At 39.2% G+C, this 141,239-nt stretch overlaps 2 protein-coding genes across 6 annotated transcripts; one reads left to right on the plus strand and one right to left on the minus strand.

The window, feature by feature from the left end:
• Positions 1–284: 284 nt before the first annotated feature.
• Positions 285–12,662, minus strand: znf281b (zinc finger protein 281b). Of its 4 annotated transcripts, none has more exons than XM_061967854.1 (7): positions 12,457–12,662; positions 7,004–7,553; positions 6,812–6,925; positions 5,343–5,466; positions 4,924–5,016; positions 4,727–4,845; positions 285–2,032 (listed from the first exon to the last, which is right to left on the minus strand). In XM_061967854.1, exons 2-7 carry the CDS (start codon positions 7,493–7,495, stop codon positions 422–424), a joined length of 2,553 nt encoding a protein of 850 aa, XP_061823838.1. In that variant the 5' UTR covers positions 7,496–7,553; positions 12,457–12,662; the 3' UTR covers positions 285–421. The 4 variants fall into 4 exon arrangements, with proteins under 4 accessions (XP_061823838.1, XP_061823837.1, XP_061823840.1 ...); XM_061967853.1 differs by having other exon boundaries at positions 12,453–12,662; XM_061967856.1 differs by having other exon boundaries at positions 4,924–5,007; positions 12,453–12,661.
• LOC133611016 (G protein-activated inward rectifier potassium channel 1-like) lies at positions 12,498–59,459 on the plus strand. Of its 2 annotated transcripts, XM_061967858.1 has the most exons (4): positions 12,498–12,640; positions 36,834–37,495; positions 53,492–53,708; positions 58,585–59,459. In XM_061967858.1, exons 2-4 carry the CDS (start codon positions 37,082–37,084, stop codon positions 59,247–59,249), a joined length of 1,296 nt encoding a protein of 431 aa, XP_061823842.1. In that variant the 5' UTR covers positions 12,498–12,640; positions 36,834–37,081; the 3' UTR covers positions 59,250–59,459. The 2 variants fall into 2 exon arrangements, with proteins under 2 accessions (XP_061823842.1, XP_061823841.1); XM_061967857.1 differs by lacking the exon at positions 12,498–12,640 and having other exon boundaries at positions 36,689–37,495.
• Positions 59,460–141,239: the final 81,780 nt, after the last annotated feature.

The raw sequence follows: 141,239 nt of genomic DNA on the forward strand, positions 1-141,239 counted from the left end.
ATATATACTTTTTTTTTTTTTTTTTTTTGCCATTTGAGTTCTGGGCTTTCCCTGCCACAACATTATTACTTTATGGTATGCTGATTGATAAAAGGGTTCAGAAAGAAAAAAGGAAAAGTTCATCTCTACCCTCTAAATGTTTTGTTTTTTTCAAATGACATTTAAATCTACCGTTGTACGCTCATATCAAAAAATCACTACTTGTAAAGCGACTAAATAGAAACGAGAAGTTTAAAAAAGAAACAAATTGCATTTGAGGCCATGGCGGACCCTCCCTGGTCGTGTTTGCATCAACATTTAATGGCAGTGTTTAAAAAAAAAAAAAAAAAATCAAGAATATTTTGCTTCAAGAACAAAATGGGGGTGCAGGTGGACAAGAAGAGCACCCCCTGACCCCAACTGGGTTCACCTCGTTTGACCCTTATCTGAAACTTTGGCTTGTCGGGGTTTTTGATCCTGTACTCGCTGGCTCGCTGACGTCAGCTAGCAAACTGCTATACCCTGAGAATTCTGACACTGGAGTCCGTATTCTGTGGTCCACCTCTGCGCTGGGGGGGTCGCTGCCGTAGCTGAGAGGCGTGCGGCGCCCTGACTTGAACTGGGAGCCAAAGGCCTGGGCGAAATTCTCAATCTGGTACGTGGTTTCTTTAGGGGGGTTCAAGGGGGACAGCTCCGAGTAGCTGGAGCCGTTGGCTGGCGCGGCGCTCCCCCCGGCTTTGGCTGGTTGCCCCTTGGAGCCGTCCGCCTGGGCGGTCAGGTCCTGGGGTAGGCTGAAGGCTCCAGGGGAGTGCTGCTTCTCCAGCTGCTCCGTCAGCTCCTGAGATGGAGTCAACTGCTGGTGGCTGCTGGGCTCCAGACTGAGGTGGAAGCCCGTTTGGGAGGGGGAGCCCACCAGCATGCCGTAGTGGGACTTGGAGGAGGACGAAGAGGACGTCGAAGAGGTGGCGGCGATGGGCAGCGGGGAAGATACGGTGGGGGGGTAACCGCAATCCAGCGGCGATGTGCTGTAGACGTGCTTGTCGGAGAAGAGCGGCCCGGTGGGACTGGAGCTGCTGGACAGGAGCGGGAAAGGACCCGTGGGGCCGAGGCTGGGGAAGGGTCCGCTGTGGCTGGTGCGCTCCAGCGCCTGCAGGAGGAATTTGGAGTACTCGCTCATCACTGCGGTTTTATCGCCGCCGTTGGCAGCTTCGTCCTCCAGCTCGGGGGTGACGGGGGCCGCCGGCTGGAGGTCAACGTGGTGCGGGTGATCTGACAGGTCGAACGCCACATCGTGATGGTGCGCTCCTTCCGGTTTATGGCTGTAGTGGTCCAGCAGGCTTTGCAGCACCTCATCCGGGATGCCCGACTTGTCGTGCTTGAGTTCCAGCGGCGAAGTGTCCAGCATGGCCAGCGTGGGTTCGGGCCCCAAAGAAGCCTGGATGACGCTGCTCCCCTGCGACGCCATGTGGAGAGAGCCCGCGCCGTAGTCGTTGTTGACAGCGTGGAGATATCGCCGTTTTTTTACAAACTGCATGGCATCGTCATAGTTGCTGTTGGTGGTGGGCCCCTGCTTGGCCCCCCCCTGGAGGAGACCCATGTTATCCAGCCCAGAAGCTTCCACGTGATCCAGAGACACAGCTTTTTGGCCTAACAGTTTTTGTCCATCAGTACTGTCTTCCAGAGAAAGGAGGCTCTTATCCAGGCTCTTGCGGCCTGTTTTCTTGAACACGAGTTTGGGAGTGCGCCCCTGCATGGCGGGGCCTGAGCCTGAGGGTTGCTCCATGCCAAAGTCCTGCAGGCCTAGGTCACGCGCCATCGCCTCTGAGGACGCCAATGACGCCACCACGTTCTTCTTCCGCTTGCGCTCGCCGCCTTCCCCGTTTTTGGACTTGGCTCGCTTACGTCCAGAGGTGGTGGCGTTTCCCTGAGTGAGTGAATAGCTGCCCTGGCCGAGCTCGTCGCTGAACTCCAGCATGTTTGGGTCCAGGCCCTTCTTTATGGCTTCTCCGCATGTCCGCTTGTGCTTCAGTAACCGGTCAGTTCTTGAAAAAAACTGAAGACAAGAACAGGTTTTCACTTTAGGAACATATTACTTGCATGACATTTATTACTGTAGTTGCGGCCTCTGCTCTAATGGACGCCATTCCTTCATTAACCACCACAAATAAAATGCCACCCATTGTTTTTACCCCAGTAGGTAAAAAACTAACAATAGACGTAACTATCACAACATAACACCTGCACAACACAGCAGACAACTGTACAGCTGGCATTTAAATATGCAGCTCTAACTAATAACTGGTGAACTTCACTAAGAGACAATAGCAGCAATAATGTAGACTATTATATTCATATGTGTATAATTTCCAATAAAACATATTTAATAGTATTATTAAATCATCATACCATCTATTTCAATATTGTAATTATATCATCCAAAATAAATACATATATTTATTATAATTTCAAATAATTATAAATAAAATACAAATAAATCAAGAATACTATTAAAAATGTTTCTGTACAAATAGAGATCCCTAAAATAAATGCTGGGTTCTTTCCCAGTTACTAAATAAACACTCTGATCACAGTGTGGAAAAAGCGAACTCATATTTAATTATTATTTAAAACTAAAAAGTAAACTTTATAAAAGTAGAGAAAAAAATTAAGTCATAAGTATAAAAACAAAGCATAGTAATTAGGGGTGCTAAAATAATATATTCACATCCAAATTGCGATTCTTATTATCCCTATTCTAAATCCATTCATAATAATAAATACAAAAAATACAATTGGAACAACATCATCAGTAGGGTAAAACCAGGCATGTGATTTGAACCTAATGAAAAAGACTGAAAATAAGCAGGGGGTCTGAGGGCCGCAGGTCCCCAGCCAGGTGGCACCCAAAGCCGAAGTTCCTGATTTTTCAGCAATTGAACATGCAAACATTACCAAAAAAAACAACATTTAAAGATGTTTTAGTGTTTAAAGAATTGAAAAAATATCAATAAGTACATACCCCATTCATCCAAATGAATCACTATGTCTGTTTTAGTCACTATGTTATTACAACTTGTGTTGACATCCACAGGAACACATGGGTTAGCCTACTCTATACAAACTTACTAGTGTTCACTTCACAGCCACAGATGGTACATCTAGTTATTTACATTTACACATTACTTTGGCATTTTTGATTTGATGGCTCTGACATGAGCCTTTCTGGCAAATTTCTGAGCAGCTTGCATTTTCCTTTTTGTTTCTGCTTTAGTGGATTGCGCCTTGGAATTTATAGCTAATTTCTGTCTCTTCGACTCCCTCTCCACTTCTAACTGCTCCAAATGTAAAAATCATAAAGAGTACAAACAATGTTTATTCTATTAGCTAACTTCCTTTATCTGAATAGCCATTTGTGATTTATAGCATGAAATAAATATATTGCAGTCATGTTGTTTATGTTTCCAAATGATTGAACTATTCAATGTCAAAATATAAACAGTAGAAATAATGACCAAAATGTCAGCTACTGTCTTGTTCTAAAACACCAATGAAAATAAAATGTATAATTTAGACAGGCTGTAGCAAAAGTAATCACATGTTTGCCACAATCATGTGTGTTCTTAAATGTGTATTCCACGACTTCCATGTCGAGAGCAGTTTTGATTTGGGCTTACATGGTGAACAACTAAAATGAATGTGTTGGCCATTGTTTTATCCAGATGCATACATTTGTCCAAATGTGGCCAAGTAGACGCGTTGTGGGTTTCTTGGACGGCATCTACATCGCTAAGAGAAAAATCTAAAGAAGAGAATCCCACTGCCATCTTCCACTAGTTTTTTAAATATATAAATCGCCCCCTTGAATATTCCCTCTTCTCTTCTCCAACTCTCTTGTTGTCATTTGGGATGTGCACGTGCACATCTGTTGTGATTTCCCTTTCTGGTTCGATGACCCGCCCTATCTTGCCTCTGATTGGCCTGTCCGTAATGTTTTGCCCTAATCTTAACCAATTGTGACTCATCATAGTAAACCAACCAACCAGTCATGGATTTTCTTATACGTAAACCAACCAGTCATCATCGATGTTTCCCGTATATTTTGTCCCCTGCCCGTGGAGTTGCTTCACTACATAGCTTTGATTTTTAAGTTCAATCATTTTTAATGGAAAACCGTAGTTTTTACCACTGGATTATCAAAACCGTACTCATTGCAGGAAAACCGTAGTTGTTGGCAGGTATGGCAAAGAGACAGATCAAGATTTTAACACAATGCAGGTCGGCAATGAACGAAATTTTTTTTAAATATTTTTACAGAGATAAAAAAGACGGATGACCGACTATAGATGGAAAAATCCCATGCCCGTAAAACTAATGTCATTATATTTATAATCAATAGATGTCCCTTACATCATCTCCACGCTTACTTGATGCACGTATACTTCAACTTTTGTACAAGCATTTGTAACCTGTAACCTGTTTTGAAAAGGTTGAATTATAGTTTTTATACCAAATATATTGTGAGAATAGGTTTAACTCGAGAATTGACTCTAAATCAAATCATAACACCAAGAATCGGATTCAAATCTTGCGTTGTGGTAAAAATCACATCCCTAATACTGTTATATACACTACAAAATATAACGCCAAAAATAATATATTCCCAGACACTATCATGAACTGGGAATTATAAAGAAATGATTTTCAGATAAAAATGACAAATGCATGTTTAAAGTGTGTTGTGGCCTACTTGTTGGCATGTATCGCAGCGATACGGCTTCTCGCCGCTGTGCGTCCGCTTGTGTCGCTCCATGTGGTACTTCTGGATAAAACGCATGTTGCACTGGTCACAGCTAAAAGGCTTCTCCCCTGGAACGACACACAATGGTTACAATTTGAATGCAATATTTCCTAAGATATAGGGGGGGAAAGAAACAAGACACTCACCACTGTGGATTTTTTCGTGCCGCTGGAGGAGGTACTTCTGAATGAAGCTCATGTTACACTGACTGCACCGAAAAGGCCTCTCACCTGTGCGATCAAAAGTACAACCATCCGCCCACCCACGTTAATCACAGCTCAGCAGAAATACATCTATTACACCTTTTTTTGACTTTAAGACAAAGACAAACGTTTGATTTAGCTATCCTTCCCATAGACGGGTGAGAAATTCCCAGCAAAGGCACTGACTAATACGTCCAGAAAGACATGAGTGATCAATGAGTCATCCCCCTGACAGTCCGCTCTTAGGCACATGTGGTGAAGGAGAGATGACGCTATGCTCACTTGACACCGTTTTTCATGTCCTTTGGGTCTAAAGCTTTGCAACAAGACAGAAAGAAAAAGAAGCAGTGAAAGCCGCTCACCTGTGTGTATGAGCACATGTCTGCGCAAATGATAGGAGCTGCGGAAGGCAGCGTTACAGTGCTCGCAGATATGTGGCTTGGAGTTGGGGGACAGGCAGGCTCCGTCTGCATCCAACATCATAGCCTGGAAGGACAGGACCATGGTAGGGGGGGATGATGCCACAACCATCAGCGTCATATTAAACTCATTTAACACAAACCAAGCCAAGCATTCTCCAATAGCTTACAATTAAAGGTATTATACATAACAATGACAATAATGATTAGTTTGGATTGTTGATATAAAATGATGGCATTGCACTACAAAAAGTAGCAACATGGAGGGATTGTCAAAAATGCTATGGAAATATAGAAAATTGTAGTCAAGTCCATACCAGAGAACTTTAATAAGACTATCCTGTTGAAAAACAACAGATTTATTTCAAATTTGATAAGAGAGGGGCAGAGAGAAAATGGTGTTTTAATATTAGAAGAATATAATTTTAATCTTACAGGAGATACATATAAAAACATTATTGTGGTAATTATGTCATAATATAACCACAAAAGGTTGCAATATTGCTACAATCACATTTTTTTAATTAAAAAAATGATGTCATACAGTTACGAGGAGAAAGATGTTATACTACATAAATTAAGTAATTTATGTACAATGTAACAAGAATCTAAATATTTTTCAGTCAGAATAATAATGTTCCAAATAATATTTTTGTGACTGTTATAAAAGAAAAGGATTTTAGGGCTGCAGCTACCCATTATTTTTGTAATTGAGTAATGTATTGATGATTTTTAATCAGATAAAACAACTTTATAACCTCAATCCATATTTTATGGAAAATAAACAAATATTTTGCTTACCATAACTTTTTCCCCAGTAAATCTATATCCTTACAATTAAAAGTTCACATTTAACATGTGTGCTTTATTAAACAATGTACGCATAATCAAGATTCCCATGGACACAGATTTGATCAATATCTTTTGGTTACTCATTAAACAATTAATTAAAGCAACATAGAATAAATTGTAGCTTTCTTCTTAAGTTAATCATTTAGTTGTTGCAGCCCTACTTGATTTGATTAAATCTACAAATAAATGTGAAACAAAGTATCTATTTTGTTCCCCTGTATATTGTCTTATGACAAAACAAAGTAATGTATTCTTAGGTTTTTAATGCTTTTGAGCACTAAAATTATATTTTATAATATTTTGTCATTTGTAAACAGTTTGTAAAAATAATTCCTACATTTTTAATTAATTCTCTAAATTCCTCATCGTCCCGTGGTAAGTTTTTATACTGATAATGGAAACATGGTGCGCCAGTGAAATTCTAGACATTTAAAATGTATTCAACAGTCAGAAATTGCAATAAATTTCAAGCTCTTTGTGCGAAATGTAAGATATTTTTGGACCTCGATGAGAAGGCAGCATTCAAATTGAGGATTGTTTAGGTAGGATGGCTAACTAACCTTTGCAGAGTCGTTGCGTTTCCGTCGGGCTTTGCCTCCCTGTCCATCCCCATTGGTCCTCCTGCCTCTTTTACCTGAGGGCTCTTTTGGCTCTTTACCCGATCGTCCTGACATCTACAATCAAAGCACAATTTAAATGATCTCATGGTTTCAAGTTGCTAGAAATGTGAAGCATTCCCAACCACTACTGACCGGTTCTCCAAGGGAGCGCACATTGCTGTGGCTGAGATCATGCAGCAGCATGTTATGGGGATTTTGGTGGTGGTTGCCGTAAGACATGTCCGGCATGTCGCTCCCGCTTTTCCCGGCGCCCGCTACGCCGCAATTCATCCCCACGCCGCCTCCTGCTCCTCCTCCACCGTAGAGAGGCATGCGATAATCCAGCTCGCTTAGCCGCTCCTGTTTGATGCCCATGCTGTGGAGGAAGCCCCCCGTGTTAGCGGTGGCGGCGCCCTGGTTGTTGTTGTGATGGTGGTGGTGGTGGTGATGGTCCGGCGGCGAGTCACGCTCCTTCTTGAGGATCATCTCCTGCGGGAGGTCACCCATGACCGTCTGCGACGTCAGTCGCGTGAAGCTGGTGACGGGTGGCAGGTGGCTGAACATGAGCATGCCCGGTGCAAAGTTGGGGTCCATGCCACCGTTGCGCAAAAACTCATTGCCTATTTTGTCTTGGATAATACTCATGGTGTTGTGCAGGGGTGAGCCACGCCAATCAATCTAGAGAGGAATGCAGGAGAACACCCTGGAAGAAAGGACAGAGACATACAATCACTTCATGACAATAAAAGTTATTTTCGCATACTATGGCTGATGGTCGGAAAAAAAAGGCAAGAATAAAGCTTGGGTTGGTTGCATCAACAAATGCACTAGCAGTCTGGTAAGATAGCCAAACAGGAAGTAGTCGTGAAAAGAGAGGGACACGCTAAACAGCCAACTGCTTAACAGCATTAACCATCAGTTTTGGTTGCACCATCTCACTGTCGATTTTCTGTACAGAGCGAAATAAATTAAAACTGAGGGCTGCAAAGAGCGAATAAATAGTGGATAAAACAGGAAGAATTACCTCCACAGTGTGGCAGTTAAAAAAAAAAATGTTTACCCCAAAATGGACCATAGTCTGTCCCCGCGCTTATCTTTTCTTATCAACACACGTCGGTTCCCTATTCGGATGTACGGAAACAAGTAGGAACTAAAAGTGCAGGACTGTATAATTAAAATAAATAATAAAATATAACAAATGTGATATTTTTGAATATTGAATATACTCATGAATCGAAGGACAAATGTCCAAACATATATGTTAAATACAGCAATGCAGAGAGTTTTAGAATGCGGCATTAATGACAATGTTCTTTAAACGTTACTTCTAAGTTTGATTCGAACTACCGGGTAACCAAAGGAGAACCATTAGCGAACATTCTTTTAAAGTTATGTATTAGCTCGGACCCACGGAGGACGGAGGAGGAGAGGACAAGCAGGACGAGCCGCAGCGCTAAGCTAGCTTGAATGTGAATTAGTGACAAGAAACACATTTACACTTCAACAGAAGACTAACAGGAACCACCTTACAGCAGAAGGTAACCAGCTAAAAAGAGGAAAATAGCAAGTAGATGTTATTAAGTCAGGAGAAACAATAATATCCACACAGTGCGGCAACACGTCTGTCAGTTATTAATATGAATGAGCAGATAGACGACCCACGCCTTTGAGCCGCAAGTTTATGGCGACTGAAGCTAAAGTGTCTAGACAATCTGTGGTTTTAGAAGGCACAACTATTAAAACAAGAATGCCTGCTCGCCAAGTAGGGACTTTTATTTAAACCGGAAATTACGCAATACTGCAAACATCAGTAGCTGAAGGTATAGAGTCTTGTAGACATCCATCCATCCATTTTCTACCGCTTGTCCCTTTCGGGGTCGTGGGGGGTGCTGGAGCCTATCTCAGTTGCATTCGGGCGGAAGGCGGATTACACCCTGGAGAAGTCGACATATACATTTACAATATATAATAATATATGATATATTCACAATAAAATAATAATGTACAATATAATAATGATACATGTATAATTAATCGATTTATAATCGAATCATAGGCCCTCAATTATAATCGACTCATGACGTGCCCAAAGAGTCCCACGTCTGGTGTTTACCTGGTTTGCCAGAGAATAAGAACACATAACAGATGGAATCAGTGTTGCCAACTAAGCAACTTTGACGCTATATTTATTTGTTTAAGTAGTCAGAGACTTCGAGATTGTCTTTACAAATAATGAAGAAAAGAACAGACTAGAAACATACCCATTTACTTTTTCTGGCCGTATTGTACACTCTTGAAAACTAAACTTTTTTTTTTAAATGATAACAGAACCATTTTTAAAATGGGTTACAAAGGCTCCTAATTTAGCTGTTGATGTATGTGGTAACATACTGCATCATTTCCAGTCATTATATTTTCTCAAAAGTATTATCATTAAGCTATTTGCTTGTTTACTGTTAAATATCTGGTTACCTTCTGTTGTAACGCGGATCCATTGACACTTCTGTTAAAATGGACTAAACACTTACTTTGTTGTTTGGACGAGTGCATTAGTTTTGGGCATCGATCCAATACCAAGTAGTTGCAGGGGCAGTATTGATTGGCCTTACCAATTCAACAAAAACACATGATAGCTGTGTAAAAATATCAATTAATACTTCAATTATTTCCATAGTCATTTATATTACATACACGATTTATAATAGTTAATAGTGTATAAAAACCTAAGAAAATACAATTGGCTCTTTATTCCTAAATTTGGAAACAATCACAACAAAATATGATTTTGTGATTACAAAAAATATTGATCTAATCATTGTAGTATCGACCATATGCTTAGTATGGATCTGCTCACCCGTTTACAATCTAGAGCTCTAGTTTAGCAGTTAGCTATGCTTTTTGTATCCTTCTATGGTGTGTAGTTTATCAGATCAAGCTATTCCTTGTCCTCCAGTGATAAAGTTACTTGTAAGAAACAGTTTATTTTCCGCCACTGAGGCCAGGATTATTGATTTAGAAGCGGCACTGTGGAGGAACATTAACCACTAACGCCTTTGTTCGCTTGTTGCATTATCACGATAGTATTAAAAACTCTATCGACTGACACATTTCTATCATTCATTAGCGCCAAACTGTGTTCACCAGGAAGCTCTTTTTCAACTCACAAGTGACAGATCGTACTCAAAAAAAAGTCTCAGCAGTGGCGGGCCATGTTTGACATCGGTTTTCGTCGCCATCATTGATCTAAATGAAAAGAACAAATTATGAAGTGTTGGATCACAGTGCCAATTGCTGTAAACGTTCTTCTTATCCTTTTACTATCTGGTTCACTGACCAGAGTTGCACGATTTTTATATTTCTGCACATGTATTCATTATAATATATACATATTTTTTGCTGAACTATTATCTCGTCATATATTCCAAGCTAGTGGTTGAGTTGAGTTGAGTTTGAGTTTATTTCGAACATGCATGCATAAAACATGATACATCACAATTTCCAGTTTCTCTTTGGAACATGTTCGAAAAAGTGTAGGGAGAAACAGAACTTATCTAATCCCACCCCTTTTCCTTTACTTAGCAGTTGCTAAAACTTTTGTTCACTTCCTGTTCTCAATTTATTCACAATATACTTCATAAATAATAACAATAAAAATAAATAAATAAATAAATAATAATTGGTGAAGTAAGTTATATTTCATATGGTGAGGAGCAAGATTATCTTGAAAATGAATGGATGGATGGATGAGATACATTAAAAATGTTTATCATGGTTCTTCTTCTTTGTACTTTTTAAACACTTTAAGTTTGAAGAGTTTCTTGAAGTGGATCATAGTAGTACATTGTTGATTGCTTTGCTTAATCCTTTCCATAATTTAATTCCGCATACTGATATACTGAATGTCTTAAGTGTTGTACGTGCGTGCAAATGTTTTAAATGACATTTTTCTCTAAGATTATATTTCTCCTCTTTTGTTAAGAAGAATTGTTGTGTATTCTTGGGTAGCAGATTATAGTTTGCTTTGTGTATAATTTTAGCTGTTTGCAAATGGTGGTGTGAATGCTGCCTTCTCTTCGGTGCAATAACCCATTCCACCAACCACCCTGTTTTTTTTTTTCATGTATATATTCATTTCACACCATATTCATTGCACTTCTACATTTTTTATATTTTTATATATTTGCACATTGTTTTTCTAGCATGCACACATCGCACTGTATGGAATGGTCTCAATCTCGTTACCTTGCGTAATGACAATAAAGCTGATTCTGATTCTGATTCTGAATGTGAATATTTTGTCTACATCTGTAATTGACAGGCAATTTGTCCTGGTTGGAGGCGCCACCTGAGAAGCGGTATAGAAAAGGATACATGGGGAAAACAAATCTATACATACATTTTAATTAATACAGACACAATCGCCAACATTTTACTGAAAGTTGTGTTGACATTATTTATACCGCATTTTTTTTGGGTGGGGATGATTGAGCAAAAATGCCATGCATTTGAAGATTAGACAAGTAGTATTGTTGTTTTATTCCTCTTCTAAATGTGGAGAAAACCCGTGGCTCCATCGGTTTAAACTGCTAATTAGACGCCTCAGTGGTCTTGCCTAAAACAAACGGTATTTAGGTCAAACGCGCTTTGACATTTGAGTAATTCGACTCGGGCATAGTCCTGTGACTAAACGCTATGTTAGCAGTGGAATTTTTTTTATTTATTATTCATCCCCTAAAAAGAAGCGTCAGTCATAGAAAGACACATTTAACAAGAGAGCAGCAGATAATAGTTAGCCAGCTTGTTAGCATGCCTAGCCGGCTTGCCACAATGAAACAATCAATACATCATCGAGTTTCTCACCTTCCAAAAACGAGCAAGTCGCTTGAAAACCCACAATATATCGTCGTGAGGTTATTTTACACGTAACGGCATAAACCAAAAAGTAGAACGTTACCTTTTTTTGTCATAATAACAATTAGCCGTGTCACTAGCTAGCTTGCGCTAAATGTGTTGATTACATCCATTGGCTATTTAAAAATGCAGCAGTGGCTCATGCAATATTGGCCAATTCCAGCCCCCTTTACATATGAATACAAGGTATTTATAGTGTTAAATGAAGCATTCAAGTTGGCCCTAAAGTAAGCTTCAGTGGAATGTAATGTTCATTCCCAAGCTTTTGATGACGCTTGGAAATGAAATCTGGCTGCGAGCGAGCGAGGCTGGCGCTCCATTTATTGATAGCTAACTTTAGCCGTAATTACGAGCGGATAATGATTACCGGGCGGCTAAAATAGTTATATATTTTTATTCCAGCTTCATATTGACTCCCAGCGGTCGAGCTCATTTCAAACAAACACTGAGTTCAGAGGCGGCTGTGCGTATAACAATCAAACTAGCCTCGTTAGCTCGGTAGCTGAGTGGCTATTAGCATGCGAGCTAACAGTTAGCATACCGCAAAGCCGCATTACGGCCCATGCATCAGAAACAATGATGCTGCCTTTCGGTGCATCTCCCTACGGTTCACCCCAGCATTGCGACGCCAAAATCTCGATAGATCCGGCGCCGAAGCCCCGCGCGGCGGCCGGGTTAGATAGTCGCTCACCTACACATGACCGCAGACGGCTTGGATCGTGCCCGTGTTGCCTTCGTACGCGCAGCTTTTTGGGATTTTTATTGCCAAAACATTGTTCTCCGGCGGCCGCTGCTTTCTTCCATCTTGTCGTGGCGCGGGGGATTATGGGTGCAGAGGACGGGTCGTGAGAGGAGACAGGCGGGCTGCTGCTGACGGAGGTGAGACTATAGTCATGCAAACACCCTCGAAGGAGACATTTGCATGTGCATACACAATAACTACTTTGCACGATCACTCGCCTTTGTGCTTTAAGATAATGAGCCTATTTAGGCTGCACTTTTTTAAAATTACATATTATATTAGTCCAGTGGTTCTTAACCTTGTTGGAGGTACCGAACCCTACCAGTGTCATATGCAAAGCATTATCAAACATTATTGAACAGGAAATGATTAAACTTAAGATTGATTGATTGAGACTTTTATTAGTAGGTTGCACAGTGAAGTACATATTCCGTACAATTGACCACTAAATGGTAACACCCCAATAAGTTTTTCAACTTGTTTAAGTCGGGGTCCACTTAAATTGATTCATGATACAGATATATACCATCATATATACCAGGGGTCACCAACGCGGTGCCCGCGGGCACCAGGTAGCCCGTAAGAACCAGATGAGTAGCCCGCTGGCCTGTTCTAAAAATAGCTCAAATAGCAGCACTTAGTGAGCTGCCTCTATTTTTTTTATTGTATTTATTTACTAGCAAGCTGGTCTCGCTTTGCTCTACATTTTTAATTCTAAGAGAGACAAAACTCAAATAGAATTTGAAAATCCAAGAAAATATTTTAAAGACTTGGTCTTCACTAACTGACAAAGAAACAGATAACAGATTTGGTGTCCAGTTCAAAGTGTGACATGATTTATTTAAAAATTTGAGAGTTGACTTTTGTATTTTACATGAGTTATTATTTGTACAAACATGGTGCAAAGTCATTCATGATTTGTTAAAACATGTTAGTGGCTAGCTAGTTAAAATGGGATATTGTGATTTCACAAGACTGTCTTAAAGTGATCATTTGAAAATGTTCAATTTGAAAAATGTGCACTTAGAGAACATATAAAAAAATAAAGTGTTGCATATTGATATTTATCTGTTTCTATATATATTTATTGTGAGAAATCATTAAGATGATCAGTGTTTCCACAAAGATAAAAATCATTAATTATTAATAATAACATAGAGTTAAAGGTAAATTGAGCAAATTGGCTATTTCTGGCAATTTATTTAAGTGTGTATCAAACAGGTAGCCCTTCGCATTAATCAGTACCCAAGAAGTAGCTCTTGGTTTCAAAAAGGTTGGTGACCCCTGATATATACTATCATCATAATACAGTCATCACACAAGATAATCATCAGGGTGTATACATTGAATTATTTACAATTCGGGGGGGGTGTGTGTGTGGGGGGGGGATTAGGTTTGGTTGTTATCATCAGTCATCAACAATTGAGAACAGAGAAATGGATATTGAAACAGTGTAGGTCTGACTTGGCAGGATATGTACAGCAAGTAGTGGACGTAGAGAGATATATAGACAATAAAAGTATCTACATTTGATTGTTTACATTTGATTATTAACAATCCGTGGAGGGTGTTAGTTTAGGGTTGAAGTTGCCTGGAGGTGTACTTTTATTGCGGTTTTGAAGGAGGATCGAGATGCCCTTTCTTTTATACCTGTTGGGAGCGCATTCCACATTGATGTGGCATAGAAAGAGAATGAGTTAGACCTTTTTGGGTTTAACGTGGTTAGTGGAGCTCCCCCTGGTGTTGTGGTTATGGCGGTCATTTACGTTAAGGAAGTAGTTTGACATGTACTTCGGTATCAGGGAGGTGTAGCGGATTTTATAGACTAGGCTTAGTGCAAGTTGTTTTACTCTGTCCTCCACCCTGAGCCAGCCCACTTTGGAGAAGTGGGTAAGAGTGAGGTGGGATCTGGGGTGGAGGTCTAGAAGTAATCTGACTAGCTTGTTCTGGGATGTTTGGAGTTTAGATTTGAGGGTTTTGGAGGTGCTAGGGTACCAGGTGGTGCATGCGTAATCGAAAAAGGGTTGAACGAGAGTTCCAGCTAGAATCCTCATGGTGCTTTTGTTGACCAGAGAGGAGATTCTATAGAGAAATCTCTTTAGTTGGTTGACCTTTTTGATTACCTTGGTTGCCATTTTACACAGGAAAGATTAGCCTCAAGAATGGAACCTAGGTAGGTGACCTCATCCTTCCTGGTGATAACAATGTCACCCACTTTTATAGTGAAGTCATTGACTTTCTTAAGGTTGACGTGGGACCCAAACAGGATGGATTCCGTTTTACCCAAGTGTATGGATAGCTTGTTGTCAGCAAGCCAAGTGCAAGTTCTACAGAGTTCAGCACTGAGGATTTTCTCCACCTGTGAGATGATGTCAATAAATTATCATTAAATGTAAATAAAACAAAGTTCATGATTTTTTGTAAGAGGAAAAGGGAGGAAACGATCAAACTGTCAATAGATGGAATTGATATTGAATCAGAATCGTTTTATTGCCATTGTTTGAGAACGGGTTCACAAACTAGGAATTTTTCTTGGTGCAATCGTGCAACATAAAACACATATAACACAGATTTGGTAATTACAAGAGCTGTAACTGAGCTATCAGATCTTGTTATAGACTTAGAAGGAATTCTAGGGAGCGACTGTTAGGAGTTATTGTTCATGTGCCAGATGGCCGAGGGGAAAAACTGTTCAGGTGGCGGGAGGTGTGGGTCTGGATGGACCGTAGTCTCCTGCCTGAGGGGAGAGGGGAGAATAGTGTGTGTCCAGGGTGAGAAGAGTCAGCTGTGATCCGACCCACACGCCTCCTGGTCCTGGAGGAGAACAGGTCCTGGAGGGATGGGAGCTTGCAGCCAATCACCTTCTCAGCAGCACGTACCATGCGCTGCAGTCGATGCTTATCCTGGACTGTGGCGCCGGGGAACCACACGGTGATGGAGGAGGTCAGAATGGACTCGATGATGGCTGAGTAAAACTGCACCAGCATCTCGGTCGGCACCTTAAGTTTCCTCAGCTGCCGCAGGAAGTACATCCTCTGCTGGGCCTTCTTGATGAGGGAGCTGATGGTTGACTCCCACTTGAGGTCTTGGGTGATGGTGGTGCCCAAAAAAAAGAAGGAGTCCACAATGGAGACGGGGGTGGGAGAGTCAATCAGGGTGAGGGGGGATGGTGGGGCTGTGACTTTCCTGAAGTCCATGATCATCTCCACTGTTTTCTGGGCGTTCAGCTCCAGGTTGTTGTGGCTGCACCAGGACGCCAGCCGGTCCACCTCTCTCCTGTAGGCGGACTCATCGCCATCCGAGATGAGCCCGATGAGGGTAGTGTCATCCGCAAACTTGAGCAGTTTTACGGACTGGTTACTGATTATTACTGATTATTATTATTACTGATATTGAAAGGGTTTCTGAACTTAGATTTTTAGGAGTGATACTGGATGACGGTCTGACATGGAAATCTCATATTGCACATGTACGGAAAAATATGTCTAAGAGTATTTTTATATTAAATAAGGTCAAATATGTGTTAGGTTATAGGGCAATGCGTATATTGTATTGTGCACTTATATTGCCATATATCAGCTACTGTGTGGAAGTGTGGGGGAACACATATAAGAGTAACATGAAGGCATTGTATCAACTACAGAAAAGAGCTACAAGGATTATTCATAAAGTAGATTACTTAGAACACACTAACATATTATTTATTAATTCGGGTTTATTGAAATTACAGGAGCTAGTAAAGTTACAGACATTATGTGTCATGTTTAAGGCTAAAAGTAAAACATTACCAGCAAATTTACAAAAATGTTTGTCATCACTTCTGAGAAAGGTCATTTCCAACATAAGTATTCAATGACAACTTTAAAAGAAATGCGTATATCAGTGGTGGGGGTTAAACTATGGAATTCTCTTTACAATGAGATAAAAGATTGTAAAAACATATTCCAATTGAAAAAAATATATAAAGACAGAACAATAAGATCATATGGACAGCCATAAGTGTTTACATTTTGCTTTATATTTATTATTTTACTTATTTTTTTGCCTGGTTTTGTATTTGTTTTGTATCATCCCGTGAGGTGTATATTACTTTTTTTTGTTCGGTTTGTACTTCATGAAGTTTTGCACTTGTGTTTTTTTGTTTGTTTTCGTTATATTTGGATGTAATTGTTGGTTTATATGATACCATTAAGTAAGACTACGTATTATGTTGAAGGGGGCAGGAAAATATAAGATTTTTCTTCATCCTGCTCCTTCTCAAGCATTGGTGTGTAAATGTATAATTGAATAATTGTGGTATAATTTTCTATCGATCAAAGATGCACATCAATGAAGGAGATAAATAAAAATGAAATGAAATTAAATGAAATATGCGCATTCACCGAACCCTTCTTTAGTGGAAAATATATATATATTTTTTTCAAATTCAAAACAAAGTTATGTGTTTTTGGTAACACTTTAGTATGGGGAACATATTCTAAGTAACAAAGACTTAATTTAGAGTTTTTTGGACACTAGGGGAACATATCCTAAGTAACAAAGACTTAATTTTGTGTTATTTGGTTAGGGTTAAGGTGAGAGGGTTAGGGCCAGGGTTAGAGGGTTAGGGTTATAATAAGGCCAGGCCGAATAAGGCATTAATAAGTACTTACCATATTTTCCGCACTATAAGGCGCACCTTCAATGAATGGCCTATTTTAAAACTTTGTTCATATATAAGGCGCACCGCATTATAAGGCGCATAGAATAGATGCTACAGTAGAGGCTGGGGTTATGTTATGCATCCCGTAGTTGCAAGCCCTGTTGTGGCTCAATATTGGTCCATATACACTGCAAAAACTGAAATCTAAGTAAAATGAAATATCTCAAATAAGGGTGATATTTGCTTATTTTCTGTCTGATAAGATAATTCTTCTCACGAAGCAGATTTTATGTTAGTGTTTTACTTGTTTTAAGGTTTTGGTCCTAAATGATCTCAGTAGGATATTACAGCTTGTTGCTGAGATGTGATGACCTATGTTGAGTACAACATGCTTGAAACTAGAATATCAACTGTTGCAAAGCTGTGTCATTAACACTCACAAGTATAAAACTACTTTTTAAAAGTAATAATTTCTTACTTCAAGCATGAAAAAAAAAAATCATATGCCGAGCGCATATCATTATGTCAAGATAAAGGCACTAGCATTTACTTAATTTAAGAATATTTTTCAACATGTTGAGCAAAAAGGTCTAATTTTTTTTTCTACCAAGAAAAGTGCACTTGTTATTAGTGAGAACATACTTATTTTAAGGTATTTTTGGGTTCATTGAGGTTAGCTAATTTGACTTGTTTTGGAAAGTCTTGACAAGCCATGTTTTCTTGTTCTATTGGCAGATAATTTTGCTTAGTTCAAATAAAATACCCCTCATTTTTGTATTTTTTTTTCCCTTGTTTTTGAACATTGACTTTTTGCAGTGTATAAGGTGCACTGGATTATAAGGCGCCCTGCGATGAGGTGGCGACTTGTCCAGGGTGTACCCCGCCTTCCGCCCGATTGTAGCTGAGATAGGCTCCAGCGCCCCCGCGACCCCAAAGGGAATAAGCGGTAGAAAATGGATGGATGGATGGATGGATTATAAGGCGCACTGTCAGCTTTTGAGAAAATTTGAGGTTTTTAGGTGCGCCTTATAGTGCGGAAAATACGGTAATAATGATTAGTTAAGAGCCAATATGTTACTAATTTGGATGTTAATAAGCAACTAATTAATGGTGAATATGTTCCCCATACTAAAGTGTTACCATGTTTTATTACTGGTGCACAAAATGAACCGTGCATGAACATCACTTTGTTCAAAGAACAAAACCAACACAGCGCATAAACTCACAAAAAATTACACACCTGCAAATCAGTGTGACTTCTGCTGTTGTCGTATCTGTAATACGCCGATAGGGAGAAGTTTTTATTTACACGATGAGTCGGGTGTGTTTTGACCTCCGCCGAACCCCTGAGGCCGACTCACCGAACCCCTAGGGTTCGATCGAACCCAGATTAAGAACCACTGAACTAGCGCCTATGCAAACTCAGAAAGCATCAGTCTGTCAGAAATATACCACACTTAACTGCGAGCTTTTAATTTACAGTTGTGGTCAAAAGTTGACATACACTTGTAAAGAACATCATGTCATGGCTGTCTTGAGTTTTCAATAATTTCTACAACTCTTTTTTTATTAGAAATATCCGATAATGGCTTTTTTGCCGATATCCGATATTCCGATATTGTCCAACTCTTAATTACCGATTCCGATATCAACCGATACCGATATATACAGTCGTGGAATTAACACATTATTATGGCTAATTTTGTTCTGATGCCCCGCTGGATGCATTAAACAATGTAACAAGGTTTTCCAAAATAAATCAACTCAAGTTATGGAAAAAAATGCCAACATGGCACCGCCATATTTATTATTGAAGTCACAAAGTGCATTATTTTTATTAACATGCCTCAAAACAGCTGCTTGGAATTTGGGACATGCTCTCCCTGAGAGAGCATGAGGAGGTTGAGGTGGGGCGGGGTATATTGTAGCGTCCCGGAAGAGTTAGTGCTGCAAGGGGTTCTGGGTATTTGTTCTGTTGTGTTTATGTTGTGTTACGGTGCGGATGTTCTCTCGAAATGTGTTTGTCATTCTTGTTTGGTGTGGGTTCACAGTGTGGCACATATTTGTAACAGTGTTAAAGTTGTTTATACGGCCACCCGCAGTGTGACCTGTATGGCTATTGACCAAGTATAACTTGCATTCACTTGTGTGTGTGAAAAGCCGTAGATATTAGGGCGGTAGGTTGTGAGTTCAAAACCCCGGCCGAGTCATACCAAAGACTATAAAAAATGGGACCCATTACCTCCCTGCTTGGCACTCAGCATCAAGGGTTGGAATTGGGGGTTAAATCAGTAAAAATGATTCCCGGGCGCGGCACCGCTGCTGCCCACTGCTCCCCTCACCTTCCTGGGGTTGAACAAGGGGATGGGTCAAATGCAGAGGACAAATTTCCCCACACCTAGTGTGTGTGTGTGACAATCATTGGTACTTTAACTTAATATTATGTGACTGGGCCGACACGCAAGGTTTATTGGCGCTCTGTACTTCTCCCTACGTCCGTGTACCACTCCGTACAGCGGCGTTTTAAAAAGTCATACATTTTACTTATACGGTGCGGATGTTCTCCCGAAATATGTTTTGTCATTCTTGTGTGGCGCATATTTGTAACAGTCTTAAAGTTGTTTATACGGCCACCCGCAGTGTGACCTGTATGGCTGTTGACCAAGTATGCTTGCATTCACTGGTGTGTAAAAAGCCGAAGATATTATGTGACTGGACGGCACGCAAACGCAGTGCCTTTAAGGTTTATTGGTGATCTGTACTTCTCCCTACGTCCGTGTACCACTCCGTACAGCGGCGTTTTAAAAAGTCATACATTTTACTTTTTGAAACCGATACCGATCATTTTGAAACCGATACTGATCATTTCCGATGTTACATTTTAAAGCATTTATCGGCCGATAATATCGGCAGTCCGATTTTATCGGACATCCCTACTTTTTATTGTTTTGTGATAGAGTGATTGGAGCACATACTTGTTGGTCAGGAAAAAAAACATTCATGAAGTTTGGTTCTTTTATGAATTTATTATGGGTCTACTGAAAATGTGACCAAATCGGCTGGGTCGAAACTATACATACAGCAATGTTAATATTAGAATTGTTGACCACTCCTCTTGACACAATTGGTGCAGTTCAGCTAAATTTGTTGGTTTTATGACATGGACTTGTTTCTTCAGCATTGTCCACACGTTTAAGTCAGGACTTTGGGAAGGCCATTCTAAAACCTTCATTCTAGCCTGATTTAGCCATTCCTTGACCACTTTTGACGTGTGTTTGGGGTCATTGTCCTGTTGGAACAGCCAACTGCGCCCAAGACCCAACCCCCGGGCTGATGATTTTAGGTTGTCCTGAAGAATTTGGAGGTAATCCTCCTTTTTCATTGTCCCATTTACTCTCTGTAAAGCACCAGTTCCATTGGCAGCAAAAACAGGCTGAGAGCATATTACTATCACCACCATGCTTGACAGTAGGAGTTGTGTTCCTGGGATTAAAGGCCTCACATTTTCTCCTCCAAACATATTGCTAGGTATTGTGGCCAAATAGCTCAATTTTTGTTTCATCTGACCACAGAACGTTCCTCCAGAAGGTCTTATCTTTGTCCATGTGATGTCAGATGAAACAAAAATGGAGGTATCTATGGAGTGCTCATTTACTCAACTGCAGAGTACATTAGGCATTTGTTAAAGGTAAGGTCTTCATCAAAACACAGATAAATAGAATCAACATTTCTCTTGAAATTAATCCTAGTAATTGAACTATGGTGTCTATTAGAGTGGTGTGTGAGGTAATACGGTATCTATTGTATTGCTGTCAGGCTTGGACGGAGGAAGGGACTCAGATGCAGAGAGGTGATTCCAAATAAAGCTTTTATTTTGAAATACTCTTTAAGCCTCCAGAGCCGAGTAAATTCAAATACTATGAAATACAAAATACTATCGACAAAATGTTCCAAAAGGGAAAAACCGAAAATCACTCCAAAAAGGAGGAATACAAAAATAAGGACGATATAATTAGCACCGTATCTGTTATCAAAAAACCTTAACAAAAAACGCTCCAAACAGGAGGAAGAAAATAAAGACTATAAAACTTAACTACTCTAATCAATGTAAACAAAAAATCACTCAACAAACTTTGAGGAAAAAATCTTTAAGGAAAAATTATAACTCACCACTGCGGTAGAAAAAGGTAGGATAACAAAAGTCGCTCTGAGGGAGGAAAAAGTTCAATCAAAATTACAGCGTGGGATATTCTGGAAGCAAGGACGTAGACGTGGGACAAGGCAAGGCATGAGCATGAACATGGAACGCAAGACAGGCACGAAAGCTCGAGACAATCTGGCACAGAACAAGGGGAGGCTTGGGCTTATAAAGAACATGAGGGTAATGGGAAACAGGTGGAAACAATCAAGGGTCAGGAATGACGTCAGACAGGTGACACAAGAGGAAGGACCCGTGATCTGGAACAAGAGGAGTTGCTTTTCAAAATAAACATGTAAATCACAAGACAGAAAAAACCAAGACAAGACTTCCCTCACCGCGGTGTGACAGTACCCCTCCCTTTAGGGCCGACACCTGACGGCCCAGATTGTCCGGGATGGTCTTTATGGAAATCCTCAATGAGGGTGGAGTCCACGATATGCCGAGAAGGCACCCACTGTCTCTCCTCTGGTCCGTACCAAGACAGACTTCCCTCAATTGCCTTGACTGGGAGTGTTAATTTACTCACCTGCAGAGTGCATTCAGCATTTTTTTCAAAGGTAAGGTGTTAAGGCAAAACACTTAGATAGATATAAATATTTTCTTCAAACGACTCCTAGTAATAATTATTTCAAGTATGGCGTCCATTTATGGTGCAGCCTTGGCTGACAGCGTTGATTTATTTTCAACTAGAGTGCATTAGGCAATTGTTGGGGGTAAGATATTCAGTCACAGATATATAGAATCAACAGTTTTCTTCAGGTGACCCCTAGTAATTGAGATCTGATGTCTATTAGAGTAGAGTGTGGGAAAATCGGGTATCTATCATATAGCCGTGACTGGGAGCGTTTTATTCGGCATTTGTTAAAGATAAGGTCTTCAGCCAAAACACATAGATAGAATCAACACGTTTCTTCTAGTGACTCCTAATAGTTGAGGCATGGCATCTATTAAGAGTGGATTGTGGGGAATTAGGGTATGTATTGTGTAGCCGTGACTTGGAGCGTTCATCTACTTGACTGCAGAGGGAATTAGGCATTTGTTAAAGGTAAGATCTTCAACCAAAACACAGATGGATAGAATTTACATTTCTCTTCAAGTGACTCCTTCCTAGTAATTGAGGTACGGCGTCTATTAAAGTGGAGTGTGAGGCATTAGGGAGTCTATTGTACTGCCTTGACTGGTATCTTTAATTTATTCAACTTCAAATTGTATTAAACATTTGTTAAAGATAAGGCGTTAAGGCAAAACAAACATAAATATATGTTTTTCTTTAAGTGATTTGAGTAATAATTAAGTTAGGTATGGTGTTTATTAGAGTGACGGGATATATACCATAAAAATGATACAAATTTGGCCAACGATAGAGCTTTTAATACTATCATTATATCGTGATAATACATGTTGATGACATATCATAGCTGTGTCCTGCAAATTTGACAGCAACAATCGTCCTCAACGCACTGTAGCATTCTTGCCAGCATCAGCTAACGTCCCTCCACAGTGCAAAGCCACTCCTAAGTCAGCAATCCTCGCTTTCATGGTGGCAAATAAACTATGTTTCTTACAAATATCACCACTGGACAACAAGGAATAGCTAAACATTCTCCACTACACACCGTCTGGGGATAAGCTAAGTTAGCTAACCTTTAACCGCAAGCGAGAGCTCTTTAAAGTAAACAAAGGTGGGCAGATTGATAGAAATACCGACAGTAATAATATCAAGTAAAATATAATTATATGGTCGATACTACAGAAGTTAGATCGAGATTTTTTAAATGATCAAATAATTATGTAGCTGTTTTTGTTATTGTTTACGAACTCAGGAAATATGTCACTAGACACAGGAGGATTTAAGGACAAGACAAAGGATTTGAATGAGAGCCAGGAAATAATGAAAATATTATTTGAATTAATATAATAAATACTTAATATATTTTGACAGAAGTGTAGGTAAGACCATTCTACAGCAGAAAGTAGCTGTAACATATAGTTTTGATAAAACAATACAACCAGAAATTACACATGTTACTGCTTATGTCAAAAGACAAATTAGGAGCCTTTGTAACTCCATTTTAAAATGATTCTGTTATCATTTATATCCCAAACAATATATTGTGATACATACTGTATCTTTATGGCAGGAGGTTGCAATATACAGTATATTGCGATATAGATTTAAGGTCATACCACCCATTTCAGTGTCAATTAGGGTAGAGGCCACTATGTGAGGAAATATGGTACATGTACTATGGCAGTGGTCCCCGACCTATTTGTAGCTGCGGACCAGTCAACGCTTGAAAAGTTGGGGTTTGGGGGGGTTACGGTTATGGTATTCTTTAAATGATTTTATTTTTTATTTTTTTGTCATAAAGAAATACAATCATGTGTGCTTACGGACTGTATCCCTGCAGACCGTATTGATCTATATTGATATATCATGTATATATTGTGTTTTTTATGGTGATTTAATAAAAACTATTTTTTATTTTTTTATTTCTTGTGCCAATTTATTTCTTGTACCAATCAGTCCACGGACCGGTACCGCGGCGCGACCCGGTGGTTGGGGACCACTGTACTATGGTACATTAAATAGGTTATTTAATGTACAGCCTTAAATGGGAGCATTTATTTACTCTACTGCAGAGTGTATTTGGCATATTTGAGGTAAGGTGTTTAGCCAAACTACAGATAAAACAGATTGAAGACATTTTCTTCAAAAGATTGCTAGTAATAATTGAAGTAAGGCGTATATTAGAGAGGAGGCAACTCAGTGAGGAAATAGGGTATTTCTTGAGTGTTTATTTACTCAACTGCTCAGTGCCTTAAACACTTGTTCGACTCTATAGCAAGTGTGTTTTGGCTAAGCACCTTGGCTCTAACACTTAGGGGTCAGGTGTTTAGTCAAAACAAAGATAGGTTTTAAATGGTTTTCTTCAAAATGCTGCCGGTAATTGATATATGGTATCTATTATAATAGAATGGAGATGTGGGGAAATACTGTGGCCTCGGCTGGGAGCATTCATTTACTCAAATGCAGAGTGCATTGGGTATTTATTTGAGGTAAAGTATTTAGCCAAAAAACAAATGGATGGACTGTAACATATTGTTATTTTGTGTTAATAGTGTTTACAAAATCAATATTAATGAATTATAAAAAATGACAATAAATAGAAAATATTGTTGCATAAAAAGTGACTTTATGGACATATTTTTTGGCTTTAATCAGTTGATTTTCAGGGATTGAACACTATTTTAAAGCATTGCATTTTTAATGTGCCATATGGCCACAATGATAAAACTACTTTACACTCCTATAGCTGAAATGATTCATTCACAGGACGTACGCTGTCAGATAAAAAGCCCATTCACGCTAACATATAGCTCATTACTGGATCATAAAAGGTCCTTAGGGTCAGCAACATGTCCAGGGAAGCAGCCACCCAAGATTCATACAATATTCATATTCCATCATGGTAGACAACACATTGCTATACAGACCATTTATCTGATAATCATTCCCACTGGGTATCTTGTGCTCATTTTCACTCAAGACAGATACTAGGTGTAACTCCTCAAGGTACAATTATGTATGTCCTTATTCAGTGCAGTGTCACACTAAACTTAGTTCCCCTGCAGCAACACTAGGGGGAACTATATAGCTTCCAAAAGATTTGAACACAATTTTGCCATACAGTATTTTCCTCAAGATGCATTACAGTACAGTAGTGTAGCTCACCTTAACCTAGCCATCTATCTATATGTGTGTATTTTGATGTTTGTTGGTAATAAGGCGTTCATTTGTCCAAGTGGCTCCATGGCAATTCATCGAGGCATAGTGTGTATTAGACAGGATGCCACTATTTGATTAAATATATACGGCATCTATTATATTTCATCAAATAATGGCTAGATTTCTTTATTTACTCAAGGGTATTTGGCGTTTGTGTAAGGTGAGGTGTTCATTAGAGGAGGAGGACTTATTTGTACCAATGCATTGTATAATGTTTAATGAAGCTTATGGTGACACACTTATTTATTTCCGCAATAAGGAAGGCACGACGTGTAAGGCCACTATTTGAGGAAAAATGGTATCGCATTTCTTCCAATAGTGGCCAGAGGCATTTATTTACTCAAGCGCAGAGAGGACAAGGCTTTTGTTAGAGGCGACGTGTTTATTGCATAGGAGTCATTATATAGCCTACTGTACGTGCATTCGACTTTTTTCTTTTACACATATAATGCTGATAACTATTTATATACAAATGTGTATCATATATATACCTTTCTTTTGGTGGGATTTTCTTTTGAAATTTCAGCAATTAATTGAGGCACTGCGTTTATTCGAGAGGAGGCCACACTCATCACACAGTGCAGGTGTTTTTTTACTCAACTGCAAATATTACTATATATTTGTTAGAGGTTAGGTGTTTTGTTAAAGTGGAGGCCCTTAATTTGTCGCCGTACACTTAATACTTTTTTCACACCAATGACGACAAATATAGCTGAGAGGGGCTTTTATTTGTTCATTTCGCTTATATTCCTACCGTCTGTGGTCGGGGGCGTTTATTTGCTCAGGCGCTGAGTGTACAAGATGTTTGTTAAAGGTAAGTTGTTTACAATCCGGCTTCAGAACTAACCACTCCACTGACACATGCCTTCTCTATCTGACTTCAGAACTAACCACTCCACTGACACATGCCTTCTCTATCTGAGCGAGCACATCAAACATGAGGTGGACGTGGGCATGGTCATGCTGGACCTTCAGAAGGCCTTTGACACCGTTAACCACGCTATACTGTTGGATAAGCTCAGAGCAATCGGATTTAACAAAACCTCATCGAGCTGGATGCAATCTTACTTGGAGGGGAGGGAGCAGGTGGTAAAGGTGAACGGCACCGTTCCCCCCCCCCTCTCAGTGAGCTGTGGAGTCCCCCAAGGCAGTGTATTGGGGCCTTTACTGTTCCTAATATACATAAACGACTGTGAATTGTTCTTGTTTGCGGATGACTCGGCCTTGCTGGGACAAGTCACGGTGGAGAAAATCCTCAGTGCTGAACTCTGTAGAACATGCACCTGGCTCGCTGACAACAAGCTATCCATACACTTAGGTAAAACGGAATCCATCCTATTTGGGTCCCACATCAACCTTAAGAAAGTCAATGACTTCACTATAAAAGTGGGTGACATTGTTATCACCAGGAAGGATGAGGTCACCTACCTAGGTTCCATTCTAGAGGCTAATCTTTCCTGTGATAAAATGGCAACCAAGGTAATCAAAAAGGTCAACCAACGAACGAGATCTCTGTATAGAATCTCCTCTCTGGTCAACAAAAGCACCATGAGGATTCTGGCGGGAACTCTCGTTCAACCCTTTTTCGATTACGCATGCACCTCCTGGTACCCTAGCACCTCCAAAACCCTCAAATCTAAACTCCAAACATCCCAGAACAAGCTAGTCAGGTTACTTCTAGACCTCCACCCCAGATCACACCTCACTCCTACCCACTTCTCCAAAGTGGGCTGGCTCAGGGTGGAGGACAGAGTGAAACAACTTGCACTGAGCCTAGTCTATAAAATCCGCTACACCTCCCTGATACCGAAGCACATGTCAAACTACTTCCTTAACGTAAATGACCGCCACAACCACAACACCAGGGGGAGCTCCACTAACCACGTTAAACCCAGATTCCGAACTAACAAAGGTCTTAACTCATTCTCTTTCTATGCCACATCAATGTGGAATGCGCTCCCAACAGGTATAAAAGAAAGTGCATCTCTATCCTCCTTCAAAACCGCAATAAAAGTTCACCTCCAGGCAGCTACAACCCTAAACTAACACCCTCCCCGGATTGTTAATAATCAAATGTAAACAATCAAATGCAGATACTTTTTCTTATGCCTTCTGATCTCTCTCTCTCTCTCTCTCTCTCTCTCTCTCTTTCTCTCTCTCTCTCTCTCTGTCTCTCTCTCTCTCTGCCCACTACTTGCTGTACATATCCTACCAAGTCAGACCTACACTGTTCCAATATCCATTTCTCTGTTCTCAATTGTTGATGACTGATGATAACAACCAAACCTAACCCCCCCGCCCCCCTACACACCCCGGATTGTAAATAATGTAGATAATTCAATGTGATTATCTTGTGTGATGACTGTATTATGATGATAGTATATCTGATAGTATATATCCGTATCATGAATCAATTTAAGTGGACCCCGACCTAAACAAGTTGAAAAACTTATTGGGGTGTTACCATTTAGTGGTCAATTGTACGGAATATGTACTTCACTGTGCAACCTACTAATAAAAGTCTCAATCAATCAATCAATACTAGAGAAGAGGCCACGCTCTGACCTTGAATTTCTTCACATAATGTTTGGTGTTTCTTTACTCGACTGCAAATAATACAATATATTAGTTTGAGGTAAGGTTTTCATTTAAGTGGAAGCCATTACAATTGCTGCAGTGCACTTAATACTTTTCCATGCAAACATTGACAATTATCGAGAGGGGGGGGGGGGGCTTTTATTTGTTCAATTCACTCGTATTTCTACCTACAGTGGCCCGAGGCGTTTATTATTTAGGCGTTTAGTGTACAGGATGTTTGTTAAAGGAAAGGTATTTACTAGAGAGGACCCTCGCACGCTTTAACGATCTATCTTGTATTTCTTCAAATTGTGGCACGTGTTTCTTTGATCAACTGCAAATACTATTACATTACTTTGAGGTAAGGTGTTTTTTTGAGTGTAGGCTGTTAATTTGTTGCAATACACTGAATGCTATTTAATACTTTTTTCACACAATTTATGACAAATATTGAGGGGGCTTTTATTTGTTTATTTCGCTTATATTTGTATACCTACAGTGGCCGAAGGTGGTTATCTACTCAGGCGCTGAGTGCATGTATATAAATAAACATTGATTGATTGATGTACAAGATGTTTGCTCGAGGCAAGGAGTTCATTAGAGAGGAGGCTTTATTTGCACACACATATTGTTGAAAACTACTAATATATTTGTACTGTACTATATTATATTTTCTATCTCATCATTCATTTTATTGGAGGTCAGGCGTTTATTTCCAAAATGTTATGAACAGTTATTAAGTTAAAGTTAAAGTTAAAGTACCACTGATAGTCACACCCACACTAAGTGTGGTGAAATTACTCTCTGCATTTGACCCATCCCCTTGTTACACCCCCTGGGAGGTGAGGGGACCAGTGAGCAGCAGCGGTGGCCGCGCTCGGGAATCATTTTGGTGATTTAACCCCCCAATTCCAACCCTTATTAGCTGCAACTCTCCATCCATCTCTGTATCGAGCTACTGCTTCTCAAATAGTGGGGCGTGTCATGGGGATACTGAGAAGCATGGGACTTAGCATCTTTTTTCATTTTTGAACGATACAAAAGTCTCCAGCTAGGTGGCAGCACTGCTGGAAATAATCAACAGGCTCCACATATATAATACAGATATCCTTTGAAGCAGGGGTGGGCAAACTTTTTGGCTCAGGGGTCACGTTGGCTTTTGAAATTTGACACATGATGCATTTCAAAGCATATCATATCTGTTGGAACTAAGAGTAGACTTCCCAAACATGGGCTATACATCTATTTTCAACATTATCATATCAGAACCTCAATGAAACAGAAAAATGGTATTACAGTTTTAACACTTGCATTCTCTTTCAGAGGGAGCAGTGTTGTTGATCACCCTTTTTATGCCAGTGTGTCAAAGTCTAGTATCAGTTTTGTTGTGGCAATTCTGTGGGCCATAGTTTGCCCATCCGTGCTTTAAAGCAGTGGTCCCCAACCACCGGTACTGGTCCGTGGATCGATTGGTTCCGGGCCGCACAAGAATTTAAAAAATAAATTAAAAAATGATTGAATCAACATAAAAAACACAAGATACACTTACAATTAGTGCACCAACCCAAAAAACCTCCCTCCCCTATTTACACTCATTCACACAAAAGGGTTGTTTCTTTCTGTTATTAATATTCTGGTTCCTACATTATATATCAATATATATCAATACAGTCTGCAAGGGATACAGTCCGTAAGCACACATGATTGTGCGTGCTGCTGCTCCACTAATAGTAAATGGTAAATGGGTTATACTTGTATAGCGCTTTTCTACCTTCAAGGTACTCAAAGCGCTTTGACAGTATTTCCACATTCACACACTGATGGCGGGCGCTATGCAAGGCGCTAACCATCAGCCATCAGGAGCAAGGGGTGAAGTGTCTTGCCCAAGGACACAACGGACATGACTAGGATGGTAGAAGGTGGGGATTGAACCCCAGTAACCAGCAACCCTCCGATTGCTGGCACAGCCACTCTACCAACTTCGCCACCTTCGCCACGTAGTACTAACCTTTAACAGTTAATTTGACTAATTTTCATTAATTACTGGTTTCTATGTAACTGTTTTTATATTGTTTTACTTTCTTTTTTATTCAAGAAAATGTTTTTAATTTATTTATTTTATTTTATTAATTTTTTAAAAAAGTACCTTATCTTCACCATATCTGGTTGTCCAAATTAGGCATAATAATGTGTTCATTCCACGACTGTATATATCGATTGGACAATTTCGGAATATCGGATATCGGCAAAAAGCCATTATCGGACATCCCTAATAAAATGTATCCCATATTTCACTGTCAGTAACTACAGTTTGTCGCTACATCTGTAAGTGCAAGTTAAAACTCTACTATGCAAAGCGAAAGCCATTTATCAACAACACCCAGAAACGCCGCTGGCTTCCTCTAAGGTGGACACAAAAGGGTTGTTTCTTTCTGGTTCAAATATTATATATCAATATATATCAATACAGTCTGCAGGGATACAGTCCATAAGCACACATGATTGTATTTTTTTATGACCGAAAAAAAAAAAAAAAAAATCCCCCCCACCCCCGGTCCGTGGGACAAATTTTCAAGTGTTGACCGGTCCGCAGTTACAAAAAGGTTGGGGACCACTGCTTTAAAGGGTTAAAACAGGGGTGTAAAACTCATTTTAGATCGGGGACCACATGGAGAAAAATCTACTCCCAAGTGGGCCGGACTGGTAAAATCATGGCACGATAACTTAAAAATAAAGACAACTTCAGATCTTTGTTTAATGTACAAATCATAATGTTGTAGGTTTTTTTTTACACTATCTTTATTTGTCGTTATCTATATTTTCTGAATACATTATGTGATATTGTTCATCAGTCAACTCAATGGTGTTCATTTTCAATCTATCAAGATAAATTACAGTATGTTATTTATGTAGTTTGATCATTTTCCTCGACTGATGTACTAACATCATGTGGTTTATTTTGTACATATGTAGCATCATCTACAAAGATACAAGTGAAGTGAATTATATTTATATAGCACTTTTCTCTAGTGACTCAAAGCGCTTTACATAGTGAAACACAATATCTAAGTTACATTTAAAGCAGTGTGGGTGGCACTGGGAGCAGGTGGGTAAAGTGTCTTGCCCAAGGACACAACGGCAGTGACTAGGATGGCGGAAGCGGGGATCGAACCTGGAACCCTCAAGTTGCTGGCACGGCCGCTCTACCAACCGAGCTATACCGCAACAAATAATTGCTATTGCGACATGCAGTGGATACATTTAGAACAGCTGTTTCTTTCATTCAAAAATTTCCGGTTCATTTTTATACTTAGCACACTCATCCTCGGGGCCAGATAAAACCTGTTCACGGGCCGTACGTTTGACACCCCTGGTTTAGAATCTTTAGACCGGTACTTCTTATATATAGGGCGCTTGAGAAAACTATACACAAGTCTTCAGCTAGGTGGCATGTAGGTGCTGGTGCCAGCAATTCATAGTGGTTTGTACAGATAAAGAAAGAAATATGCCACCCCAAGAGGGACAAGCTTTAGAAAATGGATGGATGGATGGATGGATGATCAGGGGAGTATTTCAATTTAGAAAGGGGGCGTGAAAAAAAAGACCTCCAAGATGGGGTTGGGGGTGCATGAAAAAAAAAATTGAGTGGCACTGATCTACTGGAATTTTCTATCCTCTTTGTGCACTGACGCATTTACAGCGAGCAAGTAGATAATGAACTTCAGGCAGGGGTAGTCAAACGTACGGTTTGAGGGTCTTATCAGGCACGCGAACAGGTTTTATCCGGCCCGCGGGATGAGTTTGCTATGTATTTTTGAATGAAAGAAACAGCTGTATAGGCGGGTATAGCTCGGTTGGTAGAGTGGCCGTGCCAGCAACTTGAGGGTTCCAGGTTCGTTCCCTGCTTCCGCCATCCTAGTCACTGCCGCTGTCTCCTTGGGCAAGACACTTTACCCACCTGCTCCCAGTGCCACCCACACTGCTTTAAATGTAACGTAGATACTGTGTTTCACTATTTAAAGCGCTTTGAGTCACTAGAGAAAAAGCGCTATATGAATATAATTCACTTCACTTCACTGTTCTAAATGTGTCCACTAGATGTCGCAATAGCAATTCTTTGTATCTTTGTAGATGATGCTACATATGTACAAAATAAACCCATGAAACATCAAACTACATAAATAACATCCTGTAATTTGATTTTGTTATTATTTTTTTTTATCTTGATAGATTGAAAATTAACACCAATTAATATAGATTAGATTAGATAGTACTTTATTGAAATTACACAATCCCATTCAAGATCAGACAAAACCTTACAGCCAGACAGTCCAGCGCCCCTTTCAAAAGAAAGGTGAGAAACAGGTATACGTAGGGGAGGGGGGAGAATAAATAAATATTCAGTCAAAGGCTGGACTCCAGGGCGGGGGTCCAGACTGAGGCCAAGGAAAAAAACCTTGTGATAAAATAATAAATATGATATAAAAATGAAATAATGACAAATAAAGTAAATACACTTAACTGCAACAGGTAAGTGTAAAAAAAAATAAAAAATCCAACAACATTAGGATTTGTACAATTTCAGAATGTGCTTGTTCTATTTTTAAACAAAGAAAACAGTCTGAAGTTGTTTTTATTTTTAAGTTATCGTGCCGTGATTTGACCAGTCTTGGGAGTAGATTTTATCTCCATGTGGCCCCCGATCTAAAATGAGTTTGACACCACCTGTTCTAAAGGATTCTATATGTTTGTGTAGTTGTGGTGTGAAGTCAAGATGTTTATTGAGTAGGTCATGGTCAACTCCACCTCATCCATCCATCCATTTTCTACCGCTTGTCCCTTCCGGGGTCATACATGATACATGTAGTACATAATATGCATACATATCTCCAGTGAACAATCTTGTGCTCAATGGCAATATTATTATTTCACAAAAAAGAAAAGAAAATGTTATTAATGAAATAAAATAAAATAAAATAAAACATATGCACCTGGGGATAGGTTGATTGGCAACACTGAATTGGCCCTAGTGTGTGAATGTTGTCGGTCTATCTGTGTTGGCCCTGCGATGAGGTGGCGACTGCAGGGTGTACTCCACCTTACGCCCGAATGCAGCTGAGATAGGCTCCAGCGACCCCTGCCCGTGACCCCGAGAGGGACAAACGGTAGAAAATGGATGGATGGATGGGTTAAAAATATTATATATAAGGGTAATGGGAAGACTTATACATTTTTTGAACCCCTCCCCCTTTTTTACATAGTTACTTTAAATATGATCCAGTTTCCTCTGAACCACATTTTATCACATTGATCTGGATCAGTGGTTCTTAACCTGGGTTCGATCGAACCCTCGGGGTTCGGTGAGTCGGGCTCAGGGGTTCGGCGGAGGTCAAGCCACACCCGACTCATCGTGTAAATAAAAACTTCTCCCTATCGGCGTATTACAGATACGGCAACAGCAGAAGTCACACTGATTTGCAGGTGTGTCATTTGTTGTGAGTTGTGTTGGTTTTGTTCTTGAACAAGGTGATGTTCATGCACGCTTCATTTTGTGCACCAGTAATAAAACATGGTAACACTTTAGTATGGGGAACATATTCATCATTAATTAGTTGCTTATTAACATGCAAATTAGTAACATAGTGGCTCTTAATTAGTCATTATTAAGTACTTATTAATACCTTATTCGGCATGGCCTTATTATAACCCTAACCCTAACCAAATAACGCTAAATTAAGTCTTTGTTACTTAGAATATGTTCCCCTAGTGTCCAAAAAACTCTAAATTAAGTCTTTGTTACTTAGAATATGTTCCCCTAGTGCATACTTGCCAACCCTCCCGAATTTTCCGGGAGACTCCCGAAATTCAGCGCCTCTCCCGAAAACCTCCCGGGACAAATATTCTCCCGAAAATCTCCCGATTTTCAGCCGGAGCTGGAAGCCACGCCCCCTCCAGCTCCATGCGGACCTGAGTGAGGACAGCCTTTTTTCATGACAGGAGGACAACAGGGTGACAAGAACTAAATCATCCAGACTAGAGATAAATTGTATTATTATGTTTATCTTACCTAAAAATAAATATATTTATTAATTAAAAAAAACAAAAACAAAATAAATTTTTACTATATTTTGCAGCACGTTCTGTCAGGCTGCAAAATGGCGCTGACACAGGGTCGGCTCAGATGGCGGCACGACCAAGTGCTCAGCAAGCTGGCAGAGGTGCTGGAGAAAAGTCGGCAGGAGGCAAACAAACAGAGTCCAGCAGAAAGCCAATGCAGGATCCACTTCCTAAGGCAGGGGGAACCTGCGACACATTCCAGCAAGAGAACACCCGCCAAGCTATTAACACCAGGGGCGGCGTGGACCTGGGTAGGCAGCTCCAGTTCCCACAGGAGATATGCAGCACCACCTTAAGACCAGATGTGGTGCTGTGGTCTGCAGCTCTGAAGTCAGTAGTACTGATTGAGCTGACAGTACCATGGGAGGAGGGACTGGAGGCTGCCTACGAGAGAAAGAAGGCAAAGTATGCAGACCTGGTCGCGGACTGCAGAGAAAGTGGATGGAGGGTGAGACTGTATCCGGTGGAGGTGGGAGCCAGAGGCTTTGTGGGCAGATCAACATCACGTCTGCTCAAGGACCTGGGACTACGTGGAGCCACCCTGAGCAGATCCACCAAGGAGCTCTCAGAAGTAGCAGAAAAAGCTAGCCACTGGCTCTGGATCAAATGACGCGACAAGGCTTGGGGAGCAGTATCCAAGTAGGGTTTGCTGCAGGGGGTGTCAGGGAGACGTCCCTGTTCACTGCCCCGCCACCGGGAGATGTTCTGGGCTAAGGGGCGAAACATCAATGAGAGGTGGTCCCCAGCTGAAGACCCTGCAGCAAAACCTTTTCTGGTATGCGGTCAGGTTTAGGCCTGCCTCAGGGAAGAGGACGTCCCTGCCATGCACAGTCCACCACAGGCACCGGTGGAGGTGCGACAGGCCTAAGGCCCAGCGGCAAGACCACCTTGCTGTAATTAAAATGCTAAAAACATCAAAATTAATTGTATTTTTATTTGTATTTTTTCGTGACTCCTTATTACATCCAGCCATAGAATTATACATTAAAATAAACATATTTGAAATAATTGATTTTAAATGATCATAATAATTCATTTAAAATGACCATATTTAATTATTAAAATAATTGCTTGTTTATCAACAACTTTAGCATGTTATTCATTACATTTTGAAACAGAAGCCAAGTTATGTTATATTCCTTAATATTTATTTATGCAAGTTTGAAGTATCAATTATCTAAACACAGTTTTGTTTGCATATTTTCAGGATGTAGATATCTATCTATATATATATATATATATATATATATATATATATATATATATATATATATATATATATATATATATATATATATATATATATATATATATATATATATATATGTATGAAATACTTGACTTGGGGAATTCTAGCTGTCAATATAATCCTCCCCTCTTAACCCCACCCCCCACCTCCCGAAATCGGAGGTCTCAAGGTTGGCAAGTATGCCCTAGTGTCCAAAAAAAACTCTAAATAAAGTCTTTGTTACTTAGAATATGTTCCCCTAGTGTCCAAAAACCTCTAAATTAAGTCTTTGGTACTTAGAATATGTTCCCCTAGTGTCCAAAAAACTCTAGATTAAGTCTTTGTTACTTAGAATATGTTCCCCTAGTGTCCAAAAAACTCTAAATTAAGTCTTTGTTACTTAGAATATGTTCCCCTAGTGTCCAAAAAACTCTCACTTAAGTCTTTGTTACTTAGAATATGTTCCCCTAGTGTCCAAAAAAACTCTAAATTAAGTCTTTGTTACTTAGAATATGTTCCCCTAGTGTCCAAAAAACTCTAAATTAAGTCTTTGTTACTTAGAATATGTTCCCCTAGTGTCCAAAAAACTCTCACTTAAGTCTTTGTTACTTAGAATATGTTCCCCTAGTGTCCAAAAAAACTCTAAATTAAGTCTTTGGTACTTAGAATATGTTCCCCTAGTGTCCAAAAAAAAACTCTAAATAAAGTCTTTGTTACTTAGAATATGTTCCCCTAGTGTCCAAAAACCTCTAAATTAAGTCTTTGGTACTTAGAATATGTTCCCCTAGTGTCCAAAAAACTCTAGATTAAGTCTTTGTTACTTAGAATATGTTCCCCTAGTGTCCAAAAAACTCTAAATTAAGTCTTTGTTACTTAGAATATGTTCCCCTAGCAGGGGTGCCGCTAGGGATTTTGGGCCCCATGAAAAGAATCTTTCCAAAGCCCCCAACACAGTGTCATTATTTTTTCTGTATTATGATTTCATCATCATTAGGGGCTTCTCTGGGCCCCCCTCCATCATGGGCCCCTAGAATCCGTCTCCTTTACCCCCTCCTTTTCGGCACCCCTGTCCCCTAGTGTCCAAAAAACTCTAAATTAAGTCTTTGTTACTTAGAATATGTTCCCCTAGTGTCCAAAAAACTCTAAATTAAGTCTTTGTTACTTAGAATATGTTCCCCTAGTGTCCAAAAAACTCTAAATGAAGTCTTTGTTACTTAGAATATGTTCCCCTAGTGTCCAAAAAACTCTAAATGAAGTCTTTGTTACTTAGAATATGTTCCCCTAGTGTCCAAAAAAACTCTAAATGAAGTCTTTGTTACTTAGAATATGTTCCCCATACTAAAGTGTTATCCAAAGCATATAACTTTGTCTTGAATTAGAAAAAAACCAACATTTTATATTTCACTAAAGAATAGTTCAGTGAATGCGCATATGAAAGTGGTGGGGTTCGGTACCTCCAACAAGGTTAAGAACCACTGATCTGGATCCACATAGACGAGCCCCAAAGTTGTTTTTTCGTGCGTAAAAAGGACGGTGTGCGCGTGCGCGTAATGCGCAGAATCCATGAAAAAGCTTGTTGACGGGGGGAGAGACGCGCATCTGCACCTTAGAAGATGCGAAGGTCGGGCGGGATGTGCAGGCTTTCTCCTCGCAGGGGGGCGGCCGGTGTTGTGCCGGTGGGGGTGCACGGAAGTTGCGCGAAGAAGCGGACTGCTGTCTTCAAGTGTTGACTGTAAAGTTGAGAAAAACAAGGGTGTTATCGTGCACCATGTCAGCCATACGGAGGAAATTCGGCGAGGACTACCAGGTGGTGAACACCGACCGGGGCGCGACTTTCTGCGCGCCGGCCAAAAGGAAGCGGCAGCGCTTCGTGGAGAAGAACGGCCGCTGCAACGTGCAACACGGCAACCTGGGCGGCGAGACCAGCCGCTACATCTCCGACCTCTTCACCACGCTGGTGGACCTGAAGTGGCGCTGGAACCTGCTCATCTTCATCCTCACCTACACGGTGGCGTGGCTGGTCATGGCCTCCATGTGGTGGCTCATCGCTTACATCCGCGGCGACCTGAGCCGCGGCGGCCACGACGCGTCCTACACGCCCTGCGTGGCCAACGTCTACAACTTTCCCTCCGCTTTCCTCTTCTTCATCGAGACGGAGGCCACCATCGGGTACGGCTACCGCTACATCACGGAGAAGTGTCCCGAGGGCATCCTCCTCTTCCTCTTCCAGTCGCTGCTGGGCTCCATCGTGGACGCCTTCCTCATCGGCTGCATGTTCATCAAGATGTCGCAGCCCAAGAAGCGCGCCGAGACGCTCATGTTCAGCCAGGACGCCGTCGTCTCGCAGCGGGACGGCAAGCTGTGCCTCATGTTCCGGGTGGGCAACCTGAGGAACAGCCACATGGTGTCGGCGCAGATCCGCTGCAAAGTCATCAAGGTGAGTTGGAACTTGCAGCCAAAGTTCAACTCTTCTCCTCCTCTCCTCGTCAAAGGTTTATGTGCACTTTGTCCCGCGCTGCATCGATTTCCATTACATGAATTGTGACCCCTGAGGGCCACCATAGCCGTTATGGCATATTGCAATCAGAAGTAGAAAAGAAACAAATACTAGAGTCATAATGATATTTTTGCATAAAGGCTCTAACTCAGGGGTGTCAAACTCATTTTAGATCGGGGGCCACATGGTAAATGTGTATAGCGCTTTTCTACCTTCAAGGTATACTCAAAACCAGGGGTCCCCAAACTACGGATCCGGCCCTCCAGCATCCAAAATCCGGCCCACAGGAAGTCCCAAGTTAAAAAAAAAGTTTTCCTTTCTAATCCATTTTCTTCCACTTGTTACTCTTGGTATCTCCTAGTTGCTCAGGCAAATCATATTGTCTAAAAATTAATTTTCCCATCGATAACGTGACAATGTTAAATGTTGATGACAAAACAGATTATAAAGACAATGTATATATGTATATATATTAGGGGTGTGGGAAAAAATCGATTCGAATTCGAATCGCGATTCTCACGTTGTGCGATTCAGAATCGATTCTCATTTTTCAAAAATCGTTTTTATTTTTTATTTATTTCTTTATTTTAAATTTTTTTTTATTATTATTTTTACATTTTTTTAAATTAATCAATCCAACAAAACAATACACAGCAATACCATAACAATGCAATCCAACTCCAAAACCAAACCCGACCCAGCAACACTCAGAACTGCAATAAACAGAGCAATTGAGAGGAGACACAAACACCACACAGAACAAACCAAAAGTAGTGAAAAACAAAAATGAATATTATCAACAACAGTATCAATATTAGTTACAATTTCAACATAGCGGTGATTAAAAATCCCTCATTGACATTATCATTAGACATTTATAAAAAATAAAAGAACAATAGTGTCACAGTGGCTTACACTTGCATCGCATCTCATAAGCTTGACAACACACTGTGTCCAATATTTTCACAAAGATCAAATAAGTCATATTTTTGGTTCATTTAATAGTTCAAACAAATGTACATTATTGCAATCAGTTGATAAAACATTGTCCTTTACAATTATAAAAGCTTTTTTCTCTGCTTGCATGTCAGCAGACTGGGGTAGATCCTGCTGAAATCCTATGTATTGAATGAATAGAGAATTGTTTTGAATTGGGAAAAAATAGTTTTTGAATCGAGAATAGTGTTAAATTGAAAAAAAAAAATCGATATTGAATCCAATCGTGGGACACCCAAAGATTCACAGCCCTAATATATATATATATATATATATATACACACACACACAGCCTGGCCCCCTGCCAATTTTTTTTAACCCAATGCGGCCCCCGAGTCAAGAAGTTTGGGGACCCCTGCTCAAAACGCTTTGACACTATTTCCACATTCATCCATTCACACACTGATGGCGGGAGCTGCCGTGCAAGGCGCTAACCACGACCCATCAGGAGCAATTTGTAAAGTGTCTTGCTCAAGGACGCAACGGACGTGACGAGGTTGGTAGAAGCTGAGGATCGAACCAGGAACACTCAGGTTGCTGGCACGGCCACTCTCCCAACCGCGCCACTCCGTCCCAAGTGGAGCCATGGAGAAAAATCTACTCCCAAGGGTCATAATATTTTTGCGTCAAGGCTCTAACTCAGAGGTGTCAAACTAATTTTAGATCGGGGGCCACGTGGAGAAAAATCTGCTCCCAAGTGGGCCGGACTGGTAAAATCACGGCACGATAACTTCAAAATAAAGACAACAGCAGATTGTTTTCTTTGTTTCAAAATAGAACAAGCAAATACGAAGGTCCCGTGTTCAATCCCGGGCTCGGGATCTTTCTGTGTGGAGTTTGCATGTTCTCCCCGTGACTGGGTGGGTTCCCCTCCGGGTTCTCCGGCTTCCTCCCACCTCCAAAAAATATGCACCTGGAGATATGTTGATTGGCAACACTAAATGTGAGTGTGAATGTTGTCTGTCTATCTGTGTTGGCCCTGCGATGAGGTGGTGACTTGTCCAGGGTGTACACCGCCTTCCGCCCGAATGCAGCTGAGATAGGCGGTAGAAAATGGATGGATGAAAAATATTTTTCGCAAACCAGTAATTATAATCCGCAAATGTGCCGTTGTTGAGTGTCTGTGCTGTCTAGAGTTCGGCAGAGTAACTGTGTAATACTCTTCCATACCAGTAGGTGGCAGCAGGTTGTAGATTGCTTTGTAGATGTCAGGAACATGGTTTGTCTGATCACAATAGGAGGCAGCGTGTAGACCTACTCAGTGGCCTAGTGGTTAGAGTGTCCGCCCTGAGTTCGGTAGGTCGTGAGTTCAAACCCCAGCCGAGTCATACCAAACACTATAAAAATGGGACCCACTACCTCCCTGCTTGGCACTCAGCATCAAGGGTTGGAATTGGGGGTTTAATCACTACAAAATAATTCCCGGGCGTGATTAGCGTTCGAGGAAGACATGAAACTGCTACAGGAAAATACCAACAAAAGAGGAAAAGCCACCAAAATAGGAGCGCAAGACAAGAACTAAAACACTCCACACAGGAAAATACAAAAAAACTCAAAATAAGTCACGGCGTGACGTGACAAGTCGTGACAGTACTTTGAGACAAATGATGCATGCTTGGTTATGGTTTGAATTCATATCCAACAATTGCGATAAAGACTTTTTATTGTCAATATCATTTTTTAATGTTTTCTGCTGGTGGTGTCTCTCAGAATTTTTTCAATGAAAAAAATGTGCCTTGGCTCAGAAAAAGGTTGAAAAAAACTGCTCTAAAAGACTCGTTAAGTTTATGTGCACTTTCTCCCGCGCTGCATCGATTTCCATTACATGAATTGTGACCCCTGAGGGCCACCATAGCCGTTATGGCATATTGCAATCAGAAGTATGTACATCAGAGTCCATACAAAATAGAGAGTCATAATGATATTGTATTTTTGCATGAAGGCTCTAACTCAGGGGTGTCCAACTAATTTTAGATTGGGGGCCACAAGGAGAAAATTCTACTCCCAAGTGAGCCGGACTCGTAAAATCACGGCACGATAACTTCAAAATAAGGACAACTTCAGATTGTTTTCTTTGTTAAAAAATAGAACAAGCACATTCTGAAAATGTACAAATCATAATGTTGTTGTTTTTTACACTTACATGTTGCGGTTTATAGTATTCTATCTTTATTTGTCGTTTTTTATACTTTCTGAATAAATGATGTGATAATGTTCATCAGTCAACTCATTAGTGTTCATTTCCAATCTATCAAGATAAAACAAATATATAAAAATCAAATTACAGGATGTTATTTATGTAGTTTGATCGTTTTCCTCAACTGATGTACTAACATTATGTGGTTGATTTATTTTTTTACATATGTAGCATCATCTACATAGATACAAAGAATTGCTTTTGCGACATCTAGTGGACACATTTAGAACAGCAGTTTCTTTCATTCAAAAATTTCGGCTCATTTTTATACTTAGCAAACTCATCCCGCGGGCCGGATAAAACCTGTCCGGGGGCCTGATCCGGCCCGCGGGCCTTACGTTAGACACCCCTGCTGTAACTACTAGCAGTATGCAGTGTAAACTTCCATGTATATTTACATCCACTATCACCTCCACTATCATGACTGTCATCAATAAAGAAGAATCATAGCATAAATTGTGCAGACATTTAGTATAAAAACGTCCTAACAATACATGCCAAAAGCCCTAAAACACTAAACGCAAACAAAGTTGCAAACTTGTATTTTCTGTCCAAAAGGAAAAAGTAGATCTGAGGATAGCTAATGATTGACAGTGTAGCCGTGCGATAGTAGCCCATGTGCAGATTGACCCGAATATAATCAAATCCCTTTCAATGTTTGAATGAAGAGGGTCGTATTATATTTGGGGCCCAAACTCCGATATCAACCTATACCGATATATACAGTCGTGAAATGAACACATTATTATGCCTAATTTTGTTGTGATGCCCCGCTGGATGCATTAAACAATGTAACTTTACCATGAATTGATTAACGTGGACCCCGACTTAAACAAGTTGAAAAACTTATTGGGGTGTTACCATTTAGTGGTCAATTGTACGGAATATGTACTGTACTGTGCAATCTACTAATACAAGTTTCAATCAATCCATCAAAAACAAGATTTTCCAAAATAAGAGAACAACTTCAACTCTAGTTATGGAAAAAAGTGCCAACATGGCACTGCCATATTTATTATTGAAGTCACAAAGTGCATTCTTTTTTTAACATGCCTCAAAACAGCTTGGAATTGGGGACATGCTCTCCCTGAGATAATCCTAATACCCACTACAACTATGGGAAATACTACACTTTGACTTTCACAAAGTGTATTATTTGAATTTTTTTTTAAACATGCCTCAAAACAACAGCTACAAAAACAATGAACGCACACAGCTTCAGTCCAGAGTATACTAGAGCATACTTGCCATCCTTAAGACCTCCGAATTCCGGAGATCTCATTAGCATTACACTAATCTTTATCAGACTCCAGTGTAAACGCACACAGGGTCCAATGTGGCCCCGATGTGGCCTCAACGTCACTTGCATGCGCAGTTCGATAAAGTGAGAACAAAGGAAGTTGACAGTATTCCACAAATGAACAAGAAAGTCTCTTCTACTACTACAAAATAAAATAAAAGTCCCCACACCCTAAAAAATGGTGTTTTGTGCGTGAAAATAAATGAAAGTATTATCATGAGGGAGGCTTCTAATGTTTTTATGGCTGTTAAGTAGAGGCAACACGGACATCAGCGTGGATCTATCTTACTTTTATTTTTCAACTCACTCACGTAAACAACTTAAGCAATGTACAAAACCCAAAACCAGTGAAGTTGGCACGTTGTGTAATTCGTAAATAAAAACAGAATACAAGAATTTGCAAATCCTTTTCAACTTATATTCAATTGAATAGACTGCAAAGACAAGATATTTCATGTTTGAACTGAGAAACTTAATTTGTTTTGCAAATAATCATTAACTTAGGATTTAATGGCAGCAACACATTGCAAACAAGTTGGCACAGGGGCATTTTTACCACTGTGTTACATGGCCTTTCCTTTTAACAACACGTTTGGGAACTGAGGAGACCATTTTTTTAAGCTTTTCGGGTGAAATGCTTTCCCATTTTTGCTTGATGTACAGCTTAAGTTGTTCAACAGTCCGGGGTCTCCGTTGTCGTATTTTACGCTTCATAATGTGTCACACATTTTCAATGGGAGACAGGTCTGGACTACAGGCAGGCCAGTCTAGTACCTGCACTCTTTTAGTAAGAAGCTACGCTGTTATAACACGTGGCTTGGCATTGTCTTGCTAAAATAAGCAGGGGCGTCCATGATAACGTTGCTTGGATGGCAACATATGTTGCTCCAAAACCCGTATGTACCCTTCAGCATTAATGGTGCCTTCACAGATGTGTAAGTTACCCATGTCTTGGGCACTAATACACCCCCATACCATCACAGATGCTGGCTTTTGAACTTTGCGCCTAGAACAATCCGGATGGTTCTTTTCCTCTTTGTTCCGGAGGACACGACTTCCACAGTTTCTAAAAACAATTTGAAATGTGGACTCGTCAGACCACAGAACACTTTTCCACTTTGCATCAGTCCATCTTAGATGAGCTCGGGCACAGCGAAGCCAGCGGCGTTTCTGGGTGTTGTTGATAAATGGCTTTCGTTTTGCATAGTAGAGTTTTAACGTGCACTTACAGATGTAGCAACGAACTATAGTTACTGACAGTGGTTTTCCTTGTGGAGATATCCTTTACGCACTGATGTTGGTTTTTGATGCAGTACTGCCTGAGGGATCGAAAGTCACAGAATGAGCTCATATTTGCAAAAAAATTCCACATTTCCGTTTAGACTGTGAAGTGAAGTGAAGTGAATTATATTTTTATAGCGCTTTTCTCTAGTGACTCAAAGCACTTTACATAGTGAAACCCAATATCTAAGTTCCATTTAAAGCAGTGTGGGTGGCACTGGTAGCAGGTGGGTAAAGTGTCTTGCCCAAGGACACAACAGAAGTGACTAGGATGGTGGAAGCGGGGATCGAACCTGGAACCCTCAAGTTGCTGGCACGGCCACTCTACCAACCGAGCTATACTGCCCCCACTTGAGACTGCATTCACATTCGAAAATAGCAGATTCCAATTGGATTCGGACTAAATCTGATGTGAAAACCATTTTGAAGTGTTTAAACTGGGGGAAAAAATCCGATCTGTGTCACTTGAGGGTTAAAAAAAAGAGATTTGTTAAGCAGTGTAAACGGGGCCTTAGCCTCCGCAAGTAAAAAAGGATATCATATTTCTTAGCTGCTTAATCTTCAAATTAGCATCATAACTCTGTGTTTTTTCCTAACTTACTAACAATGTGTGTGAGTGAAAAGATGAAAAGCTCTGACTCACTTAAAGAAAAGTTGCAATCTGCTACAGTACATATCTCTATACCCCAAATATAAGACAAGCACTATTTTTCAGAATTTTTCAGAAAATATTGTCCTATATTCGGGTGAGTACTTCTGGTCCCTGGTCCAAGCAAGCCGAGCTGATACCACGTAGGTGACATCATCCACTGGTGGTCACTTCTCTAAAGATAAAATAGTCAACTTGTCAAACTCTATCCTTACAAAATAGGAGACTAGGGCTGCAACAACTAATCGATTCAATCGATTAAAATCGATTGTAAAAATAGTTGGCGATTAATTTAGTCATCGATTCGTTGGATCTATGCTATGCGCATGCGCAGAGGCAATTTAATTCTTTTTTTAATTTTTAATTTGACATTTTTTTCATCCATGGATGGATGGATGGATATTTTTTTTTTATAAACCTTTATTTATAAACTGCAACAGGTACAAACAGCTGAGAAACAATAATCAAAATAAGTACGGTGCTATGCTGTTTTTTCCAATAAAATACTGGAAAGGATAGAAATGTAGTTTGTCTCTTTTAGCCGATTATTAATCGATGTAATAATCGACAGATTAATCGATGATCAAATGAATCGTTAGTTGCAGCCTCCTTTGTTGTTGTTTGTTAGCACATCTTCTTAGGATTGCATTCACTGTAGCTTGGATTTTGCAGCTTCCCACTGTGCAATCAAGCCTTGTGGGGACGTAGTTTACTCGGCGACGAACAATTTCCCCACATACTTTGTGCGATGCTCGTTCTCCATGGCCCAGCTGAGTGCACCTGCTGCAGGGTCATCACACAGCGTCCTCACTCCGTCAGCAGAAAAGCTCTCAGCGGGCTGTAACTCTAAGTTCAACGCCAGCTCTAAATGTCCTCAGCTGAGATGGATGCGCCCCCAGGGGACAATATAGGTGGCGGACTGCGCGCGCATTGATTAAAACAGCAATTTGTGTACTTAGTGAGCCTTTCTATCTTTTTTAGTCACTCTTGCGCTAAGACGGAACATCTGCAACACGGACACTTTTTAGGTTTGGCTAACTTTGATGTTTTCTGCAAGGACACGGTAGATGTCAGCCGTGTCCTGCAGTCCTACAGCAGGTACACAAGAAGTCAAGACAATTCCAGTCTTTCTAAGGCCTTTGCGTGCTTAGAACAGGGGTCAGCGACCCGTGGCTCTTTTTCAAAAATGTATGGTAATGGGAAAAAAATGGGGTGAAAAATATGTTTTTTGTTGTAACACGGTTTCACAATCATGACACAAACATTCCTAATTGTTAGAAAGCCCACTGTTTAATATATTTGTGTTCATGCTTCGCTGATAAGCGTTTTTGGCGAGCGTCGTTTTGTCCTACTAATTTCAGCGGCCCTTGAACTCACCGTGACTGAACAGTTTGTTTTCATGTACAACTTTCTCCGACGCTGCCACAGAAAGACGTGTTTTATGCCACTCCTTCTTTGTCTCATTTTGTCCAACAAAAGTTTTATGCTGTGCGCGAATGCACAAAGGTGAGCTTTGGCATATTTGGTCACTACATGACTGCAAGCTAATCGATGCTAACATGCTATTTAGGCTAGCTGTAAGTACATATGCCTCATTTGTAGCTATATTTGAGCTCATTACTTATGTGTATTTTGTTTATTTTTCCATGTTTCATGACACATTATCTGTATGTAACAGCGGCTGCATTTAGACTTAGACTTCCTTTTTATTGTCATTCAAATTTGAACTTTACAGCACAGATAAGAACGAAATTTCGTTGCATAAGCTCATGGTAGTGCAGGATAAAAAAGCAATAAGGTGCATGTATAAATAAATAAATATATATAAATAATATATATAGTATATATATATAAAATAAATAAATAGATTACTAAACAGATAAATATATTGCACTTTTTCACATGCGTCCAAGTTTATGGATGTATGTTATATTGTCTTTTTTATTCCAGCGAGTTAATCCATTTTGGGGGGAGTTGAGGGGATCATTTAATTATGATGCGTTTAAGAGATTGTTTGTGCGCCATGTTGTCCCAGACCTCAGCAAACGTTATCCAGTTTGCAAAGATTGTAAGAAATCTATTAGAAGAAGACAGCCTGATGTTTCCTTTAACTTGGACACACACATCTATACCTTTGGCCATTCTAAGACAGTCATTTACAGGAGTTATCTCACCCTCTGAGAAGTTTGACTAATATTTGTAAAAATGTGTAGAATAAATATTACATTTCAACATTTCTGTCAACGAAGATTTGCGTCAGCCTGCGACACATAGTCATTTTGATAGTAGGCTAATATAGCTAATTAGCCACTTACATCATGTGTTGCCATCATTATAACACTTATATAAGTCTTCTGATTTTTTGCGGCTCCAGACCGATTACTTTTTTGTATTTGTGGTCCAATATGGCTCTTTCAACATTTTGGGTTGAGCCACGAAAACATGCAATTAAGTCATCAATATAATAGTTTTACATGACTTTATCCGCACTCTCACTGCAAGAAATGTGCTCCAGTTCTGTAGATGACGTCACACCAAGAGGGGGCGACATATTGAGTCTGGCGATGGAAAGGGGGCGTTCCAAGTACAGTTAGTCGTATACAGTACAGGCCAAAAGTTTGGACACACCTTCTCATTCAATCCATTTTCTTTATTTTCATGACCATTTACATTGTAGATTGTCACTGAAGGCATCAAAACTATGAATGAACACATGTGGAGTTATGTACTTAACAAAAAAAGGTGAAATAACTGAAAACATGTTTTATATTCTAGTTTCTTCTAAATAGACTTAGACTAACTTTAATGATCCACAAGGGAAATTGTTCCACACAGTAGCTCAGTTACAATGATGGAAAGTGTAAGGATGGAAAGGACAATGCAGGTATAAATAGACTAATATAGCCATAAAAAATCTAACATATATACGAATACAGTATATACAGAATAATATATATACAGATATATTATATTATGTCCATAACATATATACAATATATACTAATGACCATGTATATATGTTATAGACATAATAAATAACCACCCTTTGCTCTGATTACTTTTTTGCACACTCTTGGCATTCTCTCGATGAGCTTCAAGAGGTAGTCACCTGAAATGGTTTTCACTTCACAGGTGTGCTTGAAGCTCCTCGAGAGAATGCCAAGAGTGTGCAAAGCAGTAATCAGAGCAAACCTACTCAGTGGCCTTGTGGTTAGAGTGTCCGCCCTGAGATCGGTAGGTCGTGAGTTCATACCAAAGACTATTAAAATGGGAGCCATTACCTCCCTGCTCGGCACTCAGCATCAAGGGTTGGAATTGGGGGTTAAATCACCAAAAATGCGTGCTGCTCCCTTCACCTCCCAGGGGGTGAACAAGGGGATGGGTCAAATGCAGAGGACACAGTTCACCACACCTAGTGTGTGTGTGACAATCATTGGTACTTTAACTTAACTTAAAGGGCGGCTATTTTGAAGAAACTATAATATAAAACGTTTTCAGTTATTTCACCTTTTTTTTTGTTAAGTACATAACTCATAGTTTTGATGCCTTCAGTGACAATCTACAATGTAAATAGTCATGAAAATAAAGAAAATGCATTGAATGAGGAGCAGGTGTGTCCAAACGTTTGGGCTGTACTATACACATTATTCAAAAACTAACTGATTTGACTGCCGCATTCATTTTAAGGAGCAGAAAATACATGTTAGTGAAATTTCGCCATCAAGCAAATCGTATTTAGGACTTAGCAACTAATTGTCCATAAGTCATTGACCATATGGGTTATATAAAACATTGATATGTATGCTAGCACGAATGTCATTTGATATAATGTAAACACCATTTCTCCAAAGCCTATCCGTACAATATGAGGGTGGCATATGTAGTCTTTGTGTGGGTTCGTGTACACTAGACAGAGTGTACACAAGCCTCGCCGCACTGTGGACACAATGCGGCTCTTTGTTTTCAGGGAACACACCGCTGCAGGAAACGAGGCGTGCTGCCGTAAATCCAAATTCCTAATAATAACGACGGAGCCTCGCAAATACGACGCGATCGACTGACGGGCAGGCGTAGACGCAGGTTGTAAATCCTATCGCGGCTTGGATATGTCGAGCGCTCAGACATTTTTTTGCAATTAGGAAATGCAAACAGTTTTTACATGAATCCCATTTTGTTGCAGATGAATGGCCCACATAACTAATCAATACATTACATTAAAATACATCCACATTTATTTCTTGTTGATTTAATGATGTACTTTTTTGTTTTAATTACATCTAAAAACAGCAAGAAAATAGTTATTCAACATTTCTGCTGGAATCAAATGAAATCAACCGTTAAATAAGGTCCTCTCCCTGGATTGCACATACTGTATACATAATGCACGATAACTTAAGAAGACAACCGTCCTTGTATTTGTGTCATTAATGTTAATGCGCATTTCATTAATAAATCAATGGAATGCACTAAAAATAGACAAACGTGTGATTTGCATACAGTGAGGGGGAAATATTTGCCGAACCATGATGAAAATGCGATTTTTAAGTGGCATTTCACAAGGAAATACTTTTCTTCAACACGTCCGCAAAATGACAACATGTCCCGACAAGGGTGGTAGAACACAAAGACAGAGAGACAACAACAACACTTTTTTTGTTGTTTGGCTAAAACGACATGTGCCCACAGATAGTGCCACATAAATATAGTAAGACAAGCACACATTTCCTGTGCGTGGAACAGCCAAAATGTCCCCAAAAGATTGATGTCCCCACCAGGGCCGCCCCTCCTTATGCAGTGCGTTAGTCAGTTAGTACTAGTTCCTCATACAGTGAGGGGGAAATATTTGCCGAACCATGATGAAAATGTGATTTATGTGGCATTTCACAAGGAAAGACTTTTGTACAACAACCCAAAATGACAACATGTCCCAACAAGGGTGGTAGAACACAAAGACAGAAAGACAATAACACTTTTTTCTTGTGTGGCCAAGATGTCCTCAAAAGGACACGTCCTCACAGGTAGTACCACATAAATATAGAAAGACAGGAACACATCTTGTTAGTTAGTGGACCATTCAATGTCCCCAAAAGATTGATGTCCCCACCTGGGCAGCCCCTCCTTATGCTGTGCATTAGTTTGTTAGTACTAGTACTTAACCTTTCTCCCCTTTGCATCCTCAAAAAGAGTGCATCCATCCATTTTCTACCGCTTGTCCCTACAGTGAGGTGGAAATATTTGCCTAACCATGATGAAAATGCGATTTAAGTGGCCTTTCACAAGGAAATACTTTTCTTCAACACGTCCCCAAAATGACAACATGTCCCGACAAGGGTGGTAGAACACAAAGACAGAGAGACAACAACAACACTTTTTTTGTTGTTTGGCCAAAAAATACATGTGCCCACAGATAGTGCCACATAAATATAGTAAGACACACATTTCCTTTGCGTGGACCAGCCAAAATGTCCCCAAAAGATTGATGTCCCCACCAGGGCCGCCCCTCCTTATGCTGTGCGTTAGTTAGTTAGTACTAGTTCCTAACCTTTCTCCACTACAAAAAGAGTGCATACAGTGAGGGGGAAATATTTGCCTAACCATGATGAAAATGCGATTTATGTGGCATTTCACAAGGAAATACTTTTGTACAACACGTCCCCAAAATGACAACATGTCCCAACCAGGGTGGTCGAACACGAAGACAGAAAGACAATAACACTTTTTTCTTGTGTGGCCAAAACGTACCCAAAAGGACACGTCCTCACATGTAGTACCACATACATATAGAAAGACAGGAAAACATTTTTTGTTTGTTTTTGGACCATCCAATGTCCCCAAAAGATTGATGTCCCCACCAGGGCCGCCCCTCCTTATGCTGTGCGTTAGTTAGTTAGTACTAGTTCCTAACCTTTCTCCACTGCGCATCCCCAAAAAGAGTGCATACAGTGAGGGGGAAATATTTACCAAACCATGATGAAAATGCGATTTTTAAGTGGCATTTCACAAGGAAATACTTTTCTTCAACATGTCCCAACAAGGATGGTAGAACACAAAGACAGAGAGACAACAACAACACTTTTTTTGTGTGGCTAAAAAGACGTGCCCACAGATTGTGCCACATAAATATAGTAAGACAAGCACCCATTTCCTGTGCGTGGACCAGCCAAAATGTCCCCAAAAGATTGATGTCCCCACCAAGGCCGCCCCTCCTTATGCTGTGCGTTAGTTAGTTAGTACTAGTTCCTAACCTTTCTCCACTGCGCAACCTCAAAAAGAGTGCATACAGTGAGGGGGAAATATTTGCCGAACCATGATGAAAATGCGATATAAGTGGCATTTCACAAGGAGAGACTTTTGTACAACAACCCAAAATGACAACATGTCCCAACCAGGGTGGTAGAACACAAAGACAGAAAGACAATAACACTTTTTTCGCGTGTGGCCAAAACGTCCTCAAAAGGACACGTCCTCACAGGTAATACCACATCAATATAGAAAGACAGGAAAACATTTTTTTTTGTTTTTGGACCATTCAATGTCCCCAAAAGATTGATGTCCCCACCAGGGCCGCCCCTCCTTATGCTGTGCGTTTGTTAGTTATTACTAGTTCCTAACCTTTCTCCACTGCGCAACCTCAAAAAGAGTGCATACAGTGAGGGGGAAATATTTGCCGAACCATAATGAAAATGCGATATAAGTGGCATTTCACAAGGAGAGACTTTTCTTCAACATGTCCCTAAAATGACAACAGGGTGGTAGAACACAAAGACAGAAAGACAATAACACTTTTTTCTTGTGTGGCCAAAACGTCCTCACAGGTAGTACTACATAAATATAGAAAGACAGGAAAACATTTTCTTTGGTATTTGGACCATCCAATGTCCCCAAAAGATTGATGTCCCCACAAGGGCCGCCCCTCCTTATGCTGTGCGTTAGTTAGTACTGGTTCCTAACCTTTCTCCACTACGCATCCCCAAAAAGAGAAATGTCCCCACAGTAAAGGCGTAATGTCACGTTCTGAGCCAAAATGTCACCAACAAGTCGAGGGTGGTGCCATGTGGGGACCACAAGGGTAGAAAAGCTGCCGTGTCAAACTTTTAGCGGTCAATCAGATCCCACAGGAGTTGGTGGTGGTGGTGGTGTGTACTGTGTTACACGTAATGGCGGCTAGCCAGGGATCTGTGAGCGCAGACGTCTCCCTGTGAAATGTCACACCCTTCTATCCTCCACATTGCTGTGAATACAAATCACGATCTGGTTGCCATCTGTGGCCGCTCACTCCAAAAACATGGAAAGCATGAAAAACTGTCCTCAATGCTAACTTGCAGGGCTTGGCTGGCGAGTGCTTACAGTTTTCAACTAAAACAGGATAATAACAGCATGGTTTTGTTTGTTTCCACTGTACTGGAAACTGAACATGCAAAGATTTCACTTGAGTGGAAGTTAATGAAAAGCACATGTTCCTATATTAAGGGTAGAAGTTGAATTATTATATTGTAGTTATTTACTTGCATTCATAAACAACGTTTTTTATAAAGTGTAAAAAGGGGTTTCATTTTATTTGCCAAATAGAACACAATTATATTTTACAAGCAATTTGATTTGTTTTGATGACATTTGGGCTAATTAATTTTTTTAAACACAGTATTTTATTTTTCAATATTCTTTTTTACAGGTTTTATTTGACTAAAAAGTATCACATTTTCCAGTCTTTGGATTAAACTGTCTTCTTACTTACAGTATATTAACAATTGGTATGCCTGACTGTAGTGTAGACATCCTCAGTGATACATAGATAATGGCTTTTTTGCCGATATTGTCCAACTCTTAATTACCGATTCCGATATCAACCGATAGCGATATTTACAGTCGTGGAATTAACACATTATTATGCCTAATTTTGTTGTGATGCCCCGCTGGATGCATTAAACAATGTAACAAGGTTTTCCAAAATAAATCAACTCAAGTTATGGAAAAAAAATGACAACATGGCACTGCCATATTTATTATTGAAGTCACAAAGTGCATTATTTTTTACAGCAGCTTGAAATTTGGGACATGCTCTCCCTGAGAGAGCATGAGGAGGTTGAGGTGGGCGAAATGTGTTTGTCATTCTTGTTTGGTGTGGGGTCACAGTGTGGCGCATGTTTGTAACAGTGTTAATGTTGTTTATATGGCCACCCTCAGTGTGACCTGTATGGCTGTTGACCAAGTATGCCTTGCATTCACTTGTGTGTGTGTGAAAAACCGTAGATATTATGTGACTGGGCCAGCACGCAAAGGCAGTGCCTTTAAGGTTTATTGGCGCTCTGTACTTCTCCCTACGTCCGTGTACACAGCGGCCTTTTAAAAAGTCATACATTTTACTTTTAGAAACCGATACCGATAATTTCCGATATCACATTTTAAAGCATTTATCGGCCGATAATATCGGCAGTCCGATATTATCGGACATCTCTAATAGATACAGTATATTTTATACACAAATACAGGCACCCCATTGATACATGGATATACTGTAAGTGTCCCTATAAATACATCAAGATAAGTGTATCTATTGATGCATAGACATAGGGTATGTACAGTGCATCTGGAAATGATTCGCAACACTTCACTTTAAGTTTCAGCCTTATTCCAAAATGGAATACATCCATTATTGTCCTCAAAAACCTTTGCCAAGAAGCTGAAAAGTGAGCTCAGATGATCATCCTTGAGATGTTCCTACAGCTTAATTGGAGTCCATAGATATGTTTCTTACATATAAGATCATGTGGTTAGATTTTTCAATGACAACAAAAAACAGCAGTAAAAAGACTGCAAGTAGAATAAAAAAAAATACATTGTGATTTCTCACCAATTCAATTGAAGCTAAATACGCCTTGATTTGCTTCTTTTAATTAAACTTTCTGTAGCATAAGGAAGGCAGCACGGTGGGAGAGGGGTTAGTGCGTCTGCTAGACAATACAAAGGTCCTGGGTTTGATCCTGCGCTCGGGATCTTTCTGTGTGGAGTTTGCATGTTCTCCCCGTGACTGCGTGGGTTCCCTCCGGGTACTCCGGCTTCCTCCCACCTCCAAAGACATGCACCTGGGGATAGGTTGATTGGCAACACTAAATGGTCCCTAGTGTGTGAATGTTGTCTGTCTATCTGTGTTGGCCCTGCGATGAGGTGGCGACTTGTCCAGGGTGTACCCCGCCTTCCGTCCGATTGTAGCTGACATATGCTCCAGCGCTCCCCGCAACCCCGAAGGGAATAAGCGGGAGAAAATGGATGGATGGATAGCATAAGGAATCGTTTTTTTTAATACCAAATGAAGTATTTTCTAGCAGCCAGAGATTGTGAGGTGATACTGGCTGCTTCCAGGAGACATGGAGAGCACCTCCTTTAAACAGATGATGTTGGCGATATCACATATTCTCCCCACCACCTGTTGCATTGTGCTTCATAAATCAGTGAGGCTGCAAGGCGAAGTCCTCGGCTGTGCCCTCATTGTTGTTGTTGTTGTGTGTCCCGCAGTCGCGGCAGACCCCGGAAGGCGAGTTCCTGCCTCTGGACCAGTGCGAGCTGGACGTGGGCTTCGGCACCGGGGCGGACCAACTCTTCCTGGTGTCGCCGCTCACCATCTGCCACGAGATCAACAGCAGGAGTCCCTTCTTCGACCTGTCGCAACGTTCGCTTGTGAACGAGCAGTTCGAGATCGTGGTCATCCTTGAAGGCATCGTGGAGACCACAGGTTGGAGACAATTTGGTTTTTATTAGAGATGTCCGATAATATCGGACTGCCGATATTATCGGACGATAAATGCTTTAAAATGTAATATCGGAAATGATCGGTATCAGTCTCAAAAAGTAAAAATGTAGACTTTTTAAAACGCCGCCGTACGGAGTGGTACACGGACGTAGGTAGAAGTACAGAGCGCCAATAAACCTTAAAGGCACTGCCTTTGCGTGCCGGCCCAGTCACATAATATCTACGGCTTTTCACACACACAAGTGAATGCGATTGGTCAACAGCTGAGGGCGGCCGTATAAACAACTTTAACAGTGTTACAAATATGCGCCACACTGTGAACCCACACCAAACAAGAAAGACAAACACATTTCGGGAGAACATCCGCACCGTAACACAACAGAACAAATACCCAGAACCCCTGGCAGCACTAACTCTTCCGGGACGCTACAATATACCCCGCCCCACCTCAACCTCCTCATGCTCTCTCAGGGAGAGCATGTCCCAAATTCCAAGCTGCTGTTTTGAGGCATGTTAAAAAAAAGAATGCACTTTGTGACTTCAATAATAAATATGGCATTTTTTTTCCATAACTTGAGTTGATTTATTTTGGAAAACCTTGTTACATTGTTTAATGCATCCAGCGGGGCATCACAACAAAATTAGGCATAATAATGTGTTAATTCCACGACTGTATATATCGGTATCGGTTGATATCGGAATCGGTATTTAAGAGTTGGACATAATGGGAATATCGGATATCGGCAAAAAAGCCATTATCAGACATCTCTCGTTTTTATCCATCCATCCGTTTTCTGTATCGCTACTTCTTATCAGACTCTGCCGGAGATTGTCCCAGGTGAATTGAGGGTACACCCTGTCCTGGTCAATTTACAGTCATAATTAGCCTAATATAGTGATTCCAAACCACTGCGCCGTGGCAAATTAGTGTGCAGTGAGAGATCATCAGGTGTGCCACGGGAAATTAAAAATGTCACGTAATTCACGGCAAATAATGTATCTTAGTTGTTGGCTCTCGTCCAGTGCGGCATGATGTCGATTAAAAGCTCTATACGAGATGGCAGCAGCTACATGAGGAACCTAATCATTATTTCCGTATTACAGTAGTTCAACTAAAAAGGAGAAATATAACCTTAGAGGAAAACTAATTTAAAACATTTGTATGCTCGTACAACATTAAAAACCTTTAGCGTATCAATATGTGGAATTAAATGATGGAATGGATGAAGTAAAGAAGTGAAACAATGTACTGATATGATGCAGTTTAAGAGGTGGTTCAATATAAAAGTGCTTACAAAGTACAAGGAAGAAGAATTATGAGAAACATCTTCAACCTTATTGAAAAAGGGATATTCTTCATCATAACTGACTCAATGATCTATTGCAAGAACGGCTGTATTAATCATTCACTGATGTCATTTTGCTATAAAAAGAAGTCAGTAAATGAACGTATATATTTGTAAACACTCTGAAGTGGGGAAAGGGGTAGGATTAAATAAGCTTTGCTTCTTCCTATTCCTTTCCGGACATGTTGCATAGAGGAATTATATGAATTATGCTGTAAGTGTTCATGTTCGAAATAAACTAAAGAAACAAAGAAAGAAAAATCCTCAACTTACAAGCTTTTATCTCAAAACACTTGTCTCTCATTAAAATAAACTCAAATCATTTGAATTAGTGCTTGGCCCCCCTTTTAAAAAGAAAAACTAAGTATAAGATAGGAAATGTTGTACAAAAACGATACAATACAATGTATTACATTAGTTTTATAACGTAATGTAATAATAATGTACAACATTTACCTTGGGGAGTGGACTTCTCCTTCTAGCTGCGTCTCCGTCACACACACCATCAGCAGCTTTTTCTTATTTTCATGGATAAATGTCCGCCGTAGAGATATTATTTCAACATCCCTGACTGGCGTAAGACTGCTTCTGCTTCAGTATAGTGCAGACTTGCAGAGATAGGCTCCAACTACCTACACGCTCTGTCAACAAATATAATCCGCTTCTTTTTCTCAGCACTTTCGTTCACAATCATCTTCTTCCTTCCCATGGTTGGAAAACATAGTTATGTCCATCTCTAGCTACAAGCTAATGCAAATAAGAGCAGATGTTTTGGCTGGATCTTACATTTTCTACACCAACTAATGGCGGGGATGCTTGTAACTGGAGATGTCCGATAATATCGGACTGCCGATAAATGCTTTAAAATGTAATATCGGAAATTATCGGTATCGGTTTCAAAAAGTCAAATGTATGACTTTTTAAAACGCCGCCGTACGGAGTGGTACACGGACGTAGGGAGAAGTACAGAGCGCCAATAAACCTTAAAGGCACTGCCTTTGCGTGCCGGCCCAGTCACATAATATCTACGGCTATTCACACACACAAGTGAATGCAAGGCATACTTGGTCAACAGCCATACAGGTCACACTGAGGGTGGCCGTATAAACAATTTTGACACTGTTACAAATATGCGCCACACTGTGAACCCACACCAAACAAGAATGACAAACACATTTCGGGAGAACATCCGCACCGTAACACAACAGAACAAATACCCAGAACCCCTTGCAGCACTAACTCTTCTGGGACGCTACAATATACACCCCCCCACTACTCCCCAACCCCGCCCACCTCAACCCCCTCATGCTTTCTCAGGGAGAGCATGTCCCAGATTCCAAGCTGCTGTTTTGAGGCATGTTAAAAAAAAGAATGCACTTTGTGACTTCAATAATAAATATGGCAGTGCCATGTTGGCTTTTTTTTCCATAACTTGAGTGGATTTATTTTGGAAAACCTTATTACATTTAATGCATCCAGCGGGGCATCACAACAAAATTAGGCATAATAATGTGTAGGGATGATGCTCGAAATCGGTTTTCCCGGTTGTTCGATAAGAAAAGAACCGAGTCCTCGGACTCGAATCCCTTTTTGAGAACCGGTACCCGTTATCAAGACCACTATAGTAAAGAAAAAGAGTTGGTTCTTTATTCGAATCCCGTCCCGACAAGAAATGCCCCGTGGGACATCACAAGAAATGACGTCACATAGTTCAGTCATTTGTCACGGTGGATTCAGCGTGCTGCGGTTCGTTCCCGGGACGCAAAACTGACGGCTCCGGACGAAAGCGTGCAGGTAGGAGATGATTTATTTCTCATAAATCATACACATTACAACAGACAGGAACCAAACAAAAAGAAAGCGTGCCGTTCGCACGAGAAGCTAAAGCAAAAAGTTACTTAGCACAGGAATACCAGAAGCTACGGTAACTTTAGCACAGGAATCATGAGCTCGAAAAGCAGAATGCCAACGTAACTGCTGCAAATGCAAACAATGAAGCCACGACGAGTGACCGGAAAAGGGAGGCTTAAATAGAGTCTCTGATGAGCAAGGCAGGTGAAAATCATATGTAACCACGGTGACTAAAACAAACCCCCGAAGTGCACAAAACAACTAAGGAAGTCCAAAACTAAACAAAACATGATCCGACCACATCATAATACATCACAGTTTCATATCATTTCACTTTACAGAAGTAGGAAGAAGTTAAGCTTATTTAACCCTACCCCTTTTCCCACTTCATAGCGTTTACAAATATATACATCATTTACTGACCTTTTTATAATAAAATATCTGTGGATTAGTATATACAACAGTTTTGTAATATGCAATTAATTCATTCAGTCATTATTAATATACTAAGATGAAGAATATCTTATTTTCAATAAGGTTGAAAGTATTTGTCATTATTCTTCTTCTTTGTATTTTGTAAGCACTATTCATTTGAACAACCTCTTAAATTGGATCATATCAGTACAATGTTTCACTTCTTTACTTCATCCATTCCATCATTTAATTCCACATCATTTCAGCTGTTTGCAATTTTACCAAATCATCTAACTTTAATATTTTTGGCTCAAAAAAAAAAGTGTTTGTATGTTCTCTATATTCAACATTATGTATCAGTCTAATTGATCTTTTTTGTAACACGGTTACAAAATGTAGCGCACATTTGTAGTTATTTCCCCAAATTTTTGCACAATAACTCAGATACGGTAATGCGAGCAGTAGAGAATGTGAAGTGATTTCTTAAACCAAATATTGTGTTTTTTTCCATATACAACAACCTATCTGGACTCGATAAGGAATCGGTTCGATAAGAGGATTCGATAATAGGCTCGAACTCGATCATTTCTTATTAAACATCATCCCTAATAATGTGTTAATTCCACACCTGTATATATTGGTATCGGTTGATATCGGAATTGGTAATTAAGAGTTGGACAATATCGGAATATCGTCAAAAAAGCCATTATCGGACATCTCTACTTGTAAAGAATTTAAATCATAACAATTAGAGACAGTTCTTATCTCAAAACACTCTTAAGTAGCGTAGCTCTTAAGTTGAGATAGCACTAAAACACCATTTTTGGTGGCACGCTATATTACACCATGGCTTAATCACAGTTGGGAAACATGCATGTTTTTGGGACGTGGGAGAAAGTACCCGGAGAAAACCCACGCGAGCATGATGAGAACATGTTCCGACCAGGGATTCACACCCCGAGGCAGACGAGCTACGCTGTGCTGCCAATTTGGGGCTTCATGTTTTAGTAATAACTCCCAAACCTCAATCTGTGTCTTTGTATGACATTTTTCTCCAACATACGGTGCAATATTTAACAGAATGTTTAATTAATGGTGTTAAATAATGCCCAGCTCCATCTCTTGTCATGTTTCTGTCTGTCTGGATCATTTTTTATTAATGGTTCAATTTCCCTGCATTTCAACTCATCTTCTTTGGTATTGGAAAAATTCCTCTCCATTTATGAGTGGTTCTCCCCATGTGGCAGGTATGACATGTCAGGCCCGGACGTCGTACACGGAAGACGAAGTCCTGTGGGGACATCGTTTCCTTCCCGTCATGTCGCTGGAGGAGGGCTTCTTCAGGGTGGACTACTCTCAGTTTCACAACACCTTTGAGGTGCCAACGCCTCCGTACAGCGTCAAAGAGCAGGAGGAGAAGTCATCGCTGACAGCATCCAACCATCTCCCCGTGGCCCCCGCGCCGTCCTCCCCGCCGGCGGGTAACTGCGGACGAGGAAGCCGTCGGGGGAGGCTCCTTTCGGCGGACCACGCCGATCACATGGAGGACCAGGCCGCCAAGCTGCCCAGCAAACTGCAACGCATGAGCTCCACCAGGGAGGAGCAACTGTGGCGGGGGGTAAAATCAGGGGCGGCCTTGCCCGGCGGGAAGGCCTCCAGCACGGGCGACCTGCCGCTCAGCATCCAGAGGCTGAGGTCCGGCTCCATCCCTGCCGCTCGCCAGGGAGGACGCCAGGAGGAGCAGGTCCAGCTCCTGTCCTTGGATGGCGACGCTGAGGAGGCAGACGTGGACAAGCACAGACCGCCGTCGGCCATCAGCACCATCACCACCTCGAACCCGAGTTCCTTTGCCGGGGGGCGGCTGGAAGACAACTTGCCTGCCAAACTGCGCAGGATGAACGCCGACCGCTAACGAGAAGGACCAAACCTGAGACTTTATGGGCATTCTGAAACAATGAAATACTGTGATATCAGAACATTTAGCTGCAGGTTTGATTTGCTTTTAGAAAGTCAAGAAGCATACTGCGAGTGTTTTTTGATCTGTCCTTCAACTTTTTCATTTCCATTCACACACTTTCTTACGAGATGGAATAGACTGTCAGTAAACAAAGCACCAAAGTGAGGCTGTTGTCGACTGATTGTTTGCTAACCCTTCTTTTCTCTGCTTGGTTTGCCTTGGAAGGTCAAATTATTTTGTGGAATTCAGGATCAAGTAGGATAAAGGGGTCTAAAACCACAATCAAAGATATATACGCCTGTTTGTCCACTTTAGGAACACCCTTAAGGCAGTGTTTTTTTGAACCTTTTTTGAGCCAAGGCACATTTTTTGCGTTGGAAAAATGCGGAGGCACATCACCAGCAGAAATCATTAAAAAAGGAAACTCAGTTGACAGTAAAAAGTCGTTGTCGCAATTGTTGGATATGACTTTAAACCATAACCAAGCATGCATCACTATAGCTCTTGTCTCAAAATACTGTCACATCACATTATTATTATTATTACATTATTTTGAGTTGTTTGCTGTTTTCCTGTGTGTAGTGTTTTAGTTCTTGCAGGCATGTGATTTGACCACAATGAAAAAGACTGAAAAAATTTCCGGGGGTCTGGGGGACGAAGGCCCCCAGCCAGGTCCAGGTGGCTGGACAAGGTGGGCGACGCCCCCCGAAGCTCCTGGTTTTTCACCAATTTAACATGCTAAAATTAACAAAGACAGCACCATTTGAAGAAAATATTTGAGTGTTTAAAGACATGAAAACATCATTAATAGAACATACCTAGCTTGCCTCAAGTTGTTTCATATGTTTTTGGCGTTTCGCATGTACTTCCAAAGCCTTGAAACCTGGTGATCCATAGTCAATATTATCATGACACCACGTGCACAAAACCTTTCCGGGACGATCAATTTTCCGAATAAAATCACCAACTTCCTTCTTCCCAACAGTATCAGTGATTTCCCTTTCCATCCAGTCCCATCGAAACTTATTTTTGACATGTTTATCAATTTCTTTTACTCGTAAAGCGTCCTTTCTCTCGAGAACCGACATCGTTTACATGTGGAAAATGGCGGTAATAACCATTATGAATGATGACGTTATTAACGTCATCATTCATAACAGATGTCCTGATTGGTCACAAGGAACATATCGACCAATCAACTACGGCGTAATATAAACTACGTCTCGAATCTTGATTTAGGGTCGGGAAAAAAAACGGAAAAACGGGAGATAATAATTTTTTTTCCCCGAGATTAAAAAAGACGGAATTCCGACTTTAGACGGAAAAATCACATGCCTGTTCTTGTCTTGCGCTCCTATTTTGATGTATTTTTCTCTCTTTTTTTGGTATTTTCGTGTAGCAGTTTTTTATTTATTTTTTATTATTATTTATTTATTTATTTTTTTGTCCTGTCCAGCTTCTCAGGCAAATCATATAGTTGATGTCGGCTGTTCACATTTACTTGACAAAAGAGAAGTGTAGGATACTTCTCTTGTTGCCTTATTTGTATTTGACTTGATTAAATGTATTTATATTATCATTTTTGGTGCAGCCGGGCCGGAGCAGGAGGGGATAGAAAGAGTAAAAAAAGAAGACAGAGGGGGAAATTGTGGGGACAAGAGGGGGATTAGACAGAGCAGTTTCATGTCTTCCTTTGAGCGATATTTCCCGCATCTACTTTGTTTTAGCAATCAAGAATATTTCAGTTGTTTTCATCCTTCTTTGTGGGGACATTGTTGATTGTCATGTCATGTTGGGATGTAGGCAAGGCAGATTTATTTGTATAGCACTTTTCATACACAAGGCAGACTCAAAGTGCTTCACAGACAACAAAGTGAAAATAAATACATTAAAATTAAAATGCAGACAATAAAAAATAAAAAACAGTGCGGACGTTAAAAGTTCAAAGATTAAAAGATTTAGCTGAAAGCTAAGGTGAACATAAAAGTTTTCAGTGTAGTTTTAAAAGTAGTCAGAGTTGGGGAAAGTCTGACATCTTCAGGAAGTTTATTCCAGCTATTTGTTGCATAGTGACTGAATGATGCTCTCCCTTCATTTGACTTTACTCTGGGAACCGCTAACAGATTGCTCTCAGAAGATCTTAGTGATCTAGAGGGCTTATATAGTGGGAGCATATCAGTGATATACTTGGGCCCTCGACCATGTAGAGATTTATATGTGAGCAGGAGGATTTTGAAATCAATTCTCTGATGTACAGGGAGCTAATGTAAGGATCTAAGAATTGGTGTAATGTGCTCGCATTTTTTGGTCTTTGTGAGAACTCTAGCAGCAGCGTTCTGAACAAGCTGTAGCTGCCTGATAGTTTTTTTGTGAAGACCTGCAAGGAGACCATTACAATAGCCTAGCCTACTGGTAATAAAGGCATGTACAGGTTTTTCTAAGTCTTGAGCTGACATGAGCCCTTTAAGTCTTGTTACATTTTTGAGGTGATAGTAGTGATAGTTACTGATTTGATGTGACTGTCGAAATGTAAGTCAGAAACTAAAATAACCCCAAGATTTCTGGCTTTATTTGAGGTTTTCAGGGACAGTGATTGAAGATGTTGGATGACTTTAAACCTTTCTTTTTTAGCACCAAAAACAATTATCTCAGTTTTGTCTTCATTTAGTTGTAGGAAATGTTGGCACATCCAGTGTTTGACTTGCTCATTGCACTGGCACAGAAGATCTATGGGGCGATAGTCATTTGATGATAGCGCTACATTGATTTGAGTGTCATCGGCATAGCAATGATGGTCAATGTTATTATTTTGCATGATTTGTCCTAGTGGGAGCATATAGATGTTAAATAAAGTCGGCCCCAAATTTGGTTGGTTGGTTGGTTCTGATACAAAGTCACCAATGGAAACAAAATAGTTCCTATCTTGTAGATATGACTTGAACCAGCTTAAAACTGTGCCTGAGATCCCCATGTACATTGTGGACGCCGTCTTTGCTCCACAGTAAGTCTTTGCTGTCGTCCAGCATTCTGTTTTTGTTTATTTTGTAGCAAGGTCAGTTTTAGTTTCGTTCTGCATAGCCTTCCCTAAGCTTCAATGCCTTTTTTTAGGGGCACTCACCTTTTGTTTATTTTTGGTTTAAGCATTAGACAACTTTTTACCTGCACGCTGCCTCCCGCTGTTTCCGACATCTACAAAGCAATTAGCTACCGGCTGCCACCTACTGATATGGAAGAGTATTACACGGTTACTCTGCCGAGCTCTAGACAGCACCCACACTCAACAACAACACATCATTTTCAGACTATAATTACTGGTTTGCAAAAAATATTTTTAACCCAAATAGGTGAAATTAGATAATCTCTCACGGCACACCAGACTGTATCTCATGGCACAATAGTGTGCCGCGGCACAGTGGTTGAAAAACACTGCCTTAAAGTAACAAATAGCTCGTCCCTGGTTGGTACCCTCAAAGGTACTTGGAGTTGTTTAGGTTCTGGAAATCTTAAAGAGTCCAAAGCAGGGCCCCGTTTTGCATGAAGAAACAACATTTACGGTATGTCATTTAATGAATACCAGGGCTCTCCATATGAAGTTCCTAGTCGCTTCCTGCTCCATCACCGACAAGAATATATTGCCAGATTTCCCCTTATAGTCCTTAGCAGCTCTTGTGATGCACAGCATTAGTGGTGCTTGTCTTTTTGGGCCCAGGCACTGGGTTCGAATCCTGGATGGAGTTGAGGTATAGCAATGTTTATATGTCTTAAGACTGTTGAAATTGCTATATTGCACAAAAACATTTTGAACAACTAACCCGTTTTAGTACAAAACATGCATCAAGTCAAATTCATGTTTGATTACAAAGTATAAACAACATTCTTTTGAGCCTGATATGACATGTGGGTGCTATAAAACACTACTCTATATTAAATGTTCTCTATTTTTCATGATGATGTAACAGTAACATGAGCCTCGTTCAGCTTTCTAAAAAGGAAAAAACAGGCTTCGCTACACATCTTAAAGCCAAAAGCCACCAGTCAGTCAGCTAGAGACGACAGAGTTGTGAGTTTTAGTATCTTATTTTATTCTTTTAGGCTAACCGAGCATGACGTGGCTGTTAAAATGTTGTGTTAGCATGTAGCTCACATGGCTACGCTTGCGTTGCTAATGTCCTTAACGTTACATTGTTGTATGTTGTATTGATTGATTGATTGATTGAAACTTTTATGAGTAGATTGCACAGTACAGTACATATTGCGTACAATTGACCACTAAATGGTAACACCCCAATACGTTTTTCAACTTGTTTAAGTCGGGGTCCACGTTAATCAATCCAGTGGATCGTGAGATGGACAGGTGGATCGGTTCAGGGTCTGCATTGGTCCGTTGTGGTGATAAAGGAGCTGAGCCGGAAGGCAAAGCTCTCAATTTACCGGTCGATCTACGTTCCCATTCTCACCTATGGTCATGAGCTTTAGGTTATGACCGAAAGGACAAGATCACGGGTACAAGCGGCCGAAATGAGTTTCCTCCGCCGGGTGGCGGGGTTCTCCCTTAGAGATAGGGTGAGAAGCTGCTGCTCCTCCACATCGAGAGGAGCCAGATGAGGTGAGATCCCTCGGGAAGAGCTGGACTAAGTAGCTGGGGAGAGGGAAGTCTGGGCTTCTCTGCTTAGGCTGCTGCCCCCGCGACCCCACTTTGGATAAGCGTAAGAATATGAACAGACACACAAAACAGCGTGTTCACAATGTCTCTTTTTAAAAGCACTATTAAACTTCCAGCATCAAGGCTACATTTTGGCCCTCAAATACCTCACTGTGAGACTTATTTAACACTGGTTAATTAAAACAAACTCAATAACATTTATACAAATATGGAAGAAGTTGGAAGGGTTGGCAAGCTCGCAGTTGGACTGAAGAGAATCACTGATATACAATTCAGGTTCATGCCATTTACAATTTAATCACTCAATGTACGTTTGTTTGTTTCTTATATTTACGAAAGGCCACTGTGATATCAGTGGACGGATGAAATGTCCAATTTGTTGATTGCAATGATATTACTACTATACATGTATTGTTTTTGCAACTAGAGCGTTAACATTTCTGAAACTCACTGTGAAATACTTCAAGCTGTTGGGCAGAAAGGTGTACAGTCCAGGGTCATCCTCTTGAAGTACGGTCCTCCTTGTTTTCCCTTTATCCACATTTAATACATGGCGGTGCTGTTTTCAAAAACTTTGTGTCAAATTGACTTGAAATTTCTCACACATGTCTAAAAAACAAACAAACAAAAAAACGCCCTCCATAAATGTAGGGCGAAATTTGGTAGAAGACGGAGCAAGAGTGGTTTAAAAAACATGGCCACCATCAAACAATCTAATTGCTCATAGATCATTAAACATTTGTCTAATGATTATAAAACACTGCACTACACAAGCCATAGACTAACTAATGTTTCTTCAACATCAAGGGTTGGAATTGGGGGTTAAATCACCAAAATGAATCCTGGGCGCGGCCACCGCTGCTGCTCACTGCTCCCCTCACCTCCCAGGGGGGTGGACAAGGGGATGGGTCAAATGCAGAGGATATTTCCACCCCACCTAGTGTGTGTGTGACAATCATTGGTACTTTAACTTTAACTTTATACACATGTGAAAAATGTGGACCCCCCCATTGTGTTTATCCATATTTTAGCCAAAAACGAGCCATATTTAAAGAAAACGCAAAATAACATGTATTACCCCCAATAATCACCAGGGTTAGTGAAATGAACAAAAATAAAGATATTTTTCTCATCTACTGTCCTTAGCCAATCTGATTTTTCCAAAAAAATGGTGTCGCTCCCCGGTGCTCATGACTTTACAGTGGTACCTCGTTTTGATAGTAAATAAAGGTTCTACGAAGATGGAATTGTGTAAAAACTTAAGCAACTTCCGGTGCGATGTTTGGCCGCACGATAACAGATGGTATAGGGCACGGGTTGGCAACCCGCGGCTCTAGAGCCGCATGCGGCTCTTTAGCGTCGCCCTAGTGGCTCTCTGGAGCTTTTCTAAAAATGTATAAAAAAATGGAAAAAGATGGGGGAAATTTTTTTTTGTTTGTTTTAATATGGTTTCTGTAGGAGAACAAACATGACACAAACCTCCCTAATTGTTACAAAGCACACTGTTTGTATTAAACATGCTTCACTGATTCCAGTATTTGGTGAGCGCCGTTTTGTCCTACTAATTTTGGCGCTCCTTGAACTCACGTAGTTTGTTTACATTTATAACTTTCTCCGACTTTCTAACACGTGTTTTATGCCACTTCTTTTTCTGTCTCATTTTGTCCACCAAACCTTTAACGTTGTGCGTAAATGCACAAAGGTGAGCTTTATTGATGTTATTGACTTGTGTGGAGTGATAATCAGGCATATTTGGACACTGCATGACTGCAAGCTAATCGATGCTAACATGCTATTTAGGCTAGCTATATGTACATATTGCATCATTATTCCTCATTTGTAGCTATATTTGAGCTCATTTAGTTTCCTTTAAGTCATCTTAATTCAATTTATATCTCATGACACACTATCTGTATGTAATATGGCTTTTCATTTGTTGCGGCTCCAGACAGATTTTATTTTTGTATTTTTGGTCCAATATGGCTCCTTCAACATTTTGGGTTGCCGACCCCTGGTATAGGGCATAATTCCATCCATCCATCCATTTTCTACCGCTTATTCCCTTTGGGGTCGCGGGGGGCGCTGGAGCCTATCTCAGCTACAATCGGGCGGAAGGCGGTGTACACCCTGGACAAGTCGCCACCTCATCGCAGGGCCAACACAGATAGACAGACAACATTCACACACTAGGGCCAATTTAGTGTTGCCAATCAACTTATCCCCAGGTGCATGTCTTTGGAAGTGGGAGGAAGCCGGAGTACCCGGAGGGAACCCACGCAGTCACGGGGAGAACATGCAAACTCCACACAGAAAGATCCCGAGCCCGGGATTGAACCCAAGACTACTCAGGACCTTCGTATTGTGAGGCAGATGCACTAACCCCTCTTCCACCGTGCTGCCCATAGGGCATAATTTTTGGGGGGGGGGGGAAACCCCCCCCCAAAAAAACCTTAAAAGTACATACAAAAACAGAGGTACTGCTGTATTGTACGTAAAAAAAAAAGTTTCATATGAGTGATAATGCAATTTTTTATCTAATTTGATCTATTTTCCCCTTGTTGCTTGCAATATACACTAGATTGCCAAAAGTATTTGGCCACCCATCCAAATGATCAGAATCAGGTGTCCTAATGACTTGGCCCGGCCACAGGTGCATAAAATCAAGCACTTAGGCATGGAGACTGTTTCTAGAAACATTTGTGAAAGAATGGGCCGCTCTCAGGAACTGTCCTAGGATGCCACCTGTGCAACAAATCCAGTCGTGAAATGTCCTCGCTCCTAAATATTCCAAAGTCAACTGTCGGCTTTATCATAAGAAAATGGAAGAGTTTGGGAACAACAGCAACTCAGCCACCACGTAAACTGACAGAGAGGGGTCAAGCGCATAGTGCAAAGAGGTCGCCAACTTTCTGTGCAGTCAGTTACTAGAGAGCTCCAAACTTCATGTGATCTTCCAATTAGCCCACGTAGAGTACGCAGAGAGCTTAATAGAATGGGTTTCCATGGCCGAGCAGCTGCATCTAAGCCATACATCACCAAGTCCAATGCAAAGCGTGGGATGCAGTAGTGTAAAGCACGTCGTCACTGGACTCTAGAGCAGTGGAGACGCCTTCTCTGGAGTGATGAATCACGCTATTCCATCTGGCAATCTGATGGACGAGTCTGGGTTTGGAGGTTGCCAGGAGAACTCTACATTTCGGACTGCATTGTGCTGAGTGTGAAATTTGGTGGAGGAGGAATTATGGCGTGGGGTTGTTTTTCAGGAGTTGGGCTTGGACCCTTAGTTCCAGTGAAAGGAACTTTGAATGCTCCAGGATACCAAAACATTTTGGACAATTTCATGCTCCCAACCTTGTGGGGAACAGTTTGGAGCGGGCACCTTCCTCTTCCAACATGACTGTGCACCAGTGCACAAAGCAAGGTTCATAAAGACATGGTGTGGATGAACTTGACTGGCCTGCACAGAGTCCTGACCTGAACACCTTTGGGATGAATTACAACGGAGACTGAGAGCCAGGCCTTCTCGACCAACATCAGTGTGTGACCTCACCAATGCACTTTTGGAAGAATGGTGGAAAATTCCTATAAACACACTCCGCAACCTTGTGGACAGCCTTCCCAAGAAGAGTTGAAGCTGTAATAGCTGCAAAAGGTGGACCGACATCATATTGAACCCTATGGGTTAGGAATGGGATGGCACTTCAAGTTCATATGTGAGTCAAGGCAGGTGGCCAAATACTTTTGGCAATATAGTGATGTGACAAAACCATGCAAATCAATTTGAAATAACTTCCTCCCCACACGGAATGGATTTACCAACATGTTAAACAAATATTTTGTGCTGCTTTCAGGGGACAAATGTATTATTGCTTTAAAAAAATAAAAAAAACTGCAAGAAGAGGAGAAAACATTTTGCAAGCGATAAAAAAATAAATTCTTTGAAATCACTGCTTCACTTTGTTTCCCTTTGTGCTCAGGGCAATCAATCCCACACACAGACGTTATGCAGTACAGATATTTTTCTGAGAAATACCCCACACAGTGGCGCTGGTATTAAACACCATGAACTGGATTGACTTGAAATTTTTCCCACACTCACTACATTCATGGTGTTTTGCCGAACCGGAACAGAATCTGGTCCACGCCTTTAGTGGACTGACAGACACATGTCTGCTTGGGTAGCAACTAGTGGGGATCCATTTTAAACAAACAGAAACACCAGGAGACAACACTGTTTTTTGAACTGGACCATATTAGTGCATCATTTGAATGATTTGCTTAATCCAGGGGTCGGCAACCCAAAATGTTGAAAGAGACCAGAAATACAACACAAAAATCTGCCTGAAGCCGTAAAAATGTAAAATACTTAGATAAGTGTTATAATGAAGTAAGTGTCTATATTAGCTAAATTAGCCTACTATCAAAGGCTCACGCAAATCTTCCTTGACAGAATTGTTGTATTTTAATTTATATTCTACACATTTTCGCAACATTGGAAATCATGAGTAAAATGGAGGTGTCTCACAGGATGAGATAACTTCTGGAAATTACTGGCTCAGAATGGCCAAAAGTGTAGATGTGTGTGTCCAAATTTAAGGAAACCGTCAGGCTGTCTTCTTGTAATGGATTTATTGCAATCTTTGCAAGCTGGGTAACGTTTGCTGTGGTCTGGAACAACACGGCACACAAACAACTATGAAAAATGCAGCCAATATTACATAATACAGATAATGTGTCATGAGACATGCACATATAAATTATATACACAGACGATATCCATCCATCCATCCATTTTCTACCGCTTATTGCCTTTGGGGTCGCGGGGGCCGCTGGAGCCTATCTCAGCTACAATCGGGCGAAAGGCGAGGTACACCCTGGACAAGTCGCCACCTCATCGCAGGGCCAACACAGATAGACAGACAACATTCAGACACTAGGGCCAATTTAGTGTTGCCAATCAACCTATACACAGACGATATAAGTAAAGGAAATTAAATGAGCTTAAATATACCTACAAACGAGACATAATGATGCAATATGTACATACAGCTAGCCTAAATAGCATGTTAGCATCGACTATCTTGCAGTCATGGATTGACCAAATATGCCTGATAAGCACTCCACCAAATCAATAAAATCAACAAAGCTCACCTTTGTGAATTCACGCACAGCATAAAACGTTTGGTGGACAAAATGAGACAAAGAAGGATTGGCATAAAACATGTCTTTCTGTGGCAGCATCGGAGATAGGTGTACATGTAAACAAACTACGATGAGTTCAAGGATCGCTGAAATTAGTGGACAAAACGGTGTTTGCCAAATACTCTCATTAGTGAGGCATGCATAACATAAACAGTGGGATTTCTAACAATTAGGAAGGTTTGTGTCATGTTTGTTCAAAGGAAAATATATTGAAACAAAACTTTTTTTTTTTTATATATATTTGTCCATTTTCACACTTCTCTGAAAGAGATCCAGGGAGCCACTCGGGCGGGGCTAAAAAGTCGCATGCGGCTTAATTCAATCCTTAATTTTATTCCACATACTTATAAGTCATTGATATTTAACTGACTTGTTTTAGGGGCCACATTTCCAGAAAGCTAAGGACCGGGGAGTTGGCTTTCTTCCTTCACTGTTAATCTTATTTTGTGTATTCTGAAGAACCAGCATCCTCTACAGTAGACATTTAATTTGTATTTATTTTGTAATAGTTACATGACCGCTTGGCTGTTTTTAAAGACCTTCTGCAAAATGACAGCACTCCAGTATCTTTAGGAATATGCTGCAAACAAGTGAGCCTCACAGGTTTTTAGAACTGAACTTGTGGGCCACCAGTTAAATTGTCCAAATGATGAAAAAGAGAGGACTGAAAATAGAACCTTCAGGAACACCACTAGTAGAACTCAAAAAAAAGTTGCAAAAAATGACTGCATCTGAAATAAACAAGCAACAGCAACACCTTTGTTACATAAATCACATTATAAAGAAAAAAAAAAAGAGGACTTAAATGTGGAGCCTTGAGGAACGCCTCAGTTAAATGTGCTGTTTGCAACTTCCACACAGTAACATTTTTCTAAGCAAAAAACATAACAAGCTAATGTTACCATGAATGGTTTAACAGAACTCATTTGTTCGACATATGTCTATATTTTTCACAATTACAAAGTTTATGTAATATTTTTTTTTTTTTACCTGCCCGAATAAAATGTTTAGGGCCGTCACTCACCCGCTCACACATACAAAAGCAGTCCAAGAGAAGCAACGGACAATTTGCAGCCATGATAGAATATACATTCAATGACAGCTAACACAAGCTATCCAAATTGTTATTATTAGCTAACCATACCTAAAGCAAATGCGCGTGCATGTGTTACAAACTTGCGTAATTACGTCATTACGTAGGAGAAGCCGTGAGAAGGCGGGATATTCTGTGTAAAGTAAAACACATTGGAAAGTTGGCGCCCTCTAGACATTTGTATAAATGTTGCAAACAGCCCCTTTAAGTATATAACAAGTTTGGACCCCAGTGTTCTATATTTCCTAGAAAGGTTAACTCAGGAGTGTCAAACTCATTTTAGATCAGGGGCCACATTGGGAAAAATCTACTCCCAAGTGGGTAAAATCACGGCACGATAACTTAGAAATAAAGACAACTTCCGATTGTTTTCTTTGTTTAAAAATAGAACAAGCATGTTCTGAAAATGTACAAGTCATAATGTTTTTTTTTGTTTTTTTTAATAGTTAATATTATTCTATCTTTATTTGTCGTTATTTATACTTTCTGAATAAATGATGTGATAATCTTCATCAGTCAACTCATTGGTGTTAATTTTTTTTTCATTTTATTTTTATTGACATCCAGCATCAGACATTCTTATCCATTACATCATATTCACATCAATCATATATCTATTGTCTGCCCTAAATGTCAAAATATTTTTGTTTATATCCCACCCATACCACTCACCCCCCCAAAAAAGAAAGAAACAACAAAAAAAACTAAGTAATATCTACAAATACATCAATTAAATAAACAAAGAAAGAAAAAAAAGGGAAAAAAAAGAAAAGAAAAATAAGTAATAATACATTAATAATAATAGTAATCAGAAATAAAATAAAATATAAACAGATACCTTTATATTAGAGATGCGCGGATAGGCAATTATTTCATCCGCAACCGCATCAGAAAGTCGTCAACCATCCGCAATCCACCCGATCTAACATTTGATCAGAACCGCATCCGCCCGCAACCGCCCGTTGTTATATATCTAATATAGACCATGCAAGGCATTAGTGAGGTTATAAAGCTTTTGCCTGTTAAAGAAAGGAGACTGATCCAATGCAGCACAGACATTCGCGTGCCACGCTGTCACGACCCAGACGCACACCAGTGCGCAATCATATGGGAGCCGCGCTGAGCGCACCTCCAAGCGCGTCTCGCTGCCGGCGACGGCCGGGTATATGGGCCCGACGCTCCAGCGCCATCCATTTTCAGGGCTAGTTGATTTGGCAGGTGGGTTGTTACACACTCCTTAGCGGGTTCCAACTTCCATGGCCACCGTCCTAGCTGCTGTCTATATCAACCAGGGTGAGCCCCACCACTTTCGTGAGCGCACTGCGCGCGGAGTGACCCCTGTTACGCGCCCCCGGCAACAGGGGTGGCGGGCAGGTAAGCTGCGCGGGCGGAGCGCGCGGAGTGACCCCTGTTACGAGCCCCCGGCCACGGGGGTGGCGGGCAGGTAAGCTGCTTACCTGCTGCGCGTGACGCCGGCCGCGGCGAAGGCGGACGAGAAGGGGTGTCGGTGCGGTGGGCGCGGTGGTGACCCTGGACTTGCGTCGGGCCCTTCTCGCGGATCGCCTCAGCTACGGCTCCCGGTGGGGCCCTCTCGGGGGAAGGGGCCTCGGTCCCGGACCCCGGCGAGGCGTCCCTTCTCCGCTCCGTAAAAGTGTCCATCTCTTTTTTTTTTTTTCTTCTGTTGTGGCATATGCTGCAGGTGCCTGCTCGTTTTTCCTATGTGGGTAACAACATTTAACTATGTATATATATTTACCAATTGGTTTAACTGCCACCCGCCTCAATCTATTTAAAATCTAATTTTTTTAAATTTCAATCACCCGACCCGACCCGACCCGCGGATAAAATCTAATTTTTTTTAATTTCATCCGCCCGATCCGCGGATAATCCGCGGACTCCGCGGTTGTGCCCGCAAACCGCGCATCTCTACTATATATATATATATATATATATATATATATATATATATATATATATACACCCACACATACATATATATATATAAATATAAATACATTTATATACATACATACATATACACTTATAGGGAGTAATCCCTTTTTTTTTTTTCATTGGTCGGGGGCCACATTGGGAAAAATCTACTCCCAAGTGGGTAAAATTACGACACGATAACTTAGAAATAAAGACAACTTCCGATTGTTGTCTTTGTTTAAAAATAGAACAATCACATTCTGAAAATGTACAAGTCATAATGTTTTTTTTATAGTTAATATTATTCTATCTTTATTTGTCGTTATTTATACTTTCTGAATAAATGATGTGATAATGTTCATCAGTCAACTCATTGGTGTTAATTTTCAATCGATCAACATAAAAAAAATGATATCAAAATCAAATCACTTTACCCACCTGCTCCAAGTGCCACTGTGGTGGAATTTCTGACCTTTGTACCATATTTTGTGTCTGTCAAAGTCCGGAAAGAGAGCGAGGTCAAAAAGCATTAAGGAGGACACGACAGTAGTGGAACTTCTGCTCGTTTCTCTTTTTTCTATTCTGTACCATTGGAAGAGCATATGTGGGTTAGAGTTGAACGTATGGTTCGCCTCACCATTCTACAAAATGTTTTGATTGCTTGTTATGGATAAGGGATTCAAGGATGTTGCAGAACAAACAGGTTCAAAACAACTGGACCTTGACACACGAGAGGAAACACATAAAAAACCAAGTAGACCAAGTCTAGGCATGATTAGCATGATTCTCGATTCATCCGACGTGTCCGGAGAGGTTGTCTGTTTGCATGGTAATTCAATCCAACCTTGTACCATTTGATTATGGGTAAATAAAACTTTTGTACTAAATTCACATTTGTTGCTTTTTAAGATTCGGACATTCCACCACAACACCCACACTGGTTTAAATGTAACTTAGATATTGGGTTTCACTATGTAAAGCGCTTTGAGTCATTAGAGAAAAGCGCTATATAAATATAATTCACTTCACACAATTCACATTCATCCAGGTCATTGTATTCTCAGGGCATTCTATCAATTGCAACCGGACTGTTTGGTTTGTCTTAGATTGGTCAGATCTAGACCTACAGATCTATATTTAGATCTGACCAATCCATGTCTAAGACTATATCTGACCAATCTAAGTCGATGGGAATGAACTGATGAAGCCTACTTGGATGAGAGGTCAAACGTCTTCTAAGACAAACCAAAGAGTCCAGTTGTGATTGATTGTCCTGAGAACAGGAGCATTCAAGTGGTTTTAGGAATTTGCTGCAGAAAATGTTTGGCTACCAAGCTTTGAACTGAGCTTGGGTGCTGATAGGATTGGATTTGACCCCGAGGCCACCAGTTGAACAGCACTGTCTTGAGTGTTGCCTGGTACGTGCATACAAAGGTTTTCAATTGAAGGTTTTCCCTAAGGATTTATTTCTCCTTTTTTGTAGGGAATAATTCTTGGAAAGCAGGTTATAGTTTTCTTTGTGCATCATTTTAGCTGTAGATTGCGTCATAATACATCATTTCCATCAGACTGGACCATAGTACATGAAAAGAACAGCCTTCCCAGAGGGCGAGGACACTGGTGACCACGATGAACGTGTCACCTAAACAACACACTGAGAGGACCACTCCTGTCCACTGGGACGGCTTTACAAAAACAATTAAAGGGCACTTAAGAGCGGCAAGAACATGTTGGGAGGTTTGTCCCCCATAGGGCTCAGAGAGGATTACAGCAGGCTGATGAATGCAATCCATTGATTGTTTAAACCGCATCAAACTTTGCCACATGCTTAGACAGAAAAATATATTTCCTTGTCCATCTATCGGGTATTCATGGCTCAAATGTGACAGTACTGAGACAAACGTAGAGGACCAGTTCAATTTTGTAAGACCCCTCAAAATCGCCAGTATGAAATGACAAATGGCTGCAAAATTTGGTGAGTTTACGGACAGTCCTAAATACTTTTTTGTTTGATTGTTGCCATGTTTTTTAACCAACCTTGCTCAAATTTTACACTCACGTGCTAGTGCAGGGGTCGGCAACCCAAAATGTTGAAGGAGCCATATTGGACCAAAAATACAAAAAAAAAATCTGTCTGGAGCCGCAAAAAAATAAAAGCCATATAACATACAGATAGTGTGTCATGAGATAGAAATTGAATTAAGATGACTTAAAGGAAACTAAATGACCTCAAATATACCTACAAATGAGGAATAATGATGCAATATGTACATATAGCTAGCCTTGATAGCATGTTAGCATCGATTAGCTTGCAGTCATGCGGTGACCAAATATGCCTGATTATCACTCCACACAAGTCAATAACATCAACAAAGCTCACCTTTGTGCATTTACGCACAACGTTAAAAGTTTGGTGGACAAAATGAGACAGAAAAAGAAGTGGCATAAAACACGTGTTAGAAAGTCGGAGAAAGTTATACATGTAAACAAACTACGGTGAGTTCAAGGACCGCCAAAATTAGTAGGACAAAACGGCGCACGCCAAATACTGGAATCAGTGAAGCATGTTTAATACAAACAGTGTGCTTTATAACAATTAGGGAGGTTTGTGTCATGTTTGTCCTCCTACAGAAACCATATTAAAACAAAAAATATATATGTTTTCCCCTCATCTTTTTCCATTTTTCATACATTTTTGAAAAAGCTCCAGAGAGCCACTAGGGCGGCGCTAAAGAGCCGCATGCGGCTCTAGAGCCGCGGGTTGCCGACCCGTGTGCCAGTGTGTGCAAACTTTCAACAAAACGTCCTGAGAGTCACTATATTTTGTAGAGCTGTGTGGGAAATGTTCAAGTCACGAGAGTTAGACTTTGAGTTGAGTTGAGTTGAGTTGGAGTTTATTTGGAACATGCATGCATACAACATGATACGTCACAATTTCCAGTTTCTCTATTCAAAATGTCCGAAAAGGAGTAGGAAGAAGCAGAGCTTATTTAATCCTACCCCTTTTCCTTTCAATAGCAGTTGCTAAAACGTTTGTTCTCTTCCTGTTCTCAATGTATTCAAGTAATAACAATAAAAATAAATAATAATTAGTTAAGTAAGTTATTTTTCATATGGTGAGATAAGTAAGATTATCTAGAAAATGAATGGATGGATGAGATAAATTCAGAATGTTTATCATGGTTCTTCTTCTTTGTACTTTGTAAACTCTTTAAGTTTGAAGAGTTTCTTGAAGTGGATCATATTATTTGCTCAGTCCATTCCATCATTTAATTCCACATACTGATATACTGAAGGTCTTAAGTGTTGTACGTGTGTACAAATGTTTTAAATTACATTTTTCTCTAAGATTATATTTCTCCTCTTTTGTTGAGAAGAATTGTTGTATATTCTTGGGTAGCAGGTTATAGTTTGCTTTGTGTATAATTTTAGCTGTTTGCAAATTCACTATGTCGTGGAATTTCAGTATTTTCGATTCCATAAATAAAGGGTTTGTATGTTCGCTATATCCAACATTATGTATTATTCTAACTGATCTTTTTTGTAACACCATTAATGAATGAAGTGTACTTTTGTAGTTATTTCCCCATATTTCCACACAATAACTCAGATATGGTTACACTAGCAAGCAGTAGAGAATATGGAGTGATTTTTGGTCTAGAACAGTGGTTCTTAACCTGGGTTCGATCGAACCCTAGGGGTTCGGTGAGTCGGGCTCAGGGGTTCGGCGGAAGGCAGGGTACACCCTGGACAAGTCCCCACCTCATCGCAAGGCCAACACAGATAGACAGACAACATTCACACACGAGGGACCATTTAGTGTTGCCAATCAATCTATCCCCAGGTGCATGTCTTTGGAAGTTTGAGTTCTCATTCATTTGTGCTAGGGTATCTAAGAAAACGCAAAATGCATTTAATGTATTAATTTTAATTACTTATTTATTTTTTTTAGTTCGTGTTAGATTGTGGTGAAGTACCTAATAAAGTGACATCAATCTTGTCATCGGTTTAGAGCAGTGGTTCTTAACCTGGGTTCGATCGAACCCTAGGGGTTCGGTGAGTCGTCCTCAGGGGTTCGGCGGAGGTCAAGACACACCCGACTCATCGTGTAAATAAAAACTTCTCCCTATCGGCGTATTACGGATACGACAACAGCAGAAGTCAGACTGATTTGCAGGTGTGTAATTTGTTGTGAGTTTATGCACTGTGTTGGTTTTGTTCTTTGAACAAGGTGATGTTCATGCACGGTTCATTTTGTGCACCAGTAATAAAACATGGTAACACTTTAGTATGGGGAACATATTCACCATTAATTAGTTGCTTATTAACATGCAAATTAGTAAAATATTGGCTCTTAACTAGTCATTATTAAGTACTTATTAATGCCTTATTCGGCATGGCCTTATTATAACCCTAACCCTCTAACCCTAACCCTAACCCTCACCAAATAACTCTAAATTAAGTCTTTGTTACTTAGAATATGTTCCCCATACTAAAGTGTTACCAAAAACATATAACTTTGTCTTGATTTTGAAAAAAACAAAAACATTTTATTTTTTACTAAAGAAGGGTTCGGTGAATGCGCATATGAAACTGCTGGGGTTCGGTACCTCCAATAAGGTTAAAGGGGAACATTATCACAATTTCAGAAGGGTTAAAACCATTAAAAATCAGTTCCCAGTGGCTTATTTTAATTTTCTAAGTTTTTTTCAAAATTTTACCATCACGCAATATCCCTAAAAAAAGCTTCAAAGTACCTGATTTTAACCATCGTTATATACACCCGTCCATTTTCCTGTGACGTCACATAGTGATGCCAACACAAACAAACATGGCGGATAGAACAGCAAGGTATAGCGACATTAGCTCGGATTCAGACTCGGATTTCAGCGGCTTAAGCGATTCAACAGATTACGCATGTATTGAAACGGATGGTTGTAGTGTGGAGGCAGGTAGCGAAAACCAAATTGACGAAGAAACTGAAGCTATTGAGCCATATCGGTTTGAACCGTATGCAAGCGAAACCGACGAAAACGACACGACAGCCAGCGACACGGGAGAAAGCGAGGACGAATTCGGCGATCGCCTTCTAACCAACGATTGGTATGTGTTTGTTTGGCATTAAAGGAAACTAACAACTATGAACTAGGTTTACAGCATATGAAATACATTTGGCAAAAACATGCACTTTGAGAGTGCAGACAGCCCAATTTTCATCAATTAATATATTCTGTAGACATACCCTCATCCACTCTCTTTTCCTGAAAGCTGATCGGTCCAGTTTTGGAGTTGATGTCAGCATCTGCTTTGAGTGTCGCAGGATATCCACACATTCTTGCCATCTCTGTCGTAGCATAGCTTTCGTCGGTAAAGTGTGCGGAACAAACGACTGACCATTTCTTCGGCTTTCCCCACAGCCTCGTATTTTGAACAAATTTTGTCAAATTTCTTGCCACTTTGGCATCTTTGGGCCACTGGTGCAACTTGAATCCGTCCCTGTTCGTGTTGTTACACCCTCCGACAACACACCGACGAAAGTGAGAAAATGGCGGATTGCTTCCCGATGTGACGTCACATTGTGACGTCATTGCTCCGAGAGCGAATAGTAGAAAGGCGTTTAATTCGCCAAAATTCACCCATTTAGAGTTCGGAAATCGGTTAAAAAAAGATATGGTCTTTTTTCTGCAACATCAAGGTATATATTGACGCTTACATAGGTCTGGTGATAATGTTCCCTTTAAGAACCACTGGTCTAGAACATGTTTTGCTTTGTTCATTATTGACGTATTTCTTGCTGCTTAATGTTGTATATTTTTGACATGAGATTTCCAGTTCATTTTATCATCAATCACTATACCTAGAAATGTGGTTTCATTTACTCTTTCAATTTCTATTCCGGCTATTTGTATTTGTGTTTGACTTTCCCTTCTATTGTTACCAAACAGCATTATTTTAGTTAAACTGAGGTTTAAGGATAGTTTGTTTTTGTCAAATTACTTTGGGGATCAATAACAGCGCCACCATGTGGGGTATGTGTCAGAGAAATACCAGCACAGGCAACACAGTAGGCGTGCATGTTAGGTTAGAAAAAACACTCAGGAAGCAATGGCATCACACGTCTGCATTGACCAGATGCTCATCCATAGTCAATGAGCGAAAATTGATAGAAAGACGGTGGCTTCTGAAAAAAATCACGTCGTCATTAGTCCTGCGAGCTGCGACGTGCCGAGCGGCGGGTCAACTTTGACCGGTTTGCATGACAACAAGCCATTTACAGGTGCAAAAGGCGACTATGAAAAAACATGAGTCTACTGCAGCTGCTGGAGATATGGACGCACAAGGTATAATTCAAGCTCAAAAAGCACACTTGTGTGCGGCCACATGTTGTTTTAATCAATGTCTATTAACTAAGTACTTCCTAACTCATCATTTTAATTATCTTAGAAGAATTTCTCATTTTAAAAATGAAACAAACAACTTAAGAAACCATAATGGATGAAACAATGCTTTTCTTTATATGGTTTTGCAGACAAATTAGCACACTGCAAAAACTGAAATCTAAGTAAGATGAAATATCTCAAATAAGGGTGATATTTGCTTATTTTCTGTCTGCTAAGATCATTATTCTCACTAAGCAGATTTTATGTTAGAGTCTTTTACTTGTTTTAAGTGTTTTGGTCCTAAATGATCTCAGTAAGATATAACAGCTTGTAGCTGAGATTTGATGACCTATATTGAGTAAAACATGCTTGAAACTAGAATATCAAGTGTTGCAAAGCTCTGTCATTAACACTCACAAGTATAAAACTGCTTTTTCAAAGTAATCATTTATTATTTCAAGCATGAAATAAAAAATCATGACTTTGACACAATTGTGTCTCATAATTAAAACAGATGACAGCCGAATGGACTGCGCTGTTTTATTTTCAATGAAACAATAGAAAATATGTACTCTTTTAATAGTCCAGTTGGCACAGTACAGCAAACTGACAGTTAATATTTAAACATTTGATATTTCAAACAATTTTTAACAGAAATAGTACATGTACGTTCAGATAAATTCTTCAAAATTACAATAAAAAAAAAATTGGCCGGGGGCCAGGCTGTAAATAAATATGTATATATATATATATATATATATATATATATATATATATATATATATATATATATATATAGTTGCGTTTTGGACCAGTTGTTCCTCCCAGGGAATTCAAGTCACAAGTCGCTCCCAAGCTCTTTACGACACTTAAAGCTGAGTAGAAAAACCACCAGAGACAGAATAGGTATTTTGTAATATATTTGCAAAGCTTTGCATATATACATTGAGACCAGTCCAGCATAGAACATTCAATCGCCCCGCTAAGATGGTCTGCCCCCCTTGACCAAACCCCCTCTCCTCTTAAGTCTCTCTTCCTCCCCCCCTGGCAGTCATGTCTCTCTAGCCAAAACAAATGCTTATTCTCTCTCTCTCTAACATTCCTCACTTCAAGGTTAAGCACACAGTTTTGCAGACAACCAAAAGACCACATTTGGAAGAAAAACACTAGCTGTTTTGTAATATGATTATGAAATAAAAAGAAGTAACACTTAAATTCGGATATATGTAAATATCTGCCTCCGACAATTTATATATATATATATATATATGTATATATATATATATATATATATATATATATATATATATATATATATATATATATATATATATATATATATACATACCGTATTTTTCGGACTATAAGTTGCAGTTTTTTTCATAGTTTGGCCGGGCTCCAGTGCGACTTATACATGTTTTTTTCCTTTTTTATTATGCATTTTTGGCAGGTGTGACTTATACTCCGGTGTGACTTATACTCCGAAAAATACGGTATATATATATATATATATATATATATATATATATATATATATATATACATATATATATATTCCTTTCGCACTAATTGACTGAAAGAGCACGCACTTGGCGTGATGATGTCATGTTATCGATGGGAAAATGCCTTTTTAGACAATATGATTTGCCTGAGCGGCTCGTAGACCCCGAGAGTAACAAGCGGTTGCCTTGTTGCCTTTCCATTAAGAAAAATAAACTAGTTTTTAGAATAAGTTTGCTGGTCTCAAGCAATGTAATGCTGAGCGCATATCATTATGTCAAGATAATGGCACTAGCATTTACTTAATTTAGGAATATATTTCATTATATTGAGCAAAAAGGTCTCATATTTGTTTTTTCTATGAAGAAAAGTGCACTAGTTATTAGTGAGAATATATTATTTGAAGGTATTTTGGGGTTCATTGAGGTTAGCTAATTTGACTTGTTTTGGAAAGTCTTGACAAGCCAAATGTTCTTTTTCTATTGTCAGATCATTTTGCTTACCGGTAGTTCAAGTAAAATACCCCTCATTTTTGTATTTTTTCCCCTTGTTTTTGAACACTGATTTTTTGCAGTGCTGACTTGCTGTTATGATCCGTTGCCCGGATCATGTCTGTTAGATTGACTACCTCAGTTCTGTTTTCAGCACCCCTGGGTTTGTGTTTCAGTTGCCATGACTGCAGATTAGTTTCACCTGCCTCTGATTAGTGTTGGGGACGCTCACCTGCTCCTGGGCACTAATCAGAGTTATTCCCGTTTCTCGCCACGCTCGGGCTGGCTTCCTTGTTTGCGCTACGCAACATTTAACGACGTCTATTTTCGATTCCGAGACCTGTTTGTATGCTAAGCTTTCGCGCCAGCATTTTCCTTAGCTTTGCCTCCCGTGCTATCGGCACGATTGTTTTTTTTTTCTTCTGCTTTGCCTGCATGATTTATGCGAATAAATCATTGTCTCACCTGCACGTTGTTTCCTGCTGCATGCAACCTCGTCGTTACACTTGCAGCTCTTATAGATCTTGTAGTGACAATCAGTCGGGAAATGGCGTCACAATGACTGGCCATTCCAATATTTGTTCATTTGAAGATGGTTTGTTTAATGGCATCTATAATGATGAAAACACTATTATTTATATCCTAGGTAGAACCTAAAAAGGCAAAATCCCCGCCCCAAAAAACCACAGTAGTAATTTTAGGCTTGTTTTCTAACAATTTTCAGCCCATTTTTGAATGTCCACTTTTAGCTACAAAATGTGACGTCGCATACAGAAGACTGGAGACAATTTTATATTGCCTACTATATGTTTTGGTAGCATCTTCTTCTTATTATTTATTTCAGGCAATGACACATGAAAAAGTACAAGGTATGATAACATTAGGTCATATAGAGCGAAAAGTAATATACATTACGATCCAATTCTGCCTGGAAGGGAGTGGGAAGAAGATTCCTTGTTTAATCCCACCCCCAGTTCCCCAGTCAGTGATTAATACATTGAGCTGCATTGTTATTTTGTTCAAGGACTATTATACAAATGGTATATCATGGTGGCATTACTGTTATTATTACTACATTGTACCAACAATTTATACCAACAATATAAGAAGAATGAACCATACTAACTATGTTAATGGACAAAATACCAATAATGGTAATGGACAATATACAAATGATGGTAATAGACAAAATGCCAACAATGGTATTAGTCAAAATACTAACGATGGTAATAGACAAAATACCATCAATGGTAATGGACAAAATACCAATAATGGTATTAGGCAATATACCAACGATGGTAATAGACAAAATACCAACAATGGTAATAGACAAAATACCAACAATGGTAATAGACAAAATACCAACAATGGTAATGGACAAAATACCAATAATGGTATTAGACAAAATACCAACGATGGTAATAGACAAAATACCAACAATGGTAAAGGACAAAATACCAACAATGGTAATGGACAAAATACCAATAATGGTAATGGACAAAATACCAACTATGGTAATGGACAAAATACCAATAATGGTATTAGACAAAATACCAACAATAGTAATGGACAAAATACCAACAATGGTAATGGACAAAATACCAATAATGGTATTAGACAAAATACCAATAATGGTATTAGACAAAATACCAATAATGGTAATTGGACAATATACAAATGATGGTAATAGACAAAATACCAACAAAGGTATCAGTCAAAATACTAACGATGGTAATAGACACAATACCAACAATGGTAATGATGAAATTACCAATAATGGTATTAGGCAATATACCAACAATGGTAATAGACAAAATACCAACAATGGTAATGGACAAAATACCAACAATGGTAATGGACAAAATACCAATGATGGTAATGGACAAAATACCAATAATGGTAATAGACAAAATACCAACGATGGTAATAGACAAAATACCAAAGATGGTAATGGACACAATACCAACAATGGTAATGTACAAAATACCAACAATGGTAATGGACAAAATACCAATAATGGTATTAGACAAAATACCAACAATGGTAATGGACAAAATACCAACAATGGTAATGGACAAAATACCAACAATGGTAATGGACAAAATACCAACAATGGTAATGGACAGAATACCAATAATGGTATTAGACAAAATATCAACGATGGTAATAGACAAAATATCAACATTGGTAATGGACAAAATACCAACGATGGTAATAGACAAAATATCAACAATGGTAATGGACAAAATACCAACAATGGTAATGGAGAAAATACCAACAATGGTAATGGACAAAATAGCAATAATGGTAATAGACAAAATACCAACAATGGTAATGGACAAAATAGCAATAATGGTAATAGACAAAATACCAACAATGGTAATGGACACCAGTGCTTAAAAAGCAGTGAAAAGAAAGTAAGCCGCTAGTATTCTATTTTGTGTCCTCTTCTACTGACGTTTTATTGAGTTGAGTTGAATTGTGCTTGAGAAATTCTCATTTCCAGCAACTTTTTGTAGAAAAAAAAGAAAAAAAAAGTACTAAAAATGTCATAGTAAGCTTAAGAAAACACCCATGACAGGCAGACACAGAAAAAAGGAAACACAGGCTATGGTGTCTATAGATTATATTTGTATTTATTTTTTGCCCATAATCTTAAACATATCAATTTGAAGTTATCATGGACCAGGACGACAAAAACATTGAATTCAGTGATTAAAACACGTGTTTTAAATGTCTTTATCCACACTGTCAATGCAGGTAAATGGGCTCCAGTTCTGTGAATGACATCATACTATATTGAGTCAGTTATATACCGATTACTCAAAAACTAATTGATGTTAATGAAATGTTGAGATTAAAATTCTGAGCTGCGCAAGGGGATGGGTCAAATGCAGAGGGTATTTTCACCACACCTAGTGTGTGTAACTGTCAGTGGTACTTTAACTTGAACTTTAACTTGACTAACTTTCTGAAGTTCACTGAACTTATTATTACGGGTTTTTAATTAGTTTCCGCACTTTTGTCTGGGCGAAGTTGTCATAACTCTTCTTAGTTGTGATGAGCAATTTATTCAATCCAATCCAATCCACTTAATTTGTATAGCACATTTAAACAACAGAAATGTTTCCGAAGTGCTGCACAACAATATTAAAAACAACAATCAAATATTATCCTTAGCTCCACCAATGACTGAATACAAAAAATAAAATAAATAACTATAAAACAATATAAAAATAAATATGATTAAAAACAAGTTTAAAGGGTAAAACCAATTAAAAGAATAAATAGAAATCACATTTTTAAAAACACAGAGGACCACACAACTCACGTATTGTTAAAAGCCAAAGAATAAAAGTGGGTCTTAAGACGAGACTTAAAACACTCCACTGTGGCAGCAGTTCGAACATGGAGGGGCAGAGTGTTCCAGAGCTTAGGGCCGACCACAGAGAAGGCCCTGTATCCCCTGGTTTTAAGTCTCGTCTTGGGCACCACAAGCTAGAGCTGTCTCTCGGACCTCAGAGCAGTCAACTTGACAACAATAGTCCTCATGACTAAAAGCCAAAATCACTTTCAACAGTTTGGTTTAGCCATGGCATTGTCATGATCTTGCATCTGGTCTGCGAGTCCTAGTATTAGCACACACTATCAAAAGTGGTCTTATTTGTTTGAATCCACGTGTGAATCCAGGACTACAATAGATAAGACAGCAAAGGCTGAGTATTATTCAGTGAAAACGATGAAACTCACTGGTTTTATGATTCAAACCTCCCGACTCCCGTGCTCACCTTGACAGACGCTCTGAGTGCGTCATGGTTTTCTATTAGCCTCTCAGTGCCCACAGGCTGCCTTCAGGCTCCCTGCACTCTCCTCCTATTCACAATCGCAATGGCTTGTCTTCTGTTTCTGACTCACTATTTATCCGTGACGTTATTTCACTTCCACAGTCAAGATGGCCACAGTAACACCGACATTATTCTCCACCCGCTTTGACTACCTTCACCTTTTGTTTGGGTGAAGCACAAAGTCAGATTTAAAAGTGCTTCTCTCCGTGGACACAAAGGATTTAATCAATTTCAAGTGTTTTTTTTCTCTATTCGCTTCCTGCCGACAAAAAGCCCAAACAGTCTGCTTTGAAGTGTTTGGTGCTAAACAGATGGAATACATTTACATGAACAGAGTGGACACAGCCCGAGATGAGACACCACATTAATCCAGCAGACAAATAAATCTTGTTTGCACTGACCTTATCCTGGAATAACCCTCATGGACAGATGACCATGACTGAATCCTTCATTCTAAACCAGTGGCTCTTAAAGGGGAACATTATCACCAGTCCTATGTAAGCGTCAATATATACCTTGATGTTGCAGAAAAAAGACCATATATTTTTTTAACCCATTTCCGAACCCTAAATGGGTGAATTTTGGCGAATTAAACGCCTTTCTAGTATTCGCTCTCGGAGCGATGACGTCACAACGGGAAGCAATCCGCCCTTTTCTCAAACACATTACAAACACCAAGTCAAATCAGCTCTGTTATTTTCCGTTTTTTCGACTGTTTTCCATACTTTGGAGACATCATGCCTCGTCGGTGTGTTGTCGGAGGGTGTAACAACACCAACAGGGACGGATTCAAGTTGCACCAGTGGCCCAAAGATGCCAAAGTGGCAAGAAATTGGACGTTTGTTCCGCACACTTTACCCACGAAAGCTATGCTACGACAGAGATGGCAAGAATGTGTGGATATCCTGCGACACTCAAAGCAGATGCATTTCCAACTGGATTGGACATATCAGCTTTCAGGAAAAGAGAGCGGATGAGGGTATGTCTACAGAATATATTAATTGATAAAAAGTGGGCTGTCAAAGTGCATGCTGTTGCCAAATGTATTTCATATGCTGTAAACCTAGTTCATAGTTGTTAGTTTCCTTTAATGCCAAACAAACACATACCAATCGTTGGTTAGAAGGCGATCGCCAAATTCGTCCTCGCTTTCTCCCGTGTCGCTGGCTGTCGTGTCGTTTTCGTCGGTTTTGCTTGCATACGGTTCAAAGCGATATGGCTCAATAGCTTCAGTTTCTTCTTCAATTTCATTTTCGCTACCTGCCTCCACACTACAACCATCCGTTTCAATACATGCGTAATCTGTTGAATCGCTTAAGCCGCTGAAATCCGAGTCTGAATCCGAGCTAATGTCGCTATAGCTTGCTGTTCTATGCGCCATGTTTGTTTGTGTTGGCATCACTGTGTGACGTCACAGGAAAATGGACGGGTGTATATAACGATGGTTAAAATCAGGCACTTTGAAGCTTTTTTTAGGGATATTGCGTGATTGGTAAAATTTTGAAAAAAACTTCGAAAAATAAAATAAGCCACTGGGAACTGATTTTTAATGGCTTTAACCATTCTGAAATTGTGATAATGTTCCCCTTTAACCTTGTTGGAGGTATCGAACCCCAGCAGTTTCATATGCGCATTCACCGAACCCTTCTTTAGTGAAAAATAAAATGTTTTTTTTTTTTTTCAAATTCAAGACAAAGTTATATGTTTTTGGTAACACTTTAGTATGGGGAACATAATCTAAGTAACAAAGACTTAATCTAAACTGGCCCCCCTTGGATTCAGTACCCCCTTTGTAACTGGCTGTTTGACTTCCTCACAGACAGACCCCAATCTGTGAGAGTGGGCAACAACACCTCCAGTGCCATCTCCCTGAGCACCGGCTCCCCCCAGGGCTGCGTCCTGAGTCCGCTGCTGTTCACGTTGATGACTCATGACTGTTGCGGTCCACTACTAACCACATTGTGAAGTACACGACAGTAGTGGGCCTCATCCGTGACAACAATGACATGGACTACAGGGAGGAGGTGAAATATCTGGTTGACTGGTGCAGAACCAACAACCTGGTCCTGAATGTCAACAAGACCAAGGAGATCATGGTTGACTTCAGGAAGCACCAGTCCAGCCACGCTCCACTCTACATCAACGGCACAGCAGTGGAGATAGTAAGCAGCACCAAGTTCTTGGGGGTGCAGATAACTGACAATATAACCTGGTCCCTACACACCGGAGCTCTTGTAAAAAGAGCTCAGCAGCGCATGCACTTTTTGCGTCGGATGAAAAGAGCACAATAAGTAAATAAAATGAATACAATAAATGCATTTTGCGCTTCCTTAGGCACCCTAGCACAAATGAATGAGAACTAAAACTTCCAAAGACATGCACCTGGGGATAGATTGATTGGCAACACTAAATGGTCCCTCGTGTGGGAATGTTGTCTGTCTATCTGTGTTGGCCCTGCCATGAGGTGGGGACTTGTCCAGGGTGTACACCGCCTTCCGCCCGAAGCAGCTGGGATAGGCTCCAGCACCCCCCGCGACCCCGAACGGGACAAGCGGTAGAAAATGGATGGATGGATAAAACAAACTATAAATACATGAGAACAAATTTTATAAATACATTTTCCCTTTATTAGGAACTTCAGCACAATTTAGTGAGAAGTGAAAAAACAACAAGAAATAAATAAGAAAAAATGCAATAACTCCCCTCCCTTTAATAGATACTTCAGCGCAAATTAATCAGAACAAACATTGAAATGCCCTTCTACAAAACCAGTGAATTTGGCACGTTGTGTAAATGGTAAATAAAAACATAATACAATGATTTGCAAATCTTTTTCAACCTATATTCAATTGAATAGACTGCTAAGACAAGATATTTCATGTTCAAACTGAGAAACAAATTTTGTTTTTGCAAATAATCATTAACTTAGAATTTAATGGCAGCAACACATTGCAAAAAAGTTGGCACAGGAGCATTTTTACCACTGTGTTGCATGGCCTTTCCTTTTAACAACACTCAGTAAACGTTTGGGAATGGAGGAGACCAATTTTTGAAGCTTTTCAGGTGGAATTCTTTCCCATTCTTGCTTGATGTACAGCTTAAGTTGTTCAACAGTCCGGGGTCTCCGTTGTGCTATTTTACGCTTCATAATGTGTCACACATTTTCAATGGGAGACAGGTCTGGACTACAGGCAGGCCAGTCTAGTACCCGCACTCTTTTACTATGAAGCCACGCTGTTGTAGCACGTGGCTTGGCATTGTCTGGCTGAAATAAGCAGGGGCGTCCATGGTAACGTTGTTTGGATGGCAACATATGTTGCTCCAAAACCTGTATGTACCTTTCAGGTTATGAACTGTAGTTACCGACAGTGGTTTTCTGAAGTGTTCCTGAGCCCATGTGGTGATATCCTTTACACACTGATGTCGGTTTTTGATGCAGTACCGCCTGAGGGATCCAAGGTCACGGGTATTCAATGTTACGTGCAGTGATTTCTTCAGATTCTCTGAACCTTTTGATGATATTACTGACCTTAAATGGTGAAATCCCTAAATTCCCTGCAATAGCTGGTTGAGAAATGTTGTTCTTAAACTGTTCGACAATTTGCTAACGCATTTGTTGACAAAGTGGTGACCCTCGCCCCATCCTTGTTTGTGAATGACTGAGCATTTCATGAAAGTTGCTTTTTTTTATCCAATCATGGCACCCACCTGTTCCCAATTAGCCTGTTCACCTGTGGAATGTTCCAAATAAGTGTTTGATGAGCATTCCTCAACTTTCTCAGTCTTCTTTGACACTTGTGCCAGCTTTTTTGAGACATGTTGCAGGCATCAAATTCCAAATGAGGTAATATTTGACAAAAAATAATAAACTTTTCCAGTTCAAGCATTAAGTATCTTGTCTTTGCAGTCTATTCAATTGAATATAGGTTGAAAAGGATTTGCAAATCATTGTATTCTGTTTTTATTTACGGTTTACACAACGTGCCTACTTCACTGGTTTTGGGGTTTGTAGTAGGTACTTCAGTACAATTTAATGAGAACTAAGAAAACAATACATTCAAAAATATATATACAATAATAATTTCCCCCCTTTATAAGTTACTTCAGTACAATCTAATCAGAATTAAAAAGACAAGATACAAATAAAATGCCCCTTTAGTAGGTACTTCAGCACAATTTAATGAGAACTAAAAAAACTATAAATAAGAAAAATTTTAACAAATATATTTTCCTTTTATTAGGTACTTCAGCACAGTATGAGAACTAAAAGAAAAACAATACATTAAGAAAAAATACAAAAATCTTCCGCTTTTATCAGACACTTCAGCACAGTTTAATCAAAACTAAAAAGACAACACATTAAAATGCCCCATTAGTAGGTACTTCAGCTCAATTTAATGAGAACTAAAAAAAACAAATAATAAAAATTGTCCCTTTGAGGTAATTCTGCACAATCTAATGAACCCCCCCCCAAAAAACCCTGTTATAATATAACGAGAACTAAAAAAAATCAACCAAAAAACTTGCCCCTTTCCTGTGCAAAGAGAAAAAAAAATACACAAACAAAAAATGGCCCTTTTATTAGGTACTCTCCACACAATGTGAGAACTAAAAAACAACAACAAATTTACCCCTTTATTAGATATGCCAACCAAAAAGAAGAGCTTAAAAAACAACCACAAAAAGGGTCCCCTTTATTAAATCCACCACCAGAAACTACTGGTAATTAAAAAAAAACATAAGAAGTTGCCCTTTTCCGAGATACTCCTGCACAATGTAATGACAACTAAAAAAACAACAAGAAAATCTGTCCTTTCATTAAGTACACTTGTCCAATCTAATGAAAAGTAAACAAACAACACAAAATGTGCCTTCATTGAATACTCCTGCACAGTAATGAGCGCAAAAAACAACAACCAAACAACCAAATAGCTCTTTTCGTAGATACCTGTGCATGTAAAAAAACCTAAACAAAATAACAACAAAATTCAACAGCTTCTTCTCCAGGCAATTTTATTTACCATTATGTATTTACTACTACACCATACAACCATGTGTTAAAAGGTTAAAGATGAAATAGAAAATAAATAAAATATTATGAAATACTTATTAAAAGATTTTGTCTTTGGGCTCAATGTGGCAAAATTGCACTTTATTAGGTTTCCTGGCACAAAATAATACGATTTAAAAATCTACTTTTAATTGTATTTGCAGTAGGACCTTAAAGCCTATAATATTTAGAGCCACACATTGATAAGACTTGAGCTCATATAATAACATCCTGTTTGTCTTTTGCTTTATAAAGACACAAAGACATAAACCGTGAGCTTCTCGTTTATGAAGAGATGCATCAATTATTGGACACGAGCCATCATAAATATTGCACTATGCTTTAAACAATTGAAGACCATTCAAATGTAGGGTTATATTCTGGACGCAAAAAAAAAAAAAAGGCTTGACGCGGGAACCTAATTAGGACGTTAAGAAGGGAGACGTAATGAGATTGTGTCGCTCTGTGACGGAGTGACAGGATTCATAATCAGATTGGCTGCATGTTGACTTAAACCAGCTTATAACATGCAATATAATATGAAGGATAGTATTCCCTTTGGATGTATGATGTGTGAGAGAATGCACTATTGTCTTACACCAACATTGTCATTCCTCACCAATATGTAAATATACATAATGAAACTGCAATGCAGCATACTCACCAACATTTTCCAGTCAAAACATTCCTTTATATGCTATGATAACATACGGTACATAAAATACAAACAATGTAGGAAAAACTCGGTGGTATACAGGTGATACACATGCAAAGGTACCAAAGACGTTATTTGGCCTGCGGATCAATTGCTGTGCGTACGACCCCGCGATCTGTGGGGGACCCCGTTTTGCGTGAGGAAACGGATGTAAAATGAACATTTTACCACAGACGAATTCCTAGCAAATTTCCCACGGAGAATTACAAAGTCCCGTGTTGGTCTTGTAAGCAGAAGTACTGGGTTAGAATCCTGGTTGCACAGGTGTCAGGAAACTAGGTAAGTATGTTTTAAGATTTTTAAAGTTATGCAGTAAAAAAATACATTTTTAAACAATTCATAGTTTTTAGTATAAAACATGCATCAAATTAGATTCGAGTTTGTTTAAAAGGTATACAAATAATAATAATAAAAAAAATGTGAGGGGGTATCAAAATAAAATTCTGCTGAGGGCCACAATTTAGCTAAGGGAGGCCCTGCCAAGAACACAAATGTTTTCCCTTCTCTGTGTGTTAGAAATAGTGAAAAACTGCTAGTACAATATGACTCACAATGCAGGTATTCAGGAATCATCTATTCCGCCTATAAAGCCCTCTAAAAAAACATCAGAAAACTGCCAGTTATGCTCCAGTCACATGCCGTGACCTGCATATTAACGAAGCTATTAGGATCTGTGTCATTGTAAGAGATAACAGAGGAACTACTTTTCTGGCGTCGTGATACAATGCTTTGCTCACCCGACTCCTAGCGAGTAGCCAGCTACGAACTGGCTTGAGCTGCTAATAATGTTGACTGTGACCCACCATAAAATAAAGAAGAAGGAAGTAAGAAGAAGGATACAATAAATGGTGATTTGTGGTGTTCCTGGGTTCGATCCCCGGGCTCGTGGTCTTTCTGTGTGGAGTTTGCATGTTCTCCTTGCGACTGCGTGGGTGCCCTCCAGGTACTCCGGCTTCCTCCCACCTCCAAAGACACGCACCTGGGGATAGGTTGATTGACAACACTAAATGCAGCTGAGATAGGCTTCAGGCCCCCCACCCCCACGACCCCGAAGGGGACAAGCGGTAGAAAATGGATGGATGGATGGATTTGTGGTGTTGCCAACTGTAAATCCTTTGATCTTCTTCTGCAAGTCCTTTTCTTTGACTGGACTGTTTGCAGCATCGATTTAGGAAGATAAGTGCTGGGGGTGGGGACGTTCACAGGGGGGAATTGGACGTGTCTCCCCGACTAACTGCTGCGGGAGCAAGTTGAGGTACTTTATTGTCGGGAGAGTTGAGTCAGTCTTTCTACGCGAAACCCCGTCAGACAGGTAGAGTCGCGGTCAGTCTGCGTGGGTCGGATTCAGCTTGGTGGAGCCAGTCATGCGCCTTTAGTGAAGTGAAGTGCATTATACAGTATTTGTGTAGCGCTTTTTCTCGAGTGACTCAAAGCTCTTTACATAGTGAAAACCATTATTTACATCTTTAAGCTACATTTAAACCAGTGTCGGTGGCACTGGGAGCAGGCGGGTAAAGTGTCTTGCCTAGGGACACAACGGCGGTGACGAAGTTGGCGGAAGAAGGAATCGAACCCGGAGCCCTCTAGTTGCTGGCACGTCCGCTCTAACAACCGAGCCAGGCCACCCCTTAAGAAGTGACACGGTTTTGTAACAGGCCTTCAGTGGAGTGAGATGGCCAGTAATGGCTCTGGCAGTGTTGAGCTGAGCACATTCAAGTTTTTTGAGGTTTGCAACTCAAAGCCATAGGGCCCAGGCCCGGGAGACATATTCTGCAAGTGATTGCTTTGTAGCTATGTACATTGTCCAGATATTTGCTGGCCACCAACCCCAAATTGCATCCCAGAGGGTACGGACCATGTTGGTCCTTTTCGTCATCGCTTGGCAGACCTTCTTCACATGCTCGCTGAATGTGAGTTGTCGATCTTACTGGATACCAAGAAAGGTTGGAGTCGCATTGAAGAGGTAAAGAGAACCCCTCATTGTGATATGCAGCCGTCTGGACGCTTCGGCTGAGCTGAGGCTGGAGAAGGAGGCCTCACACATGTTTGTCATGAATAATTCAATAAGTGTACCCACTTGGCATCCATTGCAGCCTTTCACCTAGGAGGGGGATCCTCACATCTGCAGCCCCTTACCAAGGTGTCTTCTTTTTCCCATTTTTTTAGTTTTTAGTTTTTCCTTGCCTGGATGTAGGTTCAGATCAGGGGATGTTATTGTGGTTTGTGCAGCCCTTTGAAGCACTTGTGGTTAGGAGCTATATAAATAAACCTTCATTGATTGATTTGTGTTGAGTGTTAGACGGACCGCGTCACTCCACCGCACTACCTTGTCTATCTCTTTCTGCATCTTTTGTGTCACTTAATCTTTGTTGATGCCGTTGCGGGCCATTGCGAGGTCAATTGTGTACGCACTCACCAGCGTGAAATCGTCGAACCCACTCAAGAGGTGGTAGATGTAGATGACGAAGAGCAGAGGGGACAGTACAGATCCTTGCAGAAGACCTTTGAACATTCGTGATAGGCCAACGGTTGAGTTCATCCGGACCAGCGACAGAGGTTTTTTTAGCCAGAAAGCGAGCCCAGTGACACATTTGTAGCATCTTCCGGAGAGGCATTGTTCTCCACACCCTGTCATAAATAAATAAATGATAAATGGGTTATACTTGTATAGCGCTTTTCTACCTTGAAGGTACTCAAAGCACTTTGACAGTATTTCCACATTCACCCATTCACACACTGATGGCGGGAGCTGCGATGCAAGGCGCTAACCAGCAGCCATCAGGAGCAAGGGGTGAAGTGTCTTGCCCAAGGACACAACGGACGGTAGAAGGTGGGGATTGAACCCCAGTAACCAGCAACCCTCCGATTGCTGGCACAGCCACTCTACCAACTTCGCCACGCCGTCCCCTGTCATAGGCTTTGCTGATGTCGAAGAGAGTCAGTCCCGTTCAGAAGCATTGGGACGACTGGAAGCTACCGGATATGTGATATAGACACTGGTACACAGTCCTTCGGCCTTTCCGGAAGCCCGCTTGCTAAGGGCTCAGTAAGCATTGTTCTTTCAGCTACCATGAGAGTCAGTTGACAATCATTCTCTCCAGAAATTTGCAGATTGTGGAGGTGAGGGCGATCGGGCGATAGCTGTCGTCTGATTGCTGGTCCTTTCCCTTTCTTTGGCAATGAATGATAACGTCATCTCTCCAGGATTGGAGCCAGCTGTTATTGAGGATTTTTCACAATTCTGCTGAAACTGCAGTTGGTAGGTGCTTTCGAACAATAATAATAATGGATTAGAGTTATATAGCGCATTTGTAGACACTCAAAGAGCTTCACGGTGAACTGAGAACACATCATTCAGTCACTCCACATTCACACATTGATTGTGGTAAGCTACATTTGTAGCCACGCCTGCCCTGGGCTGATGTACCTAAGGCCCGTCCTGCCACCACCAAACATTCATTCAAATTCATAGAACAAACACCCCTTCAACCATCCATCCATCCGCCCATACATCAGTGTGAGGTGGGTGAAGTGTCTTACCTAAGGACACAATGGCTGTAACAAGGATGGCGAAAGCTGGAATCGAACCTGGAACCCTCAAAATGCTGGCATAGCCACTATAGCATCTGAGCCGCGCCGTCCAAAAGAAGGTCCAGTGCGATATTGTTTACCTGGTTTCAGCTGCCCGAGGACTATCTCGAGCTCTTCCAGGCGGAATGCCTGTTCAGTTGACTGGCTTGGACAATGAGCAAGGGACTACATTTACAGTCTGTCAGTGTTCTTTGACTACTTGCCGGCTCTTTCTGTCACTTTTCCTGCTACTCACGCTAGCGTACTGCTGAGTGAAAGTGTTGGCTTTGGCTCGATCATAGAGATCCAACCATGCAGGTATATCCATCGAGTGGGTTGATTAGTCCGAGCGTTGCGGTGGTAGGTAGACGTTGGTGATAGAGAAGGGCCATCTTCTTGAGGTCAGGAGAATGATGTGTTACTCTACGGGTCTGTTTGTTGGGTTTGAGCCTTTATTAACTCACTCCATCCGTTTTGATAGTATCAAAGCCTTCCAGTATTATGTTGGGTCTTCAAGTCCAAGCTTAGTTTATTGGAGGAGAATGATATCAGCAGTATATTTCTTAATGACCAAACACAGCTCTGGGATCTTTGACGCCAGATAATCACAGTTGTAGTAGAGTTAGGTTGTTAAGCGTGTTATCGGGATTGGTGGCGAACACTGGAACTAGTCGAGAGGCATGTCTAACAGGTCCAGTTATTCGTATTGTGAAGTGAAGTGAATTGTATTTATATGGCGCTTTTCTCTTGTGACTCAAAGCGCTTTTACATAGTGAAACCCAATATCTAAGTAACATTTAAACCAGTGTGGGTGGCACTGGGAACAGGTGAGTAAAGTGTCTTGCCCAAGGACACAACAGCAGTGACTAGGATGGCGGAAGCGGGGAGGCGCTCAAGAGCTAATCTTGTTTCGGGTGGACACTTGAGATGGAAACCTCCCGTGCAGACGAAGCACTCAAGTGAGGGTTCTGGATGTCGCGATTCGGCCATAGGCTGTTGAGCACATCTTGTTCAATTTATTTAATCTTTGTGTAGGAGGAGGGAATTGGGGTGTAAGTGTGTAAGGGAGAGATGAAGAAGATGGCACTGCACAGACTAGACAGCCCCAATTGTTCTTCTTTGCATAGCGGGATATGTTGGCACATTTTTGGTGAGACGTATTGGTACAGCTGCGGCAGGTGATGATAACTGAGGATACTTTCATCTTCACCCTGCAAACACAACATCGGTGGACTACGCAGATGGTGGAGCTGCCGTACTTTCAGGAAAAGGGTTTACCAATGAAGCCTTGTGTACTCTTTAATGCTCGACTAAGGCTAGAGCAGCTCCTGTGGAAAGACTGGGCGCAAGCAGAACAGATAATTGGGGTGAAGTCTTGACGAATTGTTTTAGTGCACCCCCGTCAGACCGGCTGATGTTGCATGCCCACAGAAGAAGATCGTGCAGCTCTGGCTACTAAAATGGGGTGCAGTGAACAGTCGTACTTTGCATTACAGGACAATTTTCTTCAGACAAAAGAAATGGACCAAAAACAAATGTCCACTGCAGAGAATAACAGTGAAGGGAAAAGTCAGCCCCATGGTCTTTAGCTTTCTGGAAATGTGGCTCCTAGAACAAGTTAATAGAATAGCCCTGTTTTAGAGGGTTTAATAGGCAGAATAGATGAATCCCCATTACCTGCATTGTTACCCGCCTCTTATTAGTATTTCATTTTATAGCATTTTTTTTATTTTTATTTAGAATGCACAGAAAAGAGAAATATGTGTGTTCTTGTCTCACATACAGATTGTGGATGATGGGTAAAATTCCATAATAAGCTCAGTTTTCCTTTCAAGACTTGGTCATGTTCCTCTCTGTTGTCCAGCAGCTGAGGTTGTGCATTGGTGACTCTGCTATGCCCTGCCTGTAGTGTGCCGGTTAGACGGGCTTGGAAGCACAACTTAAACTGCCTGGATGAGCAATTTGATACGGTGTGGCTTAGCTTTCCAGATGTCAGACCAGGTCATCTTCCTCTCAATCGCATCCTCCCATCTTGTCTATACTCCCTGCTGTTTCATTCCATTGCCTTAAATGATCTTGTCTCATCCACTGCTACTCTCTCTCCTTGTCTATGTTGTTCACTTGGGGAATTGGAAAAGATCTTAACCGTGGACAGTGTCCTGTGACCACCTCTACAAGGTTCCTGTGGCGTAATCCTGCCTTTCCTCAATTTTCTGTCAGTCCTCACTTTCATTTCATCTCTGGCAACCTGGATCTCTTGAGTCCCTGTATTGTAAAACTGGTATTGCTCTCCTCACTTTAAATTCCTCCGACAGGGACTTGAGTGTGACTTTTACTGTAGCTTGTTCCTTCTTCCTCTCTAAGGTCCCGACTATGGAGATTGACACTCCACATTAAGTAAGGGGCACAGGATGCTAGAAAAAAAATGCTGCGTTGACAGACCCAATTTTTTCAGGTATGCCAGACTTCAGCCTTCCACCCAAATCAGTACATGTTATCTGGATTGACGTTGTGTCTTTCTGAGAGCAGTCAGAATATTTGCTTACGCTCTAGACAAGCGTCTGAACTTCTCCTTCCCATTTCTTCTCCTCCGCAACATAGATCTTGGCAGGTTCAAAACACTCCACCAGTTTCTTCAGAGTCTAGCGGCCACCTGGGACTGATTCTGACATGACTGTGAGTATAGTATAGGACTATATAAATATAATAGAAAAAGACTAAGAAAGAAAAAGGACCCAATCTGATATTGATAACGGTCAAATATCAGCAAAATAAGAAGCATCGGATTATACCGGATTGCATCTGAAATCCTGGATATGTGCTCTGCAGTCCTGCAGCAGGGTAACTTGTGCAAAGCTGGACAGCCAGTTAATATCGAAATAAGCACACAAGGTTTGTCTTTTCTTCTATTTTAGCCATTTACAAAATGTAAACATTGTAGGCTATTGGAGCTAGTAGCTACACAACAGCTAAACTTAATTGAACAATATTGCAGTCTAAAACAGGACATTTGTCAGTATAAAGACATTTTTAATTATTATTGTTGCATATTAATTACACATACTAAGTCTCCTTGGCAGAAGCATACTAGAAAGTATCCATTAACAAACGTGTCTGCATCATTCAAATGACTGAGTCATGAGCTTAGCCAAATGAATTATTGTGGCCACTGGGTGTCACCAAAAAAAATATTACTACACCATTTCAACTTAAAGACTGCATAAGTCCTTTAAAGACGGCTAATAATTAATAGGTTAGTCTTTTTCATACCTACTTTTGTTCTCTGTTGGACTAATTTCACTTGATCAAACCATTTGTAACATTCCACACTGCAAAATAAAAGTGTGTTTGATTCGTGCTGATATCGTATCGGATCAATATCTGTATCGCCCAATGGCCAAGGTTTTGTATCTGAAGTGAAGAATTTGTACTGGGATACCTCGAGAAAAATAATCTAATTTCTAAAAAAAAATATTACTTTATTTACTTGTAATGTTTTAATGTTTTTGATACCATTATTCATTCATGTGTAGAAATGTTTTTGTTTATCTACAGTACATACAGTACATAATTCTCCTCACACAACAGCATTTCTGCTGCAAGCATCGATACAAATGAGACCTCCCCTCGCTTACCAAACCAGTTCTAACTTTGTGGCATTGGCAAAGTATGAGCATCAACATGTAATGTAGTAGTATTGACAAGTTATAAGCATCAATATGTAATGGAATAGTACTGGCAAAGTATAAACATCAATATGTAATGTAATAGTATTGGCAAAGTATAAACATCAATATGTAATGCACAGTGTTGGGACTAACGCGTTACAAAGTAACGCGTTACTGTAACGCCGTTAGTTTCGGCGGTAACTAGTAATCTAACGCGTTATTTTTTATATTCAGTAACTCAGTTACCGTTACTACATGATGCGTTACTGTGTTATTTTACGTTATTTTTTATGTAGTATCGGCTAGAAACTGAGGATCTGATCGTGTTTTATGGCAGCGAAGCAGAGACGTGCTTCTGATTCTTCCTCTGCGCTCTCTGTGTGTGTGTGTGTGTGTGTGTGTGTCTGTGTGTGTGTGTGCGGGTGTGGGGAGGGGAGGGGAGGGGTGTGCGCAATACAACCGTTGGCCAACAAAAAAGTAACCACAGAACACTATACGCCTATACGGTATAGTGTTCTGTGGTTACTTTTTGGTTGGCCAAGCGGACATGACGGCAGGCTGTCCTCACTCAGGTCCACACGGACCTGGAGGGGCGTGCCTTAAGTCCGGCTGGAAATCGGGAGAAATTTGGGAGAATGGTTGTCCCGGGGAGAGGCAAGTATGAGATATTCTCACTTCTTTTCTTTTGTCGAGCACAATTTAGTTAAATGTAAGTTGTGTCTTGGATCAAAGATCCCGTCTACTGCCCAAAACAACAATTCAAATCTGCCTGGTTAGGCTTTGTGTATGTCACGTGTGCCTTCCTTAGGTGAAGACAGCTTTACAGCTATGTTGTTGATTGATTGATTGATTGAAACTTTGCACAGTACAGTACATCCATCCATCCATTTTCTACCGCTTATTCCCTTTTGGGGTCGCGGGGGGCGCTGGAGCCTATCTCAGCTACAATCGGGCGGAAGGCGGGGTACACCCTGGACAAGTCAGTACAGTACATATTCCGTACAATTGACCACTAAATGGTAACACCCCAGTAAGTTTTTCAACTTGCTTAAGTCGGGGTCCACTGATTCATGATACAGATATATACTATCAAATATATACTAACATCATAATACAGTCATCACACAAGATAATCATCAGGGTATATACATTGAATTATTTACAATCCGGGGTGTGGGATATGGAGGACGGGGGTGGGGGGATGTCTACATTTGATTATTTACAATCCGAAGAGGTATTATGTGGAAGGGAGGGTGGTAGTTTAAGGTTGTAGTTGCCTGGAGATGTTCTTTTAGTGCGGTTTTGAAGGAGGATAGAGATGCCCTTTATTTTACACCTGTTGGGAGTGGATTCCATATTGAAGTGGCATAGAAAGACAATGAGTTAAGACCTTTGTTAGTTTGGAATCTGGGTTTAACGTGGTTAGTGTTAGTGTTAGTGTTATTATGCTGTTTGTTACTTATGTATGTTATGTTGCAGCTATTTAAAATAGTTTTGTCAATTTGTTCTGGCCTGAAATAAATTGGCCCTTTGAAACATATCTTTGTCTTTGTGTGTTGTATGTAGAGCACATTGCTTAGCAGAGTTGAGTGATGCAAGTGCATGTCAAGTTGATCAACACATTGTATTATTCTCCAGTGCAATAACAGTACTGACATGAAGGCTAAAAGGACATTAATGGGAGCTTTAAAAACAAAAAGTAGAAGAAGTAACTAAATAGTTACTTTTCACAGTAACGCATTACTTTTTGGTGTAAGTAACTGAGTTAGTAACTGAGTTACTTTTGAAATAAAGTAACTAGTAACTGTAACAAGTTACTGGTTTTCAGTAATCAACCCAACACTGAATATAATAGCATTGGCAAAGTATGAGCATTAATATGTAATGTAATAGTATTGGCAAAATATGAGCATCAATATGTAATGTAATAGTATTGGCAAAGTACAAGGATCAATATGTAATGTAACAGCATTGGCAAAGTACAAGGATCAATATATAATGTAATAATATTGGCAAAGTACAAGGATCAATATGTAATAGTATTGGCAAAGTACAAGGATCAATATATAATGTAATAATATTGGCAAAGTACAAGGATCAATATGTAATAGTATTGGCAAAGTACAAGGATCAATATGTAATGTAATAGTATTGGCAAAGTATGAGCATCAATATTTAATGTAATAGTATTGGCAAAGTATGAGTATCAATATGTAATGTAATAGTATTGGCAAAGTACAAGGATCAATATGTAATGTAACAGTATTGGCAAAGTACAAGGATCAATATGTAACAACCTTGAGCAGAAAGTGAAAGCTTTTCCAGTCTTTGCATGTAAATGTACCACCCTATCGTTTGGGTCTGAAAATGAAGACATTGGCTGCTAAATAGCATCTGGGATCATTTGGATCTTCATCAAACGACAGCTCCAGAATATAGATTTGTTCCTGCCCCGGATAATATTCAAATGTTCACATCATTTCCATATTTTCTAGGGCGCAAACACACCAGAGATCCTTTTCTCCTCAGTTGTACAAGGTGATTATTCTGTACAACTGGCCTGAAAATATTGTAAATTGTGATATTTGAACTAAAAGTTATATAATAATCAAATAAATGATTTTGTGGTTTGGAGTATTGGACCTAGTTCTTTATGCAGTATGACCTTTAAAGCTTGGCTATGAAGCCAAAGGACCAACATGGTGAATATGACATGTTTTTGTGTTGATTGGTGAGCAAATAAACATTTGCTAGTGTTGCTTGTGCTTTGGCAACACGTCTTTTTCGTTCATTTGAGTGAACAAACAACATGTTTTATAGCAGGACTAATACAAACTTCTTCAAATGTCCTATTTCTGTGCTTTTACCTGCACTTGGCTTGTTTCATTCTACTCGACCACAAGGAAGAACGGTGACATGACAGCTCCATTATATCTATTACAGCATGTACTGTATCCTTTATCTTCAAGTCATTTCCAGTAAAGCCATAGTATTCAATCACAATCTAATGACAGCCGATACAAGATGTGCACAAAAAACATTCTACCTTGTAATATACATTTTACAATATGTATTATTGTAGTACTTTAGAGCTGTACAACAGGGAGGAGCTTCTAATAGTTTGACACTCTTTAATAGAATCTTTGACACTTGTCTATACCTAATAAAGCATCCTTAAATGTGTATAATTAGGCTTATTAAAACAAACTTAAATTCAGCATTTATTATCATTTTTGTTATCTTCATTTTTTCATTAACTTGCATAATTAACCTAATCAGCATTCCATAATCCAAGCATCCTGTATGTGTGTATGATTACGTAAACATTGTTATCAATGGATTCCTGCTGTTAGAAAGATGACAAAATTATTGTAATTTCCAATCAAATTGTCTTATACTATTTATTTTCTGATACTACTCATGTTGGATTTCATTAGCTTGAACGGGTGAACCTAATAAAATGTAAGTCTAAGTATTTAACTGTGCTTATTAGGGACCGCAATGTCCCTTTGGACAGAGGACCCTATTGTAATTGTAAGGTTTTATTATTATTACTCCGCCGCATCTTTGAACTGTAATTTGACCCCCTTAACATGCTTCAAAACTCACCATATTTGACACACACAAAAATTGCCATCTAATAAAAAAACAAACCCCAAAACTCAAAATTGCGCTCTAGCGCCTCCTAGGAAAAAACACAGACAAAACTGCTCGTAACCTCCGGTAGGAATGTCGTAGAGACACAAAAACCTCTATGTAGGTCTGACTTAGACCTGGATTTCATACATTGACATCCTTCAGCAAAAATCAACAGGAATTTGGCAATTCCCCCTTCAAAACAAAAGTTTTGTAAAAACAGTCACTTTTGCCTCTTTGAGCTGTAATTTGACCCCCTTAACATGCTTCACAACTAACCAAACTGGACACACACACCAGGACTAGCAAACATTGCGATCTAATAAAAAAAAAAACCCAAACCCAAAACTCAAAATTGCGCTCTAGAACCCCCTAGGAAGAAAACACAGACACAACTGCTCCTAGGAAGAAAACTCAGACACAACTGCCTGTAACTTCCAGTAGGAATGTCTTAGAGACATGAAACAAAAACCTCTATGTAGGTCTCACTTACACCTACATTTCATTCATTGACAACCCCCAGCAAAAATTAAATTAATTATTAAATATTAAATCAACATAAAAAACACAAGATACACTTACAATTAGTGCACCAACCCCCCCCCCCCCCCCCCATTTACACTCATTCACACAAAAGGGTTGTTTCTTTCTGTTATTAATATTCTGGTTCCTACATTATATATCAATATATATCAATACAGTCTGCAAGGGATACAGTCCGTAAGCACACATGATTGTGCGTGCTGCTGCTCCACTAATAGTACTAACCTTTAACACTTCATTTGACTCATTTTCATTAATTACTAGTTTCTATGTAACTGTTTTTATATTGTTTTACTTCCTTTTTTTTATTGAAGAAAATGTTTTTAATTTATTTATCCTATTCATTTTTTTTAAAAGTACCTTATCTTCACCATACCTGGTTGTCCAAATTAGGCATAATAATGTGTTAATTCCACGACTGTATATATCTGTTGATATCGGTATCCGGTTGATATCGGTATCGGTAATTAAAGAGTTGGACAATATCGGAATATTGGATATCGGCAAAAAGCCATTATCGGACATCCCTAGTTTTAATATTATTGAAGAAAGAGTATACTATTATGAATCATTTGAGTTTACTTTAGGCTACTTTAGCCAACAGCGTGACTTACGTGGAACGTTTGGTCACTATGGCACCCTCTGCTGCCTCTAGTGGTCACTACAGGATCATCTTCCATTGACGGCGTGGCGCAGTGGAAGAATGGCCGTGCGCGACCCGAGGGTCCCTGGTTCAATCCCCACCTAGTACCAACCTCGTCATGTCCGTTGTGTCCTGAGCAAGACACTTCACCCTTGCTCCTGATGGCTGCTGGTAGCGCCTTGCATGGCAGCTCCCTCCATCAGTGTGTGAATGTGTGTGTGAATGGGTAAATGTGGAAGTAGTGTCAAAGCGCTTTGAGTACCTTGAAGGTAGAAAAGCGCTATACAAGTACAACCCATTTATCATTTATTTATTTATCTCCTGCTGCAAAACATACCTGGAAAAAAAAAAAAAAAAAAAAGACAAATCTTTCAAATCCTGTCAAAAAGCTGTGAACATTACACCTATCATCTCTGAGGGAATGTACTGTGAGAATCATTGATTAAGCTTTTTTTTTTGTGGCTGCTAGCATTTGTCTGCCAGATGGGAGATGACCAAAAATGTAAAAAAAAAAAAAAAGCAGCAACTGAGCAAGCAAACTCGTGTTGAGTCCAGATTGTGTCCTTCTGGAAGCTTCTTGATCCACTTCATGTTTACATTCCTTATGACTTGCAAAATAACATGTTTTTTTTTTTTTTCCCAGCACATTGTCTTTTCCCAGCAATGGCAGTGACCTCTTAAGTATGTTCTCCTGCTTGCAGTTCATTGACTGGAGTCCTTCCAATCAATCAACTCTCCATTATTTACCCAGACTCTCCCTGCAGAATTCATTCAGAAAACGTGGCTGGTCTTCCTCCTCCTTCTCCTCCAACATTCCCTGCTTAGGCTATTTCCACACACATCACCATAGCATAGGTTTCATTTATTCAACTGCAGAGAGTGCCAGGCCTATGTAAACTACCGACAAGATAAGACGTAAGCGGAACTGTGATATGTCTAATCAGGTCATTTTTTAAAGGGGAACATTATCAGCAGACCTATGTAAGCGTCAATATATACCTTGATGTTGCAGAAAAAAGACCATATATTTTTTTAACCCATTTCTGAACTCTAAATGGGTGAATTTTGGCGAATTAAACGCCTTTCTAATATTCGCTCTCGGAGCGATGACGTCACAACGTGGCATCACATCGGGAAGCAATCCGCCATTTTCTCAAACACCGAGTCAAATCAGCTCTGTTATTTTCCGTTTTTTCGACTGTTTTCCGTACCTTGGAGACATCATGCCTCGTCGGTGTGTTGTCGGAGGGTGTAACAATACGAACAGGGACGGATTCAAGTTGCACCAGTGGCCCAAAGATGCCAAAGTGGCAAGAAATTGGACGTTTGTTCCGCACACTTTACCCACGAAAGCTATGCTACGACAGAGATGGCAAGAATGTGTGGATATCCTGCGACACTCAAAGCAGATGCATTTCCAACCATAAAGTCAAAGAAATCGACCGCCAGACCCCCATTGAATCTGCCGGAGTGTGTGAGCAATTCAGGGACAAAGGACCTCGGTAGCACGGCAAGCGATGGCGGCAGTTTGTTCCCGCAGACGAGCGAGCTAAACCCCCTGGATGTCTTGGCTCACACCGTCCCTTATGCCACCGAAGATGATCAAGAGAAGAATATCGACCCTAGCTTCCCTGGCCTGCTGACATCAACTCCAAAACTGGACAGATCAGCTTTCAGGAAAAGAGCGCGGATGAGGGTATGTCTACAGAATATATTAATTGATGAAAACTGGGCTGTCTGCACTCTCAAAGTGCATGTTGTTGCCAAATGTATTTCATATGCTGTAAACCTAGTTCATAGTTGTTAGTTTCCTTTAATGCCAAACAAACACATACCAATCGTTGGTTAGAAGGCGATCGCCAAATTCGTCCTCGCTTTCTCCCGTGTCGCTGGCTGCCGTGTCGTTTTCGTGGGTTTCGCTTGCATACGGTTCAAACCGATATGGCTCAATAGCTTCAGTTTCTTCTTCAATTTGGTTTTCGCTACCTGCCTCCACACTACAACCATCCGTTTCAATACATGCGGAATCTGTTGAATCGCTTAAGTCGCTGAAATCCAAGTCTGAATCCGAGCTAATGTCGCGATAGCTTGCTGTTCTTTCCGCCATGTTTGTTTGTGTTGGCATCACTATGTGACGTCACAGGAAAATGGACGGGTGTTTATAACGATGGTTAAAATCAGGCACTTTGAAGCTTTTTTTAGGGATATTGCATGATGGGTAAAATTTTGAAAAAAACTTCGAAAAATATAATAAGCCACTGGGAACTGATTTTTAATGGTTTTAACCATTCTGAAATTGTGATAATGTTCCCCTTTAATGATTTTTTTAAGATACACGATTAAATGCCAAACTGGACTTTTAGCGGCGGAGCACAAATGCAGTCCAGTCACCATCTGTGACAAACGTCTGGGCTGGCAAAAAGAGATAATGCAGGCGCTGAGACGCCAGGGAATAACGCTGTTAAAGCAAGGAACATGCGCTTTGGCTCCTCGCGTCCCCCGACGCTCGCCAACGTTCGCTTCAAAATGGCCACCATTCACAAACAATTTCACAACAATTAGAGTTCTTTGAAAAGTTATATGTACCGTATTTTTCAGACTACCGCTATAAGTCGCAGTTTTTTTCATAGTTTGGCCGGGCTCCAGTGCCATTTATGTTTTTTTCCTTCTTTATTATGCATTTTCGGCAGGTGCGACTTATACTCCGAAAAATACGGTAAACAATATGACAGTCCTTTAAAAAAAGTGAAAGATGATCTTTATTTGAGTACTTTTAGAAGTGCTACATAGTGAACATCTGAGTACTTTGAAAAGTGAAAATGTTAGTACTTTGTGAAGCGCTACATGGTGAACATTTCAGTAAACCGCAAAATAATCAACATTTTGAAAATTGGAGTACCTGTACTTTAAAAAGCACAACATTTGAGTACTTTTAAAAGCGCTACATAGTCAATCCTCACGTTTCCAGTGAGGGTTGGACTCCGCCAAGGCTGCCCTTTGTCACCCATTCTGTTCATAACTTTAATGGACAGAATTTCTAGGCGCAGTCAAGGCGTTGAGGGGATCTGGTTTGGTGGCTGCAGGATTAGGTCTCTGCTTTTTTGCAGATGATGTGGTCCTGATGGCTTCATCTGGCCAGGATCTTCAGCTCCCACTGGTTCGATTCGCAGCCGAGTGTGAAGCGACTGGGATGAGAATCAGCACCTCCAAATCCGAGTCCATGGTTCTCGCCCCGAAAAGGGTGGAGTGCCATCTCCGGTTTGGGGAGGAGATCTTGCCCCAAGTGGAGGACTTCAAGTACCTCGGAGTCTTGTTCACGAGTGAGGGAAGAGTGGATGGTGAGATCGACAGGCGGATCGGTGCGGCGTCTTCAGTAATGCGGACGCTGTATCGATCCGTTGTGGTTTTAGAAGGAGCTGAGCCGGAAGGCAAAGCTCTCAATTTACCGGTCGATCTACGTTCCCATCCTCACCTATGGTCATGAGCTTTGGGTTATGACCGAAAGGACATAACGAAAGGACGAAAGGACGGTTGGCGGGGCTCTCCCTTAGAGATAGGGTGAGGAGCTCTGCTATCCGGGAGGAACTCAAAGTAAAGCCGCTGTTCCTCCACATCGAGAGGACCCAGATGAGGTGGTTCGGGCATCTGGTCAGGTTGCCACCCGAACGCCTCCCTAGGGAGGTGTTTCGGGCACGTCTGACCGGTAGGAGGCCACGGGGAAGACCCAGGACACGTTGGGAAGACTATCTCTCCCGGCTGGCCTGGGAATGCCTCGGGATCCCCCGGGAGGAGCTGGACGAAGTGGCTGGGGAGAGGGAAGTCTGGGCTTCCCTGCTTAGGCTGCTTCCCCCGCGACCCGACCTCGGATAAGCGGAAGAAGATGGATGGATGGATGGATGAAAGATGATCAATATTTGAGTACTTTTAGAAGTGCTACATAGTGAACATCTGAGTACTTTTGAAAAGTGAACATTTTACTACTTTGTGAAGCGGTGGTGACAATTTCAGTAAACCGCAAAATAATCAAAATGTAAATAGTGAAAATTTGAGTACCTCTACTTTAAAAAGCAGGACATTTGAGCACTTTTAAAAGCGCTACATGGTCGAAATTTAGGTACTTTAAAAAGTGACTTAACAAAAAAAGGTGAAATAACTGAAAACATGTTTTATAGTCTAGTTCCTTCAAAATAGCCACCCTTTGCTCTGATTACTGCTTTGCACACTCTTGGCATTCTCCCGATGAGCTTCAAGAGGCAGTCACCTGAAATGGTTTTCACTTCACAGGTGTGCTTGAAGCTCATCGAGAGAATGCCGAGAGTGTGCAGAGCATTAATCAGAGCAAAGGGTGGCTATTTTGAAGAAACTAGAATATAAAACAGGTTTTCGGTTATTTCACATTCTTTTGTGTTCATTCATAGTTTTGATGCTTTCAGTGACAATCTACAATGTAAATAGTCATGAAAATAAAAAAAACACACATTGAATGAGGAGAAGGTGTGTCCAAACTTTTGGCCTGTACTGTATATTAAATTGAATTTAAAGAATTATTTTTCATGGAAAAGTCTTATTTAAAATTAGAGTATTTTGAAAAGCTATATGTAAACAAAATTAGAGCCCTTTAAAAAAAAAAGTGCAAGATGATCAATATTTGAGTACTTTTAGAAGCACTACATAGAGTACTTTGAAAAGTGAACATTTTAGACTTTGTGAAGCGCTACATTTCAGTAAACCGCAAAATAATCAACATTTATATAGTGAACATTTGAGTACCTGTACTTTAAAAAGCACGACATTTGAGTACTTTTAAAAGCGTTACATAGTCAAAATTTCAGTACTTTCAAAAGTGCTACATAGTGAAAATTTGACCACTTTTAAATGTGTTGCACGGTGAAAATCTGAGTACTTTAAAAAGCACGACGTTGTGAAAAATGTACTTTTAAAATAACTTAATAGTGAACATTTGAGGGCTTGAAAAGTGCTACATAGTGACGCTTTGATTCATTTGAAAAACATGATTCAAATTTGAGTACTTTCAAAAGCAGTAAAAAGTGAGAATTTGAGAACATTGAAAAGCGCTACATGATCACAATTGGATTACTTTGAAAAGTGCAATAATAGATCATCAAAATTAGAAAAATACTACATGAACTAAAATGTAGTTATTTGAGTGTTATATTGACAACAGAACTATGTAAAAATCAAATGATATTCGGCACAAGACATTGAAACAACGTTGATTATAAATACATATACAACTTACTTTCAAACAATATTGCAAAAAAGTTGTATTGGTAAATTGAGAGAACGTTGATGTCTCACGTTGAATCCATGTTGTTGGTTGGGAAATGACCAAAATTCCATGATCAAATCTACGTCAAAACCTGACATTGAATAAACGTCGTCAAAAAGCATGTTGTTCTAAGGTCAAGTTTGGGTTGCTCAACGTCAAGACCTCATTCACCAAGTTCTTAAGGTTGTTTCAATCTCTTGTGCCTGCTGTGACGTCAACAAAATGTATTATTTAGTGTCTCTGAGTGTTTTAAAAACATTTAAAAGCTATATTTATCATGATTCAAAGAACTTTATTGTCGTACCAGCACACATGAGACACATTAGATCAGGGGTCACCAAACTTTTTGACTCGGGGGCCGCATTGGGTTAAAACAATTTGGCCGGGGGCCGGGCTGTATATATATATATATATATATATTAGGGATGTCCGATAATGGCTTTTTGCCGATATCCGATATTCCGATATTGTCCAACTCTTTAATTACCGATACCGATATCAACCGATATATACAGTCGTGGAATTAACACATTATTATGCCTAATTTGGACAACCAGGTATGGTGAAGATAAGGTACTCTTAAAAAAATAAAATAAAATAAAATAAGATAAATAAATTAAAAACATTTTCTTGAATAAAAAAGAAAGTAAAACAATATAAAAACAGTTACATAGAAACTAGTAATTAATGAAAATGAGTCAAATGAAGTGTTAAAGGTTAGTACTATTAGTGGACCAGCAGCACGCACAATCATGTGTGCTTACGGACTGTATCCCTTGCAGACTGTATTGATATATATTGATATATAATGTAGGAACCACAATATTAATAACAGAAAGAAACAACCCTTTTGTGTGAATGAGTGTAAATGGGGGAGGGAGGTTTTTTGGGTTGGTGTACTAATTGTAAGTGTATCTTGTGTTTTTTATGTTGATTTAATTAAAAAAACAAAACATACCGATAATAAAAAAACGATACCGATAATTTCCGATATTACATTTTAACGCATTTATCGGCCGATGATATCAGCAGGCCGATATTATCGGACATCTCTAATATATATATATATATTTATTTATATAGCGCACTTTCCGCGCGCGCGATGATGTCACGTTATCGTTGAGAAAATGCATTTTTAGACAATATGATTTGCCTGAGCAGCTAGAAGACACCGTGAGTAGCAAGCGGTACAAAGTGGATAAGAAGAGACAGAAAAAAAAAATATATATATATATTTTATTTTTTTACTTATTTTTTTTTAATACTTGGGACTTCCCGCCTGATTTTGGACGCTGGCGGCCCGGATGCGGCCTGCGGGCCGTAGTTTGGGGACCCCTGCATTAGATAGACCTCCCAGATTTATCCCAATGAGTACCATAAGAACAATACATGTACATAATACTTTCATCAGAATAGGATATAAATAGAGTAGGTTATAAATAGCATAATTGGCATAGTTTATGAATAAAATAGAATAGAACAAATAGAAAAATAAACTAGATGTTGTAAAAACAATGACAGCTTCTGTACTCAAAACCTATTGTTGCCTGTGATGCATGTCGTCTGCAGACTTCACAACATGCCCTGCTGCAGACTATATCAACGGCTAATTCCGTGACATGACGCCATTGGGCAGGTGTGCCTAATGTTGTGTCCGATGGTGTGAAAGTAGGCCTTAATAGATGTTGAAGTGGTATCAAAAGGCTGCTTGGGTGACCTTCCGAGGCAACGGGTAATATGTTTTGCTGGAACTAGTGGTCCACTCACATCAGCGTGACATCGGTATTGGGTTTTATTACAGTGGAGGAGGAAGCAAGATGATGATGATGAAGAGTAGGAGTGCGGCATATATGTTCAAATGCCCTTCAGAGACAGAGAGAGAGAGAGAGAGAGAGAGATGGTGGGGTTTTATATGACAACATTATAGGCAGCTGGCTTGTCCTCGGGATAAAAAATGTATTTTTTATGCTCACATCATACACATTGGAAAGAAGCAATTGTACATCTGGTTCTACTGAAGTATGAACATCTATACAGGAGCTTCCATATGTGTGCTTAGTATGTTTTATGTCTATCGTCTTTACCTTTACTACTTGCCTTGCCTCAAAAATACACTGAAAATAGCACAAAAACTAAAGATGAACAGTATAGAAATGTGAGTATTCTGAAAAGCTCTTAAAATTACAATACTTTGAAAAGAGCTACATTATTATTTTAGTGCTTTGAAATGTACTGCATAGTGGAAACCCGAGTATACTGAAAAGCGCAACACGAAATCTAAATGTTAGTACTTTGGAAGGTACTATATTGTGCAAAATGGTGTACTTGGAAAAGTACTGTCACGTATGGGTTGCAACTTACTGCGGGGTCGTTCCTCCCAGATGCAGACAGACCACTCCGAACAGGACGTGCAGGTAGGAACATGATTTATTGTCGAAATCAAACAAGCACCAAAAAACGGAAAACAAGTCAGAGGAAAAACGTGCCGATCGCACTGGACGCTAAGGCTAACACCTAGCATAGACTAGAGACAAGGAATACTCACGTAACGGTAGCAAGAAGCAAACAACAAAGCCAGACTGAGCGTGGCGAGCAAGGTGAATAAATAGCTTTCTGATTAGTGGTTGACAGCAGCTGAGCTTGCCGACCACTAACCAGAGGCAGGTGAACCCAATTACTGTATTTTTCGGACTATAAGTCGCAGTTTTTTTCATAGTGCGATTTATATATGTTTTTTTTCTTCTTTATTATGTATTTTCGGCAGGTGCGACTTACACTCCGGTGCGACTTATACTCCGAAAAATACGGTAATCCCCATAGAAACTAAAACAAACCCAGAGGTGCACAAACAGGAACTAAGGGAGTCCAAAACTAACAGAACATAACAAGACATGATCCGGGCCACGGATCATGACAAGTGCATGATCAAATGTAAGTAGTTCAAAAACCGCTATACGATCAAATATGAGTACTTTGAAAAGAGCTACATAATTAGAATTAGAGTACTGTGAAAATCTCTTGGAATTTTAATATTTTGTGAAACAAGTACCTTAAAATATATATCTATATGATGAGTTGTAAATACTTCGAAAACAGCTACAAAAATACAATTTGAGTACTCCGAACAAGAACCGCATAGTAAAAATTGAGTACCTTGAAAAGTGCTACATAGTAAAATGTTTAGTGCCGTACCTTAACAAGCGCGACATTATTCAAATTTTCGTACATTAAAAAGCACTACATAGTGATAATTTGAGTACATTGAAAAGCGCTACATAGTGAAATGTTCAGTGCCGTACCTTAAAAAACATGACATTATTCAAATTAGAGTACTTTGAAAAGCGCTACATAGTGATAGATAGAGTACCGTATTTTTCGGACTATAAGTCGCAGTTTTTTTCATAGTTTGGCCGGGGGTGCGACTTATACTCAGGAGCGACTTATGTGTGAAATGATTAGCACATTACTGTAAAATATCAAATAATATTATTTAGCTCATTCACGTAAGAGACTAGACGTATAAGATTTCATGGGATTTAGCGATTAGGAGTGACGGATTGTTTGGTAAGCGTATAGCATGTTCTATATGTTATAGTTATTTGAATGACTCTTACCGTAAGATGTTACGTTAACATACCAGTTGGTTATTTATGCCTCATATAACGTACACTTATTCAGGCTGTTGTTCACTATTCTTTATTTATTTTAGATTTCCTTTCAAATGTCTATTCTTAGTGTTGTCATGTCTGTGTAATCATGTTTTGTCTTAGTCATGTTTAGTTTAGTTATTGGACTCTTTAGTTCCTGGCTTTTCACTCCCTTGTCTTGTTTCCATGATTACCCCATTAGTTTCACCTGTTCCACGTTTGGACTCATTGTGCACTCTTGTTTGTCACCATAGCAACCCATTAGTTTTCACCTGTCACGTCACGCACCTGTTTTCGTTAATCATGTCTGTAGTATTTAAGTTCAGTGTTTTCAGTTTGTCTTTCTGGTGACATCCCCCCATTTATGCTCGGCACATTTCTGACTCTTTTTTCATGTCCATCGTTCACGCTGCTCCTTTTTGTCCATGCCAATGTTTAAATAAAAAATGTACCTTCATTCCCGTCTCGCCCGAGCCAACTTTCCGTTGCATCCCAGAAAAACTAAACCCCAGGACCAAGTCATGACAGGTGTTGGGTTTTATCAAATAAATTTCCCCCAAAAATGCGACTTACACTCCAGTGCGTCTTATATATGTTTTTTTCCTTCTTTATTATGCATTTTCGGCAGGTGCGACTTATACTCCGGAGCGACTTATACTCCGAAAAATACGGTACATTAAAAAGCTCTAAGTAGTGATAATTTGAGTACTTTGAAAAGTGCTACATAATCAAATGTGAGTACTTCGAAAACAGCTACAGAAATACAATGTTAGTACCTTGAAAAAAACACTGCATAGTGAAAATTCCAGAACCTGGGCAAGCGCTACATAATCAACATTTCTGTATTTTGAACATCATTGTACCTCAATTATTTGTTCTTAAAAGAAAATAAACTTAAACAAATATGTCAAATATATTATTTAAAATTTAAAGAACAATTTAAATAATTATTTTTCATGGAAAAGTCTAATTTTAGGAAAGCACCATAGCAGAAAACAGTGAAAGTCAAGAAATCTTGCTGCATGTTTTGAATGGGAAACAGTAGCGCCGGCTGGTGGACAAATATATATATATATATATATATATATATATATATATATATATATATATATATATATATATATATATATATTCAAAATAGAACAGCCATAGATAACGGTGTGATCAACACTGCTTTTTTCAATGATACATTTTTGATGATTATGAAGAAATGTGTCACTTTTTGCTATTTAAGGCAAACTGAAGAAACAGATGAATTAATTGATTCAAAAAATACAATTATAATCTTTGGTAAAAGTCACACATTCTCTTCTGGTTTGCAAATGAAAATAAAAAGTCCCTAAGGTCTCTTTCAGTATCATTGATATGATAAAGAAGAAATCAATAAAACATAACGCAATGATAGCGCTATGTTTGCCTCCTCCATTCAATGCAGTCATCTGACGCAGGCTTGCATGGGAGTTGAAAAGGTCAGAAAAAAAGCAACTTCTATCGCGGAATATTGATTTGTCTTGGCGGACGCAAATTGTGAGGAGCAATTTCATGTGCCAGTTTCCCCTCAATGCCAATTTGGAGCGTGTAGTGCCTTCCGCCGCATACTGATGAGCGGTGAGCTGAGTCACTCAAAGGCCTTATTTTAAGGTCTCACTGATGGCTAAAAATGGAAATCCCCATCAAAGATAACATTCACAGAAAGTGGTCCCGCTCTCCAAGACAATGTGCAATTGATTTTCTTGCTAAACTGAGGTATAGGACCATACAGCTCTTTAATCATAATGATAATAATAACAAAGTCATGTTATTTAGGGTTATTTCGAGTGGACTTGGGGAAGAGTCAGCCCAGCGAAAAATATCCGTGTCATAAAAGACTGGAAGGAAAAATATAATAGGAAGCCATCATGCTGTATTTGAAGTGGTCCTTCAGAAACAGACACTTGGACATTGAAGGGCGGTCCTGCTGAGTCCGTCTGCTGCCATATATAAGATGAGAATACACAACTTAGTACATGGAACACACAAGTGTAAGTACATTAACACCAAGCATGATTTATGCAGATCTCCATAGATCAGACCTGGGCAATTATTTGGACTTGGGGGCCAAATTGAGAAAAAAACATGAGTCTGCGGGTCGGTGTGAATGTGTGTTTAAAATGTAATATATATATATATATATATATATATATATATATACGATTCTCACGTTGTGCGATTCAGAATCGATTCTCATTTTTTAAAAAACGATTTTTTAATTTTATTTATTTATTTAAAAAAATATATATATATTTATATATATATATATTTTTTTTTAATTAATCAATCCAACAAAACAATACACAGCAATACCATAACAATGCAATCCAATTCCAAAACCAAACCCGACCCAGCAACACTCAGAACTGCAATAAACAGAACAATTGAGAGGAGACACAAACACGACACAGAACAAACCAAAAGTAGTGAAAGAAAAATGAATATTATCAACAACAGTATCAATATTAGTTACAATTTCAACATAGCAGTGATTAAAAATCCCTCATTGATATTATCATTAGACATTTATAAAAATAAAAAGAACAATAGTGTCACAGTGGCTTACACTTGCATCGCATCGCATAAGCTTGACAACACACTGTGTCCAAAATTTTCACAAAGATAAAATAAGTCATATTTTTGGTTCATTTAATAGTTAAAACAAATGTACATTATTGCAATCAGTTGATAAAACATTGTCCTTTACAATTATAAAAGTTTTTTACAAAAATCTACTACTCTGCTTGCATGTCAGCAGACTGGGGTAGATCCTGCTGAAATCCTATGTATTGAATGAATAGAGAATCGTTTTGAATCGGGAAAACATCGTTTTTGAATCGAGAATCGTGTTGAATTGAAAAAAAAAAAAAAATCGATTTTGAATCGTGACCCCAAGAATCGATATTGAATCGAATCGTGGGACACCCAAAGATTCACAGCCCTAATATATATATATATATATATATATATATATATATATATATATATATATATATATATATATATATATATATATATATATATACATTATATATATATATATATATATATATATATATATATATACATATATATATATATATATATATATATATATATATATACATATATATATATATATATATATATATATATATATATATATATATATATATATATATATATATATTTATATTATTTTTAATTTTAATTTTTATTTATTTATTTTATTTTTTTTACTGAATGTACATGAAAATAAAGAATGTGGGATTTATATTAATGACCATAAACGATAAAACACTAAATATTGACAACATTTGAACGTCACTCCTCTTTTACTTCCCGGACCACCTCCTTGATCGACACCTTTTACAATCAAGCAAAACGCAACAAACACGGCGAAATATGAACGCAAAGTGTAAAAAACACCTACAATCTGATATGATATCACTTTTCTGCAAAACTTTGTTTTAAAAATCTGCTTCAGTGTCTGTCCCTGCACTGCAAAAAGTCAGTGTTCAAAAACAAAAACAAAAACACAAAAATTATGGGTATTTTATTTGAACTAAGCAAAATGATCTGCCAATAGAACAAGAACATTTGGCTTTTCAAGACTTTCCAAAACAAGTAAAATTAGCTAATCTCAATGAACCCAAAAATACCTCAAAATAAGTATATTCTCACTAATAACAACTGTACTACTATATGAGTACGTATTTTCTATTGTTTCATTGAAAATAAAACAGCAAAGTCCATTTGGCTGTCATCTGTTTTAATATGAGACACAATTGTGTCAAAGTCATGTTTTTTTTTTTTTTACATGCTTGAAATAAGAAATTATTACTTTAAAAAAGCAGTTTTATACTTGTGAGTGTTGATGACACAGCTTTGCAGCAGTTGATATTCTAGTTTCAAGCATGTTTTACTCAATATTGGTCATCAAATCTCAGCAACAAGCTGTAATATCTTACTGAGATCATTTAGGACCAAAACCCTTAAAACAAGTAAAACACTGACATAAAATCTGCTTAGAGAGAAGAATTATCTTATTAGACAGAAAATAAGCAAATATCACCCTTATTTGAGATATTTCATCTTACTTAGATTTCAGTTTTTGCAGTGTGACAGCCACGTTTTATGCTGGCTGCTCTGGAAACAAACCCCCCCCACTCTGCTTGGTGCCTCGTCTGAGCTGCTGTGACCGTAATAACTCGTCTACCACCCAAAAGCGCAGATTCAAACCATTAAAATACTTTCTACGGTTAAAGATTTATTATCATTTTAAAACAGCACTGCACATCATAAGGGGGACTACAGTTTCGATGTTAAAGGCCTGAAAAAAGTTTTTGTAAATGACCCTTGAAAATCTTAATGGGCCTTATGCAGCTCCTGGGCCTTAATTTGGCCAGATTTTAAATATTGGCAGGAAAATAAGGTTTTATGTTAAGGGCTAGGTTGAGAGTTAGTTTAATTTGAATACATTTTTCAGAGTTAGTATTACAGATTTAATTTATACACAACTAATTATTGTAATAATTTGTGTAATACTATATTTTCTGTAAAAAAGGCATGTTTATTCAAGTTCATTCATAAATTATTTGACATTTTTATGAATGAACTTAATTTTATTTATTTATTTTATATATATATATATATATATATATATATATATATATATATATATATATATATATATATATATATATATTTTAAATTATCTATTTAATACATTTTATTTATTCTGTCAAATTATATATATGTATATATGGGTGCACGTGTACAGGTATGTGTGTGTGTGTGTACGTTTGTATATATGTATGGTGAAATCTGTATATGTAGGTACATATGTAAAAAAAACAAAAAAACAAAAAAATTCATTCATAAATGATTTGACATTTTTAATGTATTATTATAAACACAAAAAATTATACATATGTTGACTTTATCATTTAAAATATTTAAAACTTTTTTATTGTAATATCATTAATTTACGCTGAACATATTCCCATATTAGTTGCACAAAATTAAAGCTTATTCTCAGTGTATTTTGACTTTAATTTCTTATGATTCATTTGCCCAAAATATTTCTTACTTTATTTCATAATATTATGACTTCATTTAAAACTACAAAAACTTTATACACGTCATAGTAAATAAAATCTAAAATATCACAACTTTATTTGTGCCAAAAAATATTCAGAAGTCATCTTTATTATACCAACTTAATTCTCATATATTTATGTCTATCATCTCGCAATATTTATTTTATTTGTGTAATACATAACTCTTGCACAACTATGACTTTTTTTCTAATATTATTTAATAAAATAGTGAACTTCTTGTCACTTTTCTTTGTTTAAATATTACAACTTTATTTATGCAAAAATAACACTTTATTCTTGTAGTATAGTCATTTTTGTAACATTGAGTGTTTTAAAATTAGGATTATTTTAAATGTGATGGTTTAACCTGATACACTAGGCTAGTATATGCTGAAATACTGTAAGGTGGTTTAAAAAACACTGTACTCCCTTTAGTAAAATGTCAAAGTCATTGAAAAAGAATTGTGATCATAAGGGGATCAATGGTCTTCAAAGTGAAGAGCATCGATAGCAGTTGACTTCAGCAGCATGTTTACTGCTAACAAACAAAGTGGCGGCAAGGCTTTGCATTCATTTTTATTAGCCGCAGACAAATTGCGTTTGGGGAGGGACGTAATCGGATTGCGAGCTCTGCGACGTACAAGCTTGTGCTCCATCAGCTGCTGAAACTTGTACATTTGATTACTTGATTGATTCGATTACTTAATTCGATCGGCGGCGGTAACTACTGAGACACAGGAGACTTCACTTGCATGCACAGTCATGTGGGGAAAAAACACACCCTTCAACTCCTGAACCGCTGCACATAAAAGGGTTCCAATGTGTCACGGCATGAAAATCTGCTGTGTTGGTTGTGCTATTATTTAACAATACAATAAGTCAGATTGACGTGAAATTTCTCACACAGCTCTACAAAAAAAATACTGTACATTTATTTCATTAAATATGGTTTAGCTCAGGGGTCGGCAACCCAAAATGTTGAAAGAGCCATATTGGACCAAAAATACAAAAAAAAATCTGTCTGGAGCCGCAAAAAATGAAAAGCCATATTACATACAGATAGTGTGTCATGAGATAGAAATTGAATTAAGATGACTTAAAGGAAACTAAATGAGCTCAAATATAGCTACAAATGAGGCATAATGATGCAATATGTACATATAGCTAGCCTAAATAGCATGTTAGCATCGATTAGCTTGCAGTCATGCAGTGACCAAATATGCCTGATTAGCACTCCACACAAGTCAATAACATCAACAAAGCTCACCTTTGTGCATTTACGCACAACGTTAAAAGTTTGGTGGACAAAATGAGACAGAAAAAGAAGTGGCATAAAACACGTGTTAGAAAGTCGGAGAAAGTTATAAATGTAAACAAACTACGGTGAGTTCAAGGACCGCCAAAATTAGTAGGACAAAACGGCGCCCACCAAATACTGGAATCAGTGAAGCATGTTTAATACAAACAGTGTGCTTTATAACAATTAGGGAGGTTTGTGTCATGTTTGTCCTCCTACAGAAACCATATTAAAACAAAAAAACATTTTTTTTCCCCTCATCTTTTTCCATTTTTCATACATTTTTTAAAAAGCTCCAGAGAGCCACTAGGGCGGCGCTAAAGCGGCTCTAGAGCCGCGGGTTGCCGACCCGTGGTTTAGCTGAATCACAATGACATTTGGTACACACTTTAAGACGACCGACAAGAATGTTTGAGTAAAATTTGAGTAAGATTGGTTGAAAGAATGGCCGCCATCCATCCGTCTACTTTCTACCACTTGCGCCTCTCGGGTTGCGGGGGTGCTGGAGCCTATCCCAGCTGCATTTTGTAAAATAATAATAGTAATGGATTCGATTCATATAGTGCTTTTCTAGACACTCAAAGCGCTTCACAGAGAAGTGAGAAGCCATCATTCATTCACACCTGGTGGTGGTAAGCTACTTTCATAGCCACAGATGCCCTGGGGTACACTGCAAAAACTGAAATCTAAGTACGATTAAATATCTCAAATAAGGGTGATATTTGATTATTTTCTGTCTGATAAGAGAATTCTTCTCACTAAGCAGATTTTTTATGTTAGAGCAGGGGTAGAGAACCTATGGCTCTCGAACCAGATGTGGCTCTTTTGATGACTGCATCTGGCTCTCAGATAAATCTTAGCTGACATTGCTTAACACGATAAGTAAAGAATAATTCCGCTTGAAATCATATTCTTAAAAATAACGTTCAAAATATAAAACATTCTCATGCATTTTAATCCATCCATCCATTTTCTACCGCACCGGTTCAAAAAGTCGCATTAATGGTAAGAAGTATTTTATTTGTTATTGGTTAGCTTCAGAATAACATTGTTATTAAAAAGAATACGATAATTATTATACTCTAAAAATGTTGGTCTTACTTAAAAATCCATGCATTTAGTTGTATTCAGTGTTAAAAAATATTATATGGCTCTCACGGAAATACATTTGAAAATATTTGGCTTTTATGGCTCTCTCAGCCAAAAAGGTTCCCGACCGATGGGTTAGAGTGTTTTACTTGTTTTAAGTGTTTTGGTCCTAAATGATCTCGGGAAGATATTATAGCTTGTATCTGAGAATTTATGACCAATTTTGAGTAAAACATGCTTGAAACTAGATTATCAACTGTTGCAAAGCTGTGTCATCAACACTCACAAGTATAAAACTACTTTTTTGAAGCAATAATGTCTTATTTCAAGCATGAAATAAAAAATCATGACTTTGACACAGTTGTGTCCCATAATTAAAACAGATGACAGCCAAATGGACTGCGCTGTTTGATTTTCAATGAAACAAGAGAAAATACGTACTCATATAGTAGTACAGTTGGCACAGTACAGTAAACTGACAGTTAATATTTAAACATTTGACATTTCAAACAATTTTGAACAGAAATAGTTCATGCACATTCAGGTAAATTCTTCAAAATTATAATAAAACATTTTTTGGCTGTGGGCCGGGCTGTATATAATATATATATATATATATATATATATATATATATATATATATATATATATATATATATATATATATATATATATATATATATATATATATATATATATATTTATTAGGGCTGCAACAAACGATTAATTTGATAATCGATTAATCTGACGAATATTACTTTGATTAATCGATTAATAATCGGATAAAAAAGAGACAAACTAAATTTCTATCCTTTCCAGTATTTTATTGGAAAAAAACAACATACTGGCACCATACTTATTTTGATTATTGTTTCTCAGCTGTTTGTACATGTTGCAGTTTATAAATAAAGGTTTATAAAAAAATAAAAATAAAAAAAGATTGCCTCTGCGCATGTGCATAGCATAGATCCAAAGAATCGATGAATAAATTAATCGCCAACTATTTTTATAATCGATTTTAATCGATTTAATCGATTAGTTGTTGCAGCCCAAATATATATATATATATATATATATATATATATATATATATATATTCTTTACGCACTAATTGATTGAGAGCACGCATGTCATGTTATCGATGGAAAAATGCATTTTTAGACAATATGATTTGCCTGAGCGGCTAGTAGACCCCGAGAGTAACAAGCGGTTGCCTTGTTGCCTTTCCATTAAGAAAAATAAACTAGTTTTTAGTATAAGTTTGCTGGTTTCCAGAAATGATATCACATATCATTATGTCAAGATAATGGCACAAGCCTTTACTTAATTTAAGAATATTTTTCAACATATTGAGAAAAAAGACCTCTTTTTTTTTTTTTCTATCAAGAAAAGTGCACTAGTTATTAGTGAGAATATACTTATTTTAAGGTATTTTTGGGTTTATTGAGGTTAGCTAATTTGACTTGTTTTGAAAAGTCTTGACAAGCCAAAAGTTCTTGTTCTATTGGCAGATCATTTTCCTTAGTTCAAGTAAAATACCCCTCATTTTTGTATTTTTTTTTTCTTGTTTTTGAACACTGACTTTTTGCAGTGTAGACTGACGGAAGCGTGGCTGCCAGTTTGCGCCTACGACCCCTCCAACCACCACCTATCATTCATCAACCAGTGTGAGCGGCACTGGGGGCAAGGGTGAGGTGTCCTGCCCGAGGACACAACAGCAGCGATTTAGATGGTAAGAGGCGAGGAGCAAACCTGCAACCATCAGGTTTCTGGCACGGCCGCTCTACCCACCACGCCAATATTATGCGCGGGTCGTTCTCCCAAGATGCAGCAGGAAACTCTGGAGGCAGCGTGCAGGTGAGACAATGATTTATTTGCATAAATCATTCAGGCAAAGCAGAAAAAGAAAACAATGGTGCCGATAGCACAGGAGTCAGCTTGGCATACAAACAGGCATAGGAATCGAAAACAGCCGTCGTTAAATGCTGCGTAGTGCAGACAAGGAAGCCAGACCGATTGTGGCGAAAAACAGGAATAAGTAGCTCTCTGATTAGTGCCCGGGAGCAGGTGAGCGTCCTGAACACTAATCAGAGACAGGGGAAACTCATCAGCACCCATGGAAACCAAAACACAAACCTAGTGGTGCTGAAAACAGAACTGAGGTAGTCAAACTAACAGAACAAGACATGATCCGGGCAACGGATCATAACACATGTGGGCGGAAGGCAAGGGCGCCGCCATCCAACAAAACGTCAAAGAATTGTCCAGAAGTCATTGAGCGTTTGTGTAATGAGGACAAAACATGTTCAGTATGATGGCATGTCTTACAAAGCAGTTTGACCACAAGCCAAAATCACAGGTATGGTTGCCCTCATAGGGCCGCGTTTAACAATGGGTAGCAGGCCCGGCCCTAACCAATCTGGCGCCCTAGGCAAGATTTTAGGTGGCGCCCCCCCACATCGGCAGTGAAGTGTATATACTCACAAGAACCCGAATAGCTTTGTCTTTGACCTTTTTTTTTTTACTTACAACTATACCTAATATATAAAGGGGTGGAAAAGTGACGATTACCTGCAGGGCAAACATTAGCTAACCAGAAGGCAATAACAATGTAAACAAAAAACACCTGCTTAAAAGATCTAATACAAACATTTATATGCACGTACAACACTTAGAACTTTTAGCATATCAGTATGTGGAATTAAATGATGGAATGGATTAAGTAAAGAAGTTAAAAATTGTACTGATATGATCCAGTTTAAGAGGTTGTTCAAAATAATAGTGCTTACAGAGTACAAAGAAGAAGAATTATGAGAAATACTTTCAACCTTATTGAAAATAAGATATTCTTCATCTCAGTATGTTAATAATGACTGAATTAATTAAGTAATTACATATTACAAAACTGTTGTATACTAATTCATAGATGTTATTTTATTATATAAAAAGGTCAGTAAATGATTCTATATATTTGTAAACGCTTTGAAGTGGGAAAGGGGTAGGATTAAATAAGCTTTGCTTCTTCCTACTCCTTTTCGGGCATGATGTCAAATGAAATGATATGAAATTGTGTGATGTATTATGATGTAAGTGTGTTCATGTTCCAAATAAACTAAAGAAAGAAAGAAATGTCCCTGAGGAATGTAAGGTGGGAGTACTGTAATTACCTAACGTTACATTATTATTTTCCATAACAATTTAGCCCCCTCCACAATATTAACCCGACGTTAAAACAGAACTAGCTATTATTGATTAGCGATTGCCGAATCATGTAACATTAGCTTAATGCTAAAAAGCCAGGTTACTATCACATTCTGTAACAGACAAATAATTTCATGTAGGCTAACGTTACCTACCTGCTAACTCTGTCTTTTCTCGTTTCTCCTTCTCTTCTTTTCTCTTTTTTCTTCCCTGGGCACCTGACAGTTTTGGCCGTTTTGACATCTTGTGTTGATTTTTTGATGTGGTGACGTCCAAAAAGAGTCATGATACGGGAAGGGAGGGGGCGCACCGTGCGGGGGGAGGAGGGGGGGGGGGGGGGGGGGGGGCGTAATGTTGTAACAAATAATATTTCTATTAAATAGGCTTTACTTTGCATTTTAATTAACGTGGGATTATTTTTTGTATTTAGAAATAATAGTACCAACTTTTTTTTCTTTTTTTTTTCTCCAACGTTTGTGGCACTGGAGTGGCGCCCCCTGATGGACGGCGCCCTTAGCATTTGCCTATACGGCCTATGCCACGGGCCGGCCCTGATGGGTAGTATATGTATACATTTATAAATAAAGTTGGTATGGTATGGTATGTATATATATATATATATATATATATATATATATATATATATATATATATATATATATATATATATATATATATATATATATATATATATATATATATACCGTATTTTTCGGACTATATATAAGTCGCAGTTTTTTTCATAGTTTGGCCGGGGGTGCGACTTATACTCAGGAGCGACTTATGTGTGAAATTATTAACACATTACCGTAAAATATGAAATATCATTTAGCTCATTCACGTAAGAGACTAGACGTATACGATTTCATGGGATTTAGCGATTAGGAGTGACAGATTAATGGTAAACGTATAGCATGTTCTATATGTTATAGTTATTTGAATGCCTCTTACCATAATATGTTACGTTAACATACCAGGCACGTTCTCAGTTGGTCATATAACGTACACTTATTCAGCCTGTTGTTCACTATTCTTTATTTATTTTAAATTGCCTTTCAAATGTCTATTCTTGGTGTTGGGTTTTATCAAAAAATGTCCCCCAAAATTGCGACTTATACTCCAGTGTGACTTATATGTTTTTTTCCTTCTTTATTATGCATTTTCGGCCGGTGCGACTTATACTCCGAAAAAGAAAGAAAAAAGAGAAGAAGAAAAAAAAAAAAAAAAAAAGAAAAAAAAAAAATATATATATATATATATATATATATATATATATATATATATATATATATATGTATGAAATACTTGACTTGGTGAATTCTAGCTGTCAATATACTCCTCCCCTCTTAACCACGCCCCGCCCCACCCCCGACCACGTCCCCCACCATCCACCCACCACCTCCCGAAATCGGAGGTCTCAAGGTTGGCAAGTATGCATGCAACACAAAATTAAACTGCTACTACTACTATTACTACTACTACATTGTAGTGGACCTCTGTGATATCCTGCTGACCCTAAAATGCACAACACAAAGAAAAGTAGAAACAGCAGAACAACGTCAGCGTCTTATAGGGACTGAGAAGGGTGAGAAACAGACCTGTGTGAACCATTACATCAATAGTGAACATGCTACTTTTGTATTCTGTACACCGACCACGTAGTCGAGAACATTCTAGCAGCTCGGGGGCTCTGGAACACAGCGATGGAGGTGTTTAAAAATGCATAAGACCTTAAAGTAAAACAGGGCCTTTTAAAGATCGCCACTCCTCCTTCGCTCTCCTCTGAGTTATTGCACAAATGGAAAGATGACCGCCTTTGTTGGGCAACTGCAAGGTCAGCAGGACTGGAGGTCCACTAGGTTTAATGTACATAGAAACAACAATGTATTTGTGATTTACTGCAGTACTTCACCGCTGTATGGACGCCCAGTAGTACAGTAATTTGCTTTTATGGCAGGTGGGCTGCAAATCATCCAGGAAAAAAAGCAAGACAAGAAAATCAACTCTGCAACTCCTCAGCTGCCAGAACTTGGTAACCATTAAACAATCCAAACTGTCCTCTTTCAGCAGAGCATTTTAGGAGTTTTTTTTCTCTACAAAGAAGTATCATCTTGCTCAAAATATTTGACGTATTTGACAGGCGGATAAACTATGCCCATAGCTTCAACATGAAGGGGTACAGATTTGCCATATTTAGCATTATAAATATTTGAACATTATTTTTCCTTACATTTTATGTACATAAGAAATGAAATAAATAATTAAAAAAAAAAAAAATATATATATATACCGGTATATATATATATATACACAGGTAAAAGCAAGTAAATTAGAATATTTTGAAAAACTTGATTTATTTCAGTAATTGCATTCAAAAGGTGTAACTTGTACATTATATTTATTCATTGCACACAGACTGATGCATTCAAATGTTTATTTCATTTAATTTTGATGATTTGAAGTGGCAACAAATGAAAATCCAAAATTCCATGTGTCACAAAATTAGAATATTACTTAAGGCTAATACAAAAAAGGGATTTTTAGAAATGTTGGCCAACTGAAAAGTATGAAAATGAAAAATATGAGCATGTACAATACTCAATACTTGGTTGGAGCTCCTTTTGCCTCAATTACTGCGTTAATGCGGCGTGGCATGGAGTCGATGAGTTTCTGGCACTGCTCAGGTGTTATGAGAGCCCAGGTTGCTCTGATAGTGGCCTTCAACTCTTCTGCGTTTTTGGGTCTGGCATTCTGCATCTTCCTTTTCACAATACCCCACAGATTTTCTATGGGGCTAAGGTCAGGGGAGTTGGCGGGCCAATTTAGAACAGAAATACCATGGTCCGTAAACCAGGCACGGGTAGATTTTGCGCTGTGTGCAGGCGCCAAGTCCTGTTGGAACTTGAAATCTCCATCTCCATAGAGCAGGTCAGCAGCAGGAAGCATGAAGTGCTCTAAAACTTCCTGGTAGACGGCTGCGTTGACCCTGGATCTCAGGAAACAGAGTGGACCGACACCAGCAGATGACATGGCACCCCAAACCATCACCCAACCATGCAAATTTTGCATTTCCTTTGCAAATCGAGGTCCCAGAGTCTGGAGGAAGACAGGAGAGGCACAGGATCCACGTTGCCTGAAGTCTAGTGTAAAGTTTCCACCATCAGTGATGGTTTGGGGTGCCATGTCATCTGCTGGTGTCGGTCCACTCTGTTTCCTGAGATCCAGGGTCAACGCAGCCGTCTACCAGCAAGTTTTAGAGCACTTCATGCTTCCTGCTGCTGACCTGCTCTATGGAGATGGAGATTTCAAGTTCCAACAGGACTTGGCGCCTGCACACAGAGCAAAATCTACCCGTGCCTGGTTTACGGACCATGGTATTTCTGTTCTAAATTGGCCCGCCAACTCCCCTGACCTTAGCCCCATAGAAAATCTGTGGGGTATTGTGAAAAGGAAGATGCAGAATGCCAGACCCAAAAACGCAGAAGAGTTGAAGGCCACTATCAGAGCAACCTGGGCTCTCATAACACCTGAGCAGTGCCAGAAACTCATCGACTCCATGCCACGCCGCATTAACGCAGTAATTGAGGCAAAAGGAGCTCCAACCAAGTATTGAGTATTGTACATGCTCATATTTTTCATTTTCATACTTTTCAGTTGGCCAACATTTCTAAAAATCCCTTTTTTGTATTAGCCTTAAGTAATATTCTAATTTTGTGACACACGGAATTTTGGATTTTCATTTGTTGCCACTTCAAATCATCAAAATTAAATGAAATAAACATTTGAATGCATCAGTCTGTGTGCAATGAATAAATATAATGTACAAGTTACACCTTTTGAATGCAATTACTGAAATAAATCAAGTTTTTCAAAATATTCTAATTTACTGGCTTTTACCTGTATATATATATATAAATATATATATAAATATATATATATATATATATATATATATATATATATATATATATATATATATATATATATATATATATATGCATTGCAGACATTACAAAGTAGTGACAATTTTTCTGACATTGTAACAAGATGTATTTTTTTTCCAAAACATTTGATTTTGTGGAGGGAAAAAAAATTATAATTACAAATTAATAGTTAAAAGTACTATTTTGGTATTGCTAATATATTTTCAAAGTAACACAGAAATAAAAACGACATACTATATATTATGATTTAGTTGTGCTACAATACAAATAAAGGAAGAAAATGAGAGAAAATATGACTTGTAATAATTACATAGTAGCGACGTTTATTTCTGACATTGCAACAAATTTCCAACAAAAAAAGAGAAAATAATTAAAAGTATTATTTTGGAGTGCAATGCACGTTTTATGACATTGATACTATATTTTACAGTACATAAAAAAACTACATAAAATATAAAATATATAGTAGGATTTAGTAGTGCTAAAATAAAAATAATGCAAGAAAATGAAAAATAATATATTTGTAATAATTACAAAGTAGCACAGTTTTTTTCTGGACATTGAAACTAAATTAACTTAAAAAAATATTGATTTGGAAGAAATAAACACGACGACAACACAAAAGACTAAATAATTAAAAGTACTATTTTGGAGTGCGATGCATATTTTTCTGACATTGCTAATATTGTACATTTCACAGTACATATAAGTAAAAACGACATAAAATATACAATCTGATTCAGTCAGTGCACATTTTCCAGGCTAATTTCATGCACATATACACTTAAAAATATTTTTTCAATATTTATTTTGATTTAGTTTATGATTTATTACTATGAATAATAAGGGGGGAGTCAATTGTATAATGCGGTGCACATTTTATCTGACAAGCAAACCTTACTTTGCTTGCAATGTAACTAAAAATGAGGAGGAATAAACACACACAAAACATTTCTCCATTAAAATTAAGTCATTATTCATTAATTAAAAGGAATAAAGAATTGTTATTATTTTTGTTTTCCAATAAGTATTTGAAGCAAAAGTCCATCTCTCTCTCTATTACTCGGACAATGTCCATCAAAAGTGAAAATGTGTGCATTGTCAAAGAATATCATGCAGTATAAGCAGGAGTACTGAATGTTACAGGGTGAAAAGTTGCTTGCCATTCCCCCCCCACTAAATAGAAGCATGCCAAATAAGAATAATTAGGTGTCAATCTCTCTGAAGTAAACACGCTTGCAACATTTGCTGTGCAATCAAGGTACCGTAAACACAATGGGGAACAGCTGTTCTTGGGTAGACGGTGTGTATGCACGCGCACAAACACCCTCACACGCACGCATAGAACGGTGCACTCGTGCAAAACACATGCCTACATGCACACAAGCGTTCCCTTACGGGGTTAGCTCCTGTCAAGCACTGCTCACTGATGCACACATGAAACACACGTGCCCTCCGAGGCACTGCAAACACACACACACACACACACACACACACACATGGCCACTGCCCAGTTAGCTCATACACGTCTTTAAATCTCTGGATTGATGAAGTAATGTGCTGATCGTTCTTACCGGGGACTTTGGGGAAAAAGAGTTAATATGGTTGATGGGGACCAAATTTCAATAATTTTGCATAATTCTCCCAGACCGTAGTTGAGGGGCGCAGGGGAGACGTTCCTCCAGGGCCTATGTACTTCGGGGCTAACAACCTTCACTTTACCCGGAAGCGGGTTTTTACAGCTGAGGGTGAATGACGAGGCCGGCGGTTTGTTGCAACTTTGTGGCTTTATTGGACCAAGCTGGAGCACCTGCACCACTCACTGTCGCCGTTCCCTCACCTCTCTCACTGACGTCACTCACCTCACATGCTGTCATATCTTAAAGGGCCACACACACACACACACACACACACATACGCTACTCTCATAACAACTAACACGACATCATGGTGAAGCCAGAAGTCGAGTTTCTTAACATGGAGACATTCTCAATACTTTTCTTTTGTCGAGCACAAAGAAAATAACATTTTAGTTAAATGTAAGTTGTGGCTTGGATCAAACATCCTATCTACTTAAAGTGCCATTATGTTGCAGCTATTTAAAATAGTCTTGTCAATTTGTTCTGGCCTGAAATAAATTGTCCCTTTGAAACATATCTTTGTCTTTGTGTGTTGTATGTAGACCACATTGCTTTCTGAGTTCAGTGATGCAAATGCATGTCGAATTGATCAACACATTGTATTATTCTCCAGTGCAATAACAGTACTGGAATGAAGGTTAAAAGGGCATTAATGGGAGCTTTAAAAAAAAAAGTTAGAAAAAAGAAGTAACTAATAAGTTACTTTTCACAAAAACGCATTACTTTTTGGTGTAAGTAACTAAATTATTAACTGAGTTACTTTTGAAATAAAGTAACTAGTAACTGTAACTAGTTACTGGTTTTCAGTAACTAACCCAACACTGCTAACCAGTAAACAAGTTTTACGGGCCAAAGCTTAAAAATCCCTTAGGCATCTTCAGAATGGATCTGACTATCATTTAAAAAGGTTTCCCTTTAGAGGACCTGTTTTTTTTGTCCCCATACTGTCAGAGGTCCCCTAAAGGTGAAAGCGATGTCCCCATTAAGTTGCCAGAACACACACACACAATCATTCACTGACGTCACTCACCTCACATGCTGTCATATCTTAAAGGGCCACAAACACACACACATACGCTACTCTCATAACAACTAACACGACATCATGGTGAAGCCAGAGGTCGAGTTTCTTAACATGGAGACGTTCTCAATACTTTTCTTTTGTCGAGCACAAAGAAAATAACATTTTAGTTAAATGTAAGTTGTGGCTTGGATCAAACATCCTATCTACTTAAAGTGCCATTATGTTGCAGCTATTTAAAATCGTTTTGTCAATTTGTTCTGGCCTGAAATAAATTGGCCCTTTGAAACATATCTTTGTCTTTGTGTGTTGTGCGTAGAGCACATTGCTTTCTGAGTTCAGTGATGCAAATGCATGTCAAGTTGATCAACACATTGTATTATTCTCCAGTGCAATAACAGTACTGGAATGAAGGCTAAAAGGGCATTAATGGGAGCCTTAAAAAAAAAAAGGGGGAAAAAAAGAAGTAACTAAATAGTTACTTTTCACAGTAACGCATTACTTTTTGGTGTAAGTAACTAAATTATTAACTGAGTTACTTTTGAAATAAAGTAACTAGTAACTGTAACTAGTTACTGGTTTTCAGCAACCAACCCAACACTGCTAACCAGTAAACATGTTTTATGGGCCAAAGCTTAAAAATCACTTAGGCATCTTCAGAATGGATCTGACTATCATTTAAAAAGGTTTCCCTTTAGGGGACCTGTTTTTTTTGTCCCCATACCGTCAGAGGTCCCCTAAAGGTGAAAGCGATGTCCCCATTAAGTTGCCAGAACACACACACACAATCATTCACTGACGTCACTCACCTCACATGCTGTCATATCTTAAAGGGCCACACACACACACACACACACACACACACACACACACACACACATACGCTACTCTCATAACAACTAACAAGACATCATGGTGAAGCCAGAAGTCGAGTTTCTTAACATGGAGACATTCTCAATACTTTTCTTTTGTCGAGCACAAAGAAAATAACATTTTAATTAAATGTAAGTTGTGGCTTGGATCAAATCCAGAGGTCCCCTAAAGGTGACTGTGTAAACAGAGCGATGTCCCCATTAAGTTGCCAGAACACACACACACACACACACACACACACACACACACACACACACACACACACACCTGATCTCAAGCTGCGAGTGTGCCATGAATGAAACATGGAGTGTTACACACACGTGTGTTACAATGATTGACAGCCGTGTTGGTGACGCAACACGGTAGTGTTGAGGCGACGCCGAATTGAGCTTTGAAAAACCTCGTTAGCGGAGCAGCGTCAAAAGGGGAGCGCTAATGTTTTTGATCCGTGTTTCCTCGTTAAAAAGTAAATGAAAATTTGTGAACGCGTGAAAATCGCCACAAGATCAAATTGAATGTCATTCTCCAGGATTCAGCACCCTGGCTGATACGCTGAAGAATAATGAAAAAAACATGGTCAGCTAACAAAACACATACACACCATCATGATTTTTTTTTCAACCTTTCAAAAGTTGAAAAAAATATTTTTTTCACCCCCGTCCTAGACTGCAAATGGTAAAGTCCGGTCCAACACGACTCTACATGATCCAGGAAGTAGCACCATAGCCAACAAACATTTGTTATACAAAATATAATATTTTAGACATTTGAGTTTAAATTAAAAAAAAATCCTTACCCCAAAATGCAAAATAGTACCTAATAGTATTTAGGTCTCCTGCATGAACCAGGAAGTAGTGCTAGCCAACAAACAAAAGAAGAAAACAAACCTTCTCCTCTGCATTACTTTTTCTTTTTCTTTTTACAATTGAGTTTCTCATATCTGAGTTATTGTGTAGAAATATGGGGAAATAATGACAAAAGTACACTTCATTCACTAACGGTGTCACAAAAAAGATCAGTTAGAACATGGGTGTCAAACTCTGGCCCGTGGGCCAAATTTGGCCCGCCGTTTCATTTCATGTGGCCCTTAAGGCAATATCAAGTTAACATTAGAGCTGGCCCGCCGTTTCATTTCATTTGGCCCTTAAGGCAATATCAAGTTAACATGAGATTATTATACAGCGGCGGTGCCACTGTAACACCGCATCCACTGCTAATACTCATACTTGCCAACCCTCCCCATTTTCCCGGAAGACTCTCGAATTTCAGTGCCCCTCCCAAATTTCTCCCGATTTCCACCCAGACAACATCATTGGGGGCGTGCCTTAAAGGCACTGCCTTCAACGTCCTCTACAACCTGTCATCACGTCCGCTTTTCCTCTATACAAACAGCGTGCAGGCCCAGTCACATGATATATGTGGCTTCTACACACTCATGAGTGAATGCAACGCATACTTGATCAACAGCCATTCAGGTCACACTGAGGGGGGTCGTATAAACAACTTTAACACTGTCACAAATATGCGCCACACTGTGAATCCACACCAAACAAGAATGACAAACACATTTCGGGAGAACACCCACACAACATAAACACAACAGAACAAATACAGCAGAAGCCCTTGCAGCACTAACTCTTCCGGCACGCTACAATATACACCCCCCGCTACCACCAAACCCCGCCCCTGCCCATTAAGTTATTGTTGACCTCAGAAGGCTGCAAATAGAAAAAAAAATTGTATTTGATATACCATTGATGTTTTTTCGTTTGTTTTTTGAAAGTTGATTTTGCACTATTAAGTTATATAAGCGTTGCTTGTTCCAAATTCAGTGTTAAAGCAAATCAGTGTAGCAAATAATGAACGTTTTATTCATGCACTTTCTCTTGCTACGTCAAGGCTTGAATGTTTGATTCATTCATTATTGTTATTTTATTTTCAAATTCATTATTAGCCTGTGGAAAAAGTTTATTTTGATATTTACCTCAGAAGGCTGCAAATAGAAAAGAGGCATTCCATTTTTATTTACATTTGATTTGATATGCCATTGATATTTTTTTTATTATTATTTGAAACTTGATTTTGCATGTCACTATAAAGTTATATAAGCCTTGCTTGTTCAATATTCAATGCCAAACTTGTTTGGGTCCCTTCTAAAAGGTGAATTTGTTCAACCTCGGCCCGCGGCTTTGCTCACTTTTAAATTTTGGCCCACTCTGTATTTGAGTTTGACACTCCTCAGTTAGAATAACACATAATGTTGGACATAGAGAACATACAAACCCTTTATTTATGGAATCGAAAATACTGAAATTCCACAACATAGTGAATTTGCAAACAGCTAAAATTATACACAAAGCAAACTACAATCTGCTACCCAAGAATATACAACAATTCTTCTCAAAAAAAGAGGAGAAATATAATCTTAAAGGAAAAATGTAATTTAAAACATTTGTACGCACGTACAACACTTAAGACCTTCAGTATATCAGCATGTGGAATTAAATTATGGAAAGGATTAAGCAAAGCAATCAAACAATGTACTAATATGATCCACTTCAAGAAACTCTTCAAACTTAAAGTGTATACAAAGTACAAAGAAGAAGAACCATGATAAACATTCTGAATTTATCTCATCCATCCATTCATTCATTCTCAAAATAATCTTACTCATCTCACCATATGAAATATAACGTACTTCACCAATTATTAATTATACATTTTTAATGTTATTACTTATGGAGTATATTGTGAATAAATGGAGAACAGGAAGTGAACAAATGTTTTAGCAACTGCTATGTAAAAGAAAAGGGGTTGAATTAAATAAGCTCTGCTTCTTCCTACTCCTTTTCGAACATGTTGAAAAGAGAAACTGGAAATTGTGATGTAGCATGTTGTATGCTTGCATGTAGGATAGGTAGGATTAAAAAAGCCACTCCTTTTTGGACATGTTGTAAAGAAAATGTAAAAATATTTACATTTATATTATATATATTTATATTTTTACCGTTGGAGTCATTACGGAGCTGTTACCCTGCCATAAAATCCAACACTGCAAAAACTGAAATCTAAGTAAGATGAAATATCTTAAATAAGGGTGATATTTGCTTATGTTCTGTCTGATAAGATCATTCTTCTCACTAAGCAGATTTGATGTTAGAGTGTTTTTCTTGTTTTAAGGGTTTTGGTTAGAGATGTCCGATAATATCGGCCTGCCGATATTATCCGCCGATAAATGCTTTAAAATGGAATATCGGAAATTATCGGTATCATTTTTTTTATTATCGGTATGTTTTTTTTTTTTTTTTTTTTTTATTAAATCAATATAAAAAACACAAGACACACTTTTAACCAACCCAAAAAACCTCCCTCCCCCATTTACACTCATTCACACAAAAGGGTTGTTATTAATATTGTGGTTCCTACATTATATATCAATATATATCAATACAGTCTGCAAGGGATACAGTCCGTAAGCACACATGATTGTGCGTGCTGCTGGTCCATTAATAGTACTAACCTTTAACAGTTAGTTTGACTCATTTTCATTACATACCAGTTTCTATGTAACTGTTTTTATATTGTTTTACTTTCTTTTTTATTCAAGAAAATGTTTTTAATTAATTTATCTTATTTTATTGTATTACTATTTAAAAAAAGGACCTTATATTCACCATACCTGGTTGTCCAAATTAGGCATAATAATGTGTTAATTCCACGACTGTATATATCAGTATCCGTTGATATTGGTATCGGTATCGGTAATTAAAGAGTTGAACAATATCGGAATATCAGATATCGGCAAAAAGCCATTATCGGACATCCCTAGTTTTGATCTCAGTAAGATATTACAGCTTGTTGCTGAGATTTGATGACCTATATTGAGTACAACATGCTTGAAACTAGAATATCAAGTGTTGCAAAGCTGTGTCATCAACACTCAAGTATAAAAGTAATACATTCTTATTTCAAGCATGAAAACAAAACAAAACATGACTTTGACACAATTGTGTCTCATAATTAAAACAGATGACAGCCCAATGGACTTTGCAGTTTTATTTTCAATGTAACAATAGAAAATACGTACTCATATAGTAGTACAGTTGTTATTAGTGAGAATATACTAATTTTAAGGTATTTTTGGGTTCATTGAGGTTAGCTAATTTTGCTTGTTTTGGAAAGTTTTGACAAACCAAATGTTCTTGTTCAATTGGCAGATAATTTTGCTTAGTTTTTTTTTTTTTTTTTCAGGAAGAAACCTGCTCGCTAGCCATTGGCGTTGTTAGGCCTATTTTAGGGGGGCTTAAGCCCCCCTAAAATATTCTTAAGCCCCCCTAAATAATTTGGTGTTTTTTTTGGGTTTTTTTACAAATAAATGCCGACATATTCATTATAAAGTGGCCCAAATATGAGTTTAAATAAATAATCATATAACCTGTTATTATTCACTCAGTTTCCCCTTACTTCGTAGCGTAAGGTAGAGAGCCCCTTTAGTGCGTCAGTATCCAATCCATTCCACTTGTTCATATAGAAAATGCCCACATCACTCAAATTCCAGCCCGCATTTTCTCTGCGACCTTGCTTGCGGTCCTGCAGGTGTACGAAGCACATTATCTTCCTTTACAATGAGTGAAGCTGCACAAAACCTTGTGTGTGCAATTGTAAATCATTTATTTTTTAAGTTTTGTGTTTCTTGTAGAATCTATATAAAGTAATATACATAAGCCTATAGTTAAAATAATGAAAAAAACATCATTAAATATATTTGTTTTATTGTATTGTTACATTAATAGCTGTTTTATTATTATAGGATGGCTTGTTAAACATTTAATAGGATTTTCAGAGGGAGGAAAAACCAAGACATTTAATATAAAATGTAAAATGAATAAATACATAAAAAGAAAATATATGGTTAAAAGCTATCGTCCCGGGGAGCATTTCATTTCGTCCCGTGCATTTAAAAAAAAATAATAATAACAATGAATAATTTCTAAGTCTTTGTTAGCCGTTTGTGAAGTTTTGTGCTCGTGCGTAACATTCGCTCGCATCCTGTGCATCTCCTGGGGGCAAAGCCCCCCCTGTCCTTAAAAGCTAGTGACGCCCCTGTCGCTAACAAACCAGCTTTAACCAAATTATTTTTTTCCAGACAAATTAGTGCTGTCAATTTTGACGTCCGCTCGCACATGAATGGACAAAAGACCCCAAAAATGCTTTATAATGATCTTCCAAGTCACATGATGAGGTTATAGATGCAACATATTGTTGTTTGAGGCTAATGATATGACAAATGAGTTTCCAGCTGTGCAGCCTACTTGCATACATAAACCAATCAGAAGGAGGAAAATGACATTATGCAAATCAACATGCATAATAACAAGTTGAAGACAGTGATGTCCAAATATGGTCACTTCCTGTGACAACGCTGCAAGGAATAAGTTGACCGGAAACTACAAAAGTCAGTATGGCCTATTCTTTTTTCTTTTCTTTTATTGCATTTTATACACTCTGGCAATTAGTAAAGTGAGTGTTTGGCGAGGCACTCGACACCCCCGCACATCCAGTTTAGAGTTGGTTTCATAACCAGAGAGCGCAACTCCTGCGGCACCACTTTGGACTGAACTCCATCAGCCCCCATCACACCTCCATACTTACCATGCCTCCCCCTGCCCCAATTGACTCTAGTGTCTCATCCAACAGCAACATTTTAAATCAAACATCAAATGGACAAAACTGCGTCAACACTTGTTGCTAGGCAGAATTTGTCGAGCGGGAATCATTTGTGTCCCAAGGATATATTATATCATGCAATCAGTAATCTATCATCAAAATAATTGAGTTCAACCATCACATTTAACAGGTGGTTACCTTGGCAACAGGGGGGTTGGAAGAAGGCTGGTGCCAAACACAGCAGAGAAAGGACAGGGAGACTCGGCGTGGACAGGAAGTGAGGACATTACTCCAAAAACAACCCTGTAGGGATTATGCACACTAATTTATTTTGATAACCCAATTTATGAGTTGCTAGTGTTGGGTTCAATTTTGGAGTTATTTTTATGAAGAGCAATCCATTTTTTGGGGTTATTTATTTTAACTCAATTTCTGGGTTTTCAAAATGATGAACCATTTTTGGGTTGTTTTTCCAATGAGTAACGCATTTTTGGGTAAAAGGCTTTTTTTTTTTCCAATAAAAAGTTACTTTTTTCTTGAAGGGAATTTTATTATGCATTAATCTCATTAACATTATTTACAATCACACATCTTATGTACATGAAAATATTTGAGCATGCTGTATAGCAATGTTTTTCAACCTTTTTTGAGGCAAGGCACGTTTTTTTCATGAAAAATTCTGGAGGCACACCACCAGGTCGTCGTGCCTTTTTTTGAGTTTGTTGGTGTTTTCCTGTGTAGTGCTTTAATTTTCGTCTTGCGCTGTTATTTTGGTGGCCCAGCATTCTGTTTCTGTTTACTTGGTAGCCCATACTTGCCAACTTTGAGACCTCCGATTTCAGGAGGTGGGGGGTGGAGGGTGGGGAGCGTAGTCGGGGGTGGGGCGGGGCGTGGTTGGGGGCGTGGTTAAGAGGGGAGGAGTATATTGACAGCTAGAATTCACCAAGTCAAGTATTTCATACACACATATATATATATATATATATATATATATATATATATATATATATGTATGTGTGGGAAAAAAATCACAAGACTATTTCATCTCTACAGGCCTGTTTCATGAGGGGGGGTACCCTCAATCATCAGGAGATTTTAATGGGAGCATTCGCATACCATGGTTTATATAGGGCACAGAGTGGGTGGGTACAGGCTGGCCTAGGGGCGTGGTGATTGGCTCATGTGTTACCTAGGAGGTGTTTCCGTCTATGGCGGCATGCTGTTACAATTTCGCTGCGCTTGTTGAGGGATGACAGGTCTGGACGGTAAATAATAAACAGTTTCTCTTTCAAGCATAGGTTGCATCTTTTATTACCACTATTGTAAGGTGTGCTGGATGCAAGAATTTGCCATGTTATTGAATATTCAACATTATTGTCTTTGAGGTCCCAAATGTGTTTGCTGAGTTCTGTGGTATTTCGCAGGTTTTTGTTCCTGAAAGAGGCCTTGTGATTGTTCCATCTGGTTTTGAATTCTCCCTCGGTTAATCCTACATATGTGTCGGATGTGTTAATGTCCTTGCGTATTACCTTAGATTGGTAGACAACTGATGTTTGTAAGCACCCCCCGTTGAGAGGGCAATCAGGTTTCTTTCGACAGTTACATCCTTTGTTGGTTTTGGAGTCGCTCTGTCTGGGGGCCGACGGCTCATTTGCAATTGTTTTGTTGTGGTTTGAGATGATTTGTCGTATATTGTTCATGCAGCTGTAGCTCAATTTAATGTTGTTCTTGTTGAATACTTTTCTTAGGGTGTTGTCTTTGGGAAAGTGTTTGTCAATCAGATTGAGGAATTTGTGTCCAATGTTCGTTGAGACGTTTTTGCTGTATGGGAGGTTGTACCAGATGATGTCGTTTCGTTTTCTATTCTTTTTTGGCTGGTTTCCTGGCGTGGGTTCATAGGTGAGGGTGAAATTGTATCCGCTTTCATCAAGGGCTTTTTGGTACGGGGGGGTTGCTTGGTCAAATTCAGCTTTGCTAGATGACAGCATCGATAGCCTTTTATTGATTCCGGTAGGTATTCTTTTCGTGGTGGTGGTTGCTGTCATGGTGCACGTATTGGAGTGTTGTGTTGGGTTTCGTGAATGGTTGGTAGCTGTTATTTCTCAGGTTGAAAGTGACGTCAAGGAAGTTGACGGTTTGCTTGTTGGCTTCAATCGTGATCCGTAGGCCGTTCTCTTTGAAAATTTGGCATATGCGCTTCTTGGTATTCTCGCTGCTCCTTGGCGAGGCGCGACACACTGCCAGTCCGTCATCACGGTAAATACCAAGGTTCAGATTGAGGCTAGCGAGCTGGGAGAGGAGGAAACTCCCAACGAGTTCACACGTTTCTGCTCCGTCAAAACTTCCCATAGTGACGTCAAATGTTGCATTGTTCTTTTTTTGCCATGGTGTACTGTTGTGGATGAGAATGGAGTTTTTTGCGTGGATGATGATGTTTCTTTCGTTGCCTGTGATTGAGTCGTAGTCTGAGGCGAAGTCTAGTGCTTGAGTCAGTAGGTCTTGCGTGATGGAAGGGTAAAATTCCTCGATATCAAAGGAGATAAAGTTGTGTTGTTGTTTGTCTTGGATGTTGTTGAACCATTTGATTACTGCTGCTGTATTTCTCCATTGGTTGAGTGGTGTTTTGTCCTTGATTTTTGTGTTGACTCTGTCCAGGATTATTTTGCTGATTTTTCCTATTTCAGATTTAGTTGGGTTTATTAGTCGGCATGTTGGGTTATTTGCGAAGTTGGGTTTGTGGTCCTTCAATGTGATGAAGGCTTCCTTGTTGGCTGTGGCGTCCACCCTGTCCTCAATGTCCAGTTCAGCCGCGATCCTTTTATTTTCCAGGTGGATGTTCTGTAAGGTGTTGGGTTGCGCTTTTTTGTATGATTTGGTGATGCTTCTGTCCAGTAAGGTGTGGTGTTCTGGTATGTCCATTCTGTAGAAGTTTGTGGTTTTATCGGCAGCTATGATGAGGTTGTTTACTTTCTTGATGCGCTCCTTGTCATTTTTCAGCTTGGTGAGGAGTGGGTTGCGGATTGGCTTGAATTTGACTGATTGTATCATTTTGAGCATGTCGTTCTCAAAATCCTTTAGTTCCTCAACTGTGGGTGGGTTCTTGGTAGATTTGAATCCGTAAGTTTCCTTTTGCATTCCTTTTGTTTCAGGGTGGAGGAAAAAATGTGCTTTCCACCGCATCCTTCTTAGGAAGTGTTCCGTCTTTTCTATGAGCCTTAGCTTGTAGTCATTCTGCGCGGGTATGGGAATGTATTTCGTGGAGTAGTCGATGTTGAATTTTTCCATTTCTGATCGTCGTACAGTGCTCAACAAATGTCAATTTGGAGCGGAGTATATGTCTTAATAAGGTTATCCAAAAAATAGTGCTCGATACCGTAGTAGAGCGCAATATATGTATGTGTGGGAAAAAAATCACAAGACTATTTCATCTCTACAGGCCTGTTTCATGAGGGGGGGTAACCTCAATCATCAGGAGATTTTAATGGGAGCATTCGCATACCATGGTTTATATAGGGCACAGAGTGGGTGGGTACAGGCTGGCCTAGGGGCGTGGTGATTGGCTCATGTGTTACCTAGGAGGTGTTTCCGTCTATGGTGGCATGCTGTTACAATTTCGCTGCGCTTGTTGAGGGATGACAGGTCTGGACGGTAAATAATAAACAGTTTCTCTTTCAAGCATAGGTTGCATCTTTTATTACCACTATTGTAAGGTGTGCTGGATGCAAGAATTTGCCATGTTATTGAATATTCAACATTATTGTCTTTGAGGTCCCAAATTTGTTTGCTGAGTTCTGTGGTATTTCGCAGGTTTTTGTTCCTGAAAGAGGCCTTGTGATTGTTCCATATATATATATTTATATATATATATATATATATACTTCCTGAAAATATGCAAACAAAACTGTGTTTAGATAATTGATACTTCAAACTTGCATAAATAAATCTTAAGGAATATAACATAACTTGGCTTCTGAGAGCTTCAAAATGCAATGAATAAAATGCTAAAGTTGTTGATAAACATGCAATTATTTTAATAATTAAATATGGTCATTTTAAATGAATTATTGTGATAATTTAAAATTAATTATTTCAAATATGTTTATTTTTGGGCAGCACGGTGGAAGAGGGGTTGGTGCATCTGCCTCACAATACGAAGGTCCTGAGTAGTCTTGGGTTCGATCCCGGGCTCGGGATCTTTCTGTGTGGAGTTTGCATGTTCTCCCCGTGACTACGTGGGTTCCCTCCGGGTACTCCGGCTTCCTCCCACTTCCAAAGACATGCACCTGGGGATAAGTTGATTGGCAACACTAAATGGTCCCTAGTGTGTGAATGTTGTCTGTCTATCTGTGTTGGCCCTGCGATGAGGTGGCGACTTGTCCAGGGTGTACTCCGCTTTCCGCCCGATTGTAGCTGAGATAGGCTCCAGCGCCCCCCGTGACCCCAAAGGGAATAAGCGGTAGAAAATGGATGGATGGATGGATGTTTATTTTATTGTATAATTCTATGGCTGGATGTAATAAGGAGTCAGAAAAAATACAATAAAAATACAATTAATTTTGATGTTTTTAGCAAAATATAGTAAAAATGTATTTAGTTTTTTTTTTTTTTCAATTAATAAATATATTTATTTTTAGGTAAGATAAACATAATAATACAATTTGTCTCTAGTCTGGATGATTTAGTTCTTGTCACCCTGTTGTCCTGCCGTCGTGAAAAAAGGCTGTCCTCACTCAGGTCCGCATGGAGGCTCCGGCTGAAAATCGGGAGATTTTCGGGAGAATATTTGTCCCGGGAGGTTTTCGGGAGAGGCGCTGAATTTCGGGAGTCTCCCGGAAAATTCGGGAGGGTTGGCAAGTATGTGATAGCCAGTTCAGTTTTGCTTGTGTTTTTGCATCGCCATTCGTATGCTTCATTGCCTTTTCCTTATGTTCATTTTTGGTTTAAGCAAAATATAAGTTTTTACCTGCATTTTGTCATCACAACAAACCATCCCCATTTCACCCGACACATTCGGACTTTTACAAAGCAATGAACTACCTGCTGCCACCTACTGACATGGAGTATTACGTGGTTTACCCTGCCGAGCTCTACACAGCACAGACACTAAGCAACGGCACATTATTTGCAGATTATAATTATTGATCTGAAAGAAATATTTTTGGGACCAATTAGGTGAAGTTGCATAATTTCCCACGGCACACAGTGGTTGAAAAACACTGCTGTATAGAACTACTATGACCATACACATCAATTCTTGTAGAAATGTCACTCATACCTTGCTTTTGAGTATGTTTTAATGGAATAAAAATAATTTTGATCAGTAGTTGGGAAGAAGTAGGACAAACCAGCAGTAAAATGTACAATTTTTAACCAAATATTGGGTCAAAGAGAGCTTAAATTGCGCAACCCAATAGTTGGTTTGGGAATAACCCAACATTGTAGTGAGCATAACTCAGCTCACTACCCAATAGTTGGGTTATGAATCAACCAACATTGAGTTAGCATAACTCAACTTTTGGGTCAAATATTTCAACGCAAAAGTTGGGTTGAAAAAATGTACCCAAAACACTGAGTTAAAATAACTCAAATAAGGGGTTTGTCCTTTTTTTGAACCAGCAGTTGGGTTAAAATTGGGTTATTTTTTAACCCAACATTTTTTAGTGTGTGAGATACATTATTCATTATCCTTTCAAAAATGTGTTTACTATGTACGTTATTTCATTATTTGTGCTACTATTATTTCCGTTATAAGAGATACCACTCAAAAAACACGTTATGAGAAAACATTCATATATTACACATTTTAGCTTATTCATCAATATACTGTAGTTATTCATTCTTGATTTGCATTTTATAGTTGCAAAACTTTGCTATTTTTGCTTCAATTTAGTGTGTTGGACTTTCAAGTTGAGTGACTCTGTATTAATTATAAAATATAGAATTGCAGGGGGAACTGGTAAGAAAAGTAATGGAATAATTAAAATCCCACTTATTTTGTTTAATATATACTGGATATTTTACAAAAATATTTACACATACATATACAAAAATATTTACACATACATATACATATATATATATATAAAATATATATATATATAATATATATATATATATGTATATATATATATGTATATATATATATATATTTACACACATATAGTGTGTATATATATATAGTTTATATATACATGCATACATAGTATATATACATATATAGTATAAACATGTATG

Source organism: Nerophis lumbriciformis, linkage group LG11, assembly GCF_033978685.3.
Source record: "Nerophis lumbriciformis linkage group LG11, RoL_Nlum_v2.1, whole genome shotgun sequence".
Classification (NCBI taxonomy): Eukaryota; Metazoa; Chordata; class Actinopteri; order Syngnathiformes; family Syngnathidae; genus Nerophis; species Nerophis lumbriciformis.

Excerpts from the sequence above, each read along its gene's own strand:
- LOC133611016 (XM_061967857.1), top strand. The coding sequence starts at position 36,827 with ATGTCAGCCATACGGAGGAAATTCGGCGAGGACTACCAGGTGGTGAAC. Across the intron at positions 37,496-53,491 it reads TCCGCTGCAAAGTCATCAAG|TCGCGGCAGACCCCGGAAGG; the intron begins GTGAGTTGGAAC and ends TGTGTCCCGCAG. Across the intron at positions 53,709-58,584 it reads AGGCATCGTGGAGACCACAG|GTATGACATGTCAGGCCCGG; the intron begins GTTGGAGACAAT and ends CCCATGTGGCAG.
- znf281b (XM_061967854.1), bottom strand. The coding sequence starts at position 7,495 with ATGAGTATTATCCAAGACAAAATAGGCAATGAGTTTTTGCGCAACGGT. Across the intron at positions 6,926-7,003 it reads TGCGCTCCCTTGGAGAACCG|ATGTCAGGACGATCGGGTAA; the intron begins GTCAGTAGTGGT and ends CTTTGATTGTAG. Across the intron at positions 2,033-4,726 it reads GCTGCGATACATGCCAACAA|TTTTTTTCAAGAACTGACCG; the intron begins GTAGGCCACAAC and ends TCTTGTCTTCAG.